This window comes from Gordionus sp. m RMFG-2023, chromosome 3 (assembly GCF_954871325.1).
Source record: "Gordionus sp. m RMFG-2023 chromosome 3, tfGorSpeb1-WG-v2, whole genome shotgun sequence".
NCBI lineage: Eukaryota > Metazoa > Nematomorpha > Gordioida > Chordodea > Parachordodidae > Gordionus > Gordionus sp. m RMFG-2023.
Genome location: NC_088777.1, coordinates 44359328 through 44464427, shown reverse-complemented (window position 1 = coordinate 44464427; position 105100 = coordinate 44359328). Strand labels below are relative to the sequence as shown.

General features: G+C 27.4%; 4 protein-coding genes across 4 annotated transcripts; 1 reads left to right on the top strand and 3 right to left on the bottom strand.

The window, feature by feature from the left end:
• Positions 1-5809: 5809 nt before the first annotated feature.
• On the bottom strand, positions 5810-14546 carry LOC135926140 (uncharacterized). Its single transcript, XM_065461858.1, has 6 exons — positions 14409-14546; positions 12125-12392; positions 11908-12077; positions 11705-11845; positions 7702-8109; positions 5810-7598 (listed from the first exon to the last, which is right to left on the bottom strand). Exons 2-6 carry the CDS (start codon positions 12360-12362, stop codon positions 5946-5948), a joined length of 2610 nt encoding a protein of 869 aa, XP_065317930.1. The 5' UTR covers positions 12363-12392; positions 14409-14546; the 3' UTR covers positions 5810-5945.
• Positions 14547-33786: 19240 nt separating this feature from the next.
• LOC135926133 (carbonyl reductase [NADPH] 3-like) lies at positions 33787-44117 on the bottom strand. Its single transcript, XM_065461836.1, has 4 exons — positions 44042-44117; positions 43945-43994; positions 35937-36150; positions 33787-34674 (listed from the first exon to the last, which is right to left on the bottom strand). The coding sequence occupies exons 3-4, from the start codon at positions 36105-36107 to the stop codon at positions 33988-33990; spliced, it is 858 nt and encodes a 285-aa protein (XP_065317908.1). The 5' UTR covers positions 36108-36150; positions 43945-43994; positions 44042-44117; the 3' UTR covers positions 33787-33987.
• A 1320-nt stretch (positions 44118-45437) lies between these two features.
• Positions 45438-56638, top strand: LOC135927018 (probable serine/threonine-protein kinase DDB_G0282963). Its single transcript, XM_065462953.1, has 9 exons — positions 45438-45606; positions 45658-45787; positions 48404-48453; positions 50734-51801; positions 51877-52544; positions 53535-53796; positions 53867-54669; positions 55348-55943; positions 56503-56638. Exons 1-9 carry the CDS (start codon positions 45438-45440, stop codon positions 56636-56638), a joined length of 3882 nt encoding a protein of 1293 aa, XP_065319025.1.
• A 1859-nt stretch (positions 56639-58497) lies between these two features.
• Positions 58498-101103, bottom strand: LOC135926209 (rho GTPase-activating protein gacU-like). The gene is made up of 7 exons (XM_065461979.1): positions 100406-101103; positions 75318-75517; positions 71874-73300; positions 65009-65222; positions 61194-61244; positions 60681-60830; positions 58498-58873 (listed from the first exon to the last, which is right to left on the bottom strand). The coding sequence occupies exons 1-7, from the start codon at positions 100573-100575 to the stop codon at positions 58695-58697; spliced, it is 2391 nt and encodes a 796-aa protein (XP_065318051.1). The 5' UTR covers positions 100576-101103; the 3' UTR covers positions 58498-58694.
• Positions 101104-105100: the final 3997 nt, after the last annotated feature.

The window sequence follows — 105100 nt, the reverse complement described above, 5'->3', positions numbered from 1 at the left end:
AATATTAGCTTTAAAGATTATAATGCAGAAATGTCAGAAGTATAAATTACCTTTTTACTTTATTTTTATCGACTTTAAACGTGCTTTTGATAATGTTAACCATGATGAGCTTTGGAAGATTTTAACCGAATATGGCATTGACTCTAATATTATAAGGATCCTTAAAACACATTATAGTAGTCTTTTTGCCTCCTTAAAAATTTATAATAAGGTTTCTCCATCTTTTAGGACAAAAAAAGGGGTAAAACAAGGATGTGTTCTTTCCCCGCTTTTGTTTAATATACTTATGAATAAAATCATAGTAGATACGCTGGCTACTGCGAATCTCTTAGAATTAAGTTCCAGTCAGTCTTTTTTCTTGGAAAATAGGGTGATATCTTATGCTGACGACATAGTTTTGATAACAAAAAGTTTGGAAGAAACCCAAAATTTGATCGCTATATTAAACTCCTTTAGTCTTAAGGTTGGCTTGGACATTAACTTTGATAAAACAGTGATAATGCCCTCGTCCCAGGCGCCTCTTCTGAATAATTTGGTGGTGGGGGGAAAGTTGGTTAAGGTGGTAGATTCTTTTAAATATCTAGGTGTAACCATTGACAATAAAGGTAGTTGTAAAGAAGAACTAAAAATTCGTTTACAAAATGCTAGGGCGGCTTTTTATAAATTTTTTAAACTGTGGAAAGCTAGAGAGATATCCGTTTTCACAAGACTCTGTATTTTTAACTCAACCATCATCCCGATTCTCTTTTATGGCGGTGATACATGGGAGATTACCAAGACCGAAACTAGGAAATTACAAACGTTTGTAAATAAATGCCTTAGAATAATAAATGGAATCTTCTATCCAAATATTATCTCAAATGAAAATCTTTGGAAGAAGTCTAACCATACCCAGGTTCACGTATCTTTAAAAAAGAAACGTCTTACTTTCTTTGCCCATATTTTAAGAAATCATAGTAACAATAGCCTTGTTATTGATGCCATTAATTGGTTATACTCCTTTAATGGGAAAACATATTGCAAATATAAGACATTATGGTTCTACAGAGCCTTGAAGGACATAATGGATCTAAACTTAAATTTGAAGCAATTCCTAAGGCTAAATAAAAACAAAAAATCTATAAAAAAACTACTAAAAATTAAATCGAATTACCTAAACCTCCCATAATTTATTTTCTGTATTTTTCAGGTTATTTAATTTCTTCATCTCTAAATTTTACCTCTTGATTTTTGTCTTTCACCTATTCTGTGAATTACTTACTTCACTGACTTCAGCTTTTATTTATCTTATTTTCTGAAAAAACTGCATGGTTAACATTATCAATAGCTCTGTTATAATTCACAAATGTAAAGCAGAAGGGGTTTTGTACTTAGTTTTTCTGCATGATTATTTTTCTAAATTAATTTTGGATCCAGTATTTTCTTTTCTTGGTCTGTATATACTTATGTATTTTTGGTGTGGGTGTTATGCTTTTTCCATGCTATAGGATGTGATGGCTATAGCTCAATAAGTCTTAATTTTCTTGTGGTCTTAGTTTTTGGGTAGTTACTTAGGTAGGATTTTTGATTTCATCCCACTGCAGTAGTTCCGCTCTCCCATATTTCTATTAAATGAGGGCAAATAGGTAGCGATATTGTTATAGATGCTATTTATTTTTTGGTTTTTCTGCTGTGATATTATCTGGCCCTGGAGCTTTTGCTTTCTCTTAGTGTTTTTTTTTCATTAGTCTTTGTTCGCTTGTTACTTCATTTATGGAGAAACCAGTCGACAGGGGGGTGGCGAGGTTTGTAAATATGTTTTGCTGGTAGAGTTTTCCGTGAATGATAGACTATCATATAACAATCAAGCCAAAATGCCTTTGTTAATCCTGGCCAACAATTACTTTTCAATTTCCTAAAACTTACGGAGCTGGCTCCTATTTCTGCGTCATAGTTTCCTTTCTCTCATATCTTTATCATTATCAAAGACCTTTTTCGCTATATAATCTATCTATCACTCCATAGAGTATTTTGTTTCTCTGGAAAAAGGAAAAATAACCGTTTGTTGTGTGGTGTTCGTTTGCTGGATAGTCATAAACCGATTACTGACTAGTTTTTGCCTATTCACTGGATTTTTCACCTTTTAAACAATTTGTGGTAAACCCATTTTAGCTTTTCCTTATTTTCATGAATAAATTCTAATCTCAATTGATATGAACACATTCTCAATTATTTGTTAGTAACTACCAAGGCTTACATTAGATGTTAAACTTAAAATTGGCCACCACCCACCCTTAAAGTAATTAAATTATTTAGGCAGTTCATGGGTATAGGCTTTTGTTTTTGCCCATCTCTTTTGTTGATTAGCCTATAGACGTTTAAGCGACAGTTCTCGGACTGTTGCGCGTATCATAGAAAAAATGTACGCCACTGTTTTTGAAACGACAAGTTTATTATAGCAGATATTATGCAATCATTTTACAACTGCAGGGCCTCATGTAAAATATTTGACCGTGGTATGACAACGGTCGATATTTAACATCGTCAATTTCCAACAAGCATACATGATTTCTAGAAAGTACTGCGAAAATGATTATGGGTTAAGCTCCCCCCCCCCTTACTAATTTTTTTATTTTTTAACTGCCTTTCCAAATTTTGAGAACCTTCACAAATAATTTTCATATTTTTTTCAAGGTTTTAAATTTCAATCTCTTTTCCTTATATTCTTATAAAAATTAAAATTCCTATTTAAAAATGGAATTTTTTTTCATTTTTATATATTAGTTTTATAGCCACCTGAGAAACAATTTTTTTTATTTATTATTATTTTATATTTTATTATTCATTTAAAAATATTTTTGGAAATATTAATTATATTTTTAAAAAGGTATTGATTGGGGAAAAAAAATAAAATAACTATCAACATTGATAATAGGTTATTAAATTCTTACTTAATGTGCCAAACTTGAAGGCGGCTCTCAATCCATTAACAAGTTCTATAAATAGATATTATCGACTCAGTAATATATTAAACATCAAATTTTCTTTAAAAATATTTAAACCATCCTCATAAAAAAAAGCATAGATGATGTTCGCCACCAGAAAGTAGATGTGATAATTGACTCCATTTTCAGCAAGTTTTGAGCCGACTCTAAATAAACTAAGTCGAATTTTTAAGCTAAAACTCGTTTTGGCTTCTATCAAAGTTTAAATGTAGGATAACTCAATCTTAAAAAAAGAGTATTTGCCTCAAGACAGAATATTTTTGAATGTAATAAGAATTTATGTTAAAATAGAATGGCTCTTATGAGTTGTTAAGAATTAATCGATCTATTTTGAATGAAATAAAAAATTCGGATAATTTTTTTATCAAGTTCTTCTGTTTGTTTTGCCAATGAACCATTTTTTATTGATTGACTGCAAAAATAAATTAAATCATTAGGTACTCGCTGTCAATAATATTTAAATATCGTGTAGGTGAATATTTATGCCGCTCGAATCAGATTTTAAACATTTATTTAAAAATATTCTATTTAAAAAATAGAAAGTTAATAAGATTAAAAATAGAACAATTTATAATTTCTCTAGAAAGCATGATGCAGTCCGTAATGCATAGCTTTGAAAACTAGGGTAAAGCGAAAATAAAGAAAGCCCAATTTCAAATTTTTTTATTTTGCTACTCACAAACAATTATTTTCTCTGATATCTCACATAAAGCACAAATTAAGAAATATTGTCATTGATTAGGATTCGTGCCTCAAGTCATTCCACCATCCTTTAAACATCATTTTTTATTTTTCCTATGTTTATAACTCATTAACGATATATTCAGCAGGACCAAAACATGAAGCACAAATCAAAGTTAAGGAATGGCTTAGCTATAGCCTTTTTTGACTGAGATGTAGCTTATAAAAATCTATATCTATTTAGTGATAGTCATAAAAAAATGACTATGCTGACTAATAGCATTTTATATATATCTCTGACTAATAATTTTTTTAGTTCATTTTTGAAAATCAGTGAGTCGTTTTATTTCCTGTTGTCTTTAAATTCTTTGATTTTTTTTGAATAGTAATTGAGAATATGCCGCAGATTTTTTTTGTAAATAATCGGCTAAGTTTTGAATTAGATGGCTAAATTTAGTCGTTCCCTCAACTTCAGATAGGTAAACACATAGGGCACTAAAAAATGGTATAGGCAGAATTTATGTTTCAAACCATTCCGCCAACTTTATGGACCTTCAATATAAATGTCGGGTAGATTTTTTAGAAATATCAAATGGGTAAAATTTTTTATATCAGTGCAGCTCTAATAAATTTTGCTAATTTTTGACCCAGTGCCTCATATACCCATTCATTATTTATTTTTGCTTATGATTAGTTCCGACTGGTTTGTTAATATAATTAGCAGGAAATTATGTTTTATAAAATGAACATTATAATAACTTGTTATTTGAAATAATTCGACTATTTCATAGGCTGTAAAAATGTTTTTAAATCTCAATATTTGTTTAAGAATGAGTTGTTTTTTATTTCTAATCTTGTTTAAATTAATTCTACACGCATTAATATTGACACGTATCGATTGATCTACATCATAATAAATTTGTTCTTTTTTGTGTTAAAAAAATTATTTCTCATAATTCTATTCTATATGGCTACGAGGAAGTAAGATTGCAGTTACGTTCTTTTAGTTAAAAACCAAAACGTACTTTTTCTTGCATTTATTAACATTGACTGTCATCAATCAAATTTCAACTTATAAATTTTGAAAACGAAATTGTTTGGCGTCAATGTTTAGATACACCTTAGAACATAGCCTAATAATTTTATAATCGTAAAAACTATATTTTCGCGGTTTTTAAACATTAAAAAAATATATTTTTAAAGAGAAGAAATGAACCCATCTTTCGAGCGCGTACAAAATGTTGCTGTTGCTAAATCGCACTCTTACGTCATCACGGTTAACGAGGAAGACGAAGATAACAAACCCTCGAGCATTTACGGGAGAAGGAGAAAGAGTAACCCGTTGATTCATGCACATTTTGACCCTAACATCGAAAATATGACGCCAAAAATAATAACCCGACTCAAGAAGGATTTGGACATGATGATCGAGGGTTTCGAAAAAATTTCGAAAGAGAAGGGAATACTAAGGGAGGAATTGGAGAAACTGAACCATTCTAAGGCCAACATTTGGAACGAATTGAACAGGGCCAAACAAATGTTAAACCAAATTAGAGCTAAAAAGAAATTAGCCGTTGTAGACCCATTATCTGCCGGTTTCCCATCGTCCGATGAACTGGATCAAGAGTGGTATGAATCGAAAGAAATCAATGAATTCCTCGAAAAAAATCAAGAAATAATCTTCAACAATCCCGAGTATGGTAACAAATTCAACGAAATCGAGAGGCGATTTAGAAAATTGATGGTATCCGGGGATAATTCGAAGGTTAGGAGCGCCTTTAAAAAAGATATATTCGATATCCACGAAACAAATATGGATCTTTATAAAAAAATATTAGATCGCCGGACACAGGAATTGAACACCCGAGCTAAGATTAATTCCATCAAAGAGGATAATAAGAAAATATACAGGGAAAATATAAAATTGCAAAACAAACTTAAGAGAAACTCTTACGACTATAGAAGTATGAAATTAGAAAAGTGAGTGGGATATGCAATTAATTAATGATTTTATTTTGCTGTAATGTATGTATCATTATTATAAAAAATTAATTAAACATAACTTACATGTATGAACGTTTATTTTTTATTATTAAGATAATATCATATAAAAAAAATTATTTTTAAAGAATAAAAATAAATTTCTTACAAAAAATTAAATTAACCCTTCAAAAATGAGTCGTTATTATTATAAAAAGTTCAAATGATTATAAGATATGTTTAAATAAATTAAAATTATGATGATAATATATTAAATTATTAAATAATCAATAGCCAATTTTAGATAAAATTTATATTTTCGGGTAGGGATTGGCATCTCTCGTGGTGAGATTTATTTAATTTATCGACGAGAAAATTATCGTATAAGATTTCACCGTGAGTCGTATTTCTACCTAACACGGATTCGCTTAAACAATCTATCACACTTTTTCTATTTCGGTAGGCCGAGTCTGTACTTAAAAATTTGGTGCTACATTCAAAGTCTCCTAAATTTGAAGATTTGATTTTGCTTAAACTATCCACCGAGTTAAAATTCTTGTCCAATTTCGAAATAACGCATAAAACGGAGTGCGATTTAGATAACTTCGATGTGCGTTTCGCTAATGATGCCTTACCATTATTAATGATGGCGGAAGGGCCTAATTTAGAAAATAATTGTTCTTCTACCGTATTATTTTTTGAAAGGATAGAATTGGATCCGGATAAATTAACGGCTCGCAGAGTGGTTAGATTTACTTCGTCGATATCTCCAAAATTTAGGGGGTCATGAGTGAGGGAAAGAATGGTTACGTCATTTTCGGCGTCGACATTGTCAACAAAATCTGTTGTCGTGTCGGGAGAGGGTGGGTGTTCTTGTTGGAGGCTGAAGGATAATGAATTGATAACGGGGAAATTGTGAGACGCGGAGTTGGACAATTTCGTTAGGAAGCAGCACTCCTCTGATTCTTCCAGCTCATTTTCCCGGGAACGCTTGGTGTGGTTGAGAGTGATGTGATTTAACGAATCCAAAATATAATCATTCTTTTTGAGTCCCAGGGATAAAGCCGATTTGAAGGATTCGACTGGTAGGCTAACCTCGTTGTTCTGTAAGGATATGGAAGAGAAATGATTGGCCATCTGATGTTTCAATAAATCATTGGATTCAATAACAAAAGTTCGATTATCGTGGAAGGAAATATTGTGCTTCGGATCTAATTCTAAATTTTTATTAGATGAAAAGGTGTATTGTTCATTCACATTTTCATCCATATCGTTTTCTTTGAGCTTAATTTTCATAGATTTTCCAAAATTCGTGTGAAGCCTTCTGGAACTCGTATTTTTGGCTTTCAAGAAAGGACTCTGATTATTCAAATATGTGGAAGACTCAAAATCCTCGATTAATTCATCGCTGTCTAAGTGGGCATCCTTTGAGCTAGGTTTACATTGCAAACGAATTAGATTCGAATATGAGGAGCCGCTATTGTAAAGGTGATCGCACCTAACACAAACATCATTTTCCAAGCATTCCCGGTTACCACTGCTCGTTTGGTCACCGAGTATTTTTTGTATATTGTCATTGCACCTATCGCACACAGAATGATTCGAGTCAATGCAAGATCCCTTATTTTCATTGCAATGATCCATTATCGGATCAGTCTTGCCTTGTTCCCCGTGAGCTTTCATATCTGAGCACACATTAGAAGAATTATCTTCGGTAAAATTGTTAGGCCGCTTGGCCCTCGAGATTTCTTCCAGGGCCTCCATCAATTTTTCATCGAATATAGGAGGTAATAGGGAAATGTCACCTAAAGTCAACTTGTCTGATTCCCCTTCTAATTTGTGTATTGCTGTATCGGGGTTAAGGTTTAACGTCAAATGGTGATGTTTAGATGGCACCTTATGTTTGAAGCTTTCTTCGTTGAAACATGGAACATTGAGCTGATCATCGATAGTCTGAATTTTTTTTAGTAAATAATTATGATCGGAAATGATTATTATAAAGATAAAATAATTTTAAATGTAACAAATATTTTTTTTTAAATGTTTTTTGACAAACCTGATTGGTTATGACTTTGCGACATCTCGATTTTTTAGTAGACCCCGAGTTCCCATTCTTGACCACCTTGCTCACAATAGATTGAGAGGTCGATAATTGTAATGAAACTCCGGCAGCATTATTATTACTACAGATATTGTTAGTTTTATTATAATTATCGGACACCGGTTCTGCTGGTCTGCAGAATACACTTTTCCCGTTTATTTCAAAGGATTCGCCGTAAAGAGAATGAGCTGTGTCCCAGTCCAAGAAAGTTACGAACGCGTAATTTTTGGCCGGGACGAAGAAAACATCCACCACTGTAGTATCAAAACTGGATTCAAAAAACGATTTGAGGTCCGAGGCCGTCATGGAGTGGTCCACGCCGCCTATAAATATCTTCGAACCGGAAAGTGCTGCGTTGCCACCCTTTATTTTTTTATTTTTACGGGTAAAATTATTAAATATTTTTAAAAAATGATGAGCAATTTTAAATAGTTTTATTTATATAACATAACATATTTAATGTCATTTTTTGTGAATATTTTAAGGGCTTCTAGTTGTATAAGGGTAGAGCCTTGCAGTGGCAAATCCAAGCGGACAAACATTCTCTCGGTCTCGGCTGGATATAATATTTTAATTCGGACCGGGCCAGACTTGGGCAAAATTTTTATATTATAATTGTTTTCTTGTAATATCAAAACTATCAATTTCCTTAAGTTACTTATAATTTTTTCCGCCTTCATTTAAATATTATGTATTTTTTTTTCCTACAGTTCAAAATATATGTGTGTGTCGGTACAGACTAGACCAATTATGTCTAAATTTCGGATCGAATTGGAATTCCTTGAAAAAAAAGAAGTATTATTTAGATTTGAATCGGTCAGATATACCTTTTCAAAATTATCGTATCAGAAAAATAGGTTTGAAGCAGGATTCTAGTAGAAGGGATAAAGGCGAGGTTAATACACCTCAACTTGATGGTATTCCTGACCCGCAAATAAATAACAGTGGGGGAGGGGGGGGGAGATGTTTGTTGGAATTAGTGGATAAGTTATAATAAAATAATAATCATTAATAAATAGTAGTGTTTTTAAAGCTACTAATAGTTACAGTTATAAGTGACATCAATAAATAATCAGTTCTCGTTACTTGACATATTTTCAAAAAATAAGAGAATGAGTGATCAATTTTTTCTTAAAGTAACTAGTTACAAAGTTTTACATTTAATAAAAATTATCAATTTAACTATTAGTTAATCTAGTTACAGGCCGTAATCATAGTGGGATCCAATCCGGCACGATTTAACAGCTGACCGATTTTTAAAATGTGTTCATGAGATAAAATTTTTTAAAATTAAATAATAATTTTATCTTTAATTCTATATTCATGATAATAATCTAAGAAATATTGATTTTAATAAATAAAAATTCATCTCAAACAGATTTTAAAAATCGTTAGCTGTTAAAATGTGTCGTCGGATCGGATGCTACTATGAATGTGGCCACATTAACGCTACAAACTAAGTTTAAATTATGTTTCATTTCCATTTATCTTTTATATAGGGCTAGTTGGGTTATTATATATATATCAGACTTGTTCAAAGGTCTGGTGTGGGTCAGTTTATTATTTATATAGAAATAAATGTTGTTTTTTTTTAAAATATAATTAAATTATATTTATTTTTTTACTAAAAGATGGGATAAAGGGAGAGAGTAATTAAAAATAATTCATGAAATTATAATTATCAATTTTGTCTAGATCAAAAGTCCGTTAGAAATGGGCATTTTCGTACCGTACGTAACTTAGTTCTATCCTGATAAAACGTCCTTGGGACGAATCCTGACTTTCAAAAAAGATCGAAATGATTAAATAATTTTTTTTTTTAAATTCAATTACAAAAAAATATGAAAATTTATTTAAAAAAAACAATTGCATCTTTAGAAAAGGTATCATTTTTTCATAATCTCATATTTTTTAATTGAAGAAGAAATTAACGAAAATAATCTTTATAGAAATAGAACAAAAATGTTAATATGAAAACGGAGGTGAACGCACCCCCAAGGTATAACGCAATTGGGACGTGTCCCGTCCAAAATATCAAAGACGTAGGGGATGTCAATAATTCGTGCTACTGACAACCCGGTCAGTAAATAGTCTCATGCTACAAAAATTCTTTTTAGGTTATCCATTTTTTAAAAAAAATAGTATAACCCTAGGCCTTCATAACTCCATTTAAATTTATGATCAAATAGAGCAGATGAGATCAGGAATCTTTTATTTTTGAAAGAATTTAAAAAATCATGATATTCAGCATTCGGACGAAGCAAAATCCTTAGCCAAAATACGCCTTCGTCCATATCGAATATAACTACTTTCCACTCACTAGCTCATATAGAGCATGCGCCACAATATAAAATAATCTCATTTAAACCTAAATATAAATAATTTACAATATGAGACTATTAATCAACTCCGGTTGGCTTGTAATACGATAAAATTATGAAACATCGTTACAACAATTCAAAAGAGGGAAATTGAAAATTAGTCATTTATTTTAGAATTTTAATTTAATTGAGATTTTATTGATTATTCAAATCTATTTCCTGATTTATAGATTTCATAATTCCACCGCGAATTTAATTATCATCTCGATTTTTTTATATGATAATTGTAGTAGCTCAAATTGGAACAAAATAGCTATTAAAATTTTTCGTTGTGCAATTTATAATTCTCCTGCCTAAAAATCAAAATGATAACAAATTTCAAATGCGGTTTGTCTATATTATAAATGCTATATCATAATATGTATAATTATAATGAATGAGATGTGTTTAATAAAAAAAAAGAAGCAGCAAAATAAATGCATAGTGGGAAAAAAAAGGATATGCGATAAGTAAAATCACATATTAATTATAAAATTTGGCAATCTTCATAACTTTAAATAGAGACTAGTATTTAGCTAAATTATTTGTATCACATTTAATATACGAACAGTTTAAGCATTTTATATAATGTTCGTACACCATATTCAGGGATAAGGATATTATTCAAAAATATTGGCGGCTGAAGTCAACGCTGTTTCCTTAGGGAATAAATATAACGCTCAAGTTAATTATAAAATAAAAATTAGGGTTATATTTCAGGAATTCAAACCGAACCTGAACCGTACCAGTATTAACCGTATTATCTACTGAACCTAAACCGAATCTCTAAAAAGGTTCTGTGAAATAGTTTGATATTCTAACACTTTTAAAGAGGATTAATAATCAATTTTGACTAATAAGTGTCTATAATTATTTTAAAATAATTTCATATATTACTATTTGAAATGACACAGATATAATTTGACAAAAGAAAATCAAATATTTTAAATGTGTACGAACTTTAATATTATAATTTAGTTAGTGATAAAATTTTACGCGAAAATGTTAGACTCAGTTTTTAAGGGTTCAAGCCGAACCAATTTATCAACCTTGAATTCTTATTTTTTCTGAACTTAAACCAGTACCGATATTGGTTACGGTTTTGATCCCCGTTATATTTATATTTAGAAGGAAAAAACAAGGGTAGCCAAAAAAAGGTAGCAACTAGATATGATATGAGAAATCTTATGTAGTTTCCTTTAGGTTAAGACCAAAGATTATAGTATAGTTTACTATAGTTAGGTAATAGCTAAATGTAAAAACTCCTAGGCCAAAGTGATAGTTTTCGGCTAATAACTACTGTCTAGCCGATTTCTTAGTCGGCTAAAAATTAAAAATAGTTATTATCCAACTTAGTCGATTACTTTTCTTTTTATTAGTTTAGTAAAAATAATTTTAAAAATTTCCATAAAATATAGATAGTATTTCCTTAAAAAAAGAGACTAGAGATAGATTTTAAAATTAAAAGGGTAGAAGAACAAATGCTAGTAAAAAATAAGTATTCAATTCATCTAATTTACTTCTTATTTTTTTCGAATAGAAGATATTCATTTGTAAATAATTTTATAAAAAATAAAATAAAATAATATAAATAATACTTTTGAATCGGGAAGTTTAACGGTACACCATCTCCCATCAATATTGAACTTTTTCATCAATACCTTTAACTGTGACTCGTAATTAGAAAACCGTATAAACCCGTAGCCTTTTGCTTTACCCGTTTTTGAATCTTTTTTCACCTTAATAATATTAATATATAAATTAAACGTGTTATACGTTCATTTTTTTTCACGCGTTTTACCTCCGCTAAAATGACGTTACCATAAGGCAAGAACACTTTTTTCATTGAATCGGGAGTCGTAATTGGATTCAAACCTAATACGATTAAATCGTTGCACTTTTTGGGTAATGTCTTTTTCCTTAACTTGATCATATTTTCATCGATACAATCATCAATTTTTCTTTTGTTTTCTTAAAAAATACATGCGTAAATTTTAAATAAAAATACTAATTAAAACCTTTCAATTGGACTACTCTGTAAAGTATTTCATCCCATTTTTCAAAATCTTTTGGAGGTATTATTTTATCGTTTTCAATTCTTAAAGCTCTCCAAAATCCATTCGGACCTTGATATTTCAAACCAGAAGCGCAATTAAATTGGGATATCAGGGTGGGTAGACTGATGGTACCGTCTTCATCACTTGGAATTTCTATAATATTCCCTAAATCGTCTGACACCTTAATATATTTTTCCATGATCGTTATCAAATCAAGACCATCGTGTGTCTGTTAATATATAATCAACCATATCTTTAATACAAATGTTAAAAAAAAGCAAATCAAAATTAACACGATACAAGGGTTGCATTTCAAATAAAATTAGTTTTATAACCATAAATGGAATTTAAAGTTATTTTCACAGTTCCTAATTATTTTTAAAACCCTAGCAACAATAAATCTGAAGTCCAATGATTCAAAAGCACAAACTAATATGTGTTTTGTATATAATGACTCAAGATCGTTTTGGCAGGGTGTAAATTCATAGATTTTTACCTTATATACTAGTATTACATATATATATATAATGCATTTGTACATCAAAACAGAATAGGGGTTGTTTGTAATAAGCATAAATTTATAATCTAAGAGAAATGAAATTGTTCAAAAAAAATTTTCAGACTGGGCTAAATTGTTCAAAATAATTTTATGGGCCATGCTAAAATAAAGTTTTAAAAATGTTTTTGGAACATAAAATTTACGCAAATTTATGTCATTTTATAAAAAAAATTTATGAGCAGGTAACTTGTTTAAAATTTTACAAGCCAAGCCTTTTAAAAATAATCATAGACAAAGCCCAAGATTTCGATAGAAAAAATCAAATGCTGATTTAAGCTAGGTGGTGTCAACCTCTAATTTGCATACTGTTTTATTTTGATAAATTTAATTAGTCTATAACTAAGTCAAATGAAGAATTGTGAAATTCTCTGATCCAAATAGCTGTTTAAATCATATTTAAAACTTTTGAGTAATAAAATAACAGTTATTTTAATTACTGATAATTCCCAATTGAGTGTCCTCCTTTTAATAAGGATAAGTACAATATATATGTATATAACTGATCTTCACAATTCATTAGCTTAATTTAAAATGATTAGGGTATATTTATTCATTCATTAATATCCTCAATTAAAAAAATTTGAATATAAGTAGTTAGGGAATTGTTTGATGTGTTCCATAGAGATTTACAAATACCGGTCCTGCCCATACACAAATTTTTAAAAATGGGCTTAGGGTCGGGTATTTTTGAATGTGCTTATTCAATTTTGTAAAATAAATTCATAAATGGCACAATATTTTTCACAATTAAAACATATATTAAATTTTTTAAAATAATTTTGGGCCTGGTAAATAAGTAATTTAAAATTTTATTTTGGGTCATGCTTTTCAGAGCAAATAATATAAATATTAGTTTGGATTAAAAAATTAAAATATGCCTAGGTCCCATGGTCACACCTGCAGGTCTCTGAATTTTATTATAAAATGATAAGGCAGCAAAATAGTGTGCTACATGCTACTCTCTAAAAAAAGGGTGTGTTAACGTTATTTTATTTTTCAAGTAGCATGATATTAGCTATGCTACTAAAAAAAGTAGAGTGCTTAACACTGGAAAATAAACAATATTTCAATGTATTTATATCAATCCTTTTGTTTGCAATACTGAAATTTATTTTAATTAAAAGAAAAAAATTGCAATATTTTATTAAGTTAACAACTGTTTTAATAAGATAAATTTAAATATAAAAAAAAATAAGCCCAAGTCTCTCAAATTAAAAAAATTTTTAAAACCCAAGCCTAGGCTGCTAGAAAATATAATGCCCAGAACAGGCTCATGGTCCTGTCTGGTCAATGAAGTTCTCTAATTATTATATGTTTTGTAGAACATCATTAAAATATATCTACATAATATTTTCCAATGATAAATTTCTCTTATCTTCTCTTTTTATAATATATCCTGATAAAATTCAAATCTAAATACTAGCTTAGCTTTGAAGGGGGGGGGGGATATGATGTTTGGTATCCCAAAAATAAAAGAAATTTGTTTCGAGTATCCAATTATTGTTTAAAAAAATTAAATTTTATATTATTTTTTTAAGAAGGAAAATTTTAAAAAACACTTTTATACATTTCTAAAAATATTAGTGATACCCATATGTAAAAATAAAAGTTTAGACTAATGGATTTAATAATACATGCTACAAAACAATTATTGCAATTTTATAAAAATAATATTAAATAAAAAACTTCTGATTTTCAAAGAATTGCTAGAATCCAGAATGAATTTATACGAGCATTCGAATTTATATAAATTTAAATAACTGGCATGAATTTGGCATATTAAGCTAGAGATATACGGTAATCAGGCGCGTACGCAGGAATTTGGTCTGGGGGGGGATAATAAATTTTTTTAAGAAATAATATTTTTAATTAAAAATACTAAGCATAAATTTATTAGGATTAATAACTTTTCTAATACACAATTTTAAACTAATGTGAATTAAAAAAATTATATATATAAACCGGCATTTAAATGTGAATCATAAAATATAAAGTGAATATAACCCACGATATGAATCACTTAAATGACCCAAAATTGAAATTTGAATTTTTTGAGCTTTTAAAATATATAAAGTATAAAAAATTTAAATGTTGTAAATATAAATTAATACACAAAAAGTTTCTTAGGAATAATTGTATTTTGTATGTTTTGAGCTAATTTTTCAATTATCAATCCTTGCTTGGCGTTAAATGTCTATGAATATTCAAAAGATCCAAATCATTCAATCTACTTTCAGATGTTGTATTTCATAGGTATGTTTTTCACAGACTTGCAGGCCCGGCCCCCGAGCCGGACCGTATTTTAATTTTTTTAAATATACCCGGGCCGGGCTCGTAATTTTTTTAAAAACACCCGGGCTGGGCCTGAAAATTTTTTAAGAAAAAATATCCGAGCCGAGTTGTATATTTTAAAACCAAATATTTGAAATCGCCATTATTAGCTATAAATATCAAAAATAAATATAATTTATTTTAAAAAATTCGGGCTGGGCCAGCCGGGCCGGGCCTGAAAATTTTTTTAAAAAAAACCCGGGCCGGAAAAAATTTTTAAAAAAAATCTGGGCCTGGTCCTGCAAATGGTACCTCTGCAAGGCTCTGTTATTCTTCTTAAAAAAGTGAAGGTTCTCTCATTAGTTTACTAAGGAGCTGCTAATATATATATAACCATTTTAATAATTGGGAGTATAATCTAAAATGTGTTTGAAATAAAAGCATCCATAGCATTTTTGGGACTGTATCAACCATAGTTAATCTTTTAATCATAGTTATTCAGCTAATAAGGCATCATAAGATATTTTAACATCTTCATGATAAAAATATAACAAATATTTATATTTTTTTTCTATCACCATATGAAAAAGGTTGGGAGAGGGGACATTTGTTTTATAATACTCTTCTATTGATCCTATATTAATGTTTTGATGATGAGCTTGCTTGCTGCAAGTCGAGGGGGACAAATATTTAACACGTATAGCTCTGCTTTTGACTCAACTATAACATATAAAATATGAAATTCTTCAACAACACTAGCTCTATTTCCTTGAGTTCTAATAAAATGCTCTCCGCTATTCTCATCTTCTTAATCAAGTCAATGTTATCTTTTTGAAAAGTATTACATAAAATAGTTGTATAATTAAATAATACATTTTAATGAGAAAAAAAATTTGGAATAAGTATTGAATCCAATAATTTTCTTGCTTCTGAGGAAATATTTCTTTCAAGCCATTGTGATATTTCAGTAATAGCATTAATAATCAGCTCTTCTAACTCCAAAATAGCTGTTACTGTGGCGGAGACTCGATCTCGTTGGACAAGCTTGCAATTATTTTCTTCCTGTTGGACAAGGAGTTTCAGAGATAATTATTATTTTATTAGAAATTTAGATAAATATTACGCCACTAAAATTTGAAAATAATAGGTAAATTACGCCAAGGAAAACTTGAAATCGAAATTGATTGATAAAATAACTTAGTAGATGAATGTGATAAATAAATGTAATTAAATATATATATGTATATATGAGATAAGAATAAATATTAACAAATATAAATTAATATTAACAATAATATTTTTGAAAAATATAATCCGGCATCTGCATTTTTTGGCTTTGGGGGGGGGGGGGATTTGTCCCCCTGCCCCCCCCCCGCTGCGTACGCGCCTGACGGTAATTGATGTCAATTGTCAAAAGGCACTAAAAAATAACCTACCAGGAATATATTTTAACTTTTGTTATGTTTTAATAATGTTATGGAGCATTTAATATTAATTGAGGAATTACTTAAAACGAGTAATTTGTAAGCATTATGAATTCTGATAGGTAACATAATAATAATATCAATGCTAAAAACAAATACCGTATTTTAATTATAAAATAGTTATTACTATTGGAATAAGGATGTTTCTAGATATTTAATCTCTAGAGTTAGCGTTGTTATTAATCAGTCCGTATTCAAGATGGAATTATAACAGAATTCTGCTTAAGCCGACTGGCAAGCAAGATTCCTGAAACGATTTGTAATCTGACTGATTAACCAGACTCGTGACAAAGACTGGTGAGTCAGACTTCTGCAAAAGTCGTAAGCTAAATTTATGGTCGATAGATAAATTAGAAATATTTATTTTCGAATTAATAGTTATAAAATTTGATTTTAGAATAAATTTAGAATTGATAGTTCTAAAAATGCAATTTACAAAATTCGATAATTTTATAATGTTTTCTTTTCTATCTTTTCCTAAATTGATTATTTTCATTAATTTATTGTTTAATTTATATTAGCCCTTGTTAAATAATTTGATTTTATTTTTTATACCTTGCGGAGAGATTATTTTTAGTTTGTATTAACGTCCTTATTTTGTTAGTTTCGATTTTATTTTTTATACCTTTCGCCGAGATTATTTTTAGTTTGTAACGTTTTATTTTATCATTACAATTTATGTTTGTTAACTTTAAATCAATTTTGTTGTTGATCGTTTGATAAAGATAGTAGAACATTATTTTCTTTTGTCAAGGAAGATTAATAAATTTCATTCTATGTAATTTAACAATAATGAATTTCTGATTTATAATAAAAACTTATTTCGATAAATCCCTCACGTTTCATCATATGCCAAGTTATGTCCGATCCTTCGCATAACTATTATCTCAAAATTCCATCTTGATTTTGTACTATACAAGAATTCTCTATAACTCTTTTATCGATTATAATTCTTTTCGATGGATGCATTGAATAATTCATCATATATGATTCCCTAAATTTAGTAGCGACGACAGCGCTTGTATAGGGAAATTGCAAAGACACTAGAAAGATCTCCAACAGAGAATAGGCCGAGTTGTCCGAAGTCTTTCAGATAACGAATTCAATAATATTAGCAATTTACACGGAGGCAGATCTCCAGGACCCAATCGTTCTTCTTGGAAAACACAAGCTCCAACATCCGTCAAAGTTAGAGAACGCCAAACTCTCTATATTTTATGCTGCCACCCAAGGCAAGGAGAATACGTTCCAGCTTGGGTCACACGCATAGCAAGACTCAATAAAGAATGCAAATTCAATTGCATTCAACGCATTATTTAGAAGGTGAGAGTTGGTTCGATTTTTAAAGATGTCTAGAAAGGGGTCAGGAGCTCTATGACTATAGAAGATTTTACAATCTAGGTCTAGAGGAATATATCACGGAGCCAAATGACATAAAGGGAGTGGTGAAAGTAGAAGCCATACATCGGGCTGAATCATCTAAAACACAAGAGATAAATTATATGGGCCAAGCTAAAAATAGCCATGAGACAGTGAAGCTCAAGCAGGCCAACGCATTTCGTAAATCTCTTGTGAAATATGATGCTTTCACCAGGCAACCCCAGATCATTTATGACAACCATTACGAACAACGTTTCGATGGATGCTTCGATAACTACTGTGACAAACGCTTCCATGAATGCGACGAAATACATTACGACATTTACCCTGACAAACGCTTCGATGAAATTTGAGATATACGGTACGACTACTGCTTAACAAACGATGCGACGGAAGCCATGACAACTACCTCATTGACCGTTTCGATCAAGGCTACGATAATTGTCAGAATAACCGCAACCATTTCGACAATCGCTACGATAACCACAACGACGATCATTACAAATATCGCGTATAAAATTTCCATGCCATGACAACCACCACTACTATTGTTGTGACCATCGTCAGAGCCTTGATCAACGGAATGATTGGTGTAGAGGCGATGACTAAACCAAGACGCGTTCGGCATAGACATAATCCTCAAAATCTATATTATAATTTTCCGATGTCCTCACTACATTATCGCTACGTCATGTCATCGCTACGTCATGTCATCGGTACGTACTTATTTTTATTTTTTTATAGATTTTATTTTATTTTTTTTATAGAAAATATTTTTAGACATGAAGCCCAATAAAATACAACTCAAAATAAAGTTAGACTTATATATATATTTTTTTTATACTCTTTTATATTATAGAATACATCTATTTTAGCTTCTGATAATGTCCCAACTATTTCTAGGGAGTTGAACCTAATATTGACTCCTCTTCAGGTTCATTGCATTTATATTCTTTATATTATTCTTTGTTTTTATTTTAGATAACAAGCCCTGTCTTACCCATATTTAATGATTGTACAGGTGGTATATTGACTCCTCATCAAGTTCAATGCATTTATTTTTTTTATTTATTCTTTTGTTTCTATTTTAGATAACAAGCCATGTCCTAACCTCAGTTAATGATTTTACAGGTGGTGATTCCGTCATTAATAAAAGAAAAAGATGGCAGATCAATCAAAAAAAGAAACACACTAGGGATAGCGAGGACCTACAAAATAGAACATTCTCTTATTTATCAAGTATAATATTTCTCAAAATTATATTGGGATTTTTTAATGTTAAATGTTAGTCTTATCTTATTATTTTTATAAAGTAATATATTTTACCTGTAGAATAATTGGTAAATTAGAGATTTCCTCTTCATTAATTATAAATTTTGGGCTTGGTTTCAAAATTATTAGGGAAGGTGGGTTAGAGAAATTCTTTTTAAATATTAAGATCTTGGATGCTTTTTTCTTGAACCTATATTGGAATTTTTTAATGTTAAATGTTAGTCTTGGATGCTTGGATATTTTTTTCATGTTAAATGTTAGTCTTATGTTATTCTTTTTATAAAGTAATATATTTTACCTGTTGACTAATTGGTAAATCAGATATTTCCTCTTCATTAATTATAAATTTAATATCTCTGGGCTTGATTTTAAAATTATTAGGGAAGGTGGGCTTGAGAAAATCTTTTTAAATATTAAGATCTTGGATGCTTGGATATTATATCCAGTTTAACCTATATTGGAATTTTTTAATGTTAAATGTTAGTGGATGCTTGGATATTTTTTCCATGTTAAATGTTAGTCTTATGTTATTCTTTTTATAAAGTAATATATTTTACCTGTTGACTAATTGGTAAATCAGATATTTCCTCTTCATTAATTATAAATTTAATATCTCTGGGCTTGATTTTAAAATTATTAGGGAAGGTGGGCTTGAGAAAATCTTTTTAAATATTAAGATCTTGGATGCTTGGATATTATATCCAGTTTAACCTATATTGGGATTTTTATTATTAAATGTTCGTCTTGGATGCTTGGATATTTTTTCCAGATATTGTAGGGTAGAACATATTTTAGGATTTTTTAATGTTAAATGTTAGTCTTATGTTATAAATTTAATATCTCTGGGCTTGATTTTAAAATTATTAGGGACGGTGGGCTTGAGATATTCTTTTTAAATATTAATATCTTGGATGCTTGGATATTTTATCCAGATATTGTAGGCTTGAACCTATATTGGAATTTTTTAATGTTAAAGGTTAGTCTTGGGTGCTTGGATATTTTTTCCAGATATTGTAGGCTTGAACCTATATTGGGATTTTTTAATGTTAAATGTTAGTCTTATTTAATATCTCTGGGCTTGGTTTCAAAATTATTAGGGAAGGTGGGTTAGAGATATTCTTTTTAAATATTAAGATCTTGGATGCTTTTTTCTTGAACCTATATTGGGATTTTTTAATGTTAAATGTTAGTCTTGGATGCTTGGATATTTTTTCTATGTTAAATGTTAGTCTTATGTTATTCTTTTTATAAAGTAATATATTTTACCTGTTGACTAATTGGTAAATCAGATATTTCCTCTTCATTAATTATAAATTTAATATCTCTAGGCCTGATTTTTAAATTATTAGGGAAGGTGGGCTTGAGAAAATCTTTTTAAATATTAAGATCTTGGATGCTTGGATATTTTATCCAATTTAACCTATATTGGGATTTTTATTATTAAATGTTCGTCTTGGATGCTTGGATAATTTTTTCCAGATATTGTAGGGTAGAACCTATATTAGGATTTTTTAATGTGTATTATGTTATAAATTTAATATCTCTGGGCTTGATTTCAAAATTATTAGGGAAGGTGGGCTTGAGATATTCTTTTTAAATATTAATATCTTGGATGCTTGGATATTTTATCCAGATATTGTAGGCTTGAACCTATATTGGGATTTTTTAATGTTAAAGGTTAGTCTTGGATGCTTGGATATTTTTTCCAGATATTGTAGGCTTGAACCTATATTGGGATTTTTTAATGTTAAATGTTAGTCTTATTTAATATCTCTGGGCTTGGTTTCAAAATTATTAGGGAAGGTGGGTTAGAGAAATTCTTTTTAAATATTAAGATCTTGGATGCTTTTTTCTTGAACCTATATTGGGATTTTTTAATGTTAAATGTTAGTCTTAGATGCTTGGATATTTTTTCCATGTTAAATGTTAGTCTTATGTTATTCTTTTTATAAAGTATTATATTTTACCTGTTAACTAATTGGTAAATCAGATATTTCCTCTTCATTAATTATAAATTTAATATCTCTGGGCTTGATTTCAAAATTATTAGGGAAGGTGGGCTGAGAAAATCTTTTTAAATATTAAGATCTTAGATGCTTGGATATTTTATCCAGTTTAACCTATATTGGGATTTTTATTATTAAATGTTCGTCTTGGATGCTTGGATATTTTTCCAGATATTGTAGGGTAGAACCTATATTAGGATTTTTTAATGTTAAATGTTAGTCTTATGTTATAAATTTAATATCTCTGGGCTTGATTTCAAAATTATTAGGGAAGGTGGGCTTGAGAAAATTTTTTTAAATATTAAGATCTTGGTGTTGGATCATTACATCTATCATGTTATTTTTTAACTTTTAGAATATCATAATAGACTTGATTAGTCCCCCAAAAATTTTATTTGATGATAGCCCTCCAACTTATTAGAAATATGCATCCAATATTGACCCTTCTACCGGTTTTACATTATTTTAATGTTTGTTTAATTTCAACAATAGTATATTTATATTTTTGCCTGATTTCTTTATTTGTCTAGGCTAACCCTAATTCCTCACATTGCTACCAAACATGATGAATCTTTTATTAAAGATAAGCAAAGAAAAGAATGGCGATTCAACAACTGCCTTACCCGTTCTAGAGTTACTGGTGGCCAAGATAATAAGGCACTGTGAACTCCTCTGGAGGTTTATTTTGTTTTTTATCTAATGTTTTATATCTATATGTTTATTTTATATACCCAGTTGCCTCCAAATGATATTTCTATCACCACTACCACAATCCCTATGCCACCTCTGCCTAATTTTTAACAAATAAAAGCATTTAATTCCACTATCATTTACCTCATTAGGAGTTATTATAAATAATACTTTATCCGATTCCCTGAGGAACTTTCATGAATATTTAGAGAGATGTTCAAACGTAAATGTGTAGTGCGGCCAATTTCATTAACATTATTAATGGGAAAATATGCGGTAGTTTTGTCATGGCCTTTATAACAATACTTACGACCGTTTTATGGTTGAGTTGACAATGTCGTTCATGATTCTATTTTAGAGGGGGATACCAAAACTGACACTTTGGCAGAAATATCATTTGCGTTCTTCTTTTACCAGTAGCCCAGGGCCTCAGCTTTATCAGGACGCAATGGGTGTTGTACACTGCTTTGGTAATCCGTCATTATTTTCATTACTTTCACCTACAACCCTAAATGGGATGATATTATACATTAATTTTTCCTTCTGCAGACGACTGAAAGGATTTGCTCTTAATTTTTCCAGACACACAGAGTAATAATTATTCCTCATCATTTTTTAAAAAAATTACCTAAATTTATATGGCAAGAAAAACAAATTTCTTAAAAAATATATAAATAAATTGCATATAAGTTTCATTAGTATTGAATGGCATTTTTGTAATTTAAATAAATAGCATTTTTTTGTACTTAACAAAAGATATAGATAGCCCTTATCAAATTTTTTGATAAAAGGAGTTAACCCACTAATTGGTAAATCCGAGATTTCCCCTTCATGTGTTGATAAATTATTTAGAAATTTAACTATCTCCGGGTTTGGGAAATAGTTTTGAAACTTAATATGGGATGGACTGGGCTTGAAAAATATTCCTCAAGATTAATATTTGCTTGCACCTGACTTGGGAATATCTTATACAAATTATTATGGGCCGGGCTAGGAAAAAATTTTCAAAATTATTATGGGTTGAGCTAGGCTTGAGAATTTTTTTTATAAATTATAAGGTCTTGAACGCGTGGAAATTTTTTCCAAATATTATGAGCTTGGACCTGGCTTGAAATTTTTTAATGTTAAATGTTAGTCTTATGTAACCAGTAATATATTTCCAGAATTTTGGTATTGGGTACAAGCTCATTTAAATATATTTTGACTCAAATAATAGTTTCCACTCTTAGTCCTAATGGGTTGGACTCAATGACATTGCTTGGACTTGACATAAATGGGGAGGGGGGGGTTTAAAAATTATATAAATTGGATATGATTTTTAAATAAAAGGTAACATCTTTCTTAAAAAAACGAATAAAATTCTCATTCTCTGTCATTTTTGACGGGCTATCTACTAGTAATAATGGTTTTCCGAAATATTCGCCGAGGGCCAACCATTACACAAATGACAACAATTCCTAATACAGATCTTATGATTATAAAGATCGTGATTGTCTAATGAAAACCAACTATGCTATGAACATCGTGAAAATCGATGATGACGACGTTATAAACACAGACGTTAAAGAGTATGATCTTCAGAATTTGGATGTGTAAAATCTGGGAGTCAATGACACCAGATTTGAAACTGTGCCTAAAATTGTACCCCCTAGGTTAGTTCCGTATACCAAGATTGATGCAATAACACAGGAATTGGACGGCTGGTCTAAGGACAGCATCATACACGCTGTGTCTCTAGTCAAATGAGCAACTCCATTAACACCTGTTATCAAAGGAGACGGCATAGTAAGGACATGCGCTGACTTGAAGGTCACCATAAACTAAAGATCTGCAAAGGTAGGCCCATCCGTACCCGGCCCGGGCCAAAACGGGCTTTGGGCTGTGCTCTGACTTAATATTTTTTAAATTCGGACCGGTCAGGTCAGGCCTTGAAATTTTTGTTAAATATATCTAAATTTATCAATTTTATAATAATTTTTTATGTAAAATAAAAATATTTGATTTTATTTATAGAAACTAGGTGCCATATGTCTTTTATTTTAAGTAATTATAAAAATTAATTTCTTTATTTAAATAAATTTGGGACGAGTTGGGGAGGCAAAACTTTTTTAAAAAAAATTCTGGCCGGGCCGGGTTTGAAAAATTAGGCCCGATGCAGATCACTACCATAAACCATGCTCTAAAGGAGTCTAGATACCCGATACTGCGCACAAACGATCTGATTGTAAAGTATGCCAAGGGCAGGATGTTTACCAAAATAAAATGTAAGCAAGCTTTTCCGCAGATTCTTATACAAGAAGACTCCAGGAATTTATTCACGACGTCTACCTACAAGGAATGCTTCCGCTTTACCAAGCCATCGTTCGGTTTGAAAAAAAGATTGCACCATGAACATAGATGGGGTATTGCGTGGCGATCATGAATGTCGATGACGTTTACCACTCAACATATCCAAGAAAAACATAAGCCTGATTTCTTTAGAGAGTCGAATGTTAAATAATTTGATTTTATTTTTTATACCTTGGGGCGAGGTTATTTTTAGTTTGTATAACGTCATAATTTATGTTTTGATTTTTATCCCTTTCGGCGAGATTATTTTTTGTTTATATTAACATTTTATTTTATCGTTACAATTTATGTTTGTGTCTTAACTTTAAAATCAATTTAGTTGATCGTTTGATAAAGATATAAAAAGAATATTTTTTCTTTTGTTAAGAAAAATTAATAAATTTTTGATTTATAATAAAAAATGTAATTTATAAATAATATTACAACATAAAATGTAATTCGTTTATTCCATGTAATTTAACAATAATGAATTTCTGATTTATAATAAAACCTTATTTCGATAAATCCCTCACGTTTCTTAAACAAACTTGTTAAAATTATTTCTGACAGATTTTTTATTGGTTTTGAGGATAAAGCATTTGAGTTAGATTCTATATTTATGTCAGATATTATTTTTATTATCAGTTGTAAAATAGATTATAATACGAATTTGTGACAAAAAATATTTTAAATCTATATTAGTGCAAAATTTTATTATATTTTTAACTTATATTAGTTTTAAAAAAAGGACTATAGTAAAGTTGTACATGCTGTTATTAATATTTTTTGAAGATTTACAGTGTAGATTAATATTAAGATTATTCTAAAATTTATATAAATTTTTCAATTAGAGAAATAGCAGGGAAAGCAGGTGATTTATATTGATAATTCAACTCAAGGAATGTTCAACTAAAGGAAATTTTTTAATTGGGTAAGATATATTTAAAATTAAACACGTATCTGAAGTAAGGAGTAGGATTAAAATTCAGCAGTGTTGTTAAACGCTACTTTTAAAAGTAGCGCGCTATCGCTACCGCTATCGTTTTCAAATGAGTAGCGCGCTATTAGCTACTTTAAAAAAGTAGCTAAAGCTACTTTTACGCTACTTTGATTTTTTTTTTAATATTTTTTTTTACGTAACTTTATTTCCACAAATAAAATATTGATATAAAAACATGACTATAATTTGTTACATATAAATATATAATTTATTTATTATTGCACTTGAGTATAAACGACCAATCCAAATCATAAAACTAATGATCCAATATATAATTCATTTCCATTTTTTTCTCATCTAGAAACAATGCTAAAAGTTTCATAGCATTGTAACCACTATTCCATCTTGTAGTGTTTGGTGTCAATAAATAACGTCCTAATTTTTTTTTGAAAATATCAGATGTCTTTGATGACTTATTTTGTTTATTCCAAAGAGCTTGGCATTTAGAAAATGTAGATCTTGATACTCTTTTAAAATCCTCATTTAATAATGCTTCTTCAGCATCCACTGTCGCAACTAAATTTAGGTTGTGGCAGGAACAACGATGATGGCTAGGTAACATAGAAGACTTTATTGAAGATTCTTAATATTATAAATTTTATTTTATATTGGTGAAAAATTAAATATAAAATAATTTAAAACCAAGGATGTCATGAACATCAATTATCTCAAACTCCCATCATCCTCTTCTTGTTCTCCATCTTCAATATTTTTGTCAGTAATATTACTAGTATTGTTATTATTATTATCTTCCCCAAATTTTCTATATTATTTATATCATATTATAAAAAAATTATAATTAATTTAAAACCTGAAGGCCTTCAGGAAATTAGACCCATTATCCGTAATCATCTTACAAACCTTGTTTTGAATTTTGTAAGACCTATGGATTTCTGCAATTATATTGGCTAGAATGTCATAAGTCTGACAGCCAATTATTCTCTTTAGAGCTAACGCTACAGATTTTCGTTTAAGATTTTTAGAATCAATCCAATGTGCAGTTACTCCTAAATAAGCTCTAAAAATATGACATATTATAAATCAGAAAATAAACATTTTTACCTTCTATTGTGAGTCCAGCAATCTGCCGTACAGACGTAGGAGACATCTGATAGATTTAATATCAAAGATTCTTTCATTTCCTTAAAGCTCTCCAAAATTCTTGCCATCAATGTCTGCCGGCAAAATATATTGGTCCGTGGAGAAAAAGTGTTTATCATCTTTATAAAAGAATCATTATCCACCAAGGATAATGGTTGAACTGTATTTATTATAAAGTTCATAATGACTTTGTCAGCCAATTTTTGGGATACACCAGGTGTTGATGAATCCAAATTGGTTAATTTTGTTTGTATTAAATTTGATTTGGAAGTGGGTTTATCTTCTTCATTACCCCAAAACTTTTGAGATATTTTTCAATCTCTTTATAATTTGAAGTGTGCACAGTCTAAAATTATAAAATACTTAGAATAAAAATTATGTAGGAGGTAAGTATACATAAAAATGATTGAAATAACTATTTTAAAATGTTTTAAATAATTTAGATAAAATTTATGAATATATAAAAAAAATGATTGGTTTTTGATTTTAATTTATTTTAAAAATTAAAGATTAGCCTACACATTGATATTAAATTTGTTTAATATATTACCTTTAAATGTTTTTTCAAATTAAAGCTGCTCGTATGATTTGAAGAGATAATTTTGCGGCACATCTTGCACCGAAACCGATATCCAGTATTAATTTTTTCTTCAAGGTTAAAGTATTTCTTGAATTTTGGGAAAGGATCATCTATATTTTGCTCATTTTTCAAAGAAATTTCAATATCTTCAACAATCTCACACATAACAAGATTTATAATGCTTAATATAAAATGTAAAATGAAATATAAAATAAGATAAAAGCAAGGACATACCAATAACGGAATTTCAAAAATATATAATTTAATGAATGCGCGAAATATAAATTAAATACAGATTGCTATTTAACAACTGTTTATATCTAATATATAACAATAATGTATATTTTTAAATATAAATTTCAATTTCAAAATTAAATTAAATAAAAGGATTATAATTTTAGATTTTATAAAAAATATATTTTAATAATTTTTAGATGTATTTATTATGTAAAATTGAAAGTAACGAAGTAGCGCGCTACTTCGCTACTTTCTAAATTAGTAGCGAGCTACCGCTATCGCTATTTTTTAAAAAAAGTAGCGCGCTATAGCTACCGCTACTGAAAAAAGTAGCGTGCTACCGCGCTATTTTATTTTAACAACACTGAAATTCAGGGATGAGGTTAGGTAGGAGTAGTTGAAGGTTTGAAGAAATGGGTTAAGGTTAAGATATATATAATGGTTTTTGATAATATTTAATCATTTTTATTGATAACCACGAATCTGACAGGTCATATAATTATAAATAGACGAATATAACATTTTAATAATTCAGCTGTTGTAACTTTTCTTGAGTTGGACCATAATCATTTATATTTTATCAGAATGTTTCACTTAATAAATACTATATTTTTGAACCCGGGTTCAACCGGGTTCAGTGTATTATTTAAAATCATATATTAATATATGTAAATACAAATATTATATTTTCAAATTTCCAATTAAATGAAGTGTTAATAAATTTTAAACAACTTAATTCATTTATGCCATTTTTAAATTTATTCTCGATTCCTATTGGAGTGTTAAAAAATTTTAAACAATTGAATTAATTTACGCCATTTATTTTTAAATTTTTATCTTATTATTTTTAAAGATTATTAATTAGAAGAAAATGGTTAACAAATCAAAGTAAAAATTATTATATTGTTAATTTAAAAAATTCTAAACATCTAACTTAAAAATTGTTAAATGTAGGGCAGTTTTTGTAAATTTATTTAAATGATTTTAAAATTTATATATGCTAATCATTTATTTTTGGTTCAGATTAATTTTTACAAGATATTAATGAAGTGCATATTATAAATGAAATTAAATTTATAAATATCTCTTTTTTAATTCTGAAATCATTGCTATTTAAAAAAATTGTTCTCTTTTTATAGATTTAAGATTAAAGATAAAGTCATATTTGATAAGCATTTTACCCTTAATACAATAGAAAAAAATCAATATGTTCATATTGCAAAGTAAAAATGTCTGGTAATCACTTGTCAAATTTAGAAAGACACTTGGAAAGAAATCACAACAATGAATATTTAAATTATTTAAATGAAAAAACCAAATATCAGGAATTGTTATTGGCAAAAAAACCTAAAATTAATATAGAAACCTTTTTTCTAAAAAAGCATATAAGTATAAATATATCATCTAATGATTTGATGAGTTCTATACTAGAACTTGTTACTGTAAATGGCCGGCCTTTATCAATTATTGAAGATTCGGGATTTCAAAGAATTATAAATCCACTCCTATCTGGGCTCAATTTAGTTATAAACAAAGAAAATTTATCCAGAACTATTAATAAAACAGCCCAATCAATTAGAGACAAAATATCGAGAGAGGTAGAAGGAAAATTAATAAGTTTAAAAGTTGAAGCAGTTCAACGACTAGATAGGTCAATTCTTGGTGTAAATATTCAATTTATATCAAAGTCCATTATAAATTTGAGGACTCTTGGAATTGTAGAGCTGAAAGAGAGATGTACAGGAGAATATATAAAAGAGAATATATTATAAACTTTACTAAAATTTAAAATTAATATTGAACAAATATACACAATTACTTCTGATAATGGTTGTAATTTTTAAGAGCTATAAAGCTCCTGCAACCTGAAACTGATTATGATATAAGGAGTGAATCAGCAGATGAGGAAAATATGGATGTAAATGTTATAAATATGATATTGATGATATACAAAATACTTTTTTATCAACTATTATATCCTATCCGATTTATAGTGTACGGTGTGCAGCTCACACACTTCAGCTGGCACTTCAAGATGCTATAAAATTATCACCTATTGTGGAAACCATTGCAAAAGCTAGGAGCCTAAATTTAAAATTAAGACATCCCACTTACCAAAAGTTATTAAAAAATATGAAAATCCCTAAGCCTGTGTTAGATTGCCACAGATGGCATTCAACCTATGATATGTTAGAAAGGCTGATTTTACTAAAACCCAATATCGAAGATTTTTTTTCAGAGCAATCTGATTATTTATTGACTGAAGATTGGAAAGAGATAATAACGATTGTTAAAATTTTAAAACCGCTAAAAATCGCAACCAAACAATTCCAATCTGAACAGTTAACACTGACAGATTTTTATGCAGCATGGTTAAGATGCTGCATCGAACTGGAAAAAAATCCAAACCATTTTGCTCAATTACTATATTCTTGTCATAAGAACAGATAAGAAAGGTTTATAAAGAACGAAATTCTCTTAGCTGCCATATACCTGGACCCAAGATACAAGGTTTATTAAAAGCTTAGTAAATTAATTATTTTAGATTTATATTAAAATTGTTATTTTATGGAATATTTAAATATAAACAATATAAATCCTTAAATATTACAGGTATTACTTAGTGATGATAAGATTTGTGCGAAAAGGCATCTTGTCAATTTATGGACACGAATTAAAAGCTTAACAACGCCGATTTTATCTGATGATATTAGTTCCGATGAAGTTATTGAACAAGAAGATGATTTAGAGAAATTGATACAACTTAAAGAAAGGCAGGAGAAAATACTTAAAAGAGGGCCAACGATTGCTGAGAAAAGTATTGGAACAATAATTACTGGATTTAGCGATTATAAAAGATTAGATAAGAAGGAAAATATTTTGCATTATTGGGTATCTGCTAAGCTGGAACACCCTGAATTATATATTTTATCTAAAATCTTATTTGATGTTCCTGCAACCCAAGTTAATTTATCATATTTTCACATATAAATACATTTAACAAAGGTTAGCGTTGAAAGATCTTTTTCACATTTGAAATTCATTCTTTCACCACATAGATCGAGGATGAGTGAACAACTCTTGGAAGATATTATGCTAATACGTCTAAATAAAATTTTTAAAATTGATACATGACTATATGCTTTGTATTTTTAACTATATTTGCCTATAAATAAAATAAAAAATTTATTTTTTATATCAAATTTATGTCTAGTTTTTTATTATGATTTAAATATAGAATTTTTTTTATCAACTCAAAAATTCTTGAACCCGAACCGAACCAAACCCGGGTTCAAAAATATTTCCCTGAACCGAACCCGAACCCACCTTTTTTTATACCCCGAACCGAACCCGGGCAAAAATTTTGTCGGGTTCGCATCCCTGCTTAAGTCTATAATTGGGTTATGGCTAAAGATAGGCTAATTCGGCTTAATTTCCAGGCGCGAGTCAATCAAAATATTTGAGGTATGAAGCGTTAGTTAATTTAGTTTAGCTGTTTTTTTAGCTCTCTTGAAATTGAGCAATTATTTTAAGAATATCAAGCTACCCATATATTAAAGAGCACGACAGGGATGAAATAAAAACATAAAAAAGTTACAAACAATTCATTAATATTTGGCAAGAAATTTTTAACTTTTTCGAGTTAGATTCATTTGTCATTATTCATTTATTTTTATAAACTATGCATTTTAAAAAAAGGGGGGGGGGAAGTGAGTAGCTATTGGCCCATTATTTTTATATGAGTGTGTAAAACGAAAAATAACAATGGTAACCAAACACTTGTATCCTCGTACATAAACTGTTTGACTTAGGCTAAACAGAATTAAGTATCAAAAAATAAGTCACACTGGACACGGTCTATGGCCTTTTAACCCTAATCATAACCTCTTCCAAGAGGTAGTATCAGAAAAATATTGATCCCGTAGGGAATCGAACATTTTTAATTATAATAGCTCAATAAGGTACCCACTAGGGTTGTAAAATCCCGATTCGGGTCTATTTTAAAAAACAACCCGATATTTTAGCTATGTAAGCCTAGAGATTTAGAAAATAAAGGTCCAAATCTTTCTGCCATGAGCGAAATCTTCCAGACTTACAAAATATATTTTTAGCTAAAATTTTAATCGGGCCGTTTTTAAATCGCTCCGAATCAGTTTTTAACAACTATAGTTACACACTTACCCATCCTAGAATTTTATATATGTTGTATAAATCAACCAAAAAAAGTAGACTCTCAACCCGACCCCCCTTCGATTTTTTTAAAAATTTGCATGTTGGTAGTATATACACTAACTAATAAAAATGTAAAATTTTACTTTTCAAATCGCCTTACTTCATGAGATATGGCCATCTTTAGAAAGGCGGAAATTCCAAAATACACTATATTTAAATATTTTAAAAGTAATTAAGCTAAAGAAATGATTTAAATTTTTTCAAATAGCTATAGAATAGCTCTTTATTATGATATAAAATTTATTTTATTGAAAAAAAGTTTATTACCAAAAACCGGAAATGGCTATAAAATAAAAATTGCTCTTTTTTTTTCTTTTAAATTTTCAGATAGACATTATACTTCTTAATATTTGTACAAAATCCTAGATTGGGACGAGTACTGGGCCAAAAGTTATTACACTTTAAATATAAGTAGTATGGCTTAAATCCTATATTATACCAAATATATAATAATTTACGAAACAAATAAAAAGAAAATTCGTTTGGGATCGGGCCGAATATATTTTTTTATAAATCTTTCTGGCCGTGTTAGAAAAATTAGGCCCTATGCAGATCACTAGTAGACATTGTGTCATATTTAGCACATAAGTTTAGCTATTTTATTTTAGAAGGAAAATAATTGTAAAAGCATTTATAACTTTATTTAGCTAATTAATGGGAAATTAATATTCTAATAAACATATTAATTAAATAATATCATACATTAAATAATCTAATGAATTAAATTTGACTTTCATTTTTCATTCCATTGGAATAAATGAATGATATTTTTGTGTCCCGGGAATTCGTTGGGCCATTAGAAATCTATTTTCAAGATTGATTTTCATTCTTAAATATTCTACGTTGCTAACAAATATATAATTAATTACCGGGATATTGATTCTAGAATAATTATATAAGTCAATAGGAGTTATTATATGATTTTCATGAGGATGTTGCAGGCTTGCTCTAGCCGCCAACCTCTTAGTAATTCCCCTTAAACTATCGCAAGGAGTTTTGCCATGTGCAGTTGCAAAAAAATGCCATTCTGCCTTGATCCCAAAATCATTATAATGGTTGTAGAGGTTTACAAAGTTTTTTTTTGTTTTTATACTGGGTAACAGCTCCATCAGAAAAATAAATATTATTGAAATCTTATAAAATCTTTCTTTCAAGAATAGAATTAATTTTATTTGAAATAAATGAAAGGAACAAGTATTGTGTTTGAGACAATCTGATATAATCACGTAACTTAAATTTTTGATGTTATCGCCTTCGCGGTGTGCCAAATATAATTATTTTATTTTAATTAATTATTAAGTAGATTAAAATAATCTTTAAAATGAAAATATATTTCTGACGATCCAATAATAATTAATTATCTGGCAATGAAAAATAAACTTCATCATTCACTCACAGAGTTGCCAGGTCAAAAAATCTCAAATTTAAAAAGAAATTTGGGACGAATATAATCTTTAAGTTGGGGTGAAGAGATTATTTAGCTCACTTTTTATTATCATAGTTGTTACTTTATTACTTTTTACAAAATCTTATTATTTATTCCTTATAATGTCTCCAAATCAAGGCGTTTTGTGTTATATTTAAAATAATACAATACAATTTGGTAAATGTTGTTTTGAGTTTTTTTAACATTTAATAAATGCAAAATAATCAGATTTTTTAGGATTTTAGTTTTAATGCTATTATTCACATATATTGCCTCCTTTTTTTAAAAAAATAATTACTCTATATTTGGTATAATATAGGATTTAAGCCATACTACTTATATTTAAAGTGTAATAACTATTGACCCAGTACAAGTCCCAATCTAGGATTTTGTACAAAAGAAGTATAATGTCTATCTGTAAAAAAAATTTAAAAGAAGAAAAAGAGCAATTTTTATTTTATAGCCATTTCCGGTTTTTGGTAATAGACTTTTTTTCAATAAATTAAATTTTATATTAAAGAGACATTCTAGAGCTATTTAATAAAATTAAAATCATGTCTTTAGCTTAATTACTTTTTGAGATATTTAAAATTAAATATAGTGTATTTTGGAATTTCCGCGTTTCTAAAGATGGTCATATCTCATGAAGTAAGCTGAGTTGAGAATTAAAATTTTATATTTTTACTAGTTAGGATATATACTACCATCATACAAATTTTAAAAAAAATCGAAGTGGGTCGGGGTTGAATCTTCAGTTGATTTGATATGGAATACAACATATCTTGTTATTTTATAAAAAAAAATTAAAAGGAAAACACCTCAGAATAATGTCTCATGACGATATTAGAAAAACAAAAAGGTAAAAAAAAACCTTGATATTTTATATTTTTAAAACAAAAATATGCATAATATTTTATTAATTTAAATAATTTATCGACAACTTGATTCTATAAATGAATATTTAAATAAAAAAGTCAAGTCAAGTGAATTGAATAATATATAATATTAAATTATTATTTTTTTAAAAAAGCGTATAATTTTGTCTAATAGATCAATGTTAAAATAGGAAAACAATTTGGACAAAATAATTTTATAAACTATTAACCTAATTGAGCTGTTTACGGAATATAATATTTACTATTAAGTAATAATTATTATTTAAAAATTTAGATAATAAAGCGTGAAATATGTGAGTGTGATATAAAAAGTAAAAATGATTCATATCATTTAAAATATCGTGACAATCAATAAATATTTCTACCATTCGGCCACATGTTTTTCTTTACAATACTGCCCATTAGGATTGGATGCATCGTCGGGTGGTAAAGTGGCCAAATACACTGGTGTAATGGCTCCCTGTTCGATAGAGAGAGGTCCTTTATAACTAGACATATTAGTGGAAACATAGCCTGGACAGCAACAGTTAATGAGAACGTCCCGCTTATCTGGAAATTGGCGGGGAAAGTCGCGAGCCATTATAGCTGTAGCAGCTGTGACGCCAGCCTTGGATATCCCGTAATGAGAGTTGCCCCAGCCGAGGGCAGCCCAAGCTTGAGGATCCTCTGCGCTAGTTTCTACTTCTGATTCGTATCGGCGCATCAAAGATTCTAAGTGGTCCAGGGTCATGGTAGAACGTGCCGTATAAAACTCTTCTCTCTTGGCATGATTAGGGATATTTCGGAGGCATCCGCAAGTGCTGGACACGTTAACAACGCGAGCGTGATTTCTGAGAAGCGGGAAAAGGGCTTTGCAAAGATTCAAGGTGCCCCAGAAATTAGTTTTGAGGGTATTCCGAGCCTGTTCTAAAGCAGGGGCATTCGAGTCTCTTTTATAAGCTATACCCGCATTATTGACTAATATATCCAAGCCCCGGTATTTTTCCCGCAAAAATTCCTCGCAATTGCGGATAGAGTCCTGGCAAGTAATGTCCAGTTGGTGAAAGACCTTCGGTTTAAAGGATTATCCATAAATAATATATTTTTCAAAATTAAATAATTGTTTAGAATCCTTATAAAAATTAGCCTGCTTTTTTTAAAAAAATATATAAATCCTAAATTGGCAAATTTAATCAAGTAATAACCTTTGAAAGCATTCGTGAAAAAAAGCGAGATTATTCGTGGAGTGAGTAAGAACCCTGATTTTTAAATTTTTAACTGTTATTAGTATACCTTTTTTATTTATCAAGATATTTATAAAATATAGTTAAGAATTCTTATATCTGTCGGATTGGAATATGGAATCTCTCAAATTTATGTCTTTTACAGGGGCCATTTATAAATATGAAAAATCTGATTTCACTGGAAATATATTCGAGCATGTCTAGGTTAGCTACCCTATAAAATTCAGACCATTCTCGCCATAAACATTTGTGTATATTTCATTTATATAAATTAAATGTATTTTCAGGAGTTTGGAGCAACATTGTCTGAAATTCACAGTGTGTATATTCTGTACATGTTGGAATGCCTTTCCGGTCAAATAAGATTTTTTATATTTAAAAATGGCTCTCAGTAAATTAGAGATCCTAATCTTCCGATCATTAAAAAACTTATAATTTTATATCCTTTAACCAAAATACCCCAATTGTATTGATTGAAAGTATAATATTTTTGATAACTCAAAAGAGACATCTTTAAAAGTAAACTAGATTATACATACAATATTGATTAGTTAAAATTTTTGAGTTATTGAAAAATCCAAACTGTCATAATTATAGGAATTTAAGTAATCACATTTTTTTTAAAAAACTTCAGGGTCGGTATCAAGAGTTGAGCCTCTAAAAAACTTTAATTTTAAACTATGAATTATAACGTTAACTACTGATAACTTTTAGCAATTTTTTTTCAAAAATCTTGTGAAGGAAATTCAATATTTTGAACGTGAAACATATAATTTGGGACTTTTATCAGATTTATTTTTATTTTCAAGTCTCATCTGACTTGCTATTTTCTATATTCAAGTCTGATATGACCCAAAATATTATCTGCAGAAATAAATCTGCTCTTGAATCTATGTATATTTTTTTTAAAGTAGTAAAGTATAAGAATTATAATAAAATTTTTTTCGAGATTAGATTCCGAAACGAATAGGGAATGCATATCTAGGTTCGATCAACAGGTTCGCGAAGGTCTATTAAAATTAACTTTTAATAACGCCAACACACATCATAATATATTTCGGTAAATCATTCATTTCAATCAAATAACCGGTTTAAGTCCCTTAGCCTGAAGCCGAGCTACCGCTTCTTGGCCTTTCTCCTTGTCGCGAGAGGTCAACACCACGTCCCCTTCGAAGCAATGGCAGAGCGCTTCAACTATGGCGAATCCTATGCCTTGGTTTGAGCCAGTGACCAAAGCCACTTTTTTGCTGATGGCCATAGTGTAATAAAGAAATATATGAGATTTCCGTTAAGGTGGGAGCCTTTTTTTTGATAGTTCAAAGTAATATATATAATACACCTCATTTTAATATATGGATGCAAAATGTGTTTCAATCATACTATTTTATAGATTAAGCTTAACAAAGATCATTCCTAAATTCCACGACAAAATTGACCAAAAAAACACGATTTTCTGACACCAATTATTTTAGTATCTAAGCTTTTTTTAATGGAAATGACATAACACCTTTTTATTTAATTTTGAATTTAAGGGTATAGTTGGCTAGTTAAAAAAAAATTAAAATGTTATTTTGCGATAAAACTAGCAAACTAACATCCACTTTAATTATAAATATAATATTATAAATATAAATACTAAAACATTATAGTATATTGAGAAATAAAATAAAACGCTGTTTCTATTAAATTTCGTGGACAACCGAAAGAAGTTTCTGAATACTTGATTCATGGCTAACTATATCTTTTCCTCAATGGCAAGGAATGTTGACGATAGTGAGGGTTTTATGTACAAACGACATTTAATACTTAATGCATTTGAAAGCGTCGTTGAATACAATTTAGCTGGTGACACACCATTTTGGTTTCCCGGAAAAATAACAGGTTTCATATAATTTTAAATGTAAATTGTTTATGGAAAATAAAATGGCAAGCCACCAGCTGATTTGTATTGATATATATATTTAAACGCTTTGTCATTTGTGTGGATGCAGGTAAGAAATTACGCAAGTTACATATAATTTTTTTTTGTACGCGCAGGCATCACATGTTCATACAAGATAGTCGTCATTTTATCGTACCGTTGAGGAAAAGCTATCGTTATCGATTAGTCAAATAATAACGATTGTATGTCCAGTAACATCTATAGAACTTAGTTTTTAGTAATTCCCAGCAAATTCTATTGGTATCCTAAAATAAGTTTCTTTAACCTTTGTCTTCGCAGGCAATTTATAAATGTGCCTACACATATTTTATAAAAATAATGCTCTTTTATTGATAAAATCCACGGATATGCGTATTTTTATTTGCTATCCAAAAGTTATTCATTTCATTTAAAAATATGTGCAATGGTTTATGGATGAATAGTGTCTTAAAACAGATAGATCAAGATTTTAACCAAAACAATTACTATTTAAGCTTCAAAATTTCTCTAATAGATGCCAAAGCCTTTCTGCTATCAGTGGGAAAAATCTCAAAGGTTGGTTTTGGCTAAAACATTGAGTTAGCCGTTTTTAAATTTGGCTAAATTGAGCAGTTTAACAACATTACATGAATATGTCTCGATAGATATTTTAAAACCTTTTTCTTGTTGCAGATAATTTAACATTATAATTTTAGTTACTCTGTCTTATAAAATAATTCGATTTTTAAAAAAAACCTTACAGATAAATTGAATGGTTCCTTTCATAAATTTATTATTATTGTTGAAATATTGATAACCTCAACATTATTTTTATAAAATTTTAATACTGCTATATTGACTTATAAATGCTAATTATTTTATGTTAAACATTTTATAGGAATGATATTTAATCTATGATACCATTAATTATATTTTTGGATATGTAAATTAACAATTAATGTTGATTATAAATTTAATGCAAATTGATTTTGAAAAAAAAATTAATAAACAATGTAAATTTTGAATAAAGTTAAAATTTAATATTAAAAATTACATTAGATTTATATTAATTTAAGGGGATAACAATTATGAAAATATATTTAAAAATTAATATATAATCATAAAATAACTCAGTTTATAAATTTTTACATATTTTTTATAAATTCATAGCATAATATTGATCCAATGTATTTGAAAATTAAAAAATCGTCTGCCTTTTAAAATTGAAGAAAACAGGAATATTTAAAACATGTTTTTAGCTTTAGGCCACATAATATATTCTTAAAGAATTTGGTAATTCAAAAATAATAATTGAAAAATTTTTTAATTGGAATAATTGCAAGAGAAAGAGGCAATTCTTATGATCAGGGATTCGAACCGAACCCGGAGAAGTGAACCCGGGTTTTTAAAAAAAAACTCTGAACCCGAACCGAACCTGAACCCCATTTATAAAATTTTCAAAACCCCGAACCGAACCCAAGAATTTTATTTGAACCCGGGTTCAACCGGGTTCAGTGTATTATTTAAAATCATATATTAATATATGTAAATACAAATATTATATTTTCAAATTTCCAATTAAATGAAGTGTTAATAAATTTTAAACAACTTAATTCATTTATGCCATTTTTTAATTTATTCTCGATTCCTATTGGAGTGTTAAAAAATTAAACAATTGAATTAATTTACGCCATTTATTTTTAAATTTTTATCTTATTATTCTTAAAGATTATTAATTAGAAAAAAATGGTTAACAAATCAAAGTAAAAATTATTATATTGTTAATTTAAAAAATTCTAAACATCTAACTTAAAAATTGTTAAATGTAGGGCAGTTTTTGTGAACTTATTAAAATGATTTTAAAATTTATATATGCTAATCATTTATTTTTGGTTCAGATTAATTTTTACAAGATATTAATGAAGTGCATATTATAAATGAAATTAAATTTATAAATATCTCTTTTTTAATTCTGAAATCATTGCTATTTAAAAAAATTGTTCTCTTTTTATAGATTTAAGATTAAAGATAAAGTCATATTTGATAAACATTTTACCCTTAATACAATAGAAAAAAAATAATATGTTCATATTGCAAAGTAAAAATGTCTGGTAATCACTTGTCAAATTTAGAAAGACACCTGGAAAGAAATCACAACAATGAATATTTAAATTATTTAAATGAAAAAACCAAATATCAGGAATTTTTATTGGCAAAAAAAACCTAAAATTAATATAGAAACCTTTTTTCCAAAAAAGCATATAAGTATAAATATATCATCTAATGATTTGATGAGTTCTATACTAGAACTTGTTACTGTAAATGGCCGGCCTTTATCAATTATTGAAGATTCGGGATTTCAAAGAATTATAAATCCACTCCTATCTGGGCTCAATTTGGTTATAAACAAAGAAAATTTATCCAGAACTATTAATAAAACAGCCCACAGCAGATGAGGAAAATATGAATGTAAATGTATATAAATATGATATTGATGATATATAAAATACTTTTTTATCAACTATTATATCCTATCCGATTTATAGTGTACGGTGTGCAGCTCACACACTTCAGCTGGCACTTCAAGATGCTATAAAATTATCACCAAAGCTAGGAGCCTAAATTTAAAATTAAGACATCCCACTTACCAAAAGTTATTAAAAAATATGAAACTCCCTAAGCCTGTGTTAGATTGCCACAGATGGCATTCAACCCATGATATGTTAGAAAGGCTGATTTTACTAAAACCCAATATCGAAGATTTTTTTTCAGAGCAATCTGATTATTTATTGACTGAAGATTGGAAAGAGATAATAACGATTGTTGAAATTTTAAAACCGCTAAAAATCACAACCAAACAATTCCAATCTGAACAGTTAACACTGACAGATTTTTATGCAGCATGGTTAAGATGCTGCATCGAACTGGAAAAAAATCTATACCATTTTGCTCAATTACTATATTCTTGTCTTAAGAACAGAGAAGAAAGGTTTATAAAGAACGAAATTCTCTTAGGTGCCATATACCTGGACCCAAGATACAAGGTTAATTAAAAGCTTAGTAAATTAATTATTTTAGATTTATATTAAAATTGTTATTTTATGGAATATTTAAATATAAACAATATAAATCCTTACAATAATTACTGGATTTAGCGATTATAAAAGATTAGATAAAAAAGAAAATATTTTGCATTTTTGGGAGTCTGCTAAGCTGGAACACCCTGAATTATATATTTTATCTAAAATCTTATTTGCTGTTCCTGCAACCCAAGTTAATTTATCATATTTTCACATATAAATATACATTTAACATAGGTTAGCGTTGAAAGATCTTTTTCACATTTGAAATTCATTCTTTCACCACATAGATCGAGGATGAGTGAACAACTCTCGGAAGATATTATGCTAATACGTCTAAATAAAATTTTTAAAATTGATACATGACTATATGCTTTGTATTTTTAACTATATTTGCCTATAAATAAAATAAAAAATTTATTTTTTATATCAAATTTATGTCTAGTTTTTTATTATGATTTAAATATAGAATTTTTTTTATCAACTCAAAAATTCTTGAACCCGAACCGAACCAAACCCGGGTTCAAAAATATTTCCCTGAACCAAACCTGAACCGAACCCACCTTTTTTTTATACCCCAAACCGAACCCGAACCGAACCCGGGCAAAAATTTTGTCGGGTTCGCATCCCTGCTTATGATATTTCTAAATATTCCATCTTAATATATAAGTTTTTATATTTTGTTACATTTTATTTATATAATGAAATTTATATTATTAAACTAGATTTTTAGTGCCCTCCATTTTAATATTTGTGTAACAAGGTTTTGTAGATGAGGTTCTTTAAAGGATGAGCCATAGCCCTACATGAAAATAAATAACTAATCATTTATGAGTATTGGCCACCTTCATTGTCCAAAATTTAAGGTACTTGCTAGAAGAGGTCTGCAGTGGGTGAGTTTTTAGCCCACCACATACTCAGAGGGCTAAAAGATTTAAACATTGGGCAAGTGAGTAGACATTAAAAAAAATACTTTTAAAACAATAAGCAGGTAAATTTTGTGGGTGATGAGCAAACAGGTTTCATATATTAAAAATCAGTTTTTTTAATTTCTAAATATTTTACATTTTATAAGCCAAAAAATAAATAAAGAGCCAAATCAACCATTAAAATAATTTTTAAACATTTTTAACTAAATGGGCAGATGTTCAAGGGATTTTTTTTAAAAAAACCATGTGAGTGGATATGGGCAAGTTTAAAAGAACAAAAAATGTGTTAACACTTGGTAAAGCCCCACTCTTGCTGCCCTTTAATGCGTTGCATATCCGGTTTCATTTTATTTTATCAAAATGAGCAATATTTTTACTAAAATTTAAGCTTAAGAAATAAAATTTTTATTGATAAGATATAAAAGTAAAAAATTAGATGTCGCACAGAGTTAAGTGTATATAAAATAAATTTTAGAAGCTAAGTTCTTGGATAAGAATATTGGTATAATCTCAAAATATGAGCATCAAAATAATCATTGAAAAACTATATTTATAAAAACTTTAAAAGGATAGGTAAAATTTAGTGTTGCCTTAAGAAAAAATTTGTAGAAACAATTATATATTCTTGAAAATTTTTACATTAAAAATATTCTGATAATTAATTTATAAAATAACCTAAAATAAGACATTTATATTAGAGTAAATAAATCTATGAAATATAATACTTGTGCAGGTAGTATTTAAAGGCAGAGGTTGCCCACAGAGGGGGGTAAATAGCATTTATAACGATAAAATTATATTTGCCCACCTGATTAATGATATTTGCCCCAGTGGGTAAATAGCATATATAACGAGAAAATTATATTTGCCCACTTGATTAATGATATTTGCCCCAGTGGGTAAATAGCAAAGTTGTTAAAAGATACTTTTTAAATGGATCTAGATACAGATACATCGTCTAAAAGTTATCAAGATACAGATACACCCTCTAAAAAGTTATCTAGATACAGATACAATTTTAAAAATGTATCTATATACAGATACAATTTTTATCTTATATAAGATTTGCATAAACCTAAATTGGTCATTAAGGCATCCTCGTTTATCTGTAAAGACATTTTTAGGGATTGTGGTGTTATATTTTATGAATAACAATTTTATATCAGGATATTCTTTAAAAATACTAATATAGACATTAATTTTAAAAAAAATGATTTAAAATTTGTTGAGTATCAAAATTTAAATCATGATTAACAAGCATACAGTTGAAAACCTTAATAATTCATCAACTAATCTTTGTATTAATAGTTTTTTTCATTCACAGTGTTGATGTTTTCTCTTAAAATTTAAAATTACAATTTTAAACATTTATTTAGTATCTAGATCCTTAAATGTTTTACAATGTTGCAAGTTGAGGTAATGCTAACTGAAATTTTCGTATTTTTTGGTAAACACTTAAAAATTATCTCAAAACAGATACAGATACCTCTAAAATAATATCTAGATACAGATACCTTAAATAAAAATCTATCTAGATACAGATACCACATTTTTATATCTAGATACAGTATTTAGATACTTTAACAACTCTGGTAAATAGCATTTAAATAAAATAATATTTGCCCCCCAATTTTTAAATATATTTTAGGCTTGGATTTTTTTAAAATCTAATATATAGATAACCTAAAGAAAATCAATATGAAAGAAAGGTCATAAATCATTTGAAATATATAAATTTAAAAAATCTTTTATCTTTGTTAATCTTATTAGAAGCATACCTGTTTATTTATTGTAAAGCTGGCAAATTAAAATCAATTTGATTTTTAAAAACATCAAATAAAATTTTATTTAGTAAATTTCATTAAAATCCTTAACATAGACAAAGACTTAGATTATTATATAATTTTTATATATGGATTTTTTTTAAAATCTTATTTATAGATAGCCTAAAGAAAAGCCTTAATTTTTTTTATTTTATGAAAGATAGGTCATGATTTCTAAAAATCTATATTTGAAATATATAAATTTAAAAAATCCTTTATCATTTTTAATCTCATTAATATCAAATATACATTTTGACATTTTTTTTATTTGATAATAAATACAACATTTTATAAAATTGATATTAAATAATATATATATATAGATTTTATAAGCTAAATATTATAAACGTTAATATAAAAAAATGAAATTAAATATTATAAAAGTTGGCATGTTCTATAAAACCATAATTTTTTTCTATGCTTTTTATTAATATTCTGGCACTGGAAATGGTACCAGTTTAAATAAATATCACAACAAATAGAAGAGCTTTCTAATTCCATTTGACATTCCCTGCACTTCCATATATCAATCTTTATCTCTTTCATAAGGCTCTCAATGTGTGAATATGCCTCATTAGCAATGTATGGAACAATTAAACTCACATCAACATCAATATTCTTCAAGCACTGCATATCAATTGTATGAAGCAAATGGACATCATTTTTAAAAATATCGTCCTTATTATATAATTTTTTTAAGGAAATGGGTTTGATGAATTTTTTTAATATCCATATGGCTTGCTCATCTTTCAGCAATGCTGAAAATGGTTTGACGTTTTCTGAGAATAAATATATAGGAATGTTGTAATAATATATATAATAAGGACGATATTTTTAAAAATGATGTCCATTTGCTTCATACAATTGATATGCAGTGCTTGAAGAATATTGATGTTGATGTGAGTTTAATTGTTCCATACATTACTAATGAGGCATATTCACACATTGAGAGCCTTATGAAAGAGATAAAGATTGATATATGGAAGTGCAGGGAATGTCAAATGGAATTAGAAAGCTCTTCTATTTGTTGTGATATTTGTTTAAACTGGTACCATTTCCAGTGCCAGAATATTAATAAAAAGCCTAGAAAAAAATTATGGTTTTGTAGAACATGCCAACTTTTATAATATTTAATTTCATTTTTTTATATTAACGTTTATAATATTTAGCTTATAAAATATATATATATATTATTTAATATCAATTTTATAAAATTTGAACGGTTTAATAAAAAAATGCATATCATTATGTTGTATTTATTATCAAATAAAAAAAATGTCAAAATGTATATTTGATATTAATGAGATTAACAATAAGAAAGGTCATAAATCATTTGAAATATATAAATTTAAAAAATATGAACCTGTATTTTTAAATCTTTAGCTTCTTGAATCAATGATAAATTTGTAGCTTCTTTTATTTTCAATAAAATTTATAATGTAAAATATATGAATATGAACCTGTATTTATTTTTTAAAATGGAGTTTAAAAAAGGCGCCAACGGGGCAAATATCCTTTGCGGTATTTAAATAAAAGTAAATTAGAAAGTAAGGTGACTGATAGATGTTTATTTGACAGGCATAGCTTCTAATTATCGAAATCACTAACCCGCTCCTTCGTCGCTGCAATATAAAGGTTTACAATTACCTTTCGGATTAACGTCTTGTTTTATCTTGACATTCTATTTTAACATTTGAATGTTCGGATAGTTATTTACATTTTTACTAAATATAAGAATCAAATAACTTTTATTCTATTATAATTTGATTCTTATATTATAATCTAATAAAATTTATAATCAGGGCTATAGCTGTAGTAAAGGAGTAATTTATTGTAATATTTTATTTACATATTATGTGTTTACTAATCATTATATATATGGTTATTTTATTATGTTTTATAATGTATGATAAGTATAATAATTATGTACGATAAACTTCCTATATATTATATATATGCATTTATCCATAATGGATGGCAAAAACCCAATTGTAAATAGCTACAGAAGAGGGCAGGGTGCTGACAAAAAAATTGGTCCTTAAGCCTAGCCTCCAAAATATTTTCTATTTGCTATAGAAAGCCTCCAAATATACAAACTTTCTTTTTTTGTAATTTTTTTATATTTTTTGATTTGAATCCTTTATTATTCAGATTTTATTTGAAAAATATATATAAAATTACTTTTTTATATAATGAATAGAAATAGATATAGTTTATTTGAATATTAGATATAATAATTTCTGACCATTAAATATTAAATAATAGGAATCTGCTTCCATTAGAACTCGCTTACATTAATCACATATAAATATTATGCAACCATAGCGAAGATATCTTCTAACAATTTACACGTATAAGAGGAAAAGAAATTTACCTTAAATGCAAATTTATAAGCAAAAAACATGCCCCTTACTATTTAAAATTTCGATTATATTATCCTCAAAATCAAATATATTAAAAAATTAAATTACTGACGGATTATCCATTGCAACGCATAATATAGATGACTCGATTTCAGCCTATATTTACAAACGTAGAATCCAAGTTTTTAGCCAGAAAGTATTACCTAAACCTCGTACCGGTAATATATTTCAAAACCTTTGTGCCATCTGTAATCCTCAGTCTTGCGTGATATTTTTTTGAACAAAATAATAAGCTGGCTGTATTTTAAAATCGGCTCAAATCGAGTTGTTTAACTACACCAGGACCAAATATTATTTTTAATTAACCATATTTTTTCCATTCATTCATAATTTTCAAATTCAAAAATTTTGTTGTTTTCTAGGATGGATTATCACTAATTTATTTTTATTTTTTATATAAAATCATTTAATTCTTAATTTTTATGCTAAACAAATGATTGAACACTCTGATCCTGAAAATTCTGTTAAAAATATTAAAGATACCATCATTCAGATTAGAACAGAAAATAATGATGATGGATATTCCAATAACCTAATCATTAAATATCCACATTTAGAGATTTCTATAAATAATAACAACAATACACATATATCTATAAATAGTAAAATTAATTTTTACGAGATTCATACTTAATTAATTTTTATTAAAATAGATTTTCAAAGTCACGATTCAACTAAATCATTTCATGTTTCAGAAATTATATGTAAGCCCCAAATCAACACGTCTTCAAATTTATGCATTAAAGACTTATCGCCAATATCAAATAGCTCCAAATTGATACAGTTACAAATTTTTATTATATTAAATTATCATTATATCATAAATTTAAAGCAGAGCAGTCAATTATTACTGTTTAAAAAAATATTTTATTAAATTATATTTATATACAAAGTTTAATTAAGTACTAGCCACCAGTAATAAATATATCTTATCAATGAGAATATATCATTTCATAATTTACCTTAAAAATATAAACATGGGATATCTAATGTTCAAATTTAAATAAAATAGTATACCAACTTTATATTTCTTTATCCTGTATTTTAAACATGAAAAATTTAATGCAAAAACTTTTAACACTTTATTGAACATTTGATAAGCCTTTTTCAAGGGGAAATTTAATAACAATTTTTTTTAAATTTATAAAACATTTATATTTTAAAGTTTTGATTTTGAGCTAAATTTAGTTTACACAATTAAATTATGTTTAAAGAATATTTTTTAACTTATACCATCTGGATATTAGCCATTATATAAAAAAAAATTAATTCATAATTAAAATAGTTTTGTATCTTATATACTAATTTGAGCCAAAAAATCTGACATAAGCCATTTTTTTAATATATGGGCTAATATAAAGAGAAAGATCAAAATGCCAATTTTAATTTCAAATTTTTTTATTTATGTTGTAAAGCTAAGAATATAATTACAATGTATTGCTAGAGATGATATCTTATATTATATATCAAAATGGTTATAGAAAAGTGTTACCTTTATTTTGACTTTCTAGAGGTTTTAGCAACACTAAAAAAAACAAATTCAAGACAGCATTCTTTTCATTATTAGAATTTTCGAATTGAATAATAACGAGTAATTTGTTTTTGGCCTATTACATTTAAAAAATATTTTTTGCGCTGGAGCTTGGAGCATGTAAAGATTATACCTATAGTTATGATCTAAAAACCAAGGGTGTAAACCCTTCCACCAAAAAACAGGGTTTGGGTTCAGGGAGAGCATAAGATAATATTGACTCAATTTTTTTTTTATTCTACTCCACATAATTTACTAGCAAAAAATTTAAAAAATCATTTATCCTGATAACTTTTTATATACTAATAATCCAAAAAGTACATCAATCAAATAAAAACATGCCAAAACTTCGACATACTTTGATAATTTACATTATTGCTTATATTTTAATTAAATTAATTTTAAAAGTTGAATATCTAGAAATATTGAATTTATTTTCCTTTCTTGATTTTATGTTTTTGTCCTAATTTTTTACTATTAAAAATTGATAATTAAAAAAAAAATAAACAAGATATGCAACATATTCCTATTTAGCATATTAAATTATTCAAAATTTTACTTACAAAATGGATATTTAAAAAAAACTGAAGATATTGAAAAGAGCGAAGAAAATTTTTACTTTTTATGAATTTTTTAAAAATATAATTTATGATTTTAAGAAATTACTTTAAATATTTTTTTTCCTGATACCCCTCAACTTTTAAAAAGGGTTTGGGCTTGGGTTCTGGTTTAACAAAAACATGAGGATCGGAGTTCGGGTTCACATCCCTGGGAAAAACCATATGAAGTTCAGAAATACGAGTGCCATCAAATGGGTCGAGATTGGAAAAATGTTTAATCAAATTAAGAAATTAATAAATATTTCACAAGTACAAAGCTAAAATCAGATTACAAATATATCAAGAAGCTTTATTTGAAAAAAGGTTTTAATGCTTCTTCGATAAGCAACAACCATCTTAAATTTGTTGAAGAATATTATTGGTTAAGAAACTTTCATCTACATATTTGTCTATTTTGGGGTCCAGGCGGAAACCTGCCTCTGCACATATTTGTCTACTTTTGGTTATTTGAGATGGAAACTTGCCTCTATATTCCACATTTTCTTTTAACCAATAATATTTTTAAATTTTAGAAAACTTGTTACTTATCATAAGAGCCTTAGAACCTTTTTTATTCATCTCTAATTTTTGCTTAGCACTTGGATAATACTTATTAAATTTTTGCTATAATTGATAAAAAAAAATTCTTAACTTGATCATAGTTGAAATCATGTTTCCCCATTTGACCTTGATTGCACTAGTATCTGAACTTTATTTTGTTTTTAAACCATTCGTATCGATATACTTATTACATGCTCCATGAAATCATATTCACCTGAAACTAAAAAAAATTTGTAATATAAATTACTAATAACTTTCAAAGCTTTAAAGTAAGTGATGCTAAACTTTTGTAACTTTTAGAATTTCTAAAAATTACGAAAATTTCATATATTCAAAAATATAATTTTGGCCACTGTTTTAATTTTAAATTTAAAATAGCACTTATTTCGATAAAGCTTAGAGCGTTTGCTCATTTAATTTTTGATTTTGGTACACAGCCCTTAAAAGGCCTATTTCATGTTTTTTTCGATATAGTTTGCGAATTTAATTTTTTGATGTTTTGGATAAGCCGTAAAATCAAATATTTTTTGAATATTCAAAAAATTAACCAAAAAATATATATAATCCTAACAAAGCAAGAAAAAATCAAAATATTTTTAATTTAATATTAGTAACAATTTTTTTTAGCCTGATCTCTAGATTTCACCTCACATTTGCAAAATACAATATTATAAATAAATAATCATTTATTTTTTTAAAAAAAATTAGGTTTCAAGAATCCAAAAATCTGGAAAAACCACCTTTCGATACTATTAAAGGTAATTAAGAAGAATTACCCCCAAAAAATCAATAAACACGCAACACCTTTTGAAATAATATATATCGAAGAAATTTCACTATTTAATTGCTCTAGTTAAAAAAATTTATATATAAACAGAAGTGGGAATTAAATTTGAAAAAAGGTTTCCATTCTGAATGTATATATAATATAAAATAAATTTCCGGTTATAGTTTCCGGTTGTGGTTCTATTTCCCAAACAATGAAGAAAATTTGCCAAAAAATAGTGTTTAACCTTCTCAATTGAAATAGCCCACAAACATTTTGAACAATATTCCTGTTCGGATTTCTGAAATTTTTTTTTTAAAAGAGGTTTCTAGTTCCGCTCAATTTTGATAATTTTACAAAGTTGTAATGTCATAAAGATGCTATAATCCACCTGCGGAGATATCCGTCCGAGTTTGGACTGTTGAACTCGGTGAAACATTCTTTAAAACATGACCGAATCAGACCTTTTTTTAAAAAAAATTTTTTTTAATTTAGACCGAGCCTAAAGCTAGTGAACATCTCGTTTTGAGCCAATTTTTAAAAATTGCTAATTCAATATTTTACTCAGAAAAATATTACGCTAGCCTGAAGATTTTGTTCATAGAAGGTACAAAGGTTTAGACATGTATTAGCGAAATCTCATAAACAATATTTTTCTGCCTAAAATATTGAGTTAGCCATTTTGAAAAATCGGCTCAAAACAAGCCGTTTAACAACAATACCTAAAGCTAGGGTTTAAAAAGCAAAAATTAGAGTGGATTTCTAAAAAAACGACCCTTTTAAGATTTTTTGAGTCGATTTCTAAAAAAAACGACTATTAAGATTTTAGCCAAAATGATATTTTCTTTTCTGAGCCTGGAGATTTTGCTTATAGACGGCAGAAAGGTTTGATCTTATATTCGCCAAATCTCGAGCAGACTCGAATCGACAAAAATTTCGAAATATTTTTTTTATAAATAATAACTCGCCTTCCGGACAAACAAATAAGTTCGACACAGGGCTCTAGTGAAGCAAAATCGCTCAATTTAAGTCGATTTTTAAAAACGGCTAACTCAATATTTTTACCAGAAATAATTCATAAGCTTCGAGATTTTTCTAATAGATGTCCAAAACTTTGTGCCATTTATGAGCAAAATCTTCAGGCTTGCGTAATAGTTTTCTGGATATAATACAGAATTAGTCGTTTTTCAAAACCGGCTTAAATGGAGCAATTTTGCATCACTACCGTGCTCTACTAATGTAATATATTATGGGAACTTTCTTTTCAATATGAATACCAATTATTTTTGGTTTCCAATATTGTTTATATACTTTTAAAGAAAAATCAGGCCTTCGCCTATATCTAAAATATACTACCCACTAGCCTACATCAGGCATTGGCCTATAAGTTCCTTTTATTTTTACCAATTTTATTAAAAATCATTTTGGTATAGAACTATTTACCGAAATGGTCTGTAATGATGATCATTTTTATACAGGTATTATAATAGGCTTTTATAATATATAAAATAATTTTTGCGTTATCGTATACTTTATACGAATAATGAATAAAATATAGATTTTAGCTTTTCATTGACAATAAGGAAATAAGAATCAATAATTTATCATTTAAAATTATTGATTTTAAATAATAATGATAATAAACAAATTGACTTTTTAAAAAATTATATATTGTACCTGAGAGGATGACGAATATAAATAAATGATATATTTTTAAGGAAATTTATCCACGAATGATAAGATGTTTTTTAAAGTTCTAACGTCGTGTTTATAGTTTTTGATATTAAAGGCATTCCCAATCAGGTGTATATTAGCATGTGTTAAAGCCCTGCCAATCTTAGGTCTGCACCCGACCCGTTAAAACCCTGTCCGAAATTATGTTTATTTTTGAACCCGACTAAAAAATTTTATTAATTTTTAAGCCCGCCCCAATTTTTTTTTTTATCTAGGCTCGATCTCGGCCCGTCCAAATTTTTAATTGAAGAAAGTTATAAATTAAAAGGCATATTTTTAAAAAGTTAAATTAAAAATCACTAAATTGCTTTGAAAGAAATTTTTTTTCAATAAAAGCATTTTTTGAAATTTTGTTTTTTTTGAGCCCCTTCTAGACGATTGGCAGGACTATCGCCCATGCATATGCGTATTAAAAAATCATATTTTAGAATAACTAATTTGGCCAAATATAAATTTTTTTTTGGTAGATTTTTAACATTAAGGAATCTTTAAGGTGTAGTAAAATTTAGAGGTAAAAAAACAATTATTTACTTTTTAGGTTTGGATGTAATCCACAACATTGTCGATAATTATGCGCATTTTACCTTGCACGGAAACGAGAGCCCGCAAATAACTCGTGAGACTTTAGCATCAACATCTCAAGACGTAAGCAACGTTCAAGACGATGCCAACGATAAGAACGAAATAGCCACCCTATCCAAAATGTTAAATTACAATAATGACATGACCCAGTGGATTGATTCGCGGGCGAATATCGATTCCTCTACCCTGACATCCCACCTAAATAAAAGGGAGGTTGATATAGTACTTACAAAGTCTATAAAAATGAAATCACAATTGACGACCTCTTTACCGTTACACCCCCAAAGTGTCGCTCGTATCGATAGCGTTCTAAATTTAACCACCCCAAAAATTATTGATCGTTATAAAAACGCCCACAGTCTCTCAAATAATTCAGCATTTCGCGATTCAGTTACCAAGTTAAATTTGACCGATAAAGGTAGCAAAGCTTGGACAAAGGATTTAGAATCTTGCCAAACGCAATATGATTTGGGCAGATTATCGCAATCATCTTCCGAGGGAGCTGCTGGTTCATCCTCTGAATCTGTGTATCACGATTATTCGTCGTTGTCATCTCGAGTCTCTAACGGTTCAAAAAATCGCGATAATATACGTGTTAATAAAGATGAACAATCCTCACATTTTTGGCTATCTCAAGTTGCTAGCAAAAACAAATCCTTCGAAGACCCAGAAAACGTCTCCAAATTTTTTGGCAGAGGCGATTTTATAGACCTTTCACAAAATTCACGCCTCCCTAGTAACACGCCTCGTAAATCGGATTTGCTCCAAGAAATATCGCTTCCGATTTTAAATAGGAGCCGAATGTCAAATACGTCGGATTTGATAAGGAGTAAATTAAGCATGAAGAATAATTCTATCAAATACTACAATTCATCCGGAGTTCAGACAACCAAAGATGTAAAGCCTGGCAACATTTCTGGAAACACAAAAAATCGCGTTCTAAATACCACAAAATCGGAGAGCCCGATAATGTTCGATTTTAAGGCCAATGTTTTTAATGTCAATTCTATGGATCAAATGGAGGGTAGGCAACTTTTTAAGGACAAAAAAAATTTTTTTGAATATTATTTAATTCTTAATATTATAATGTAACAAATAGATTTCTCCAACAATCTAGTTCCGAAAGATCAGCTTTATGATGATAATATATCGAATATTGAAGAAAGTAGTCGTAAAAGTTTAACATATGATGTCTCAAACAGGAGCCCTCGAACCAAATCCCGATCCAAGAATGCTAATCTTGGTATCACGAGTTCGATTAGAAGTCCTATAACTTACCATCAAATTTCTGACATGAAGGATGCCACGACGGATACCTTTGTCATTCCAACATCACCAGATATTAGCTATAATAAAAACGATCTCATCGAACGTGACGAAAATAGAAATTCGATTCGCCCAAACTCTATTGCGAATGGAAACCGACCCGATACCGCCACATCTTACTCTCTAATGAAGGACGTGCTGACCGATTCCAACAAAAATTTAGTAGACCTCGTTAAGGATCTCATGAAAGAAATGCTGGGCTTAAAAAATCCGATCGTGAATAACAATAGAAGCTCCGCGACAGGTTTAAAGGGTGGTCCCTTAGAATCGGGTTCATCTGGTAAAAAAGATTTACCCGAAAAGCAACCGAAGCGTCTCGTTGATAACCAATTCAAAAATAGCGATAATGCGGCGCTTCAACCCGGGGTACGGCGAACCGATTCAAATTATTACGCATCATTTAACGACAGTCTATCTAATCGTTCCTCTCACTCTAACTCTGTAAATTTTACTTAATTTTGAAAATGCTTGCATTTTTTTTTAAAAAAAAGAATAATTTATCAAATTATATAATTATTTATAGAGTATTATATAATAATATGAAGGTATGTGTCGTCGTTAAGATTTTTCTTCTTAAAAATAATATTTTATAAGCTATGATAGTAATGATCAAATATTGCTTTCTTTATAAACTAAATACTCTATAAAAGAAATAAAGAAAGAATTATTTAATTGTATTATTAAAGTATATATTCGCAAACTACTGAGGACTTTATGTTTATTATATGTCCATTTATCTTTAATTACATATAGTATAGGTGCCACAAAATAATCAAATAATTTAGGAAATACAGTAAAACCTGCCTAATTTAGGCACTGTAAACCAGGATTTTTGCCCAATTTATCAAGACTTTTTACCTTTTAATAGTAGATAATAGAAATTTGATTGGGACTCAAAATTTTGGTAAAATTAAGACGTTGTCCTAATAAGAACCCCAAATAGAAAAGTTTTACTCTCCAATAAAACCTTCCTAATTTGAGCAAAGTTGGGATCAAGATATTTGCCCAATTTATCAAGGCATTTTTAAATGTATAGTAGTCAATAAATTAATAGGAATTTGATTGGAACTCAAAATATTGGTCTAATTAGGGAGGTGCCCTAATTATCAAGAGCCCAAATTAGACAAGTTTTACTTTATACAGCGCGGTAATAGCAGGAAAAATGGCTAAATATACAGGCGCGTGCCAAGGAAATTCTGCTAATAGAGACGCATGGTAATTTATTTCCACTTTCTACAAAGTTGAGTTATATCTCAAATAAAAAAAACCCTAGGCGAAGGCAATAGTTTTTAGCTAAAAACTAAGATTTAAGCGCGCTAAAAACGGATAAGAATAGAGCAATTATCCAATTATATTAATGCGCGTGAATAATTTTTCTGCCATTTTTATTTTTTTAAAAATTTGCAAATCAATTAATTATTAATATTTTAGGAATTGAGGCAATTGATAGCAGAAATGATCAAGAAAGAATTAAAATCCTTCGATGACAAAAAAAGGCAGAATGACGAATCCAGTGAAGATCGTTTACAATTGGTCCCACGGCCTCATACCCGAAATCGATATAAGGCTTCGAGCGATAGTTTTTCCAGTTTCGCAAATTTAAATTTTGAAACGGATTTAAAGCCCTTAACCTCCTTGATAATAGATCGCGTGCTAAAAATGGTGGAAAAACTTATTTTTAAAAAGATGACAAGTAAATACGATTTATTATAAAATGAAATTTAAAAATAAATATAAACAATATTATCATTTTTAATTGACAGGTAATCAAATTGAATCCTTGTCATCAAACCCGGCACGTAACAAACATTCTACTCCTAAAAAAGTTCGTTCCAAATTTAAAGAGTACCAGTTCAATGACAACAGCAGTATCCTAACTTTAGCTAACAACCAAGCCTTACACACGTTTCCTTATTCCAATGCTTCCCTTAACAAGGATTCATTTCAGACTCTCCTCGCGAGCAACGCAGCCAAAAACGATTCCCATTTCAATATAAGCGACATCACGTCGACCGACTATTACGTGGACGACACTAAATATATAGTTGACTCTCCGGCAAGTACGAATTACTTGGCCGATCTGTCTAACACCTTTGACATTACCAAAAACGGAACATTCTTCGGCAAAGATACTACGCTAAAGAATTCGAATATTAGCTACGTTGCGGGGGATATTTATAAATCGTGCGATATTGACCGGGACGCAAATCAAATCGATGCGACGATCGCTGATCCATTGAAAAATAACATTTCGGATAGCTTTAATGTCAAGGACGCAAGTTTGAATGTCCATCCTTGCGCCTTTACCTCTAACGAACCCTCTAAACCTTTGCAAAATATTGATACCAATACAAATGTTCCAATAACTACTGGAATTTTCAAAACCGCGAACGGTAAACTTAGTACAATTTCTCCCTTTCCCACAGTACCTGATTTAAAACAAAATCTTGATTTGACAAATAACGATCAGAGTAATATTGTAGACGAAACTTTGAATGATAAATTAGAATTCGATGATAGTAGCATAGCAAAATTCACCTCACAATTTGAAGGATTATCTTTGAAAGTAAATAAGTTTTATCGATTTACCTTAGGATAGATTAAATATATGAGAAGGGCATTTACGAGTTAAAATATTTCTAAAATAAAAATTTACACTAACAGTATTTCTCATCTCCAACTTTCTTTATACATTATCCATAATTATTTTCGTACTTTTACAATTAAAATCATTTTTGTATTTTATTAGTTTTATGCTTTCAAATTGCAAATTTAATCTTTTTATATTTGTAAAATGTTTTATAAATTTACCTTTTTTTAAAAAAATATTAAAATATAAATATGATGGTATTACTCTCTTAATATGACATGAATAAAGATATCAAATAAATATAACTGTATAAAATTTTTATTCATAAATTTCCAAATTTAAAACTTTGTTAATCCAACATTATTTTTAAAAAAATTTGATTTTTTTTAAAATAATTAGGCCTAAGAAAAATTTTAGGCCCACCCGGATTTTTTAAAAACATATTATATTTATTTTTAATTTTTATAGTTAATAATGGCGATTTAAAATATTTGGTATTAAAATATTTAGCCCGACACGGGTTTTTTTTTTAAAAAAATTTTAGGCCTGGCATGGGTATTTTTTTAAAAAAATAAGTCCAAGCCTGGATTAAAAAATTAAAATACTATATTATTTATATTAATATCATCAACAAATCAATTTTTTTTTTCTTAGCAAGCCCTCAAAACCTTTCGACCCGATTTCATAATCAACTCCTGGTGTCGTCAGCAGCACGTATCGTTTCTCTCCGAAAAACGTAAGCAACGTAGCAGATCACGATCCGAATCCTTGAATGGATCCAATACTTCTCTCGATATTCCAAAAGTCAGGCGGGCCTTACAGCTCAGTCTTCGCAGGCGCGCCAGAAAATTGAAGAAAAATCTGGATTCACATAAAGATGCCACGGTACCGGTAACAGTTCCCAAGTCGAATATATGCAATACTACCGAGAAACTCGCAAAGGATCAAAAAGTTGAAGGCAAAAGGAGTCTTAAATCAGAAAATCCTACCCTTTTGCGCCACACCAAAATTTCTTCTGAAATTAACTCTCCCGGATCCGGTAAACGGCTAATAAATTATAAAATTAGCAAAACCCGTACCACCCTGAATCAATCCCTTACCACTCCGACTAAAAGAGAACTGAACGAAAATGGTAAAAATTGTGGTAAAGATTACCGAATCCTAAACGTGTCCAAGTTTACGCTACCCGTCGTTTCAAACTCAATATCTTTCTCTCAGGGTTATATCAGCGATGATCAACATTTCCCAATGTAATTTTCCTTTTTTTATATAAAAAAAAAATTAACAGTATCAAGTTAAACATTGATATATTTTGGGTACTAATTTTTACACCAAGCATCATTTAAAAAAAATACTTAGTTTGAAATAGTCAATTTAAAAACAGAGCCCTCTAGACACCCCCTCTCCCCTCCCAAGCAAATGACGCTGAGCTCACCCCCCCCTCAGTTACTAAATTATAAAATATATTCTGAATAAGAAGGTATTTCATTCCCTCTGAGATTTCGAAGCACAATCACATTGTATTTTTCCCATGCTAGAGAACCTTGGTCAGATTTTTTAATGGTGGGCATAAAAATTCGGGCATATTTTTTTGGTGAAATATAAAAACCTATAACCTACACTATACCTAAGTTTGTATGACTTATGTTTTTTTAGTCAAGGTAAATTTTTAGACCTATCAGTATTTAGCACTAATTGCTTAATATCAACTCAAAAAACATTCCTTCGAACTTATAAAACTGTTTTGCAGGATTTATAATGTTCTCTGTATTGTTTTTAAAAATATATATTATTAATACAATATCTTAGGATTTCTCATTCCCACAACCATCCCCAAAACAAAACGTATGATATCAGTATGAAGAAACACTATCAAAAAAACCCACAATCAATGCAAAATATTATCAACATTAAGTTACTAAATGAATACAAAACTTGTTCTTAAATTCTTTAATATATAATATTTTGTAATGGTAAATTTATTATAATTCAGAGACTTTTATAATAAATGTGAATAATTCTTGATATTTTTAAAAAAAATAATAATTGTGTACCAGAATATTTTTTTGCATTTAATGCCTAATTCATAAGAAATTATTTTATGCATACATTGGAAAACGTTTTTACATAGGTCTTTATATATGAGAATTAAAACCATCATTAAAAGAAACAAATTTGAAATCTTTTATTGAATCTTGGCAAATGTAACTGAGATTTTTGATCCCATAAATATCGCTTAAATTTATAAAAAAATGCAATATTCGAGAACTAAAACGTGAAACTTTCAGAAATAAAGGAAGGGGTGCAGAAAAAAAAATTATATGTTCTTAATATGTATATACCTCAATCTCTTAATGGCTAGAACTCTGTTATGACTTTTAGTCTTATTCCTTCGGAGTTATAAAAAGAAGTCACTTTAAATAAGCTAATCGGTTGACGAATCTAACTTCATGAAAAATGAAATATATGTTCCATAAAATAATTGAGATTTGGGTTGTCTTGAAATATTAATTTGCGAAATTTCTATCCATTCCTTTAACGAGTCTCTTCAAATGCCAAATAACTAAAATATAATGTAATATTAGGAAAGCTTGAAAATATTCCCAATAGGGACACGAATAGTAAATGGACATGCGATGAGAATGCAAATGCTGAAAATGTGGGAAATATTTTGAGAAAAGAAAGGAAAGAGCAGCATGTTATACAAATTTTGTGTATTATGTAATATTTGATTGTATAAATCGGAATAGATTTTTTCCCTTGAGGAGCTTTAAATCAAAGTTTCTTTCTTTATTAAAATGTTATATTCTAATCTAGGTTGGCAAGTCGGTCAATTAACCGGTTAAATTCAGTCAATTGAGCGGAGGAGTATTTGACCTTGTCAAATAACTTTAAAAAAAATTAAAAATATGTTTAAAAATTAAAAACAATATAAATACATGTGTTCACAATGTTGTTTATTTTTTGGTTCCCTATATCAAGAGGGGCATCTCACTAGTAGTAAATTCAATGAAATAAATGATATAATTCAAGAATTAGCCATTTTACAAGGTGGTGATTAAATATTTTAAGTGATATAATTTATTTCAGAAGCAAGAACAGCATGTTTATGGCAAATTAAGTGGAAAACAGTAATATCCATAAGAAAAAATCAATTCCGACCTCAAATTAATATATTAAGCTTTGCCCAACATGCCCATTAAGAGAAACAATTCCTACTTTTACTTCTTCTTTAGAAAGAAATAGGTCGATTTGGGTTATACATGAAAATATAAATCGAAAGAACACGACAGGAAAATTGATTAAGAAAATGATAATATTAAATATGAATCAGTACAAGACTGCTACAAAGAGCTAAACTATTGAATGACTATGAATTTAAATAATTAATATTATAGATTCATTTTATTATTATGTTCAAAATAAAGTTAATATTGACTTTAAAAAATATATATATGAATTTGACCTGTCATGCACAACCCTGATTGTAATCTTGGAGACATGGAACATTACACTTTTTAGCTTCTAAGATTTTTTACCTCACGATCCTCTGGCTCATTCAATAACAGCGATAATTAAATTACCCGACATTCTTTCTTTCAAATAAATTAGAAATCAATTCTTTCGATTGAACTTATATAAATGAAAATAACTTTTATAGACCTTTAAATACCCCACCTTCAACCACCATATCAATAAACTTTAAAAATGACATAGAGAATGGATTTGAATAAAGTTTTTTCTTCTTCCTATTATTTTTATAAGCCAAGACTAGTTTGTTTATTTACATAAAAATAAATTACTCAATATTATATAAATAAGATAAATTATTTATAAATAATAAATCGACGGTTTTAATTTAATCAAAGGATTTTTTTGAGATTTTTTTTTCTATACGCGACATTTTTGCATTTTTTTTGATTTAGTATTGTGCATCCATCCATATAAAACAAAATGACCGAACATTCATTTATAAAAATAAATATTATATAACGCGATTTTTAGATCAAATTATTATTCAAATTTGTGGTATATGTATTGAGGGCATCGTTCGACATGGACAGTCCATGGTTCATTGGGTAAAAATTTGTGCCAAATTTCTCTTCGAAATTTCTTTGAGTTGTAGATCCATCGAGTTGCGAGTTGATATGCGTGTAGTATGGATTGAATGCTGGTTTATCTGATACGTAAATGTAAATAAATAACGAGAAGGGGTTTTATAGATAATTTACACAAAAACAGAGTTAAAATAAATCAAAAACTATTCTGTCCATAACATTCCATTATTAAGGTTATGTTGGACTAAACCGTAGGCTAGGTCTTTAGAATTAGAACCTCGATTCGGGTCCAAGGTTAGGTTTGATCTGGGACATCTAAACCATTATATTAAGTATTTTTTTTTAATTAAACTTTGAATCAGATTTTGAAATGCTTTGCAAAATAATAAATCCTCAAAAATTTAGGATCTTTGAAGATTTTTTATGAGAATGCTCAAGCAGGATTTTATGATATTATCTAAAAAATCATCTTTTATAAACTTTTGTGATTTTTATGCATAAAAAAATCTTTTATTTTTTTATTTTAAAGATTTTTTAGCTTATTTTGGACTTTATTTATAATGCTACATTTATACCATTATATTTAAATAATATTATGTTTTCGTAATTATGAATATTTATATTTTTTTACCTTAATTATACTTTCAAGTTTTATAGTATATTCAAATATTAATTTTAATGATTTATTTCAGGCATTCAAATCGAACCAAGAAACCGGTATGATCCGTTATTATTTACCCAAACTGAACCGTTAAAAAATTGTCCCCTGTACCAAACCTCTTAAAATGTGAACCAGTTTGAATCCTTTGATAACTCTTTTAAAGAATGTATAATAATCAGTTGGATTGATAAGTATCAGTTAATTTTGTTTAAATATTTTCTTATATTGCTATTTGACGGTGCCATCTATCCGAGTTAACATATAGAAGTGATCTCAACCCTAATAAATTATTCCTCCTTCTTATTACCCCTCTTTCATAGTTAGCGCTATACGAACGCTGTATTTTTTGTATTCCCCGTAATTCGCATGCGCTAAATGTGTATGAGGGGTTACTCTGTAATTCACAGTTAGAAGGAATTAGCGGAAAAGTGTACAAAATATGCTGTATTTTTCAACATTTTTATGCATTTCGTCGTGAATTCGCGTTAACTGTGAATGCTAGGTTATAGATATAAATTGACCGAAGGGGATCTTAAAATAATAATAAAAATTAGAGAATAGTTGATAAAATTTTTTTTACATAATTCTAATATGCTTGTATGCGCATAGGTTTAACCCGGTTCTTAAAGGTTCGAACAGAAATATATGATTATTTTTTACTAATCGAACCATGAACAGTTATTTTTATCTAAACCGAAACCGATGTTCTTTAAGGGATTTATTATTTTTCTAAAAAAATGGATCTGGTCCAGTCGGTCTGGTTTTTTCAGGCTTTAGTTCACATTGGTCTTTTAAAATCGTTCAAGGGGAGGGACCTAACCACGATTTTCTCTAATGGATAGCTTAAATGTTGGATTTGTGTTTCGTTTATTATAATTATATAATGTTGTATTGTCCTATTAGGATGAATCCATGGGGATTTGAAACTCTCAATTTCAAATCATTTACTGAGGGAGATTTTTAAATTTGAAAAAATTAAATTTGACTCGAAATATATTCCAGCATGTTTAGGCTACCTACTTTCTAAAATTTAATAAATCTTCGCTTCAACATATGCTGAAATGCATTACCAGTCAAGTATTTTTTAATAAATATGGTCCCCAGTAAATGATTTTAAAATTGAGAGATTCCGTTCCCATGGATTCCAATAAAACATATTGTATTCCAATTTGAAAAACCTTTTTTATCTATTGTTATGTTCGGGTTCAATGGGGTTTTATAGAACGATAATAAATTGAAATTATTATAATATAATTTTTTTTTTTAACCTTGATCAATCATAAGAGGATATTGAGTATGAATACTTTTTGTTAACATTTCATCTTCGGAAGTTTGACTAAATAGCAATGGCATATTATGGATATTATCACAAGTTTTACTAGATAATTGTTGAAACTCCTGTGTTCTCGATCTATGTTCTAAATTTAAAAAAATTCAAAAACCTTAACTTAATTCTAAGGGTATTTTTGAAAAAAAATTATTTGCCCTCCTATTCCATAATTAAAAATGTAGTTGAATAATTGCTCAATTTTCAGCCGGCTTAAAGTAACGGCTGGATCTAATTCTTAGCTAACCGAAAACTAACGCAGCCTCCATAATTTGGGTGCTGTTGGGTGAAAATATAACTCAACTTTTAACTCGATTACTAGGTCGATTTTCATCGTCAGCCTGTAAATTTACATATTTAATAATTATCCAAGCTTATATTTTAAAAGTAGCTTATCTAAATATAAAATAAGTATGTATGTAAAAATATAAACTTAATAATCGAATAAATTTACCTTGGGAGTTATATATTATATCCTCGTTTTTTGGATTGGAAAATTGATTCCCTTTTTTAAAAAAAAATAATTGTTATGATTTTTATTAAATGGAATCTTAAGTATAAACCAAAAAAAAGTTTTTTAAAACCCGTAAATTTTTTTTTATTGTGTTTGAAAAACCTTTTTTAGGCCATTTCCAGATGGAACATTTTTTAAAAGCAGTTTTCTGAGAATTTTCCCAGTAATTTTTTTTTTAATTTTCAAACAATTAATAAAGTATCTCAGACATGTTTTAATCGTTAAAAAAAATACTATTAACGATTAAATGGCGTCTGAGATAATACGGACCAAGTTTATTTGGGATATATTTGTGGAAACATCCCTAAGAAAAGATCCTGATTAGTAATAACTTATTGAAAATTGAGGAACTAAGACCTCCTGGAAAATTTCTTCAAATAACGAATACTCACTTAATTCAGAATATAAAAATGACTATAATCTTCAAATATTACTGCGAAGAGTCAAATAATATATTTGCTACTAATCACTTTGCAGCAACAACATGATTGCCGCTCTTAGGGGTAATAAAATGTCGTGATTTACATATCTGCAACTTAGGAACCGGTTTTTAACTGTATGGTAATGACCTTCCTGGCTTAACTACCCCCCCCCTTTCCCCTTTATAAAGCTTAGCTCTAATAGATTAGAAGATCTGTGATGAAATATTTATTCCCTGTAATTTTTTCCCTGTCGTTTAACTTGCCTAAAAAAAATTAGGGATTTGGCCGAAAAACCGGTATATTGATGGGTATAACATATATAGAAATTAATCAATGCAATCGCTATAAAGAGAGAAAAATGCTAAACGACTCGATAGAAACGGCACCTAATATTTTAGCCAATACTCTACCTTGGAGATTTCGCTCATAGATGGTAAAAATGTTTGGACATCTATTAACGAAATTTCGAGGCTTACGTAATATTATTTTGGCTAAGAACCAAACTTCGGATAGGTTCTAAATAGCTAAATATTAGCAATCTCGCTTATATCTCCTAGAAAATATTTGAAGTAATATTGAAAATAATATTAATGGATACTGGGGAAGTAAACATTTCCATTTAAATTGAGTTTTTGTAAAAAATGGAGGAAATATATTGGACTTTTTGGGAATATTGATGACATTTCTTCTATTTTTAGCGATTTATATATAAAAAAAAATTTCTATTAAATACTAAATGTTTAACTTCCCTAGCATTTAATAAAAAATTTCTAGGAAATATAGGCGAGATTTTCAATTTTATTTTTTTTAACGATTTAGAACGGGGACCAAAAAATTTAATTTAAAATTGGCTAAATCGAACTAAAAAGTTAAAAAAATCTAATGTCAATTAAAATTAATCCTAATAGAATAATAAATTTTTCATTAACTTACCTCTATTATAATTTATAAATTATTATTTTCGCAACCAAATATAATTATTTTTTAAACCAAATATAATTTTTACTTTTATAAAGTAAAAGTTGGATAATTACGAGCAATATTCTCATTTATATGACAAATTCCGCCGATTAAATTTAATGTATGCCAATTTATTTTATGATAATTTGCTTTATTATTGGTTTAAAAACCAACTTTGTGTCCAACATAGCAGTAAAGTTTAGGAGAAGAAAAAATAAATATATATCAATTTTTTTAGATTAATATACTTATATATTACTTTTAGATTTTTATAAATAATTAAGTGCATTAAACTTCATTAAAATAAATGAGAAAAAAAATAATACAAGTTTTATCACTTTATATAAAACATAATAAATAAATACATTATTTCTAAAATGAAAAAAAAAATTACCAATTTAAAAAATATTTTAAAAAATCGATAATTTTTCGCATCTTCTTTCTTTTTTGTTTAGTTTTAAAAAATAAATCATGTATATTTAATCTATAATAAAGACAAAAAAAAATAATCGAAAGATATGATATACGGTGTTATTATTATATATTTACTTTTTAAGGTAAGTGGACCAATAAAAAAGAAAAATCAACTTAACCTTACCCATTCACCGCTCACTGTGAGCAGGGTTAGAGATCTGGGTTAAGATTTAATATAAATTTAAGATAATGACTCAATAGCAGTCCACTTGGTCTTAAAAATTGGTCTTCATTTATATTTTTATTTATTTTTTTTAAAAAATAATGAAATTATCTTAAAAAATCGGATGACGTCATTTACACTCGCGTGATTTTTTTTTTTTGTATTTTAACCAGAATTATATAAAAATTTAAACATTTAAACTGTATCCTGGTTCCACTTATTTTTGATACTAGTTTTTGAATTAGGACACCCTGTTTTGGTTTGTTTTAAGTGTATTTTATTTTATTTTTAAACAAGACTTAATAGCAATCGAGCATTTGTTTCAATCTAGATAAAAGTTAAAATTAGGCAAATAGTATTAAAAATAAAAATATTTGAATGCAATTTTATCTTCAATATGAGCAAATAATTTAAATAAATATATATTAAAAAATAATAAGTACATATAAAAAATATATATAAATATTTATTAAAATATTTTTCCCCTTTAAATCTATAGATATCAATTCATGATTGTGAAGGATATTTTTCTCATGTAAAGGAATATATATAAATCCTTGCTTAGCCATGACGCACAATTATTAAAAACAATTACATTGATGCCCAAAATTATTTTAAGCGGATAAATTTATTTATATTTTAAAATAATTTTATGGAAATTCCACTGACTCTTAATGAATATTTATTCGTAAGAAGGATAAAAATAGGTGTATTGACATTTTTTTAATTATATTTTTATGGTGTTCGAATTGAATGAGAATAAAATATAAAAATGTTGTTTAAGTATTCTATTTAAAATTTTAAATAGCTATAGAATATGTAAACTTTTAAGCGTATTTTAACTATATTCTAATCTAACTATATCAAAATCGATATTTGAAAAAAAAATGGTGTCCAGAATCCTTTTCTTTTCTGTATAAAATTAAGAATTAAGTAAAGATAGAACGCATTCAGGGCGGGATCGTCTAAACAGCTGTTCAATCGTAATTCATTAAAAAAAGTGCATTTAACGTATTTTTAGGGAATCAAGTCCTTAATTTCGAAATCTATATTTAAAATAAATAATTAAATAGGCCCAGACTACTTTCTGAATAAAATTCAGAATCAAGAATAAAAATTAGGCCTAGCTAGAATGCTGCCATATAAATTTTTTAATGCGCACGAGCACAGAGGAAGGAAAAAAAATGGACCTAGCCATACCCGTGCTGGCTAGTAGGCTGACTTGTCCTGTCAGACCTGATTGATTTATTAAATTTGTTTTTCAATAAAATATTCAAAGTTGGTAAATTATCATTTATGACAGGTGCCGCTCATAAATTACAAATCTGAACTGAAACGCGGTAAGTTATTTTGACTTTAGTTCTATCTCAAGCTTGGGTTGGGAATTTTTTTTAACTTCAACTAATTTTTGCAGATAATTAAAAACAGGGTAGGATAAGGGAATACGGTCTAGACAGATATGGTTTAGGACTAATTTATGTATTCAAATTGGGTGCATACTTTTATTTTAATAAAATTTGAACATTTTTTGTTATCCATGTCATACAGGTAGTATCATTAGCTATTTTTAAATATTAACAGTCTAAAAACCGAATAAATATGGGAATTTAATCATATTATAGAACACTCATCCTCTCCCCCGTTACATCTTTTGTCCAATTGTTTCAAAAGATTATTGAATTATCATATAAAAATAGACTAATTAATAGTTTTGTTAATAAAATAATTTTACTTACAGGCGGAGAAAGGTAAACTAGTCTCCAAAGCGGAGTTTGGTTGGCGTATGGAATTATCAATATTCGAAGCACTAGACATTTCTGTCAGAGGTGTTATTTCTGTTTTGATTATAGGTCTTATTCTTCGGGAATGCCTAAAAAAATGTCGCCTAGCTCCCAGAGCACTTAGCTGTTTCATGCGACGTTCTTTGGATCTTCTATTTTGAAACCAGACCTTATAAAAATTTAAAATAAACAAAAGGGAGATGAGTTGATAATATATATAACTTATTTATTCTTAAATTATAATTTTTTTATAAGTTCTTTTTATAAAAACTTTTATACAAGCCTTTAAAAATTAAAGATTAACAATTTTTTCATTCGTTATCAGAGAGGAAAAAAAATGTAGAAAGCTCAGAGTTTACAGGTTCTGAACTGAGGCGCGACAAGTTGTTTTCAACAAGCTGGGAGGGGGGTAAGACAAATCCCCTCAAACGGGTAATCAGGGTTGGACATATATAGTTTTGGGTAAATTTAAGAGTTATAAGTTATCTGACCTTTTTTCAATTAGTTTAGTAAGAATTAATTTTTTATCTGCTATTTCAAGCAAAATTTAAAATACATTGATTCCAATCTTCTCTCTATTCGGGGTTGTTGAAAATTATTTTAGACGGGAACCAATTATAGAAATCTATACATTTTGAAGCGATAACTTTTTAAAATCAATATAATTTTCATAGGGAAAAAAATGATAAACACCATCATACTAATATTTTAATATCTCAAGCGTAATCAAAAATCAACCTCTTGTTTTAATTAGCATTTTAAGACTCATTTATAATAAACGCGTTATTTTCAAGCGGCGCTTTGCAGAGTTATTTACAAAATCAAGCCAATATAAATAGGCATAATTTATAAATATTGAATGATGATTAAACATGTTGGGAAGTATATTTCAAACATTTTCCATGCTACAAAGAATCAGCTGCGATTTCGAAGGCGTTAAATAACGCAACGCTTAAAAATAACACGCTTACTATAAATTCCGCCTTAGTCGTATTTAGATTACATTTCGACGTGCTAACTGCTGGACAAATCATTTCCCCTCCCTCACACCCAGAGTAATCTAAAACACGGGGTATGATGCAGTTTCTTCATCAGAATTTTAGGAAGCATGGGGGAGGGGGGATTCAATTTTAAAAGATTTAGGTAAGTAATAATTTTTTTGTTTACTACCAAAATATAAAAATGATGCCGGTTTTATTTTGTTTCTTACCAATATTTGCACGCAAACTTTTGTATGTATAGTTCTATTTTGACCAAAATGTTTTATTATGGTAATTTAAAGTTAGTTTTAAAATTCCAGTGATGATTTAATAATTTATTTTGGATAACTAATTTTGAAGTCATGGCAATTTACCGGAAAATATTTTGATTCAAAAAATGATGTTGTTTTTAAATACGTGTTCTAGTTATTATTTTAAATGGTCATAACTAATGTCAGCGTAAATGTAAGAGCATCGGTTTTTAAATATATGCAAAATCATAATTAAAATTTAGTTTTTCGTAAATTATTTTTTAATTTTATATCACCTGTGAAATTCCAATTATCCAAGAGAAAATTTTAGAAAGAAATGAATAATTCCGCCATAGCCGAAAGACTTCACTTAAGCAGGGAATGATCAGAGACTATATTAATAAATTATTTGATCATGTCAAATCTACTCGCATTGGCCTCAAAAAGTGTCAAAGCCGGTAACGCTCATCAGGGAAAATCACGAATCAAATCTTGTTCATTTGACTCAGAAATTAAGAGATAAGACAAAAAAGACTATACCTACCTTCACCTGCAACAGACTGATTCATTCTCTGAGTTATAAATTTTATAAAGTGATTTCAATTTTATAAAGTGATTTCAATTTTTAGTGACCCATAAACTGTATGCTTTTTAGTTTTATGATAGGCCTATAAATATTTTTTAATGACAGTTAACCAATTAAAGATTGGACCTTTACCATATGGTCATAAGTTGTTTTTGCATATGAATTTAAGTTTGTATTAAAATTTGAGAGAATTCGCAATAATGTGGTACACAAGAAAAATACAGTACTCTATCCTAATATTTTTTTTGGGGAAAATGAAATATTCAAGCACTACCAGGCATTGTTCGAGACAATGCCTTAGAGGCTTTAGTTTTGTTATTAGAACTAAAAGAGAATAGATTAATTATTTCATCCTATCTAAATAAAGCGTTAATATTGCATTGCAAATAAATAAAACCATTATTTTTTTTATTTAAAATTAGTTTAAAAAAAAATAAAATAAATTTATATCTTCGAGGTTCAGGAAGTAGCTTGTTAAAGTTATTGGTTAGGGGAATAGGTAGTGGGGGGGGGGGGGGTAGAGTATCCTATTCTGTTAACACCTCATTTGAAATAGTCATTTAAGAGTTTTAAAAAAATCATTTAAGAAATAAATATTAAAATAACCATGGTTAATGCGATCCCTCAAAGTTTAACATTCATTTGATTATAAAACTTGAATCCATATATAATCACATTTAAATCACATTTATTGAGAAGCACTTTAAGGTTAGCCATGATCACGGAAGAATAATTCTTTTATTAGGGCTGATTTAAACTTTATATAAATAGATCACTTTTATTCTGTTAGGGGTGATAAATTTTTCACTGACCCCCTACCTGTAAGGTGGCATAAAATTAGAAATGAAATATACTTATTGATGAGCTAGAAACTCCGGACCACTCTTAATGTGTAGAATAGTCAATAGAAAATCTTTCATAAAAATTTTGAAGTTTTTATTTATTTATATAATAAGACATATATATATTTTTTTTAAAAAGATTCGACGAGCTAAAAAAATGTTTTTGTCAATATCTCTTGTTTACAGAGTACATAATTCTAGTAAAACATATGGTAGAAAATAATAACATTGCTAAAAACCTCGCTTTAGCTATTTTTTTAAACGGACTAAAATCAGAAATATAACCTCGATTTAACTTTCTAATTTTTGAGAAATCTTGAGGCTTAGAAAATATTTATTTAAAACCAAAATTATGATATAATCGTTTCTAAAAAATTGGCTAAATTAAGGTTTATAGATAATCTCTCGTTATGTTTTTGCGGTAAATATGTTCGCAGAAATGCATTGACGATAATATTTTTATCGGCGATACATTAGCAAGAATGCATCCGCGATAATGTATTCTCGGAAATGTCTTTTTACTCTAGTCAAGGCGCCATTTAGGAAAAGTTTCCAGGGTATAATTATATTATCATGCGCATAACTTACTCTACACTTTCTGAAAAATTCTGCATCTGTGACCAAATTCAGCCCACAACATTCTGTCTGGACTGAACCAGGTTAAAATTTTATAGTCTAAGCTGGCCAGGTTATAATGAACTGAATCCTTATTTATCCTGAACAGGGATCATTCAGTGTTTTAAGAGGATTCCTCCCTGAAAATATTCAATTTCTACAAATTTCTACATATTTTATATATATATAATTTTTAAAAGTAAGGTAAGAGAGGTGTTAACGGCGACAATTATATCTTTTAGGTTTAAATATTAATAATTATTGTTAGTTTACAAAAGAATAAATGCTAAAAAATAATATTTCATTTTCCCTCGGGGAAATATTTTGCTATAGTTATTTTTTCCCCCTTATTCTCTCTCTTTACTTTAATTATAGTTTTATACAATATTACTTAATATAGTTATAAATATATAATAATACAGACTGGGTTCGGCGATGTTATAATTAATTTTTTGAATTTCTTTTATTATAAAAACTTATTATTTTTGTATCAAAATATAATTAACAAAATAATAATATAATATATAAGAATAATAAAGTAAAATAATATAAATGTGTAAATTGAAGTTTATTTTATAAAAATTTAATTAGGGTCAAACCTTGAAATGATTATTATTATATATTTAATTTATATTATTATAAATAACATTAAAATATAATAATTATGTTATTTATTGTTAACAAAAAAAAAATAATTAAAATCGATTAAAAAAATTAATTCATATTTAATAATGTGTACCATTTGCCGAGCAGTTTGGATAATTTATTTTTTAATGTTTAGGATTATGAATTGGCCACACAAATGTTAAAAATACGTTAGAAAAAAAATAATATAGTGTAGTTAGTTAGTGGGTTTGTCTTTTAGAAAATTTGAAATATTGGTTGATAAAGGATTATATTTTAATGTAATATATGAAAATAGTCAATATTATTTTTATTATTTTTTTTTCTAAGGAAAAATATCATAAATAAAATAAATACAAAAAATAAAAATTATCATACGGATGCCTATCATTATCGTATACATAATAAAATAATATTAAAGAAGCTATTTTTTTCCAATAAATGACATCTTAAAAAATGAAGTTTTGATTTTCAATTTTTTATTAACTGAATATAAAATATTAGAACTCATCTAAAAAAAAATTACGATTACAATTTTCGTTACTTATAAAAAAAAGGTAACGATAAAGTTATCGTTATCCGAAAAGAAAAGTTAATAGTTATGGGTACTTAATTAATTTAATGGTTATTATGTATCTCCATTACATAATTAAATTGAAATAAAATAATATGTAAGAATGAAAATTTGAAGAATATAAATGATGAAGCATATTGGATCGTAAATTTAACTTGATCGAATTCGCCTGCATAAGGATGTCTTCTTTATTTGTGGTATGTACCAAAAAAAATGTCGGGAGTTAACATTTGTATAGACTATAAAATTTTTTCTTTTGTTTTTTTTACTAGTAAGGGGAGAACGGGGATTGTTTTATCCCGGGGCAAGTAATTTATTCTCAAATAATTTTAAAACTAATAAACTTTAGTATATGAAATTTAAACTTATAGATGTGTTTTAATAAGAAGCTACAATGTTTCTAAAAATGTTTCGCGGATATATGCTCATGAAAGGTTTTAAAGGTAAATTTAAATTTTAACACATCAAAAGAAACTTTTATATTTTTTGCATTTTTATTAATAATTATGTAATTTACTCAGAATAAATATCAATTCTAAATGAGAGAATTATCTTAATTTTATAATGTATAAAAATATTGTCAATATTTATGGCAATGGGCAATTTTTGGCGGGGTGCATATTAACCATTTTTAAATAGAAATTTGTTTTTAATTTAAAAAAAATCCATCTATATGTACTAGAAACTAGAAAGAAGTTTGTCTAGGGTCACGAATGACAATATGAAGATGGGTGACTTTTTTTGTAAATTATATGACAGTCTTAAATGACTGCAAGTTTTATTTGAGTTGATATATATAATATCGATGAACCGTTCAAATTTAACATATTTTAAAATGAATTACATTTCTTTACTTAGGATAAACATTTTTATGAAATTTTAAAAAATAAGAGATATATATATGTAAAGGGAAAAAAACTACTTTTAAATATTTTCGGAAAATTTGCTTCGTCTATGTTTTATAGCATTTCAATTTTCTATGGATAATATAACCCCGGTCTCCTCTTCTAGTTTTTTTTTCTTCATATTTTGACGAAAATTGATTTTAAAAAAATTTGTTTTTATATAGGTTATCCTATTTTTGTTAGTTTATTTTTATTTTAAAGAGATAGCTCCTTTTTCTTATTTTTTTTTGCTAATTGATTGATTGTTTGGTTTACTATTGGTTCTCATTCCTACTCTTTTGTGGGGAAAATGATATTAAATACAACCAATCTATGGCAAATATTTAGATATCGTATTTAGTTGGGAATTAGATTCCACCTCGTGACTTGTTGCACTTTTTCACAAAATGTGACAATTTTTCACAAATTTGTGACTCTAACACAGCTTTTTATTATATAAAGGATTCTGATTTTTCGTTGAAGAAATTATTTATTATTTTTTGATATTTTAAAAGTTTTGTTAAGCAAATTTTATACATTTTTTTAAATATTAGTTTTAGAGTATATATACAATAAAATTTTTAAACTAAAATAAAAATATTCGTGACAAAAACTGATGTTACATTAAGTTACTCGTACAAATGTATTACAGAGCTCTTAGTTATCAAAATGATAGAAACCAGAGGAGCGTTTAGATTTGAAAAAATTAGTATAAAATGAATGTCAAGTTAAAAGATTATTTTACACTTTTGTTTAGTTAATTATTTTTATATATATTTAATAATGCTGTTCATTATTCGAATCTACCTCTTATGATTGGTGTGTTAGAACAGATATTTTATTTATTTAGCTTTATTGTTCCAACATATATTTTACTTAAGAGTAATCATTTAAAATAGGACTAAAGACCGATATATTAAAATTGAAACAGGAATAAAAACCGCCAAAAAAAACAAAGTAGATAGAAGAAGGTTATCACATCTTTTTGCTTTTATAAAACCCGTATCTAATCGATGATGGGATCATCGAAGACCATTTTATGAAAATTTGCCACGTCCAATTTTTTCCCGGACCGGAAACAAAGACGTAAAATTCTAATTTTTTAATCCTCGACGCTACGGGTTTAATTGGGATTTAAGCTTTATAACAAAAATAAAAGTCACATGTAATTATAATTATAAAATAATAAGAAACAAATTATTTTTATATTTTAAATTTAATTTTGAATTAAAATATGGCGGATAGAATAATATGGCGCCTTGATTTTTCTTAAAATAAAAATCTGTGCCAACCAAAAATCATGAAAAACAAAATCCAAACGAATCTCGTTGAATAAATAAATTTGAGTTAAAAGTTTTTCGCGAAACAATTTTTCTGTTGTTTGAATAAAAATTTGCATAAATTAATTTTTTTGCAAATCAGATTAAAAAACAAAGAATCAATTTTAATAATGATCGGCAAAACCTGTATGACTCTCATATTTAGTCCCGTCTCGCGAGCCAACTGTTCTCGGATGTGCCGAGTTGGCTTGGGAGTTGCGGAAAAGGCTGACTTGAGCGTTTCGAGCTGCTTAGCTTTAATAGTGGTGCGAGGTCCGCGTCTTTTGTTGTTATTGCTACTGTTGTTGCAATTGTTGTTATTGGATATGACGCTCCCATTGGACATGCAATTATAATAAGCCATTTGACCTCCGCCGTCAACCCCCACGTTATTATTATTATGATTATTGGGGTCAGAAGGATCGTAAGATTCTAGATTAGCCAGCATAAACCTACGACTGGGAGTGTTCGAAACACCGCTCATTTGCATTTCGCTAGGGGCGTCTCTGGAGTACTCGTCATCTTCGCTCATCTCTTCGTACAGCAGTTCCTCATCCTCTCCAAAATCCATTTCGCCTTCTTCGTCATCCAACTCATCCTCATCATCTTCCTCTGCCTCATCTGCATCCTCAAATTCTCCTTCATCCATATCTACTTCGTCATCTCTTTCTTCTTTGTCACAACTCATGGCATTTCCTTTATTTTTAATTATCTCCGCATCACGACTGTACGTATTTGACCCTATTCCGACCGTGTTTCCTCCCTGTCTACTATTTGGATTAATATTTCCGCGTTCGATAGAATCTACAACTGGTAATTTATAATCACTCAATTTTTCCGGGTCCTTGATGGTTTTTTTGTATTCATCGTCAAAGGTAGTAAGGTAGGATTGGTCTCGATTTATAAGCGTGACGGGTAACATTACGCTTTTGGAGTTTGTCTCGCGTGCCTGTAGCTCGGCTTCTGTCAAGAATTCCGCTTTGGGTATTTTGTTGTTATTATCCATCGTCGTTATTTGATTCGAGCATTTATTTTGCAATATGACTAAAGATGATTCTACTGTAGTTATTTTTTCATTGTCCAAAAAACTGTGTTGTGAGTTTATATTTTGCGCGGGAGGCAAAATGTCAGCGATGATGGACAGATTCGAAAGTTCTAAATCTTTGGTTTTCTTTTTCTTTTTAATCGTGTTCTTTAGCCCACCATCCACTTTATCGGGTTGAGTATTATTATTATAATGGACAGAGGATAGGATGCCCTCTTTTGTATCGATTTCGGAGTTACTATTACTCTTAGTGGCGTAATCATATGATGGGAAAGATGGAGGCATAGTGTCGTGATATAGAGTATTAGGATATTCGTTTAAATTATTGCCGGATCTTGATCTATCTCCCATATTCGTGTAAGTCGCTTGACCCCTCGCTCTCCTCGCTCGCGGCTTGGCTCTTTTAAAAATTTGGGACGACGTGTAATTAGCGGCATAAGATCTTTTCATATTTATGCCGTTAATTATCGATGATTGGGAATTGTTATTCAGAATAAAATTGCTAGCCGTCAATTTTTGTTCGTTGTCTTAATTACAAATAAATTTATTCCACTTGCTTTACATTGAATTTCAATATTTTTAAAAAAAAATTAAACGACTCGCACCAACTTATCTTATATTCTATAATTTCTTTTTATAAGATTCTTTTTAATTTTAAGAAAGGGAATATAAAAAATATAGCTATGTTTTTTCCGTGCATTATTCTTTTCAAATTCAAGTCATTTTTTGAGCGCGTTTTTATCAATTTTTGCCATGAACTTTTGAATTTAATATAATTTATATTAGTTTTTCCACAAATATTTTAATTTAAATTATAAATGAATCTAATGTTAATGCCAAAATTGTGTAAAATTCAGAAGATAGGGTATATATGCTAAACATGCTATAATACACTTCTGGTAAAATCAGATTTATAAATTTAAAATAAACGCGCTAAATTTGAAAAAATAACACGCTGGGGCGAAAGAAGCAAAATAATTGGAGACATTAATATGGGGCCCAAAATTAAAAAAATCTAATTAAAACGACTTATTTATATTCTATAAATAAAGATATATTATTTTTTTTCTTTTTATCTAGCCACATAAATGGATTATAGTGTTGTAAACGAACGCGATCGCGTTCATGAACGAAGTTCGTTTTTTTTAAAAAATGGTGAACGGCGTTCCTTTTATTTTTGACGAACTTTGAATATGAACGCGTTCCTTTTTTTATGACGAATGCGTTCGAATCTAACGTTCGGTCAATTTTAAAAACACCTTTTATTTTTATTTATTTGAAAAATTTAATATTAATCCAAATTTTTTTTAAGAAAAATGTCTTATATTTTATACAACTGTTTTTCCTTTTTCACATTTCAATTTTTTTTAACACACCATTATTATAGTTAATTAATTTAAAAATTATTGTTTATATTTTAATTTAATTGATTTGCATAAGCATGGATATTATGTTTCATCATTATTATCTGATTCTGGAAATTCAAAATCAGATGAATTGACATTACCATGGTACAAATATGATAAATATTTTACAGTAACATCCTTCCTATATTGAAGGAACTAATTCAATACTTTCCAAATGTAAAATGTGCCCAAAAAGTATTAAATAGTTTCAAAATCTTCAAGTTCCAATTTAAAACGACATTTGATTATAATATTATTTATTTTATATAATATAACTAAGTTAGGTTTAATATTAAAAAAAATTAGTGGTCTAAATTTTGATTAATTACTGATAGACGCAATTATTAAATGGGATTAATAAAAATATTTAACCTATTACTATCAAATTAATTACTTATATTTTATTTCTTTAAAGATTTGAACATATATATATGAAGATCAATATGTTCTTTCTGCAATTACCAATATTCAAGCTTCAATGACCATAAATAAAACTTCTTCAGAATGAACCTACAAAAAATAAACTTATAGCGTTGAAAAAATGCATTGAAAATACTAGAAATGTTAATGCAAGAACTGTTAATTTCGAGATACTTTTTTTAGACGAGTAAGTAAAGTATAGATTGGAGGAGGATAACTTATCTCAATTTTTTGAAGCAAGGATAAAAAGATAAATGTTTTTAATAAATTTCCCACATTAAAAGAGTTGTTTATTAAGTATAATACTGCAATCCCCTCATCTGCCCCTGTTAAGCGCGTTTTTAGTATAGCTAATGCCTTATTAACTGCTAAGTGTTCTGTCTATCAGATGAAAATTTTGAAAAACAATTGTTATTAAAATTTTATAAAAGATATTTTTTATAAATAAAAATATCTTTTTATTCACTATATTATATATAATTAAATTATCAAAATAAAACTATATATGGCTAATATATTGTTTTAAAATATATAAGACATTTATTTAATTAAATTAAATTTAAAAAAAATTTATTATAAAATTTTGAACGGAGAACGCGTTCCTTTTTTATGAAAGTGAACGCGAACGTGAACGCGTTTGATTTTTTTTAGAATTTTTACAGCACTAATGGATTATGAATATTTGAAAGAAAAAGTATTTATTTATTAAACATTAAACCTAAATGAATGCCGTAAAAATCGTCCTTGCATATGAATTGATTTTCATCTAGAATATAAAGCTCCTCACCTGTACAAAGTTGTTTCCTACATACCATACACGTGAAACACTTTATGTGAAAAACCTTTGATTTTGCTCTCCTAACAAGATCTGTTGGACTTATCCCGTTACCACATCCGGAGCATTTCGTGCCATATCGTCTGTAAACAAAAAAATGGAAATATAGTTTACACTATAATTTAAAACAAATAATGATTATATTATTCATGTAATAGCGGTTCAGTTAGCAAGTTTAATAATAAAATCATCGAAGGCGCGTACGCAGGAATTTGCTCTGGGTGGGAAGGGGGGGGGGAGATAATTAAATTTATTTATAAAAATTATTCTAGGGGTCATTTAAGAATAACTTAAGTTTTATAAATATTAAGAATTGTGACTAGGGTAGTTGAACTACTCGATTTAAGACGATTTTTAAAAACGGCGAACTTAATATTTTATCCAGAAAAATATTATGCAAAACTGAAGATTTTGCTCATAGCACAAGGATTTGAAAATTTATTAGTGAAATATTTTTGTGACAAAATCTTGAGTTAACCGTTTTTAAAAATCGGCTCAAATTGAGCCATTTAACAACACTACTAGTGATTATAAAAAATTGGCAATTTCTAATACACAAATTTAATTATAAATTATATATAATCGGCATATGAATTTATATAAAATAAATGTCTCAAAAGAGAACATTGTAAAAAAGGATAAATTTATAAACATGGAAAATTTGATATATAAATTTAAATTATTATATAGTAGAATATTAATGCGCAAAAATATTCTTAAGAATATTGCATATAATAAATTTCCAAATAATAATGAAAAAATATGGGGTATCAAAAAATTAGTGTTGTTATACGGCTCGATTTGAGGCAATTTTTAAAAACGGCCAACTCAATATTTTAGCCAGAAAAACATTGCCTAAACCTCGATAATTCGGTAATGGGTGTTCAAGCCCTTGTGCCATCTATGAGCAAAATCTTCCTGCTTACGTAATATTTTCCTCTATAAAATATTGAATTAGCTGTTTTTAAAAATCGGCTCAAATCAATCCGTAATTAAGAAGCATATATTATAAATTTATAATGTAAAATTAGATATTCATGGAATTGAGTTAATTTTTCAATGATTTTATAAGTGCTTGGTGTTAACTCCCGATGTATATTAAGAAGGGCTAACACCAATCCTATTTATTTTCAGAGGTAGTACTTCTTGTAATATAGATAAATGGCTCAATTTGAGCATCTTAATGCGATTAACCCTTAATATTATCAAGAAAAATATTAAGCAAACCAGAAAATTTTGCTCATGGCACAAATTTTTGGACTAGAGGTCTGTAATGTGCAGGGTTTTAGCCCGCCCACGCACGCCTACCTATACGTCTGGCGGGCATGGTCGGTTTTTCTTAAATATTTTTAACATTGGGCTAGTAGCAGGAGGGGGGAGGGGTTAAAAAAAATTTTTAAATAATGGGCCTTCTAAATTGTAGAATATGTTAACTTTAAAATATACCGTCGTCACCACTGCAAAACCTCGTAAGTAGCATTTTTGAAATTGTACAGGAGAGACAAAAAACTATTTTAACTGTTATTATTATAATTAGAAAATGATACTTATTAATGAATTTTAACTTTCATTTATAATATACTTCTATTAGAATGGTTTTTTTTAAAAAAAATTCACATATGCGACCCGCGACCCCCTATGCCACTTACGAGTTTTTGAATCTTTTGAAAAACAAATGATTTGTAAAAAATATCAAGTTACCAGGTTTTGATGCTTGTTTTTTCTTCGGTTTAATATTATAAATAAATTAGTTTTTATTGGTTATTAAGACATTATTTTTGAGAGATGATAGCTAGTTTATTTATAAACCCAATTATCCAAAAAAAGTATTTTAAAAAAATGATACTTATGAGGTCTTGCAGTGGTGACGACGATAATCTTAATGACACATAATTTTTTTTAACAAAAATCTTGATTTTTATTTTATATTTTGTTCAAAAAAAAGGAAAAAAAATAATTTGTATTAACAAAACATTTAGAAATGTGAAAGCTTTAAAAAAACACATAGTCATATGCTTTTAGGTATAGGAAAACATTAGGAGTTTCCTGAAAAATTTAGGATCAATATTTACATCGTAAATTAACCGATTTAAATGATAACATAATAGTATGAATCGAGTGCGTGATTATAATCCAGGAGGGGGGGGGCTTACTCAGCATACATAGTATATTATTGAATTATTTTATAATAGTCATCGAGATGGGCAACGTCATTAACTTAGGGTTGGTGGTGCAAAAGGTTCTGAGATAGACAAATACCTATTCCAACTTAATTCTAAATGATAAACAAATCTTAGTATTATTTAGGTTTTTCTATTTTTATGTCAAATATCATGGAGGAATAATAAATAAATATAATATATTGAAATTTTTTTTGAATCATTTTTTAAAAACAAAAAAAATAGAATTAATATTTTGAAAAATATATGTTATGATTATTATTTTATTACTATTAGGAACGCATGAATGCATTAAAATTAAAACCATCAGTTTCCATATTTTATTCTTTTAAAGAATCTTCCTTATCTTAGGATTTAAATCTTTTGAATATTTTTATTACGATAATGTATAAAATTCAATAAAATATAAACATTATTTTAATATTCATAAAAATATTCAGTTTTTTAATACATAAATAACTAAAAATTGATCTTTTTAAGTTTTACAATAATCATAAATTTTTTATTCCCTTTTTAAATATATTTCGGAATTTATATGTTATATTATATATGGTAATAGGAAAAAAAACCCCGGAAAAAAACCCCCGGTGAAAAATCCACTAGGAAAAAAACCCCATGGAAAGAAATTTTTAAAAAAAAGAAAATCGTTATTTTTTAAAAATTCTTGTCAAATTTTCTTAAATTTTTTTCTCAATTTATTATTTTCTTCCAATTTTCGCTTTAAGTCATTGTTAATCTTTATTTTTCTAACCTTTTCTCAATTTTTTTCTTCTCAATTTTCACTTAATTTTTTTAGTATAACCTAGCAATAATTAATATTGATAAATAATTTTATAAGCTAATGCCACAATCATTAACAGCTATTAGACTCCAAAAAAAACACCAAATATTACGAAAAAATATTCGAAGTAATAATATCTAAATGTCAAGAACGGGATTTATTTCCTGATCAATTATAAAAAAAATGGATTTCGAAAAGTATGCTATGAGCGCGGTTAAAACTGTCATTGGTATGATTATTAATATGTTAAATTATTTATATTTGTTTTTTCAATTAGGAGATCACATCATAATCAGAGGATGATTTTACCATTTGTGTCAAAGTACCTATAAAAAAATTTAAAAGCTAGTTCTGGAAAGCCAATACAGAATCGATGAAGCCCTAAGCTTCTTTTGTGGCATGATGGACAGCTTAGCATTTGTTCCTTTATGTGATATGGGTGATGCAATGGCATTCCTTAGATCGGTTAATCCGAGTAATGGTAAGGATATTCTTGAATACTTCGATAAAAATTACATAAATGAAGTAAAGGGAGGTCACAAGAAGCAATTCTCAATCTCAGACAGGTCGAATTTGGCCTCGATTTCCTCCAGAAACTTGAATCAAAGCACTCTATCCAACTAATAACTCATAAATAATTAATGCGAAGGTTCGAATCATCGTTTTTCTAATATGGTTGGGAATAAACACCCATCAATCTGGGTATTGATTAAAAAAAATGAAACGCGAGGTGGCTGCTGATGAAACCAAACTTGAACGATGGCGTGTAGGTAGTTCACTGACAACAAAATCACAGTGCTTAAACAAAAAAAAATACTGATATTCAAATTGGTACTGGGAAAAAAAATATCCCAGTAAAATAACCCATGTATTACTTGTTTTCGTAAAAATTTTTGCTATAGTAATAAATACAATATCTATCCTTAATTACTACATTAAGTAGATTAAATTTGACAAAATTTTCAATAAGATCTGTTTATTTTATTGATAAATCATTATGATATTATAATATTTTTTTCTAAAATACTAATTTGTTTCTACCTTATATAAATCCAAATAAAAATATACCGATATTATTAGATCTTAAGTAAATTCGAAAAAAAATTTCGGGGTTTTTTTTCCGGAGGGTTTTTCCGGGGGTTTTTTTCCGGGATTCATTATATATTAATAGGAGATCATAAAGTATAAAATTTTAATCTCGTGGCTGATATTTTGAAAGTTTTTTTAGCCCGGCCCGGGTATTTTTGATATTAAGACAGGGCCGGATTTTTGACCTGATTACTTTATTGCCCAGCCCAAAATAAGAAATCGACTTCCAGCCTAAACAAAAAATTTATTCGGCTAGTTCCGGGACTGGCCTGCATGTTTTCTGATATATAATTTTTATATATAATTGAAAGTTAGGATAAATTTTAAGTATATTAAAGACTTTTTAAATTTATGCATAAATGTGGATTATTAATAGTTCACCCTTTTTTTTAAGTTAGGTTCCAAGCCTCCTGATCAAAAACATAGTATATTTTTTTAACCTAATTCATGTCCGAAAACGAATATAAATTGACATTTATACATACACCGGATAGGACCAAATCCCGAAAGTTAGAGAAATCTAAAAGTTTAACCAAATCCTAAATAAATATTAGTTTGCCCGTTTCAATTCGAAAAGGAAGTTTTTTAAAAAAAAAATATGAAAGAAATCCAGACCAATATAAATACTTTCTAACACGGTTTTTATTTATATTTTTTTTTACATATGGAATTGGAATCATTTAATATTGAACAGATAAGCATACTTTTCGACATAGACTGTTCTTAATATATATTTTAAGAAAGGATCAAAGAGGAATAAAGAAGATGATTTTTAAACAAATCCTTGTAGAAGAGAGAGAAAAAGTTATTTTTAAAGGCTATCATTTAAAAAAAAATGAAGAAAATATCTGAAACGGAGGAGGGGAACATACAGTTATATCTATTAAAGAAGCTAAGTTGGTGTTACAATAATTTGAACCGATTTTTTAAAACAGTTAACTTAATTAGCCAGAAAGATATAACCTATGCCTCTAGGTTTTACTGATAGATGTTCGAACCTTTGTGCTATCTATGAAAATTTTCAGGCTTGCTTAATGTTTTTCTGCATAAAATATTAAGCTAGCAGTTTTTAAAAATCGTCTCAAATCGAGCCGGTTAGCAATACTTGTCGATATAAAAAAATAATGATTAATAGTAGTTTTGTTAAAAGACTAGTGATATTTTTGTAAAAAAGTAACTCTAACTCTAATGCATTATATATCTGTATAAAAATAACTGTAACTGATTATATTTTTACAATAAAACTAGTTACTTTTGTGATAATGTAGCCGTATATCGTTACATTTCACCAGTTTATCTCAAGTTTTACTTATTAAAATACATTAATAAAACATTTATATCTCAGATCATATATGATAATTTTTCTAAATTATGCTGTTTATTAAATATCGTATCACTTGCAAGACCTCAAGTAAAACATTTAATTTAGTCTAGAGAAGCTTATTATTGGAGAAAAGCATATTTTTAAGACGCCAATTTAGAAAAAAAAATTAATTAAGTATTTTTTTGAAAATGAACATTATTATGTTTATATTTTTCGGTAATTAAATATTACATTGTGGATTTCATTTTCAGTGTTTTATTTACATTTTTAATAATTTAACTTGTAACTACTAGTTACTATAAAAAAGTAATTTTAAAAACACTACTCAATATCATATTTAAACTTCCATCACTCAAGACAGTGAAAGAAAAAATTTTAAGGTTGTGGCCGGCAAATACCCATTAAGGTAGAGTATCTTATTTTGGTCACATTAAGTCAAAATGGGCTGCATAATGTAATAGTTGAAATGACCCAAAATAATATAAATCAGTAGTAAAATTAATTTTGCCAAACCATATATATTAAAACATTATTTTATTCAGTTTGGTTTATGAAAAATATAAATTATAAATTTGAGTCAAGATTTAAATAAATGATATTTCAAATTTTAATAATTGTTCTTTGGGATAATGGCATCGACATAACAAATAGTCAAGGTATAAGCTGTTTTGCCAATTGGAGCCTGACGTAAAAAATTATGGACCCAATAGCGGTCGAAAGTCTCTTATTAGGGGTCCGTGGAAAAGGTTACTGAATGGTTCACCTATGAAAAATTGATTTTATGCATGGTCACAAATCCCATTTCGGTCAAAAAGAAAATAATTTCTCGATCTTTCCGTAATGTCATTAATCTCTCCGCGAGGTTAACTTCCAACAATTATCTAAACCTTAATAAATTTTTCTCACCCCCCCCCCCTCCCACTATAATTAATATACCTTAAAAAAATGGAAGGAATTCAAACTGCACACATTTTGCACCACTTGTAATTTTTCTCGAGGGAGGAAAAGAAATTTAAAATATTTTAAAAGGAGAGAAGAAATATAAACGCTAGTAACAAGTAACGATGTTTAGTTTAGTTAACCAACCTGATTAAACAATAAGAGAAGATGTATGATTTAAATTATGTGTGTATAGTTAGCGTCAATGTGTTATTTTTTCAACTTTAAATCATATTTTGAGCACGTTTTTTTTTTAAATTTAAAAATCTGATTTTACCGGAAATGTATTTCAGCATGCTTAGAATACCTATATCTTATAAATTTTAGAAAATTTTGCCTTTAACCTTTGAGTCATTTATAATTTATACAAAAAATCTATGGAAAAACTAATATAAATTCTAACATATATTTTTTTTGCGGGAGGGGTGGGGGATGATTAATAATGAACTTTATTAGGATATTATTCATTACTTTACTCGTACTCAAGTTCAACAAACGGGCTAGCTTTAATAGTAAAACGGCGTTTATTTTTTTTCCATTGTGAAATAAACTATTGTTTCTTTTTGAAAACGTATATTCAAAATAATCGTATATAAGATTTATATATATTTTTTTTTTAAAAATCAACATTATTTAAATATAATCATGCAATCAGATTAGGAGGTTTTTTTTATTTGGGGGAGGGGGGGGGGGTGGTGGTCCTTTTTTTAACGCTATGTTTAAAACGCTTTCAATGTTTTTAAAGGTGAAAAATCTGCGGGAAAAAAAGCGTGGCTAGTATGACCTATGATTGTTTTTTTTTCGTTAGTATGTCTAGATAAACCTTTTTGATAATTCATATTTATACACACTTTTATTTTAAATTAGAAGTTAAGAAGGGTCTATTATCTTATTTATAAAGATTAGCGAAAAGGCTGGCTGTTAGCAACATTATGGCTGCTCCTACTATCCCTTCATTAGTTCACTCAAGAACGGATAATGGGGGGGGGGGGGTTAAATAATTTACAATATCAATTAACGTATAGCAAATTGCTAAACAACTCCTTATTTTATGGAAATGCACTAAGACCCTCCTTTTTTTTATATGTAATAACGGATGGGTGCTCAGTCCAAATCATGCCCTGGCTTATATACATATTATATAACCTGTAGCACCGAATACCCTGGTAAGCTTCAGAAAGAACCGGTCCGATCTACGAACCAAGATCGAAGTTTGATCTGCTTCTTCTTATCTAGGTTCTCTAGCTTCTGAACCATTCACTCGAAGAATTTATTTAAAAAATTTTTAAATTAAAAATAATTTAAATTAGTAAAATAAAATAAGATCCCATATAAACTATATAAAACATAATAAAATATATTTTAAAAGAAAGAAGAAAAAAAATTCTAATTTTAGGGACATTCTCTTTTTTTTTAAAAAAAAACATTAAAAAATTAAAAACATTTTCTCGGATCTGTTAATATGTTATAGTGTTGTTAAATGTCCCGATTTGAGTCGACTTTTAAAAATGGATCCGATTAAGATTTTAGCCAAAACAATATTATGCAAGTCTGGACATTTTGCTCATAGATGGCAGACAGGTTTGGATCTCTATTTGCAATACTACGTATTATATATCCAGTTCGTTTATAATTCCGCTATATATAAAAGAAACTAGCATTGGTTCGAGGTTTTGTAAAAAAAAATATATCACCTAAATCTTTATCATTAAATGTGGAAGGAAATAAATTATTGAGTCTTCTATTTCTGGAGACGAAGATAACTGAGCTATACACTCTCTTATTTTGCGATGTTCATGAATACGTTGCATCATGGTATGGTCAAACTCAAACAATAATTAATTTTTTAATTTCTATCGTTTCTTTAAAAACCTTATGGGGTTTTAGTATTATAAAAATAATAATATATTCGTATTATGCAATAAAATATTTTTTCTTCTTTAAAAAAAAATGAGGAATTATTATAATTATTAGTTATATTATATATACTCATAAATACCGCAACATGAAATAACAAATAATCTTACGAGTGTATAATATATAGCAAGAAGATTTCGAGGTAAATGCACCGTTAAAGATCAAAAATAATTAAAAATTTTATTTATTATATAAGAAAAGAACCATTAAAATATAAACAATCTTGAAATTGAATTGCGCTAAAAAAAAATTAATCAAACGAAAATTAATAAAAAAAAATTTTTAAATAAAACACCCTTAATTTAATTTATTTGATTCATTAACTTTTCTTATTTTCTTTTTATCTTTACTTTATAAAAAAAACCACGCTGTATGTTAATAAAACGAAACAATACAAAATTATCATGATTGATTTAGAATTGCCAAATATTTATTATAGAATTGAAATTTATATAAAGATTTTTTGTAAGATTGAAAATAATAAATAAGAGTGGTTCGTTTTAGCCCCCTAAACCGGCCCGGTATTTCGGATATTAAAATTGTTATTTTTCGAAACCGGGAGGATACTGAAAAATTTTATTCAAACAAAAACCTTATAATAAAATTTTTTTTTCATTTTAAATCGTCAAAATTATCTTACCTGATAGTGTTATTTATTTATGATTCCAATATTGATTTTAGGTTAATCATTTTTATAATGGGTATTTTGTTTATTTATGAAAAAAATAAATAAGATCAACAATTACAGTATTCACAGCGTAAGGGGGTTATAACCCCCAATTTTTTTAAAAAAATAATTAATTTCATTTTCCTTTTTTTAGAAAAATTTATAATACTTTTGTCTTAAATATCTAATTCTATAAAATCATCTAAGAATTTCTTCTTCTATTCAAAAATGAGTAAAAAATCTCAAAATTTAAACAATATTAAAGACACAAAAGACGTTATAATTCGTATGGGATTATTTTCAATTGTAATTTACTAAACAATCGCTCGACTTCAGCGTTTGAAGCTATTATAACCGTTTTTAATTTTACCTAATCAATCCATCTACAGTTAGCAATTTTGCATTCATTTTTGATTATTTTGCCCCGAATCGCTAGCTGTGATTTCAGGGTTATTTCGTTATCACATTTTCTATTTGAATACTCTTTTTTTTTATCTGCTATTTGATGTAGAAGTCTCTAAGCTAGAGTTACATCGAGTTTCATACTTAAAAAGATGATAAAAATGATATTTTTTATAGTAAAACTTATTTTTTAGATATTTCACTTATTTATAATATTTTTTTTATTATAATAGCTTGTGTGCTTCTAAAATCTTCGTTCTATCTCACATCTTGATCTTGGTATTAATTTTAGTAATTTTTCGTATTTTGCCAATAACCTTTTTATTTATACTGTTTATTAAGTGGATTGAATACTAAAAATGAATACTCTTTAAGCATTACATATTAGCCCAAAAGTTTGGCAAACTTCATGCTTCGAAGTTACGTCTTACTATAGAATTCATATCAAATTTTTAAAAATATAACTTGATTTAAAATTTAATGAGATTTAGACTATTTTAAGTTATAAATATCTATTGAATAAAGAGAAAAGAAAAAATAACATCTATGAAGATCATAAGAACAATAAAAGTCAAAAATATCCTGTATCGGGGAAAGTAAAACCTTAATGTATTTAGACGAAATTGACTTTTGAATCGTAATTTAAAATTCGATATTTAAGATTCAGCCATAAGACTTGCTATAATTTTTATTTCGTTTATAACAGGTTTTTATACATTGATAAGAAAAACTGATTGATAAATTAGCATAAGTACTAATCATGCATTACATATTGTTCATTACTTCTAAAATTTTCCATCTAGCATGATGTCGATCTAATTTTTTACATAAATTTCAGAGAAAATATGCTTCCAGATATTTGGCTTACTTTACGCTTAGGACTCGATATCATGTTCATGTTAGGGTTTGATTCATAATCAATTTTATAATTATTATTTTTAATAGCTTGTGAAATTAATTAAAGAATTAAAACATAGGGCTCAAAAAAACAGTTCTACCTAATGATTATAAATCATTTCTGATTTCAGTTACAAAAATTGAGAAATCATAATTATAAATCTGCAAAATATCTTTCATATATGATATTTTACTGAATTTTCTAAAAAAAAATTTTAAAAAAATAACACAGACACATCCTTATCTAATTATTAGAAGTCAATTCTGTTTTTAGATCACAAAAATTTGTGAAATCATAATAATAAAATTTTTATTTAAATGAATATATATAATATATATTATTTTAAAATATTATATTTTAAAAATAAATTTTTCTCATTTTTTTTTAAGAATTAAAACGGAAATATTAAAAAAAAATTAAATATCCCATTACAATTTTCTTCTGTACTTTTTAAAAAAAATGTAAAAAGTAGATGATACATTTATAATATATATTTTTTTTATAATAGAAGACGCGTCTAATTTCCTCCGAAAAATAATATAATATGCTATTATACAACCATATCTTATCATTTTTAACAAGAAATGCGATATATCTCTTCTCTAGTTAATGTTATAATATAATGAATTTTTTTAGAAGATATTATCGCTTTCTAAAAAATAAATATAAATTTTAGATAAAAATCATGGCAACATTTTAACAAATTTATATCTATATATATAATATATATTAAAGCGTTAGGCCGTGTCCCTGGCTAGTCTTATATATTTTTTTTCGAACACCAATCTATTCAGATATTGAACTAGGATACCCCTATTCTGTTTTGTTTTGATTGTAGTGTAACTAAAAACAAAATCTAAATATAGAACCTCTTTCCATATTCTGTTTAGAGGAAAGCTATATAGACCGGCTAAGCAGATTTCTATTTAGAAATATGAGTCAGAACACAACTTAATGAATCTAAATCGAAAGTATATAAAATTAAAATTTTCTTCCTTTTCAAGCCCCGCCAAGATTTTTTCAAAAAAATGATATATTTTGGGTTCTAGTTCGATTTTTATTTTCACACCCGGGTCCGGATTTTAAAAATGTTTATTCCAGGATTTTGAAGTCTTATTAGTTAACTATCATTTAAATTAATTTATTTAAATCGGTTCAACCCGAGTTTTATAAAAAAAAAATAACGTTTAAAACCGGTCCTGGTCGAATTGCTTGGCCGGATTTCTTGAATAAACAAGGGTTTCTCAAGGCGAGTCCGGTTTCTATAGGTCTCTTATAAAGATTACTCATTTGTTTTAAAAGAATGTTTGCGATTTTTATCTTTTCCAATTTTTTTTTTGTAAAATAATATTTCTAAATTTTTATATTTATCTTATTCCTTAAATATATGTCTGTAAAAAAAAATAGAAGAAAAATCATTTTAAAAAAAAATAATAATAATTTTTGTGATCTATAAAGTTAGATAACGACCATTTTTGTTCATCTTCATGACAAAAAAAAATTTGCGATGAAAAGATAAAATAGCAAAAATATGATAATATATAAATTTGATATTTTAAAAAAAATGAATGTTTTAGAAAAATGTGTCGTGCTAGTACAAATGGGAATTTGGGATTAGTATATTATATACACTATATAAATATTTTTTTTGACTGGAGTTTCTTCTATTATTATTATTATAATAAGAAGTGAAAAAAAACAATTAAAATGGTGATATGATAGATAGTTCTTGAAGATGAATTTATTGATTTTAATTTTATTTTTTAATGTAGTAATAATTAATGTTTTTGCATTCTTTTTTTCAGAATATATTTGCATTTTATTTTATATATATATAATGTATTTACAAAAACAACATTCGATGCCTATGCAATGGAATTGCATAATTTTATTAGAGATTTGCAAAGCCTAGCTTGTTCCTAAATTCCTCCCGGAGGTTGGAGAAATTTGAAAAAAAAATTTAACGGGCCAGGTAAGGAAATTTGTGCATAAATTTTTTTTGGACCTGGCCGGAAATTTGTACCTAAAAAATCAGACAAGAGCCTCCCAAATATCATTATTATTAGTAAAGTTTTGATGGTCCATGATCGGAATTAAATTTTAATATGTATTTTTTGAATTTTAATATTTTGATTATGCTATTTGAAAACAAATTTAATAATACTTAAATCTATAAATAATAATAAAATTCAAAAATTAAGCAATTTATTTATGATACAATTAATTACAAAGGTACAATATAGATACAAACAACCACAATTGATTTATAAAACAGATTATAGAAATACATAGCCATAGAAGAAGAGATATAAGAGCATTAATTGACGTTGGAAAAAAAAATAAAGATCAATGGTGTTAAAGTAGCTGCAAGCTAAAAGTAACCCGCTGCACGTTAGTATTTTTTAGTAGCGTAGCTAATAGTGCAAAAAAATAACGATAGCGGTAGTGCTTTTTTTAGTTATAATTCAATAATTAATTTTAAATGTAAAACGTTTTCACCAATTTTAAGTGTCATTTTAGTATGTGACTAATTACCGACATGTTCCTTAACAATAATCTGTTTTGGGCATGGCCTAAAAAAAGTATTACTGCAATGTTTATGTGGTAATTTTTTACGTGAACTATTATTTATTTTTAAATTTATATCTTTATGATAAAAATAATAATTTAATATATAAAAAAAAATTATGAGTTTATAAAAGTTTAACTTCAAAAGTTTTCGAGAAAAAAAATAGTGGAAATTTTAATCATTCGCAGATATATAAATTAGAATGAAATATAAATCATCTAAATTGGACACCCCCACCCCCCTTCCTCGGGATGGCACAAAAGAGACAAGAGATTATTTTCATTATTATTAAGACCTTAAAATACTCATTAATTTGATAATTTGTCGCCCAAATTTTTTATATCCCTTATTAGGACAAGTTCCCTTGTATATAGAACTTGCTAATTTATAAAATTATCACTTTATAAATAGAAAAATTTTTAAAAAGAGAAAAGAGAAAGGATATAATTATCTTTAACCTTTAAAAAATAGTTCTTGAACTTAAAAAAAAATATTTAAAAAATTTAAATCCAAATATATAAGCAATTTTCTTTCAAATTTATTTAAGATAAAAAAAAAATATTTTTATAAAATTGAAAGAAAAAAATGCCGAAAAAATAAAATAATTTTCATTTGGCTTCAATTATTTTTCTTCATTTTTATTTTAGTTTGAAAAATACAACAATGGAATCAAAGAAAAATAAAAGTTCAAAAATTTGCTTAGTAAATTTAAACTTTTTAAAAACATATTCTATTTTCGACCGCTTGCCACATAACTATAATCAATACTAGCTAGGCTGATGATTCCTTCATTTAAATGATTCTCAAAATCAGCTGATTACACTCCATTTTGGCCCTCGCGTGGAAATATTTTATATTAAAATTTTATGAAAACTATTATTTATCCTTTTAATTATTATAAAAATTTGGGCCAAAATGGCGTTGTCACCAGCTGAATTATATATAACCATAAATTTCATAATAGCAAAAGGATTCTTAATTTTATTTTCCAAAATTTATCCAATTTTAATTCTCCCTTCTTCATCTTGAGAGTATACAACCTAATAGAGCAGTAGCGTACGCAGGAATTTGGTCTGGGGGGGGGGGGGGGGATAATAAATATTTTTAAGAAATATTATTGTTTTTTAAAAATATCAAGCATAAATTTATCAGGACTATGAACTATTTCTAATACACAATTTTAAATTGATGTGAATTATAAAAAAATTATATGTAAAGAATCACTTAAATGACCCAAAATAGAAATTTTAATTTTTTGAGCTTTAAAATTTATATATAAAGTATAAAAAATTTAAATGTTAGAAATATAAATTAATACACAAAAAGCTTAGGGAATAATTGTATTTTGTATGTTATATATTTACAATGTAAAATCCAATCTTCGTTGGGATTGAGCTAATTTTTCAATTATCTCATCCTTGCTTGTTGTCAAATGCCTATGAATATTCAAAAGATCCAAACCTTTCAATCTACTTTCAAAAGTTGTATTTCTTGGTATGTTTTTCAGAGACCTGCAAGTCTGGCCCCGGGCTGAACAGTATGGCCGGGCCCGAAATTTTTAAAAATAAACACCCGGGCTGAGCCTAAATTTTTTTAAAAAAACATCTAGGCTAGGTTGAAATTTTTTTTTAACAGTCTATACTTGAAATCGTTATTATTAGATATAAAAATCAAAAATAAATATAGTTTATTTTTAAAAAATCAGGGTCGGGCCTGAAAATTTTATTTTAAAAAAGGCCGGGCCGGGCCTGAAAATTGAGCTTAGCCGTAAAAATTTTTAAAACAATCCGGGTCATGTCCTGCAAATGGTACCTCTGCAGGGCTCTGTTATTCTTCTTAAAAAAGAGAATGTTCTCTCGTTAGTTTACTATTGGGAAGAGTTGCTAATATATATAAGCCCTTTTAATACATTGGGAATATAATCTAAAATGTGTTTGAAATAATGCAGAGCATCCATAGCATTTTTTGGGACTGTATCAACCATAGTTAATCTTATAAACATAGTTATTCAGCTAATAAAGCATCATAAGATACTTTAACATCTTCATGATAAATAAAAATCCAACAAATATTTTTTTTTCTATCACCATCTGAAAAAGGTTGGGAAGGCTTTTATGAAAATAATATTTGCAGATTGGTAAGTGCTGCATAATGAATTAAAAACCATTCATTTATTTGGTTTATAAATGTATTTGTATCTAAGATATACTCTTCTACTGATCCTATATTAATGTTTTAACTATGAGCTTGCCTTGCTGCAAGTCGAGTGAGACAAATATTAAACACGTATAGCTCTGCTTTTGACTTAACAATAACATATAAAATATGAAATTCTTCATAAACATTAGCCCTAATTTCCTTGAGTTCTAATAAAATGCTCTTCGCTATTCTCATCTTCTTAATCAAGTCATCATGTTTTTGAAAAGTAATACATAAAATAGTTGTAGGGGAGACCGGGGTAAAACGATAGGCATTTTGCATATTTACCATAAAAATTTTAAACAAGAGTCAAACACAACATATTATAGATCAATGTGTAGCCCCATCTCTCTTCTACAAGATAAAAAAAAAGTGTAGCCCTCTACCTATAATATTTTAGGAGCTATGATTAGTTATGTAAAACTACTCATTTTCGCCATTTTACCCTGGGTACAGGGTAAAATGGATAAGCACTAGGGTAAAGTGGTTAAAATAATATTTGACACATATTTATTGTTTTATTTAACAAATATTACAAATTTAAGATTTATTTATGATTTTTATTTCAAAACTAATCGATACAATAAGGACATGTAAAATAATTATCATAATTAGCACATTTAGAATGTGCCCATTCAAGGCACATTGTACATTTTAGCCATTCATCGCCCTCGCGACTATTTTTATAGTTTTTATTACAAATAACACATAAACAATTATTTTTTGATATCTTTTTTTTCTCTGAATTAATAATTTTTTTTTATAAGGTTTAGATGTTAATATTTCTGAATTCTTTTTTTTAGATATTTTATCCGATGAAATATTGAATAATTTTGGAATAGGTATTATAGATGAAGGATTGAATACTTTATTATAATTTTTTGAGCATGATGGTAACATATCATGATAAGGTTCATCAATATCATCTGGAACATTTTCGTTCAATAATATAGATAAATCACTATCATTATTTTGAGTCACTGTAAGATTTTGAGTCACTCTAATATTTTCATCATTATTTTCAAATTCAATATTTGAGTTAGCATTTGAATTATTACAGCAGATATAATCTTGTTCTGTAAATATATTTGGGTTTAAAGGAAATATGCCACATGCTAAGAATCCATTTAATATATTATTTGATGTCACTGCCCTTGGTATTTCATTTTTTAACACTCCTGGAATATCATAAATCTGAATTGTTGCCCCACATGATTTTTAGATTGAGCATTATTAAAATTATGAAATACAATATAATTTCAATTGAGCATTTTTATTAAAGTTACCAAATTAATAATATTTAGATTGAGCATTATTAAAATTATGAAATACAATATAATTTCAATTGAGCATTTTTATTAAAGTTACCAAATTAATATTGATATTTAGATTGAGCATTATTAAAATTATGAAATACAATATAATTTCAATTGAGCATTTTTATTAAAGTTACCAAATTAATATTGATATTTAAATTGAGTTATTAAAATTATGAAATACAATATAATACAAACAATATAATTTAATTACTTGTTTAGGCGTTAATCCCATAAATGACCTACTTGCTTCTAATATGTAGTCACACAATCTAGATTCTTCTTCATTTGTAAATATTTGTTTATGATGATCTGAACTTTTAATACCAATTTTACATCTCCTTCTCAACGTTGTATAAGGTATGTTAAATTTTTTAGCAGACAAATTTAATGAAGTATTATTTGTTATTTTATATTTTATGGCTTCATTTATTATATTTACATCTCTGTATATGGTTTTTCTTTTATAATTTCTCATTATTTGATTGATACAATAAAAATTATAATAAATGAATTAATGAAAAATTAATGTGAATAATTTTATATTTTAACCATTTTACCCATAACAGCTTTACCCCTAGGTGACATATATTATAAATATCGTTATTGCGTGACTTCTAATATAGCTAAAGATGTCAGATAAATTTTATTTTATAGCTAATACATTAAGGAACATGTGTGCCATTTAAATCCTGAGGATATGTAAATTTTACTAAAAGCAAAATATACTAGAGAATGATTTTTATACTTTTTGGGTAAAAAACAGTTTTTTGACAAAATATATAAAACCAGGTAAGTTTTTTAAAAGATGAACATAGGTAAGAAATTAGATATAAAAATACATCTTCACACCAAATTTAAGGTCTTTATACTCAATGGTTAAAAAGTTATTCGCGTTAACATTGTTACCCCGTCAATCGCTTTACCCCGGTCTCCCCTACATTAATGAGGAAAAAAATTTGGAATAAGCATTGAATCCAATAATTTTCTTGCTTCTAAGGAAAAATTTCTTTCAGGTTATTGTGATATATCAGTAATAGCAAATAATCGGCTCTTCTAACTCCATAAAAGCTGTTACTGCTTGATGGCGGAGACTCTATCTCGTAGGACAAGGTTACAATTTCTTTCTCCCTGATGGACAATTTCAGAATAATTATTATTTGACTAGAAATTTTAAAATGGTAGATAAATATTACGCCACTAAAAATTTGAAAATAATAAGATAATATTACGCCGGAAAACTTGAAATCGAAATTAATTGATAAATTTCCATATTTATTAATTTATTTGAAAATAAAATTATTTGACTTGTAAAAAGTTGTTAAAATAACATATTTATATATTCTTATTAATTTTTACAAATTAAAATTTTTATTTACAAACGAATTAAAAAATATGGAAATGTTTTAAATTAAATCTGCACAACACTCTAAACAAAAATATTTTAGAAAAATATATTCGGCATCTGCATTTTTTGGCTTTGGGGGGGGGGGGGGGATTTGTTCCCCTGCCCCCCCCCCGCTGCGTACGCCAATGTAATAGAGGCATACGTTTTTAACAATTATATAGAGAAAGCTTTATTAGTTACTGAAATCTTTTGTCCCGGCGAAGTTGGAGTTAATTAGATGGAAACCAGGGATAAGTGGTCATGTTGTTTTTGTTCGTGGCTGATAAAAAATTTGCATTCATTTTTGTATACTAGTCGCGAATTCGCGCTAACTATAAATGTAGAGTAGGCACAAAAAGTTTGGGATGTCATAATAACACGTAAAAAAATGACTTGTAAAGTATAAATAAAATCAGATATATGAAAACTAAAACAGAACTCGAAATTTGTTTGTTACATCCGTTGCAAAAAATATTTAGGATACTATCTGATGATTGGTTGTTTTATAAAAGAAAATTAAGTTATGAATAAGGCTAATTTGAAAAATCAGAACAGATCTTTTAAGGTTTAATGCATGCGCTTTAGCATCAGATACTTGTAAAGTAATTGAGAATTGTTATTGATATTAAACATTTTAAATAATTAAAGTATGAAAGATATTTATTTAATAAATAATAGGCCGTGTCATGGTTCGACTTATTACTTTATTTAGAAACCAAAAATAACAATGCCCCCAAACATTTAAAATAAACAAAAATAGGGTTCCAAGTTAAAAAGCTGTTTAGCCTATGCTAAACAGTATTAAGTTTAAAAAATATGTCGTCACAGGCATAGTTGTTAAACCCTACATTTAAAAGTAGCGCACTACCGCTGTCGCTACCCATCAAAAAAAAGTAGCGCGATATTAGCTACTATCTTTCAAAAGTAGCTTTGGCTGTCTACTTTTTAAAAAAAATTTAGATATAAATTTGTTGTTATTTTTCGCTTATAATGTAATTGTATAGTACATAATACATAAACATCATTATTTAAATAAAGTTAGTTTTGATTAATAAAAAAATTATGTAAAAAGATTATAATTTATGTAATAAATAAGTATTTATGGTAATATTCATTTTATTTTATTTGTTGCATTATAATTATAAAATCATTACCATACTATCATCCCCAAGTCTAGAGCGACGATCAGAAAATTATAAGTTTCGCCTTACTAAATAATCTCTCAACACTTTTACTTGAGGACAATGCAGTATATAATTTTATATATATATTTTTTAAATAAGAAAAATTATTAAAAATACTCATTTGAGTATTTTTAGATTTAGAAAACGCGTCTAGGGAATTTTCTATTATATTAGTATCCTTTATTTCAAACAACGGTGGAAGTCGTTTTTATGGTTCAAACTAGGGCATCTTTGTCTGCTATCTGAATCATTAGTGTTTGGCGACAAAAAATTGTTGTATCAGGAGTTAGAGTTATCATCGTAAATGATGAATTATCGCCCAATGACATTGGTTGAACTGTATCAATTATAAAATCGACAATAACTTTATCAACCAGTTTCTGAGAAATATTGACATATGCAATATTATTAATCAATTTAGCTTGAATTGAATTGGTCTTTTTGGACCAATATTATTAAGATGCTTTTCTATCTCTTTGAAACTGTTGGCATGAACATTCTTACAGAATAAAAATAGTATTAGAATTTAAAAATGACAACTACCTTTAAGTGTTTTTTGAGGTTATATCAATTAGTTTTTTTACAGTTTGAACAAATAAATTTGTAGCCACTTTTTGTTTTTACATTAATTTGAAAATATTTTTCAGTTATGGAAATGGAAAATTTATCAAAAACATATTATACCAGGATAATACCATAATTGTCTGACTCACTTACATCGATTTGGATATATATTTGCGATGAAATTTTAAATAATTTACACCAGATGATTTAAGTTTATAATACAAATTGAAAATATAAATTTCAATATCAAAATTAAATAATAAATTACAATTAATTATGAAATTATATTTAAATTTTCATGTTTAGAGTTACACATTATATTTTTAAAAAGTAGCTAAGTAGCGAGTTAGCTACTTTCAAAAAAATGGGAGCGCTAAAAAAATAAATAATAGGAAGAAAGTAGCGCGTAAATAGCTATCGTTACCAAATAAGATAGCGCGCTATCTGAAGCCCGCTACTTTAACAACTCTCGACACAGACACAGCCATAATAGTTTATTTTTAATATAACCTAAGTATATATATGGTCTCTTCAAAAAAAAAATCGTATTCGATGTGTTTAAACGAATCGAATTATCTACCATTCGTATTCGCACGAATAATAAAATTTGCTATTAATATCGATTCAAATTTTTCGAATAATTAGCTTTCCTAAATATTATAAAATAATTTATACGAAGATATATATATATATATTGATAGAATTTTTATAATTTTTTTTTTCCATTGTTAGTTTTAATTAGGAAAAATTATCATTAAATAATCTGATAATAATGATAAGAAGATCAAGTCATGAACTAAAATTAAACTTGCATAATATTAATTTAATTTATAATGCCAAGTCAATTTTTTATGGCAAATAATTTTTCTTATTGCCTCAATTTTATTTATAAGTTATAACTATTCAAATAATTCGATTAGGATATTAAAATAATATGATTCATATTATTGTATCGAATATTTGATTCGTTTTTGAAATATGCTTAATATATAGTATTATATTATAACTCTTGAACTTGATATATATTATTTATTAAATGGTTTTTAATTTAAAATAATGGAAATGGCCTAATTTAAGAAAGGCCAAAATTTAAACTAATTTAATCATCTGCAAATTATAATTATACAATGAAAATTAAAATTCCTTTATTCTTTATCAAATAACTATTTCCTTAAATTTTAAATATTTTAATATAAATTACAATTATAATTCTTTTTAAAAAAAATTGGTCAACAAATTTGAAAGGATGAAAACATAAGGTAAATTTATTTTATTTTTATAAGAAAAGGTTATCATAGATTTTTAATATAATTTTTAAATTGAATTAATAATAATTAATCAATATTAATAAATTATTATATTACACAATTTATACTTTTATTTTAATTATAATATCTTTTTTAATCAATTTATATTTACGTTTTGATTATGTGACACATTTGTCCAAAACAAAATTTAAAAGTATTGTTGAAATTCATCAATTTTTATTTCTTAAAAATTAACGATCGCGTGTCAATGATAATGATGGATATCATTTTTATTTATTGCTATAATTTATTTTATTGTAAATTAATAGAATGATGACAAAAGGTGATGAACAAAACATTTAAAATAAAATAATAATTGACATTACTTCTTTGTTTATAAGATATAGGTGTCAATTTATGAAAAATAAATTTGCCTATCTTCGTACAGGTAAAAAAAAAATTAAAACAGTCTAATTCTTTTTGTCAGAGAGGATATAATGTAAGCATTGACATCAGTCCAAAAAGGGATATATTTTAGCATAGTCGTGCCTAGGGGGGTGGCAGCCCCTGAGCACCGAATTAAGTTTTAAGGACCGATAAATTGAAAACTCTTTCTCTTCATATTATTTACACTAAACAAGTGATGATAATTAATATTTAAATCTTAATTTTCTCATCATAGATGCCAAATTTTAAAACGATAAATTTGTCTAAAGACGAGGTTCCTCTTTTAGGTTAGGTCCAGGTAAAAATTATGCGACTTCGATAATGCAATGATACTTATAGAAAAGATGTATGTATTTTGAATCGATTTAAAAAGAACGGTTTCTAGAATTTCTTATTCACTGCAAAGGAACTTGTTCTTGAGTTATTAAATAACTTTAGAATAAAAAAAAATGCTTTGCAGATTTGAATTAGATGGAAGAAAACTCGAAAGATATTTCTATGAATAAGAAGATGGGCTGTGTATAAGTGATCCAAATGAAAAATATATGCTCAATCAGGCCAAGATACCCACTTTCTGCAGCTTAAATATTTTAAGGACCCTTTTGGTCTCCTCTCTGATATATCTGCTTTGCTTGTTTATTCAATATAATAAATTAAATATATAATACGTATTGAGGAAGGTTTAATTTAAAAAGATGATATAAACAGTGTAGCTATTTATCCAAATGGGGTGAGGGTGGGTACAAAAAATAATCCCGTGAGCGTGCCCTATAAACCTTTATTTACTCGGTCTTCGACAGGGGTTCCACCCATTGAAAATTCTAATTTTAATTTTCTCTTGGTTATTTTTATTGTTGCTTTTTTGAAATATAATGTATTATATGATCTCCATTAAAGTTCACTGAACAATTGAAAGCTCTAATTCTAAAATTATATGCCAATTGCTTCGTTAGTGCCTATGAGAGATTTAACAATAAGGCTAACCTCACTAACAAAATAAGCATCATGTCAGAATGGTAAATATAAAAAACTAAATATCTAGATCTACTTTGCTATAATATTTAGTGCCTGAATAGTATATTTATTATATTAATTCCTTAATCAGCTTTCCTATACACAAAAAAACTGGGAACTATGACGCCACGCCTTAGGTTTAAAATTTTAGAGACATTAATTTTGAAACTTATACCAAATCATTGAATGATTAGTATATTTTATGGCTTTAATCTGTTTGGTAGATAATTTAGAAGAAGAGAAAATTATTGTTAAAATAAAAAAAAATTATAACCATGCCAGTAGGGAGAATAAATTTTTAAATATCTGGTTTGCAATAATATTTAGTAACTTACTATTTTCTTCTTTTCTATTCTTAATTCTTCAATCAATTTCACCTATCCCAATAAAGTAACCGAATCATAAACCAAATGAAACAATGAATTATCTTACTAATTTATCGATCAGTACATTTTCAATCAAAACAGTTATAAAGAAAATAAAAACCATAACATCACTTCTTAAGCTGACTCAAAAATGTAATCTTGATTGGCGACTTAAAAATCAATTACGTCCAAATATATTTAGGTTTTTTTTCTGCAATTCGAAATATTTCTGAATCTTATATTTTACTATTTTTTATAGATATTAATTGTTTTTTTTCGGTTTATATAACTAAATATAAAAGTAAAATAGTAAAAATCTCACTACATTTTAAAATCAAGTATTATTTATATATCAAACTTTTGGAAGGCTACTTCTAAATGCTCAGGCCAATATTTATATTGGCCTTAACCACCATAAGTTTAGTTAATTCATTCCGTTTGGTAAACAAAAGTAATAAATAAAAAAAGTAATTAGAAAAATGAGAAAATATCTAATAATCGGTACATCAAGATTCAAAGATAGAACGAAAAATACAGAAGCACTAAAGCAATCCTACCAAGAAATAATTAAATAATCGAAATATATATATATAAATACTATCATTATCATTATAAATAATTCGCTTTTTATCATATTATAAAATGAGTCCCGATATCTCTGGCTATAGTTTTAACCAATTTAGCAACGATAGCATAAAATTAGCTGAATAAACCTTTTGCATCTTTGAAAAATGTGATACCATGCTTAATATTACATATTACAGACATTTATTACAAATTATTGAAATTTTACCTCTAATATATTGCATAAAATTTACTTAATTTCTATTTTAAGCTGCTTATTCACGAACCCTATTTTAATATATACTCAAATTTCGTAATTTTATGATTTTTAAAAAAGCTTTAAATAGTGATGGGGGGGGGGGGGTTAAAAAGACATCAAATTTATTTTCGCCATGGGTTTTAGCACGGCCTTGACTATATATATTAAGGGATAGCGAGAATAATTGGTCATAATTTTTCGTGGTGGGTGAATAAAAAAAGTTTTAAAGACGTTTTTAATCAAATAAATATGCTTTTAACTGTCCCCATACCAGGTCTTGGCTGGCCATTTATCATTATTATAAACATAAGATATATTATATACATAGAATTCTCCAAACTAAAATTGAACTATTTTTTTTACCTGAACATGAACTAAAATCGAATATTTTCAATATTTCTTATATAAAAAGAAATATATAATAATCATTTAAATCCTAAACTAATAAAATTATACTTTTGATTATTATGACCAATTAACCCATGGCCACATATTGCCCTTCTGTTTGTTAACATTAATTGGTCCTTTATATAGTGATAAATAAAGCATTTGGATTTCCGATTGTTTTTCTGTAAATATAGCTTAAATTGTAATTATTCCATCAATATAAAATGTGCCAATTATTCGTAATGTTGTTAAACGGATAGATTTTTAAAACGGCAAGCCCAATATGTTAGCTAAAAAATATTACGTAACCTGGAGATGGTGCTAATAAGTGGCAAAAAGGATTGCACATCTATTAAAAAAAATTCAAGGCTCGCGTAATATAATTTTGGTTAAGGTCTTAATTTTAAAATTGGCTAAATAGAGCCGTTTAAAAAGATTTATTTTTAGCTAGATAAAACAAAATGTAGAACGTGATTTTGATTCAACAGGGTGCTTAAAAACCCTTTTTTTGAAATTTGAACAATCAATCGAAAATGGCAGGGTGCATGTTGTAACAAAATTATGCATCGCTATTAAAATTTTCAGACAAAGTAATCCAGTAGATAAGAAGTTTGAAAGGGGAGTAAGGGGGGGGGGGGTGCCAATAAACCCACATGATTCACTTAATTTTCTTCTAATTCAGCGGAGTAAAGGGACTAAATCTTAAATAATTTTCTATGAGTTAGGAGACCAATATTTTTTAAATTTAATGTATTCTAAGGATGAGGCTAACCATTGATATTTAGCTGGCGTCTATAAATTTAAATAAATTTTTATCCCAAAACAACAAAACAGCTGACACTATAAACCCGATGCACTAATAGCCTTACTATATATAAAAAACCACAAGAATCAAACCAGAGACTAGCTCCGATCATATTATAAGGGGTTCGGTGCCAGAATATGTTTATTTTAATTTAATAAATTCTATTTTTAAGAAATAAAAGTTTTAAACTTATGTATGTCGTCTTATATTAAACTTAGGTAAGCTAAACGCGCTTTTACTTTGCCACATCGTCACCAATTAAAAACTTTTTTTAGAGATTCCACTTTCTAAATTATATTATAATACTCAATTTTAAAATTGTAATTATTATAAATTTTATTTTAGTAGTATATAGATATATTAAGTAAAATGATAATAATAAAACTTTTGAATGTGGATTTATTATAATTATTTAGTATTTTTAAGAAACTTAATTTATAAAATTGTTTGTCGAGTGTTTTTATTACTTGAAAAAATCGGATCTACAGAATAATTTTCCTTCTTTGAAGAAACATTTCTCGGATAAAATTATTTGGCATTCAGTACATTGTAGGCAATTACCATGCCAAGGACGATCGAGAACGTTGAAAAGATATTTGTCCAAAATCGGATTTTGACACCCCGCGCATTGCACCATATTCAATTAGCGGGTTTATATATTATGTATTACTGATTTATTTTTTATTTAATGATTGATTCATAAATAATTAAGATTGTGAATGCATTTTTTTTGTTAAAAAAAATACTTTATTATATATTCATTATTTAGTAATTTTCGTTTTTTCTTCCAATTCTTATTGAATTATATTTAATAATTTGTTAGGATCAAATTCTCCTAAGGAATGATTTGCTTTAAACATCTATAAATAATATTCCGTTGGTTGATGTTAAAAATTAATATTTTGAAATATTTGTATATCATTTTTATTTTGGTTAAAAAAAAAATATCGATATTTTATATTATTTATATATTCCGCGTGTTGTTATCATTTTTTTATAAATGTCAGTCATTTCATTTTACCACCAATATAAAAATATCGTCTGCCTGCCACATCCGATTTTATTTGTCATTTCATTTCATTTTATATACGATATATGATATGATATATCAAAAGTCAAAAGATGTAAAACAATTTTGAAGAATTTTGCATTTTATTATATTATAAATGATTGTTATGATGCGACAGAAAGAATGAGACTTCTTGGCTATTTTGTAAGTTATTTGTCATTTGCATTATTTATTTTTTTTTAAAAAAAAGTTTTTAATTTATTTATTAATACTTATTTTAAAAATTATACTATCCAAAAATAATACAATTTATTTTCTAAAATTTTTCATTTTATCATTTATTTTTTTTATACAATAAAAACTGTTTTCTTTTTCCTTATAAATTAAAAATATAAATAATTATTTGTTTAAAAATTTATTTATATTTTTTTGAAAAAAAATTGAAATATATCTTAAAAATTTGGTAGTTTTTATCCTTTCTTTGTTTTTTTCAAAAAGTTTTTAATTTTTTTGCTTAAAAAAAATGTTTATAAGATCAAAAGATATAAAAAACTTTCAAAAAAAACAATATGGTATCTAACTGATTTTTTAACAATATCTATCTATCTATCGATATATTTTATATATTTTAAATATAATATATATTATAAATATAGTAAACCATGCAACCAGTGGTTTGGTAATATTTATTTTAATGAAAAAACTGGTTAAATAAATTAAAATAGATATTTCGAAGCTTTAAATAAAACCCATGTAATAAATTATTATTTCTATTATTTAAAAATAATTTTTATTTTCTTTTTAAATTTGAACATCTAATATGACCACTTAAGGATTGTTCCGTGTTGCAGTAACAAACAATATAGAGGTGGTCAATGTACGTAACATTGGGATATTCATTTTAAAAAAAATTTATTGTTTTAATAAGACTGAGGAAATCTAACTAAAAGGGGTCAGTCAAGTTAAAAGAAATAGTTACCTTGAAGAGGTGATCATCTTTAGAAGGTTTTCTTTCAACTGTAAAATTATAATGGTTAATATATAATAAAATAAAAGGTTAAAAACATAATTTTTTTTTTATTTTTTTAAAAAAATGTGCTAAATCTATTATAATTGTTTAAAATGTAAAAAATAAAATGGAAATGCATTACACGTGCAATTTTAATATATTTTCTTTAGAAAATAAAAAGAATAAAATACAAATAAAACGAATAAAACAAAAGATTTTTTTTTTATTACAAATTTAAATAAATATAAAATTGAAATTTTATTTGTGACATATATATTATATTTAAAATAAAAATTTTAAGTTCAAATCTAAGTCAATTATAATCTTTCATGACCATCTCCTCGTCTCTTGTAAAAAAAAATTTAGAAGTAAATACACCTAGGAAAAAAATATTGTTTTCATTTGCTTTTACTTTGAAGGAATAAGAAAAATTTTTTTATTGTGAACTAGACCTATAAGAATCGAAAATTTTCTTTCTTTCTTGATATTTTGCAAGATATCAGGATAATTAAATAAAAATTTTAAAATACAAATCTAATATTATTTTTTAAATTTGTTCTGTATTATTCTATATATAATAATTATAATGAATACTACATAAAATAAATTCAAAAAAAACTGATGTTCCTGTTATGTTAACAAAATTATAAATTATTATATTCTGGACTCCAGACCCTGATCCTGGTTCAGGGATTTTTCACTGAACTCAAACAGAACCTTTTTTTAGAACGAGGTTTCACAGCCCTGGTTTTAATATTTAAAAGTATAGGAATAAGTGCTTAACTTACTCAAATAAATGATGGAAAATTGGACACTATGTCTGAAGAAACGAACGCTGTTAAATTCTAGGAAGAGAAAGTTTTGACTAAAATATACAAAAAAAATTAATAACCGAGAGCGAAATACGGAATGAGTGCAAAAACTTTTGGGGGTTTCTATTACGAATATAATGTTCTATTTATTTTACTTATGCTATTATTATATATTGTTAGGGTCCTCTAGCTCGTATTCTAATTTAATCAGAAATATCTATATAAGTCTCATATTATAACATACTCATGATTAATTCTTATTTGTATGTATATTGATAATAAATGCTAAATATTTAATATATAACTAGGGGTGTACCGATACCACTTTTAGGAGGCCGATCCGATACGATATTCCCGATATTAAATTGATATCGGTCGATTACCGATCCGATATCATATATAATTTTGTATTCTGCAAAGATACCAATGGTTTTAATTTTTACTATAATTTTTATTAGTATAACATCTATAATTTTACTATACCAAAACATATGTCATTTAAATATATTATAATCATCAGTTATACTTTATATTCAATTCAATTGCAATTCTAAAAGTATAAAATATTTTTATTGATAAATCACTTAATATATAATAAGTAATAACATTAATCTATTTACATAATAACATAAGTAATAAACAAATATAATATGAAATTTGAAATAAATATTTAAAATTAATATATTGAAGATATATTTTTAGAAATACCAAAATTTCCAATTTATCAGAGGCCAGTCTGCGGTGATGTGGACTGTCAATATCACTAGTTTCACTAAAAACAGATTCTGAAGAGATTATTGCTATAAACAGAATGTAAAAAAAATAACAATATGGCAGAATGTTTATTAACTAATTATTACTTAAAAAAATTAAACATAAAACTGGATTTTAAATTTATATATAAAATAAAATGGTTTTTTAGATATAACTTTTTTAAAAAATTTTATAATATTTTATTTTTGTTAAAAACGCCATTTTCTATTAGATCGATTGGTGAAATATCTGCCCATATAAAATATCGGTACATCCCTACATATAACCATTACAGTGTCACTAGGGGAGGGCACAGGGGTTCGAGCCCCTTGATTTTTTTTTAAAGAATATACCTTTAAAATAAAAATGTCATTATGAAAATATTTGATGAACAAATAAGCCGTTTGAAAATATTTCAGGCAATTTTCAAAAAAAAATGATTGATAGCCCACTGAGATTGTAAAGGCTAATGAGACCACTGTATTAATCTTTGACTGTACCCAGGCCTTAACCGCGATATAGCATTTATAAAATGGAAATTTATAAAAATATCAGATATCAAAATTATTGTATATAATGTATATTTGAAATAAGAACTTTTATATTTGTGATAAATAAACAAATATAAAACTATTTAAATCTTTTTTTTTTAAAGTTAAAATATACTTTGGATAGCAATTTCAGCAATTTTCAGAAATAAAAATATGAACTACCTGGATGCTAATTATACCAAAAAAAAATATATGTGTTTAAAAATCTATTATATTTGTAGGGGAAACCTGGGATATTGTGTTACCGGGGCAAGTAATTCCTTCTCAAATAATTTAAAAACTAATAAACTTGAGATTTAAAATTTAAGTCGAATATGTATTTTAATAAGGTGCTTAAATAGGTCTAAAAATGTTTTAGACAAAATTGCTAATAAAAATTTTAAATGCAAATTTAAATTTTAGCACCAAAAGTAACTTTTTAAATTTTACATTTTCACTAATAACTGAGTTAATATCAATTCTAAATAATAAAAAATCTCCATTTTGTCATATATAAAATTATTGACAATATTTATGGTAATTTAATATCTTCAACTTAAATTTTAATTAATTGTGAAGACCTAGGGCAGGTTTTGGCGGTAAACTGATTAGCCATTTTTAAGTGGGGATTATTTTGAATAAAAAAAATCCAACTTAATTTATAGAAACATTAAAAGACACTAGTTTGTCTAGGGCCACGAATGACAATGAGATGATGATTTGATTTTTTTTTTGTAAATTAAGTTCTTCCAGTTGATATATATAATATAGATCGAATAAATTTAACAAATTTGACAATTTATCTTTATTTACTTACTTAGAATTAACATTTTTATATAAAATATATAAATAATAAAACTCCAAGACACGCAAAGCGAAAGGATAATAGGTACCCCGGGTGATTTTTATAATTCTTATATTTCATTTTTTTAATTTTCATATTAATTAAAAACTAAAGGATTTTTTTCTTAAATATTTATTTCTACCGTAGAGATATATTTAAAAAATAAAACCATGTTTAAACATTTTGGGAAAATTGCTTCATCTAT

Bases quoted from the DNA above. Each gene is read 5' to 3' on its own strand.
- LOC135926209 (XM_065461979.1), bottom strand. From the start codon at position 100,575: ATGGTGCAATGCGCGGGGTGTCAAAATCCGATTTTGGACAAATATCTT. The intron at 61,245-65,008 runs GTAAGTAAAATT...TTTTTAAAAAAG, and splicing joins TAGTTTACCTTTCTCCGCCT to GGAATCAATTTTCCAATCCA. The intron at 60,831-61,193 runs GTAAATTTATTC...TTTTAAATTTAG, and splicing joins TATAATATATAACTCCCAAG to AACATAGATCGAGAACACAG.
- LOC135927018 (XM_065462953.1), top strand. From the start codon at position 45,438: ATGATTGAACACTCTGATCCTGAAAATTCTGTTAAAAATATTAAAGAT. The intron at 48,454-50,733 runs GTAATTAAGAAG...TTTACTTTTTAG, and splicing joins ACCTTTCGATACTATTAAAG to GTTTGGATGTAATCCACAAC. The intron at 52,545-53,534 runs GTAAATTTTACT...TTAATATTTTAG, and splicing joins GTTCCTCTCACTCTAACTCT to GAATTGAGGCAATTGATAGC.
- LOC135926140 (XM_065461858.1), bottom strand. From the start codon at position 12,362: ATGGAAAAATATATTAAGGTGTCAGACGATTTAGGGAATATTATAGAA. The intron at 8,110-11,704 runs GTATTATTTATA...AAAAAAATAAAG, and splicing joins TTAAACTTCCCGATTCAAAA to GGTGGCAACGCAGCACTTTC. The intron at 7,599-7,701 runs GTTTGTCAAAAA...AAAAAAATTCAG, and splicing joins GCAAAGTCATAACCAATCAG to ACTATCGATGATCAGCTCAA.
- LOC135926133 (XM_065461836.1), bottom strand. From the start codon at position 36,107: ATGGCCATCAGCAAAAAAGTGGCTTTGGTCACTGGCTCAAACCAAGGC. The intron at 34,675-35,936 runs GTTATTTGATTG...TTTAAACCGAAG, and splicing joins AGGCTAAGGGACTTAAACCG to GTCTTTCACCAACTGGACAT.